Source organism: Ochotona curzoniae, unplaced genomic scaffold (assembly GCF_017591425.1).
Source record: "Ochotona curzoniae isolate NIBS_2020 unplaced genomic scaffold, NIBS_Ocur_1.0 scaffold_4701, whole genome shotgun sequence".
NCBI lineage: Eukaryota > Metazoa > Chordata > Mammalia > Lagomorpha > Ochotonidae > Ochotona > Ochotona curzoniae.
The window spans coordinates 19,956,959-20,101,137 of record NW_024467122.1 but is presented as its reverse complement, the minus strand read 5'-3'; the positions used below and the strand labels follow the sequence as shown (position 1 = coordinate 20,101,137).

General features: G+C 44.5%; 1 protein-coding gene across 1 annotated transcript; it reads right to left on the bottom strand.

Moving 5' to 3' along the window:
- Positions 1-27,990: 27,990 nt before the first annotated feature.
- Positions 27,991-124,190, bottom strand: NIN (ninein). Its single transcript, XM_040969517.1, has 30 exons — positions 123,851-124,190; positions 115,467-115,670; positions 100,860-100,941; positions 88,505-88,680; positions 75,199-75,238; positions 73,870-74,060; positions 72,438-72,584; positions 71,953-72,120; positions 71,339-71,475; positions 70,887-71,027; positions 70,494-70,668; positions 67,349-67,459; positions 66,913-67,002; positions 63,334-63,472; positions 61,442-61,563; positions 59,903-60,408; positions 56,887-59,013; positions 55,640-55,765; positions 55,461-55,530; positions 51,939-52,154; positions 49,865-49,988; positions 47,272-47,384; positions 46,553-46,666; positions 45,544-45,690; positions 44,221-44,400; positions 42,857-43,006; positions 40,305-40,406; positions 36,278-36,478; positions 33,017-33,130; positions 27,991-31,511 (listed from the first exon to the last, which is right to left on the bottom strand). The coding sequence occupies exons 2-30, from the start codon at positions 115,647-115,649 to the stop codon at positions 31,302-31,304; spliced, it is 6,402 nt and encodes a 2,133-aa protein (XP_040825451.1). The 5' UTR covers positions 115,650-115,670; positions 123,851-124,190; the 3' UTR covers positions 27,991-31,301.
- Between the last annotated feature and the right edge of the window lie 19,989 nt (positions 124,191-144,179).

The following is a 144,179-nucleotide window of genomic DNA, read 5'->3' as shown; positions in this document are numbered from 1 at the left end:
TCTTAGTAATAATCAATTTTACTTGTTTTGAGAATCCAGTAAAAAAAAAAAATGTACTTGGGCCTCACATGCTCGACGTTCCTGTGGAGATAGCTATATCACGTCCACACAACAGGAGAGTTGAGCAATACTAAGAAATACTAATGCAACAGTATGGCCTGAACTTTTCTTTCCTAGAGCCCATTAGTTCTAGTAAAGAAGCACCTTGATCTTAAAGAATAGCAAATGGGATTTGGGACAGAATACTCTTCTACCTTCCATATCTGTTGGGGATTTCAGTAAACTTTTCACATTGCCATCTCTTACTCTAGCCCGAAACTTACTCTCTTTGCTCAAAGTCTTCCTTTTCTCTGCCAAAAATGTCTGTACTTGTGAAAACTTGCTATTTCATTTCTTCCCTGTTACATAGAATGCTTTGTTAAAGACTCTACTGATGCTTTGGGGCATCAAAATTTAGCCTTAGGGTACCAGGCAATTGTGATTTGTGCAGGAGGGAGTAGAAAATAGCTCTCTTTGAGACATTTTCAAGAAAACATCTTTGAAATTTCTTCAGTGTTGCCTTAATACAAGGGATAAATGAAAAAAGGGAGATGTACTATTCTTTGCGGAGTCTGGGCCACAAAGAGATATTCTTTCCCTTTTGGACTCAATTGACAGTGAAAGAACTTAGAGTGAAACACAGAGGATGGAAGATGAGTAACTTCGACATTAGAAAGCATCTAAAAGATGAGGCGAGGTGAAGAGGAGATAAAGAGAAGATGAAGTGGGACAGAGGAAGCCACAAGCTAACACATTTCTGATAGAGCCAGATGCTTAGCATAGGCTTGGCTAATGTGTATCTGCTTAAATTGGAAAGGTTAGAAAACTATTGTGGAACTCAAAATAAAGCACTAATGGAAAATTGAACTTCCACCTTGAGAGTATAAAAAGTTCAGGCCACTAGGCACCTGTCCACCAGGAAAAGGATGTTTGTGTTATTTTTTTGGAGAAATCAAATAGTCCTACAGCACAAGAGCCAGGCCATCTGAAAGGGCTGTCATTCAAACAATAGGCCCTGATCCCTGAGACAGCATTCCCAAGGGTTTTGTTGTCTAATGTGTCATTCTTTTTTCATGTATCTTCTAAAATATTTTTTATTTTTGCTACTTGAAAGAGTTACAGAGAAAGAGGGAGAAACAGAGATCTTCCATCAGCTGGCTCACTCCCCAAATAGCCTACAGTTCGGTATCCATCAAAAATGTCAACTAGTGCCCCGTGTGATAGACCAGTGGCTAAAAAGTCTGCCTTGCATGTGCTGGGATCCCATATGGGTGCCAGTTCATGTCCTGGCTGCTCCACTTCCCATCCAGCTCCCTCTTTGTGGCCTGGGAAAGCAGTCAAGGATGGCCCAAAGCTTTGGGATCCTGTACCTGTGTGGGAAACCCAGAGGAAACTTCTTTCCTGGCTTTGGATCAGCTCAGTTCTGGCCATTGTGGCTACCTGGGAAATGAATTAGTGGATCAAAGATCTTTCTGTCTCTCCTTCTCTCTGTAAATTTACCTTTCCAATAATAGTTTTTTAAAAAAAAATCTTAAAAAAAAATGCCAGCCAAAAACAAGAGAGCAAAGAGAGCTGTGGATATGAAAAAAATCAAAGTATAGTCATCTATTTTAGCCTAGAAAGTTACCAGAAGATAATTTATAATAAATCATCTCTCTCTCTCTGTCTCTCTCTTGCACACACACGCAGAAAAATAGAGAATCAAGACATAGTGGATCTAACTGAAGAAAAAAATGAATTAAAGTCTGTATCATAGCTGTACAATAAGCCTAGATTGCAGCCAATTCACAGTGAAACTAAGTTTTAGAAAACTCGAAAGGAAAGTACTTAGGAAAATATGGAATTTAATAAATTTGTGGAGCTTGGGAGAAATTCCAATAGGAGCAGATTAAAAAAGAAAGGCAATGAAACATGAAAACTTGGTCTGATATAGCTTTGTTCACCTTGGAAAGATCTATTAGATGAAAACCAACAAACCAAGAAATTAAACGTCATTTCTGAAGAAGTAGTCAAAAATATATTAGTGAAAAAAAAATACTGTAACATACTAAAAACAGTGGTGGAAATGGTAAAGAAACCAGTGTATAGCCTGGGCTTTCCTATCAGGAAAGATTAATGTTTTTACTTTAATTATTTTTGTTTATTTGAAAGGTGGAAAGAGATCTTTCCTCCCCTGCAACAATTTTGCCTGTAAAAACAGGTGCTAGGAACTCAATCTGGATTTCCCCTAAGGGTGGCAGGGACTCAAGCATTTAGACAATCAGATGTTGTCATCCATCATTTGCAGGAAGCTGAAATCGGAAGTGGAACCAGGACTCAAACCCAGAGACTGATACAATCTGAGCAACATCAGCAGCATCATGCATCAAGTATTTGCCTCTGAAATTTTTACTTTTTTTTTTTAAAGATTTATTTGAAATCTTCCATCCACAAAGAAATTGTTGTCCTTAAATACTTAAGCAAAAGTATGTATTCATCAAGACAATTTTAAACTCCTCTGCCTTCAGTCTGCGATGCTGTTTACCTCATGCTGCTGAGGAAAGCAGAACTAGAAATAACAATTCAGACCAAGAGCAGATTCAGTGAAAGCAAAGAAGGCATGAACATGGGGCTGTGACCAGAGGTGGGCTTCAGAATTTTAAGTGAGAAGTTATCAGATGCAACCAGAAGAGGAGTTGGAATAGAGGTGAAGGTAATAGAGAAAACTAAAGAATATGAATTCCATATGGTAGAAGGCATGAACTATGTAAAAACCAAATTGTGACATTGGAAAAGGATGACGGGAATGTTCTGGGAATTAGTGGAGGACGAAGAAGAAAAGGTAGATGAATTAATAGCCATTATAATAAGAGGGAATCCAGAGATCTCTCTGATCTCTGAAATGCCATTGAGCATTTCACTCAAGTATTACTAGTAACGTTCAAATATTTCATTGATTGTTTTTATTAGTTAAATCACAGTGCTAGCAGAGGCCTAATGCTTCCAGGAAAATTGAGGTACAGAACTTGCCCATTTGGGGTGGTCATTTTGCCTCTTGGTTAAGACATCCAAGTTACATATTGGAGTACCTAGATCCTGACTCAGGATCTTTCTGTTAATATAAATCCTTTGAAGGCAGCAGGTCCCCAAAGTGGGAGACCTGGATTTGCGTCCACAGCTCCTGGCGTCAGCATGGCCCAGGCCAGGCCATTGTGGGTTTGGGGGAGATAAACTATGGGATGGGAACTTCGCATTCTCTCTCTCTAAATCTCAACTTTCCTTTTTTCTATTCCCTGTGATCTCCAAATTTAGAGCATCTGTAGACTTGCTTGCCACAGCCTAACAATTTCAGGCGCATTTAATAGAATAGAATGTTCATATCTGGCATCCCAGAAAGATTTTCTGTAGTATTATTCATCTTTCTAGTGACAACACTAATGATGATTTCAATTCATGATCACAGTGATTAAGAGGGTGGAAAAAAATTTCAACCTGTTTTTTCAGTATTCATTCCGACCCAATGACACATGTTATGCTTCTCATAAGAACTGCTCCCATGCAAATCCCAAGCTTTATTTAGTTATGATAGTAATATTCCCTGAGTGTGCTTTGAGAATTCACAACTCATACAGTGCAGATGAATTAATACTGCAGCTTATGGTGGATACTGGAGAATTTCTTTCTTCCAGGGCCTTGTCAGGGATTGGTTCTTCATGCAAATATTATATAATTGAACCCCTGTGTACATTTATTTTGGATTAAATTCTTAGAAGCAGAACCCTTGAGTCGAAGAGTTTAAAAAGCTAAATAACAGTCCTCCATATATATGCAAGTCCTAATCCCCAGAACCTGTGAGTGTGTTAACAGAGTTAAAGAGACTTGGGAGTTAAAGATCCAGTTAAGGATCTTCAGATGGGGAGAATTATCTTGGATTATCCAGGTGAGCCTAGTGTAATCACAAGGGTTTTTATAAGAGGGAGGCTGGTGCCAGCAGTGAGACTGCAATCAAGAGGTTTGAGAGAAACGAAGACAGCATTGTGGGCCCAACAATGGCAGTAGCCTACAGGCAGCCAAAAGCCAAAGAAACAGATTTTTCTGGAACCTCCACAGAAAACCTTCAGCTGGATTTTGGCTTGGTGACTCTGATTTTTGTACTTCTAATCTCCAGAACTGTGAGTTGTATTGCTTTTTCTACCCTTAAGCTTGTGGGGGATATGAAAGTGGCGGCCGGAAAAATAGTACCTTGTAAATTGTTTGATTTTTGTCAAATTTCCCATCAGCAGTATATGAGAGTATGTAATCGTTTTTCTGAGCATGTCTTTTCTTAGATAAGTAGGCTTACAAGTTTTCTGATATGGAGTGTGTCTGTTACCTCTGTATTTTATCTCGGGAGCTTAGCCACAAATGTTTGTATTAACAATGTTGATGAATTTGAGCAGTTAAAGGCACAGACGATTAGTTAGACTCGAGTTTTCTTAAAAAGACTTATTTATTCAAAAGACAGTTAAAAGGAGAGAGCGAGTGCTCTTTGATCCACTGGTTCCCTTTCCAAGTGGCAAAAATAGCCAAAAATAGGGTAGACCAAAGCTGGGAGTCAGGAGTGTTTTCTGGGTGGGTGCAGGGTCCCAAGCACTTGCGCCATCTTCCACTGTCTTCTCAGGTGTATTAGCAGGGAATTGGATTGGAAGGGCAGCAGCTGTGACTCTAACTAGGGCCCATATGGTATGCTGGCTTTACCTGTTATAACACAGTGCTGGCCTTTAGACTACAAAATTATACTTTCAACCTTCTGGATTAGATTATGTACTATATCATTTCTTTGGAGCTTAAAAATATCTAGTAGTAGATGTAAATATGTCAGGCATCCCTTGTGTTCAGAGAGCTTACACACATACCATGACATTTTAACTTTAAAAAGGCAGTTTAAAAACCTGGGAAAGAAAAATACCATGTGATACAGAGTGTAGCGATCTGAGTATTGATAATTTTAATGGTCTAAAAATTGAGTGTTGTTCTTAATTCCTTTTTCCTTTGTATTCTAACACAAGCTCATCGTATTCTCCTTCAGTATTTTTTAAATTTTAGTATTTATTGCAAAGGTGAGGGAATTACAGATCCATGTGGGACCTTTGATTCTGTTTAGTATGGAGAGGGTTTGGGTGTAGGGGTAAAACAATGTTCCTGTTTTCCCTATGTCCATGAGATGGGGGTTGGGGGAGAAAGTACACTGCTCTCTGATGTCATACGGTATCAGCACCTGGGAATGGAGACAGTTGTTGAACACCTTGATGTTGAGACAACTATTTCAAGGTGTTACTTGAGTAGTCTTGTTTTTTTCTGAGAGGTTGTCAGCTTTGATACACCAAAGGTGCAGAATTCTTTCTAAAATAGTCAAAAAATAACTGTTGGCTGCCTTGTGTGTACCTCAGTGTACCCATAGACATAGGTACTTATTGTAGAGCCTGGCCTGGAGAATTGTTCAAACTATACTTCTTTACATCTTTTTATGAGGGCTCATTTTCTTTTAACGTTGTCTTGAGGTATAATTGAAAAACAGCACACACACGTTTTAAGTATACCATCTGGTGAGTGTTGACATTCGAATAAACCCGAGAAACTGTCACCATGAATAAGACAATGAACATTGCCCTCACTCAAACTTCCTTGTCTACCTTTCTAACCCCTCCCTTTCCAATCCATCTGCCATCTAACCTCCAGCCACTCCCATGTCACACTCCATTCCTGCCTATTGTTTGTTACTATAGATTACAGGTACTTGGAATCCTTGCAGGTGCTTGGCATTCTTGCAGGGATCTGTCATGCATTGGTTCACCAAATGGCTGTGCTGGCAGGGCTTGTAAGAAGTCCAAACCTGGGAGCTGGAAAGTCCATCTGGATCTTCCACATGGGTGACAAGAACCCAATTTTTGAGCCATCATTGCTGCCTCTCAAGGTGCAGGTTAGCAGGAAGCTGTAGAACTGAACAGTCCAACCCAGGCAATGAGGTTTGGAATGTGGTTGTCCCAGCTGGTGTCTGACCAACTAAGCCAAATATCCTTCCTCTATCACGTCACATGGTTTAAGGAATGAAACTGAATTTGGGATTCATTGGTTCTGGTTTGGGTTTTGTGTGTGTGTGTGTGTGTATTCATCTTAATTCTTTATTTTTAATTCTTTGTCAAAAAATATCACATATCTAAGTCAGAATTGTATGTTCTATTCCAATGAGCTAGTTGTGTATTTTCATATTAATATTTGATTACCCTAAAAATACTCAGATAATATACTACAGTGTTGTACATTTTTAAAAAATGGCTAGAATATTTTGGGTACTTCATATTTCTGTGAGAAATTTAGAATAGGCTTGTGGACTTCTACCAAAAACATTTATTGTGATTTTTTTTTTAAATCTTCAGATCATGGGAAAGCTGATATTTTAACATTTTTTCTTTCAATCCATGAACATACTTCTCAAGTGATGGGGATTATTTTTAGCATCCATTAGAAGTAACTTACAGTTTTTGATACAGGTTTTTTGCACATGGACATTGTGATTCAATAAAAGAATATTCAGCTCCTCCTCTCAACTTCAGCAATAGGATTTTTTTTAAAGGTTTATTTTTATTATTTTTTATTGGAAAGGCGGATATACAGAGAGGAGAGACAGAGAGGAAGAGCTTCCGTCCGATGATCCACTCCCCAAGTGAGCGCAACGGGCCGATACTATGCCGATCTGAAGCCAGGAGCCTCTTCCAGGTCTCCCACGTGGGTGCAGGGTCCCAAAGCTTTGGGCCGTCCTCGACTGCTTTCCCGGGCCACAGGCAGGGAGCTGGAAGGGAAGCAGGGCTGCCGGGATTAGAACCGGCGCCCATATGGGATCCCGGGCGTGCTAGGCGAGGATCTTTAACCACTTGCGCCACCGCGCCGGGCCCAGCAGCAATAGAATTTAAAAAATCTTTACAGCAGGGCCTGTGTGACAGCTTAATAGGCTAATCTTCCACCTGTATGCTCTGGCATCCAATATGGGTGCTGGAGATGCTCCATTTCTAACTCGGCTACCTGCTTACAGTCTGGGAAACCAATGGAGGATGCTCCAAAGCCTTGGGCACCTGCATCCATGTAAAAGAGTTGAAGGAAGTCCCCAACTCCTGGCTTCAATCAGCTCTGCTCTGGCCATACTGGCCATCTGGGGAGTGAACCAACAGATGGAAGATCTGTCTCTCCTTTAATCTGCCTTTTCAATAAAAATGCTTTTTTAAAAAGATTTATTTATTTTTATTGGAAAGGTGGATATACAGGGAGGAGGAGAGACAGAGAGAAAGATCTTCCATCTGATGATTCACTCCCAAAGTGACCGCAATGGCCAGAGCTCAGCCAATCTGAAGCAAGGAGCCAGGAGCTCTTCCAGGTCTCCCATGTGGGTTCAGGGTCCCAAAGCTTTGGGCTGTCTTCAACTGCTTTCCCAGGCCACAGGCAAGGAGCTGGATGGGAAGTGGGGCTGCCGGGATTAGAACTGGTGCCCATATGGGATCTCAGTGTGTTGCAAGGCGAGGACTTTAGCTGCTAGGCTACTGCACCTGGTCCAATAAAAATAAAATTTAAAAACTCTATAGATAAGAATGTTTGGAGAATTTGTTAGAATTTGAGTATGCCTGGGCCCGGCGCGGTGGCACAAGTGGTTAAGGTCCTCGCCTGGCACGCCCGGGATCCCATATGGGCGCCGGTTCTAATCCCGGCAGCCCCGCTTCCCTTCCAGCTCCCTGCCTGTGGCCTGGGAAAGCAGTCGAGGACGGCCCAAAGCTTTGGGAACCTGCACCCGCGTGGGAGATCCGGAAAGGCTCCTGGCTTCGGACTGGCATAGCATCGGCCATTGCGCTCACTTGGGGAGTGAATCATCGGACGGAAGATCTTCCTCTCTGTCTCTCCTCCTCTCTGTATATCTGCCTTTCCAATAAAAATAATAATAAAAAAAAAAAAAAAAAAAAAAAAGGTCCTAGCCTTGCACCCCGGGATCCCATATGGGGGCCGGTTCTATCCCGGCAGCCCCGCTTCCCTTCCAGCTCCCTGCCTGTGGCCCGGGAAAGCAGTCGAGGACGGCCCAAAGCTTTGGGACCCTGCACCCACGTGGGAGACCCGGAAGAGGCTCCTGGCTTTGGATTGGCTCAGCTCCAACCCTTGCGGCCGCCTGGGGAGTGAATCATCGGACGGAAGATCTTCCTCTCTGTCTCTCCTCTCTGTATATCCGCCTTTCCAATAAAAAAATAATAAAAATAAATCTTAAAAAAAAATTTGAGTATGCCTGATCCAAAAGTCTGTAATTTGAAATGCTTTAAAATTAGAAACTGAGTGCTGATTTGACACTGAAGAAACTTTAGGTTTTCAGATTGATGTGCTCAGACAGTGAGGGTAGAAAATACTCCAGTATCTGAAAAACAAATCTGAAAGCTCTGGTCCCAAGCATTTTGGATAATTGAAGGCAAGCTGTATGTCTCTGGCTCTAGCTCCTAACCCAGAGCTCTAAATCCCTTGGGATTCACTGGTTGGCAGGGACACGTTTTGATGTTGGGGGCTCTTGGTGGGCTGTTCAACAGGTGGAGGATGGTTGACATGGGGAACTAATTGGTAATAAAAGTTGGAACTTTGAACTTTGAGTCCCACCCCTGGACCACCTAGGAGTAGGAGGGTCTAGCAGTTGATTTAATAACCAGTAGCCGATGGTGCAATCAATCGTGCCTATGTAATGAAGCCTCCATTTTACAAATCCAAAAGGATGAATTTCAGAATTTCCCAATTTCTAAACACGTGGAGATTCCTGAAAGGTGGCATGCCACAGCTCTTCCACATAGCTTGCCCTCTATGTCTCTGCCACGTGACCCTTGATCTATAGCCCCATGGGTAATGGTAAAATGCTGGTGTTCCATGAGCTGCTGGAGGGGTTTAATAGATCCCTCAGGAATGGGTCATAGGAATTTGGGATTATGGCCTTCTATAGCAATTACCAGTCACAACTTGGGACCTGAAACCCATGTCTGAAGTTGGGGGCCATCGATTCTTTGCTCTGAGTTCTGCGCTAGCTTATTAGTATAATAATGGAGTTAAACTTAGAGGTGAACTTGTCACACATTATGTTGGCCAGAGATAACTCTATGATCAGCTGTATTGGATTAGAAAAATGACTGGTTTTCCTGCCTTTTGTCAGACTGCCACACGTATCTTACATTTTTGTTCTTGTAAGTGAAGTGTTTTATTTTAACTTCTAATACTTCATTTTATTCATAGAAATGCCTTTGAATTTTTTTTTTTTTTTTTTGCATATTGATCTTGTATCCTACGCCTTTGAACTCAAGGCAAGTTCAGGTATCCTTCATTAGTGTTATTGTATTTTTCTGGCATTTCTGTAGAATTTTGCCCTATATAGATGAACAGGAAGTCTGTAAGTTAAATTGCAGTTACTTCTTTGCAGTCTGAAAACTTTACAGTTATTGGAGCCTCTTGTACAGTCTTCAACAGAAGTGCTGAAAGCAGATATCCTTGCTTGTCCCTACTCTTCAAGGGGAAACATCTAGTATGGAACTGTTGAATATGTTAAAGGGTATCCTTTAAAATGATCTATTTGTGGTACTCTTTTTTTTTTCTTATCAATCCTTATTGGTTATGGATGTTAAATTGCTAAGTTATTTTTCTAATGTGAGGAGAGCCTTGTATTCCTAGTATAAACCTCCTTTTAAAAAAAAAGTTTATTTTTGTTAGAAAAGCAATAGAGAGAAAGATCTTCCATTTGCTGATTCACTCCCCCAAGTGGTCATAACAGCCAGAGCTGAGCTGATCTGAAACCAGGAGCCAGGAGATGCCTCTGAATCTCTCATGTGAATGCAGGGTCCTAAGATTTTGGGCCATCCCCGACTCCTTTCCCAGGCCACAAGCAGGAAGCTGGATGGGAAGTGGAGCAGCCAGGGCACAAACCGGTACCCATAGAGGCTCCTGGTCCAGGTTGCAAGGTGAGGATTTAAGCCCTAGTCTATTGTGCTGAGCCCTAAACCTCTCTTGGTTGTGGTATTTCATCCTGACAATATATTAATGGATTTAATCAGATTAAATTTTTCTGGAACTCTGTTAGTGACTTTGTTAGCATCAGGGCCATGCTGGCCTCATGGAATGACATGAGAGGTGTTGCTTTTAGAAATAATTTGGATATTATATCTTCTGACAAAACTCATTATAAAGCTGTTTAAGATTCCTACAAAGCAAGCTTTAGGCGCATTGTATGTTACCTTAGTAGATACAGGAGTATTTAAATTGTACATTGAAAAGTAATTTGAAAGGTGTGAGTTGTAGAGACGGGGAGATTGAGATATTGGCTGGTTCACTCCATAAATGTCTGCAACGGACAAGGATGGACCAGGCTGAAGCCAGGAGCCAGGAACTTCATCAGGGCTCCCATATGGGCACTAGGGCCTAAGCACTCTGGCCATTTTCCAGTTGCCTTGCTAAAGCACCCGGGCAGCTGAATGGCAAGGAGAGCAGCTGGAACTTCAGCTGGAGTCCATATGGGATGCTGTGGATTAACTCATTACTCCACAACCCCAGCCCTTGAAATTGTTATTTCTAATGAAATAGTAGGTAGCTTGTCATTCAGAGTTTGCTTCATATAAGTTCTCAAATTCTTAGCATGAGGTTCATAATATTACCTTACTCACACATATGAATTCTATAGTTGTGTTATACTTCCCTGACAATAAATTATTGCTCTTTGGTAATCTCTATAAGATTACTATTAGATTAGATGTTAAGGCTATTGATCTTGAGTAGGTTTTTTTCCCCTATAGCTTCATGTATGCCAGTAATTCTTTTTTTTTCCTCCAGTATTGACATGTGTTGTCTATTTTTCTATTCAATTTGGTTGTCTTTGGTTGATGAAGGTAGGGGCAATGGTTGCTGACTAGATTTTCTTCTTTTCAAACATAAATGTTTACTACTAACATCTTTCCTGTTTGTACTGCTTAAACATCATAAAAATTTTGAAGTGCCTTATTTTGAGTGAGTTTCAGGCTCTTTAGGTCATTTTTTTAATCTGTGAGAATTTTATAAGAGTGATGGTTTCCAAGTATTTGAGGCCATTTTCTAGCCACTGAAATGTTTAGCCTCTGATGTGTTATTGGGTTTCTGATTGTTGTTAGAGAATGCATCCTGAATGACTTGAATCCTTTCACATGAATTGAGACTTGCGTTACAGCCTCAAGCATAGTTCAGCTTGGTAAATGTTTCATTATGTGCTAGAAAAGAATGTGTATTCTGCTGTGGGGTGGAATGTTCTTTTTTTTTTTTTTACCATCATATGAACAGCATATGAACAGATTTAATGGACATGGAATACAGAAGTTTGGAATAATAAAGTAAAAAATTCTTCAACTTGGAAGAAATAATTTAAATAAAATGAAAACAGGATAATGAGCAAGATCACAGTACACAAAAAAATTAAACTAACATCCACCAATATCTTAAGGATGTGGCAAATGCAGTGCTATACATTTTGAAATATTCTACTCAATTTTCTAATATTTTTGATAAAAATTTTAGACAGGTTTCAGGTATAAAGTTATTTCTAACACATATCAGGATTTGCTAAGTTATTAAAATGGCAGATCTGGTTTCTAGTCTATGGTAGATGGACTGATAGCCTCCAAAGACTTTTCATGCTCTTATCTCCCAGAGCATATTATTTTAAAAAAAAATATTTGACACAAATAAGATCAAAAAGAGTATTTTGGATTGAGTGTATTAATGTAATCATAAGGAATCTTTCTCAGCTGTAGTTGTAGATGGGACAGTGGAAGAAAGGTAGGAGAAATTCTTGTAAAATTTAAGGTAGAAGGAGGCCTTGAGTCAAATAATCCAAGTGACTTCCAGGAGCTGGAAAATATAAAGCAATGGAATCTTCACCTGTGTATCCCAGAAAGATAAGAAGCCTAGCTGAAAACCGTATTTTAATACAGCAGTACCTATATTGGACCTGTGATTGATTGTAAGATAATAAATTTCCTTTGCTTACCTTGCCAATTTTGTGGAAATTTATCACAGCAAAAAGGAAACGGACACCTTTACTCATATAATGGGCTTTTGCAAGGCTCTTCACTTTTGACTTACATTTAGGTCTCTAGTGAATGATTGTACTGTGGAGAATGAATTACTTTACTTTTCTTGGAGTGTAAGTGTGTGGTACATGAAATGCTGGCTTCACATATCAGAGGACTGGTTTAACTCCTGACTGCTCTGCTTCAAAATTGGTTTATTGCTAATCTGCCTGGGAAGACAACATATCATGGTCCAAGTTACTGACATGGTGGAGCAGGATAAAGTTGTTGGTTCCTGGCTGCATCCTACCTATTTTGGACTTTTGCAGTGAATCAGTGACTGGGGGATCTCCATCTGTCTTCCTCTCTACTGCTTTGTCTTTGAAATAAGCATTTTAAAAAGAGTAATTGACCTTGAATTTGAAAGACAGGATTTACAGAAAGGAGCAGAGACAGAATGTGTACTATCTGCTGGTTTACTCTCAAAATGGCCATGATGGTCATAACTGGGCTAGTCCAAAGGTAGGAACTTCTATTACAGGGGTAGTATGGCCCAAGGACCTGAACCATCTTCCCCTATGTTCTCTGGCACATTAACAGGGAGCTGGATTGCAAGTGGAGTATTTGAAACTCCAATCAGTACTAATATAGGATGCCAGCCCCACAGATGATGGCTTTACTTGCTGTGCCACCCAGCAGTTTTATTTTATTTGCATGCTTTATAGATACTATACACTATCTCTTTAAATATAATTTTACATTTGCTCTTCATCTAATATGCATTTCTCTGGCAAAAAAAAAAAGAGCTTTAGATTTTAAACCTAATCTATGATGTAAAGGATATAAAATTTTTCCAGAAACAAATTAATGTCACCAACTTCACTAAAATTGGACTTTTGTAGGTGAACTAAAAAATATGATAAATAGTTCTCAGACATTGGGTTATTTTATTTTATTTTTTTTCAAAGATTTATTCATTTTTATCGCAAAGGCAGATATACAGAGGAGGAGAGACAGAGGAAGATCTTCCGTACATTGGTTCATTCCCCAAGTGGCTGCAACGGTTGGAGCTGCGCCAATCTGAAGCCAGGAGCCAGGAGCTCTTCCAGGTCTCCCACGTGGGTGCAGGGTCCCAAGGCTTTGGGCTGTCCTTGACTGCTTTCCCAGGCCACAAGCAGAGAGCTGGATGGGAGGCGGGGCTGCCAGGATTACAACTGGCAACCATATGGGATCCCGGGGGGGCACGTGCAAGATGAGGACCTTAATCACTACGCCACCACACCAGGCCCAGACCTTGGGTTTCAATCCCACTTTGTACTCCTGAATAACTGAGGATCTGAAGGAAATTTGCTTGTATACGTTTATCAATATTTGCCATATTAGAATTAAAAACAGAATTTTTTAACAGCTTGAAAGGTGGTTGGCGAGAGTGAGATTAGTGTCCTTAAATACTTAGGCAAAAGTATGTGTTTATCAAGACAAGTTTGAACAGGGCACTGCATAAGCTGGTTTATTCCTCCAAATGCCATGTGGCTGGGAATGGGCCAAGCTAAAGCCAAGAGCCTGGCCCATTTCCATCCTGGTTGCCTTCATGATGATTTCCAGGGTCTTAAGTACTTAGCTATCTGCCACTGCTTTCCCAGGAACACCATACTAGTAGTGAGAACACAAACAGGTGCCCATATGGAATGTCTGTGCTTATAGATGAACCACTGGGCCAGTGAGTCACTGGTACTACAAATATTTCAAAGTCATGTTAATATCACCACTGACTTAATACAAAAACGCTTTAAACATTAGGATGACATGGAGGCACTAATTTCCCTTTTCTTTTTTTAAGAATATTTTTTACTGGAAAGGCAGATTTAGAGAGAGGAGGAAATATAGAGAGAAGGCCTTCCATCCACTTGTTGACTCTCCAGATGGCTAAGCTGATCCAAAGCCAGGAGCCAAGAGGTTCTTCTGGGTCTCCCACATGGGTGCAGGGTTTCAAGGCTTTGGACTATCCTTGACTGCTTTCCCAGGCCACAAACAGGGAGCTGGATAAGAAGTGGAGCAGCCAGGATACAAATTGGCTCCTGGCACATGTAAGGCAAGGATTTAGCCACTAGGCTATTACTCTGGGCCCGAACCATTGTATTTCAGTGCCTCCTAATATATGGAGAAGGAGCTGGTAGATGCTGAGATGGCAGATTTTTGCATGTGCCAAGTTTCATGGAGCTGATTTGGCAACCAGTAACTGTTTTGCATAACTGCAAAACAAAAATCAAATGAAAAAGCAATTTATAAAATCTGAAAGGAGAAGAGCCATGGGTCCCATGGTGTAGCCATCCAGATAGGAGCAATGGCAAGGGTCTGGAAAGCATTATGTGCCCAGTCCTGGGGAGAGGCAGAACTGTCAAGCAAACCTGACATCGTGGCGTTTCTTGGTGTCATTACTCAGTTGATCATTGCATCGAAGGAAAGCTCAAATATTTAACTCTGCTTGCATCTTTGAGAATTTTCTCCTGTGGTTGAGAGACTGAAAGATGGAAGAAGTTCCATACATCCCTCTAAATCCTGGAGTTGAACCGAAGCATCAGAATAACACCTTATCATTAAGTTTTCCCCTTTAGTGAAAAAGCAGGTGTTTCCCACATTGAAAACTCCTCCAAATGATGGAGGTTTTGTCCTATACTCAGTTCCAGCTGTGCACACAGCATCCATTGCCCACTCAGAGCAATCACTTTTATCTCTTTGAGTTTCTACTTCATCTGAAAAATACTTGTGCTCCAGTGTTCTCTGAACTTTAATGAATGGCATTTACATAGTGCTCGATCTGTTGAATGACAGAAATATTCACCAAGTGTTAAGATTGTTATAAGAAAAAGTTCCTTTTATGCTAAAAGACAGAATCAACAACTAGGGAAATTTTTTATTTCATTTTATTTATTTATTTATTTTTTTAAAGATTTATTTTTATTATTTTCTCATTGGAAAGGGAAGCGGGGCTGCCGGGATTAGAACCGGCGCCCATATGGGATCCCGGGTGTGCTAGGCGAGGACCTTAACCACTTGCGCCACCGCGCCGGGCCCATTTTATTTATTTATTTTTATTACATTGCATTATGTGACACAGTTTTTTAGGCACTGGGATTACCTCTACTCCTCCCCCCCCCCCCCGTGGATTCCTCCACCTTGCTACATTGCCACAGTTCAAGTTCAGTGGAGGTTCTTTTATTGCAAGCATATGGTATTAGATGTTTAGTTCCAACCAAGAGGAAGTGTTAGCTAAGGTCAGTGATTGGAGCATAGGCTAGTATAACCACTATGGAAGTCGGTGTGGACAGTGCAAAGAGAACTGAAGATTGATATGTCATATGATCCAGCTATTTCACTTTTGGGAATATATCCTAAGGAAATGAAATCTGCATGTGAGAAAATAACCTGTATTCATATTTACAGCAGCACAATCTGCAATAGCAAAGACATGGAAACAACCCAGATGCCCATCGAAAAAGTGGAGTGAATAACGAAACTAGTACATCTACTCTATGGAATACTGTTCAGCCATCAAAAAAGAATGAAATCCTACCATTTGAAACAAAATGGTCCCAACTAGAGAACATTATGATTAATGAAATAAGACAATCCCCAAAGGACAAATATCATATTTTCTCTCTGATTTAAAGCAATCTTCATGCAAAATACAAGATTAATGGACACACGGGTAGACGTGCATGTACATAGTCATTCACAGAAACAGTATAATAGACTATCAGACTGAAATGTGAAGATGCAATGCAGTATGAATCTCTACTTCCAAATCAAAGCTGGACTTCCAATGAAACTGTTAAATGTGTCTTGACACTAGAATGCTGGACTTCATATTCTTCTCTATACCTGCAATATCAGGATACACTTAAATAAGAGTGATGGACTTACAACTTTTTTAAGAACTATAATATTGTAATAATATAGGGAAAATCTTGGTCTGGCGGCGTGGCCTAGTGGCTAAAGTCCTTGCCTTGCACATGCCCAGGATCCCATATGGGCACCGGTTCTAATCCCAGCAGCTCCACTTCCCACCCTGCTCCCTGCTTGTGATCTGGGAAAGCAGTCGAGGACGGCCCAAGGCCTTGGGACTCTGCACCCATGTGGGAGACCTGGAGGAAGCTCCTGGCTCTGGATTGGCACAGCACCAGCCATTGCGCTCACTTGGAGTGAGTTATCAGATGGAAGATCTTTCTCTCTGTCTCTCCTCCTCTCTGTATATCTGACTTTGTAATAAAAATAAATAATTAAAAAAAATAATAATATAGGGGAAATCAGTGGTGGAAGGAGGCGGTTTTGGAAGGAGGGGAAAACCCAGAGCCTTTGGAAATGTATCATGAAGCAAAAAAATCAATAAAAATAAAAATAAGCTATGAGTACAAAAGAAATGCAGGTCAAGTTTCACTGATTTATTTTTTTTAAAGATTTATTTTTATTGCAAAGTCAGACGTACAGAGAGCAGGAGAGACAGGAAGTTCTTCCATCCTATGATTCACTCCCCAAGTGACCACAACGGCTGGTGCTGAGCCAATCTGATGCCAGGAGCCAGGAGCTCTTCTGGATCTCCCACGTGGACGCAGGGTCCCAAGGCCTTGAGCTGTCCTCGACTGCTTTCTCAGGCCACAAGCAGGGAGCTGGAAGGGAAGTGGATCTACCAGGACTAGAACCGGTGCCCATATGGTTGAGTTATTTTGTATAGAAAGTGATGCTAACCAGGGACTGGGAATTAAATTCGGAGCAGAAAGAACTGTGAACTTCCTCAAGGGAAGCTGTCTTGAGATTGAGCATACGTTACAGTCGTTGATCAGATGCTCATAAAACTTCAGTATAATGAGAGGGGAAAAATTGAAAACCTGCTCTAGTTGATAGTAGTTGACAGTTAATCGGCTGTGGATGATTCTTAGAAACTGCTGATAATTTCTTACCAAAGGGACGCCCTTTTACTTCCGATTTTCTTAGAAAATGTCTGCAAGCATGACAGGGATAATTACCATGTTGAAATTTACATGATAGTTGCTTGTACCCTCATGTTTGTAACAGCTTAAATCACAGTAGCTAAGAAATAGAATCAAGCTAGATGCACATCAATGGATGACTGGGTAGAGAAAATGCAATGCATATGCACTATGGGATACCCCTCAGCCATAAAAAAAAAAAAAAGGCTTTCTTGCCTTTAGCAATAAAATGGGTGTTATGCTTAGTGAATAAACCTATTCCTAAATGAGAATTACCGTGTTTCTTCTGATCTGTAATAACTATTATATGGAGCATAAAAAATGTAATCTGTAGATACAAAAATTACTCTTCTGGAAATTGATTATTGTGTAAAGCCTTTATGTATACCCCTAGGAAAAGTAAGTTTTTAATTTCTGTAATTTCTTTTTTTTTTTTTAAAGATTTATTTTTATTATTTTTTATTGGAAAGGCGGATATACAGAGAGGAGAGACAGAGAGGAAGATCTTCCGTCCGATGATTCACTCCCCAAGTGAGCGCAACGGGCCGATACTATGCCGATCCGAAGCCAGGAGCCTCTTCTGGGTCTCCCACACGGGTGCAGGGTCCCAAGGCTTTGGGCCGTCCTCGACTGCTTTCCCAGGCCACAGGCAGGGAGCTGGAAGGGAAGCAGGGCTGCCGGGATTAGAACCGGCGCCCATATGGGATCCCGGGGGTGCAAGGCGAGGACCTTTAACCACTTGCGCCACCGCGCTGGGCCCAATTTCTGTAATTTCTTTTCTACTTTCCCTTATGGCTATCATTACCTAATGGAATGTCAAATGGGAAAAAATATATTAAAAATTGAAATCTATCATTTCAATTTATATAGCAGTTAAATATGCTTAAAGAACTAAAACAATATTCCAATTTACTCAGATTTCTCCTCTTCAACCTGGTTAACTTGAAAGTGATGGAAGTTGTATCGTTCTATGCCCTTACCAGCTACATGCAAACAATCATGTTTAGATATATTTATTATATATATAGATATGAGATTTCATATACCTTGTGACAAAAGGCAGCTCAGAAGTTAGTGATGCTGTGTTTCTCCCCTTCAGCAATCTAACACTACCAAGCAAGACTTCCAGGTTTCCATGCACTTTGATCTCCTCTCAGAGAAACGGCTTAAATTTGGCTGCATCCCTCACTCCATCTTTTATCTTTCACAGGAGGTGCACTCAAGGGTGAACTTCAGAACCGGTTTTCTTGGTATTTTTTCCCTCTTACTTTTGTCACAAGCCCTTTTCTGGACAGTATGATAGCAGTGGGGGCAGAAGCTACTGAAAAGTTTAATTTTGGTTGAAAAGGGAGATACAGACAGAAATTGCCCATCAGCTGTTTACTCCACAGGTTCCTGCAGTAGCTGGGCTTGGGGCAGGTTTAAAGGAGGAACAAGAACTTAATCTGGGTACCTCTGTTGAGCAGGGATCCAGCTCTATGCTATTACCTTGTGCCTTCCAATGTGCACATTAGCAGGAGGACAGGAGACAGCTGGAACCCAGGCCCTCAGAAAAGGAATGCAATCATATCAAACAGTAGCTTCATCCCTGCACCAAATGCCACCTCTAACCCCTGCGAAAGTTTAAAAAAAAAATGTGGGTTGGAGTAGGACAATTTCTTTTTTTCTTTTGAAAGTAACTTTGAGAGAATCTATTTAGAGCAAAATGTACCTGATTTAAATATAGAATACAGTCAGTTTTGGTAGGCTTTTAAGTCACGTAGCCACCCCAAAGTAAGTACACAGAAAATTTTCATTACTTCAAAAGTTTCCACTTGTCCCTTCACAGTTAATGTTTCCAATCCTTGAACTTTGGCAAGAAGTACTCTCCTTCGTATTAGGATTTTTTGTGGTTTCAAAGATAATACGTAGATAAAATCCAAAGAACAGTATATATAATTATACAGACAGAACAGACTATTTGTTAGGCGATTGAGGGCATAAAAGACTGTCACGTGATTCTATTGTAACTTAGCATAATTTTGTATTTGATCATGTATGCTGAATGTTACTCCATTTTTTACTGCTGAATGTTATTCCATTGTATGAATCTATCAAAATTTGCTCATTCATTGAGGTGGCTAATGGATTTAACTTATTTCCAGCATCTTAGGAATAAAACAAATATTGTTAAGTAAAGCTTCTATATTATATAATGTGAGGGAAAATTTTTGTGGCTCTAGATGATAATTGTTGATAGTTGAGCAACTCTAGCTGGTCCCTCGAAACTATTTTTGAAACTATAAATAGTTTCAAAAATAAACTATACTTGAAGTTCTTGCCCAAGGGAAGCCCTTCCACTTTAAATTTTCTTCATAATGTCATAGGTATTTTGATTGGGATCTTGTTGAATTGCAAACTGTTTTAGGCAGTATGAACTATTTCATGAAATTTTACTAACCCACAAATATGGCAGGTTTCTCAAATTTAGGTGTGCTCCCGTATTTTAGTGCTTTCCAATTTTCATGGTAGAGATACTTAACCTCTTTGGTTAAATTCATTCCAACTTAAATTTTCTTTGCAGCTTTTATGAGTAGGACTGCACACAGGTTCTTTCTGAGACATGGAGTTGTTTGTGTATGCAAAGATTATTTTTGTGTGTTGATTTTTATATCACACAATTTACCCAACTCTTAGAAGTTGCAATAATCTTAGTAGGGTCTATACAGTCTGCAAACAGGGATATCTTGACTTTGTCCTTTCCAATTTGTATCCCTTTGGTTTCTTTTTCTTTTGTAATGGTTCAGACTAAACTTCCTGTACTTGATTGAACAGCTGTGGTGAGAGTGGGCATTCTTTTCTGATTCTGGATATGAGTGGAAATGCTTCCAACTTTTCCCCCATTCAATATGATGCTGGCTCTGGATCTTTGAATTTATTGCCTTGATTCTGTTGAGGAACGTTTCCTCTATATCCAATTTTTTAAGGATCTCATGAAGGAATGTTGCATTTTATCAAATGCTATTGATATCATAACTTTATTCTTGATCTCATTAATGTGATTAAATCACATTTGTTTGTGTATGGTGAACTCTCCCTGTGTACCAGGTATACATCCTGCTTGGCCTGGGTGAGTGATCTGATGTGTTGTTGGAGTTGATTAGTTGGTTTCCTGTTGAGGATTTTTGCTTACACAATATTTCATCAAGGATATCACTCTATAGTTTTCTGTTGTATCTTTTTCTGGTTTTGAGGATTAAGATGGTGCTGTTTTTATAGAAGCAATCTTGGAGGATTATCTCACTTATATTTTTAATAGCTTGAGCAAAATTGGAGTTATTTCTTATAAAGTTTGGAATTTAGCAGGAAAGCCATTCAGTCCTTGGTGTGTGTGTGTTGGGGGGGGCATTGGGGAATCTTTATTACTTATTCAGACTCTTAGTTATTAGTCTATTTTAGTCATCTATCTTCTCAAGACTCGATTTAGGTAGACTATATGTGTCCAGATACCCATTTATTCTAGATATTCTAACATATTGGCATATAGGATTTAGTAATGATTGCTGATGATTTTAAGATTTTATTCTTATTGGAAAGTCAGATTCACAGAAGGAGAGACTTGAAAGATCTTCCATCTGCTGGTTCACTACCCAAATACCTGCAATGGCTAGAGCTGAGCCAATTCAGAGTCAGGAGCTTCTTTCTGGTCGCCTATGTGGGTGCAGGGTCCCAATGCCCATTTTGGACTGCTTTTCCAGGCCACAAGCAAGGGGCTGGATGGGAAGTGGAGCATGTGGAACATGATTCGGCACCCACATGAGATCCTAACACATGCAAGACGAGGATTTAGCCACTAGACTACTGCGCTAGGTCCCCGATGATTATTTGTGCTGGTGTCTGTTGTTAAATTTCCTTTTTCATCTCTAACTTTGCCTATTTTGGTCTTTTCCCTTCAATGTGGAGGGAGGAAATTTGGGGATGGATCATGGTGTCAATTTTTACTTTTATTCTAAAACGAACAAAGAATGGATCTTGGATGTTCTGCATTTGTTGCTTCATTTTTGTCCTCTGATATTACTTCTAATTCTAGGTTTTGTTTGCTGTTTCTATAGATCCTTGAAATGCACTTAACACACGATTTATTTGTGCCTGATTTTTTTTTATATAAGCCTTTCCTCTTGAGTCTACCTTTGCTGTATCTCATAAGTTTTGATATGGTGTGCTGTCATGTTTATCAGTTTTCGGAAATCTTACTCCCTCTTGATTTCTTCTAGGACCCACTGCCTCTCCAGTAGTTTGTTGTTCAGGCTTCATGTGCTTGCATGATTACTAGAGTTTCTTGTTGATGTTCAGCATCATTCCATGGTTATTAAAAACAATGTTATGATTTCAACTTTTTGAATTTGCTGAGGCTTGTTTTATGGCCTGACAGTCTATTCACGAGTAAGTTCCATACACTGATGTAACAGAATATATTCTGTAACTCTGTGATGGAATGTTCTATTTCAATTATGTAAATTTGACCATAGAATAGATTAGCTCTACTAATTTATTTGTTATGGATTTTCTGTTTATTTTATCTGTCCATTGATAGAAATGGGATGTTGAAGTCCCCCAATGATTGTTTTGGAATTTATATTTCTCTTTGATCCATTAACAATTGTTTTAAAATAGTCAGACACCCTAGCATTGGGTGCATATACATTGAATAGTAACTTTTTTTTAAAGATTTATTTATTTTTATCGTAAAGGTAGATATACAGAGCGGAGGAGAGACGGAGGAAAATCTTCCTTCAGATGGTCCTCTCCCTAACAGCTGGAGCTGAGCCAATCTGAAGTCAGGAGTCAGGAACTTCTTCCAGGTTTCCCACACAGATACAGGGTCCCAAAGCCTTGAGCTGTCCTCAACTGCATTCCCAGGCCACAGGCAGGGAGCTGCATGGAAAGTAGGGCTGCTGGGATTAGAATCGGTACCCATATGGGATCCCAGCACATTCAAGGCTAGGACTTTCACCGCTACACTATTGAGCCAGGACCTTGCTAGTAACTTATTAGTGAATTGATCTTTGATCATTATGTATGCCTTTCTTCAACCGTGTTAATAGGTTTGTGTTGAAGACTATTTTTGCTTTACATTAGGATGGCTACAACTGCTTGTTTTTTCATTCTGTTGGTGTGGAATATCTTTCTCTATCCTTTCACTTACAGTCTATGAGTATCTTTGGTAATGTGTGTTCCTTGTAGGTAGGAAATAGGTCTTATTTTTAATCCATTCAGGCAGTATATCTTTTTTAATCTGAAAAGTAGATTTCACAGAGTTTAGTCTTCCATCTGATGGTCCTTCTTCAAATGGTTGCAATGGCCAGAGTTGAACTGATCCAAAGTTGGGAGCCAGGAGCTTCTTCCCAGCCTCCCAAAGGGGTACAAACAAGGTCTTGATGACTTTGGGCCATCCTTTACTGCTTTTCCAGGTCACAGGCAGAGAGTTAGATCAGAGGTAGAGCAGACAGAATACAAACTGTATTCTGGGATGGGATACTGGCACTAGAATCTAGAGGATAAACCTGCTGTGCCACTGTGTGGCCCCACCAGTATACCTTTTGATTAGAGAGTTTAGGCTATTTATGTTGAGAACTCTTGATGAAAAGTAAAGAATTGGTTTGCCATATTTCCATATACATTCTCATTGTTCACTCTGGATTTTCTTTGACCCTTTACCAGCAAATTTACTACTTTCATAAAGTTTTATTACAGTGGTTGTCATTCTTGATTTCTGTGTGTAGTATGTCCTTAAGCATTGTGTGAGTCCAGGGTGACACTGAAGTGTGGCAGATCTTATTTTTTGGCAGAGGGAGTGAATGATCATGACTGTTTAGTGTAATCGCTGCCTCACCTCTTGTCTTTCTTTATTAATATCTAGGTTAGTTCACCATGTCTACAATCCCTACCCACACCGGCACATGAACTACACAGATGATCTTTGTGATGTCTAGATAAGCACAGAATTCTGCCATGATTAATCTTGGGCAATTAGTCTCTGGTGGGAGACATGTTGAATGTCCAGAAATCAACTACATGTTAAGCACTATCTTGCAGTCACAGAATTTCTGCAGTTTTGTGCTTGGGTCTTAGTCACTGGGTCCTGAGATCCACTCTGCCCCATGAACTTAGCTTGCCCTTGGAGAGAGTTTAGGCATTCCCAACAGAAGACACCTATGAGTGCTCTGCCTTATGAGTTTGTCCCCTGTAGTTTGTAGGCAAATGAGGGGGTGTGCAGGCCTACATCCCAATTGGTCTTTGACTGCTTTCCCAGGCCACAAGCAAGGAGCTTACTATAGGCACTAATTGCTGTGAATTTCCTTTTAACACTGCTTTTGCCATATCCCATAAATTTTGATAGGTCTTGCTATCATCTTCCTTATTGTAATGGAGTTTGTCTCCCTTTTTAGAGCCATCTTTAGATTCATCTTATTTCATCCTTTCACTTTCAATCTGTGTGTCTTTTTTTTTTGTAATTTTTGTAATTTTTGTAGGCAGCAGATAAATGGGTCTTATTTCTTAATCCATTCAGACAGTCTGTTTAACTGGAGAGTTTTGGCCATTTGCACTCAGGATTATTATTGAAAGGTAAAAAACAATTACTGTTTCCTTTAGACTTGCTTTGTACTTTCTCTAGAAGACTTTCTACTTTCACATTATTTCCTTGTGGTGATCATCCTTTTTCTAGTTGGGTGAAAATCACATCTTTAAACATTTGTGAGGATGGAACATGATATTTCTTTCAAATTCTGATTGTTTTGGAAGGTCTTGGCTTTATCTTCATTTGTAAATAAGAACTTTGCCTAATGAAGAAATTACCAACCCAGAACATTTTATTTTAGGACTTGGACTGTCTCCCATTCTCTTCCAGCCTGTAGGATCTCTAATAAGAAATCAGTTATTAGTCTAAATGAGGGATCCTCGAAAGATAACCTACAATTTCACGTGTATATTTTGGAATATTTCCTTTGTTTTACTGTTGAAAATTTGATTATCACATTCATTATGAAGGTCTTTTCTGATGATGCCTATTAGGAGTTCTCTGTGTTCTCTGTAGTTTTCTTTATCCACATTAGGGACATTTTTTATTTCACTGCAGAGATCTTCTAGTACAGTGTCTTTGCACATCTCAGCAAATCCCAAGGTATGTATGATTAGTCACTGATTTTTTTTTTTCTGTCACATTGAGATAATTCTAGAGTTTTGTCTTCTCAGGTATTCATTTTGCTCCCCTAAGCATGCTATTGAAACTTACCACTGTATTTTCTAATTGGCACATTTAATTCTTTTAACATTTCTGCTTAATTTTAGAATTTCAATCTCTCTGTGAATCTATCATCCATATCACATATGGATTTTTCTCAATAATTTATGTGTGCTTTTAAGTAATCCTTTGATCATTTTTGCATTTTTGTGCATTTTATCAATTTCTCCCATTAGAACGTGATCATTTTGATACTGAAGAGGAGGTGTATTCCTGATAGGAATACATCATACCGGCCCTGTTTCTTGTATTTCTGTTTACTTCTAGGCATCTGGAAAAACACTTACTGGTTCTCTTTGGTTTTTATGTTTAGATGATGCTTCTGTGTGTTGAAGGATGAGCTACTCCTTCAGGGAAAGTCCAGAGGTATAACCAGGTTGAGGCAGGGGTGCTCTGAGCAGCATTCAGATGCGGGATGAAAGATCCAGAATGCCATCCAAGTTGGCTGTGGGAGATCTCATTGCTTTTCAATAGGAGGGAGTGTGAGTGAGTGATTATGACCACTAGTGTAACATTGCCTCACCTCTTGTCTTTTACAGTGATGAATGGCTACAGTTAGCCTCCTGTACTTACAACACCCACCCATGCTGATGCATGAGTTACACAGAATCTCTGGTGTCAATGTGAACACAATCCTGTTAAAAAAACACCTTGGGTAATCTAGTCTTAGTGTTTAATGTCAGATACCCTGAGTGTCCAGAGACCCATGTACACAGTGAGCCCTACTGTGTACTCCCAGAATCCCCATGGCCACTTTGCTCAGGGTTCCACTGTCACCAGGAATGGAGGATCTGCTGAGCTGTGAGCCTCTGTACCCACAGAGTGCAGTAGTGTTCCCAGTATCAGCTACATGTGCTGCTTTGCCTTGGGAGTTTCCTCCCCTGAGACTGTAGCAGTGTGAGGGTGTATGTGTGCCTGCACCAGAAGCATGTATAGCCCTCTGTGGGGAGCATGATTTGTTCGTCCCTAAAAACTCCCTGGTCATTCCCATGGGCAGATGCTTGTGAGTGCTAAAGATTCCTCTACCTTCACTGACCTTTAGCTGGCCAAATTTTAATGTGGTCTGGTCCTCCCCTGGGATGGAGTGGGCTGTTGTCTCCTGATAATTAGTGGACTCCCTGCTCCTGTCCTGGCTCCAATCTGAGTCCAAAGTCAGTGTGGTCCATACGATTCTGTGTTGGGTATTAATGCCACAGTGCTGGGTTCTGTGATTGGAATGAAAAAAGCCACTGTGCCTTTTCCTGGTATCAAAATGATGCTGACGCCTGTGCATTTTTCAGGTGTTATAACACAGTATTTAAACACATGGAGTAAACTGATCAAAGAGTTGGAGCATTTCCATTTCCTTATCTTTGATTCGTCACCTTAGGAGTTCCTCTCAGTCCTTCATTCAGTACAAACACCATTGGGAACTATCATGGCCTGGGGTAGAGAAACACTGATAAGTTCATAGTGACCTGGCAAAGGTAGATTTGGTTTGATGGTGGGGCAGCAATCAGACAAGAAGACACCTCCACCCATGGGTATCTAAAAGATCCAGGGTGTCATCATCTGCTGTGATGTTTTCTGCTATCACTTTTAGCACCATTACATGGGGTTATCACTTTAAGCACTATTACATGGGATGTTTCAGAAAGTAACACCCTGCTTATTGATGGTCGTTTTTCCCTTTTTTCTTTTTTTTTCAAAGACTTATTTATTTTTATTACAAAATCAGATATACAGAGAGGAGAGACAGAGAGGAAGATCTTCTGTCCAATGCTTCACTCCCCAAGTGAGTGCAACGGCCGGTGCTGCACCGATCTGAAGCCAGGATCCAGGAACTTCCTCCAGGTCTCCCACATTGGTGCAGGGTCCCAAGGATTTGGGCTGTCCTCGACTGCTTTCCCAGGCCACAAGCAGGGAGCTGGATGGGAAGTGGAGCTGCTGCGATTAGAACCGGCGCCCGTATGGGATCCTGGGCACATTCAAGGCAAGGACTTTAGCCACTAGGCCATGCCGCCGGGCCCCAGTGGTGGTTTTTTACCTCCCTTGTCACCTAGGTATCAGCATTACAACAAGCCTTTACACACATAGCTAATGTTACTTTTGAACAACAAACACCACCTCCACTCAGCTGACATCTACAATGCCCTCTTTGCCCAGATAAGATTCCATGTGCCTGCCCCCAGCCTCAACTAGACATACTCTCAGTTCTCTAACCCATGTTACCCTTGGTCATGAATAGTCCCGCTGTTCCCATTTTTTTCACTGGCATGTGTATTTCCTGGGGATGAGGGCTAATGGAGTTGTCCAGCTTCACCTTGACCATCCTTCTCTGCTGTGAGGTCATGGGATGTATGGCCATTGTGCTTTGCTCCTATCTTATTGCTGCAGTGCCAGGTTCCATGTCCTTTGTTGGCCTTGCTGAATTTCAGAGTTCTCCCTTGGGCACTCACCTTGAACTGCAACATTTGGTGCTTTGTTCTTTGTGGAGGAACTGAATGTCATGTGCCTTTGTTTGGTATATTGGGATCTCTTTAGTTTCTGACATTATTGTCATTCATGCTTGAATGACATGTATTTCCTGACTATACGTGGTAGCTACCTAATCAGTATTGAAGCAGTGTTTTGTCACAAATGAAAATCACAAGTAACACAGCCTGGGCCTGGAGTGCTGAATCTTGGCTAATTGTGTGGTCTTAAGTCATGACTCTGCTAAACTTGTTTGTTCATCAGTAAATTCAGGACCTAAGTCTCTGCTACATAAGGTTAGCATAAAAGGTTTGAAAATAGATCTTGTAAGATGGGTCTAGTTTGGCCAGACATCCCCAATCTGCATTTTAGTTTCCAACATATTAATGTAATGTACTTCTAGGCTAACATTTTAACCTTTTTAAAAAGGTTAATTTCTTTCATTTACTTGAAACACACCCACCCCTTCTAGAAATCTTCAACCTGTTGATTTACTTCCCAAATGCCCTCAACAATCTGAGCTGGGCCTGGCTGAAAGCAGAAGCCTGGAACTCAGTTTCAGTATCCCATGAGTGATTTAAGCCATCCTTTGCTGCCTTCCGGGCGGGGGGGGGGGGGATGGGGGTTTGATGGAGGTGGGGTGCACATTAGCAGGAGGTTGAATTGGAAACAAGAGTTGCCAGGAGTTGAACCACCACTGAGCCTCAGAATGTAGGTTTCGCCAAGAGGAGGTTTAAGGTGATATGCCACAGCACTCATGCCTAAGTTTAATTTTGTGACTCAGTTCTATCTTATTCAGTTAAAGTAGGTGCCACTAATAAAGACACAAAGTGGGAGAAAAAACATAGCTAGTGCCTATAAGATGTTGAAAATTACAAGAGGCTTGGCTGAGGTTAAGTCAGTAATCCTTTGATGATGAAACTATGCCTTTCCATGGAATATAAGCACCCAATTCTGGTTTGCATGAAAATTATCAGTTCTTAGACAGCAAAGGAATTCCTATGGTCTAAGTCACATGCAAATCATTTGGGGATCTCTTCAAAATAAAAATCCAGTAGGCTGGTTGTAGGGGCTGGATTTTTGCATTTGTAGAATGTGCTTGTTATATTTGATATTGTCACTCTGAAGACCAATGTTGATGGGAAATGTTAAAAATTTAGTGTATATAGAAAACAGGCATGTTCATAAAGTTTATTTACATTTTAAAGTCACATTAAAATCTTGGAGGCTGAAATGGCCAAGATGAAATATACAAAGTCAATATAAAACACATTTACATGAATTTTGATTTGAACAGAATTTGAGATAGAGAAGGAATAACCTCAATTCATGTAAATCTAAAAACAAAACAGAAAAAGTGTTCCCTTAAAACAGTGTGCTGTTATCTCTGCCCAAACAGAATCAACTTTCCTTGCATTATTTAAAAAAAAAAAGCTGGGAAGCAAATAGCTGACTTCTTTATTCAACAGCTACTCATATACTCTAAAGCCAAAATGATTTCACAGTGTTGAGATGCTAGGATAGGTTGTAAGGTGATATAACGAATGTTATAAATCTGAGTGCTTTGGTTTAGGCTTTGATTTGTTTGGCAATGCTTCTGTAATTATCATTGGAGTGAGGCATTCATTATTGGTTAATCCATTCACAATTGGACTGGATTAACAATCATGCAAACATTTAGCTTTGCTTTGATGGGGAATAGCAACATTGCTTTGATGGGAGGCTCACAACATCAAAAATATTTCTCTTTGCCTTTACTCAGGAAAAAATTCATTGCCAAAAATCTTTAAGTCTGCCATAAGTCATCTTCATTTTTCTATAAATGTTCCTCATAATAACTGCCCTGGAGACTTGTAAATTAATGGAACAATATACCTGTGTGGTGTCTTTCTGAACCCTGTTAACCTAGGAGTGTGTGATCTTCTTAAATCTGCAGGGTGTTACAACTGTAAGGACTAGAGGCTTCTGGGAAGGGTGCCATTTCAAAATACTTGTGAAAATCTAGATTGAGTGGGAGTTTTAGAAAAACAAGTTATACAAAATACTAGGATCACTTCTACCTCTCTCCTCTACTTTTCTTCCTTTAAAAATATGAACCTGAGGTTTCTACAGAGCGAGAACAAAGCCAACTAGGATCCATGTAGGCCCTGCTGCTGTTCTCCTTTCCCTAGTGTGATGTGCCATGATTGCAAAGACAAACTAGATTCCTCTTCCTTGAACTGAAGGCTCTGTCTTCAAAGACTATTTTAAATCACTGTTCTTAAGTAAAAGCTGGAAGACCAGCGCTGTGAAACCGCTCAGTGCTTACAAAATACAATTCGGATAAGTGCTAAAGTCTGAAAGCAAAACTAAGACATAATTGACATCTTACATTTCATTCCTTTAAAAGCAATAAGATCATAAAATTGATAAATGCTCACTGGAGCATTTGTCAAAATAAACTATACAAATGTGTCAATCTGAGGCTTCTATGCATTGCTCACAATCTATTTTCCAATCTTTGAAGTGCGGTAAAACAATACATCTGTGAAAGCTAGTTTACTATTGCAGCAGTGTCTTGACTATGGATTAATTAGATTAATATAGTATAACTTTTCCCAGAAAGTTATATATACACTTATTATACATTATTTTATATACATATAAATAGATACATAGGAAATTCAAAAATCAATCTATGCTTTTCATGATTTAAAAAAAAAATGAACAAATTTGATCACATGTTAAGCTAGCTACTAAAGAAATGTTTGGTGTTCATTTGGCAATAACCTTGGTAACTTCAACTGTATCTCATGTATACCATAAATGGTTAATTTCTGACCTTAGTCTAACCCAATGCCCAATTTTAACTGAAACTTTTTGTCACAGCTAATACAATGCAAGTACTTGAGTCCACTAGAAACATTTGCATGAGAAGTCACAGCTACTGTGAAATACTTTAAAATATTATTACATTAAAAGATTAACATTTTTTCCCCAGAGGTAGATAAGGACACTCTGGTAAAGGCCATGCAAGAATTTAAAAATCTGCTTCTTTGAGTATAAACTCCCATTCCCACAAACATATTTCAAGAGCTTTGTCAAGATGCGTGAAATAAGGATTCCTGGGTTGGCAGACTTGACAATTAGAAGATGGTGCACTTTTTGGAAATCACTTTGTGGAAATTAGTTTTTGATATTAGATGAATTAAGCAGTTTGCTTTACCTGCACATATGGCAGTGTGGGGTTTTGCTTTATTTCCTATAACTAGGGGTGTGGTCCTCCTCAAATACATCAACATGAATTTTTCTGTTCTAATTCTACAAAAATAAGGAGGCAACTGTGAACTTTGGTAGCATTCAGCACCTGGTAGGTCCTTCAACTACAGGTAGAAGTAGACTATGAGCAGATTCTAGTTAAAGGATAAAAATGTACAATGTTGTCTGTTACATAAATTTCTGAACTTGAAGATGAATAGGCAGTCCTGTTTAGCACTCCATCTCAGATGGCATGCCAGTGTGTATGACAGTAAGAAATCCTTGTACTTGATTTGAGGTACGAGAATAGAAGGCAATGATCTACATTAAGCATTTCAAATTCTCAGAGGCCCTACAGTAGTTCAGGAAGACAGTTTAGATGGTTCTTCCCTGAGTTCTTGAGGCAACCCCAAGGGTAAGTTCATGAATTCCAAGAAAATATCTTGCTTATCTATAGTCCAAGAGTAGCTGTTTACTTCCAAGTGGTTTGTTCGGTGTTTTCTTCATAGTACAAATGCTTTAAGATGTTGGCTTTATTGAATTTCTTAGACAAGTTCCTAAGTGAAACTTCTAAAGAGGTGGGCGGGGGGAAGGTCACTGATAAAAAGTAAAGCTTTAATATAAGAGTATGGTTGAATAAATCAGATGTCAGTCTGCAGTACATTAACAGTGATAATACTGTCATAGGCATTAGTTAGTAAAAAGTAAAGTTCTCTGAACTTGGGTTTTTGTGACCACAGGGTTGCAGAGCCCAGTCTTTTTATCAGTTACATTCCACCAGTAATCCAGAGAATCAACTATCAAAAATAGAATGACACTATAGTATTCACCTGTGTAGGATCCCTAAATGTGGTTTTAAAATAAATCTCATAACCACCATAATTGGAACTCAAAATAGTTGAACCCTACACAAATTTATACATAATCAGTTTTTTAACAGTCACAAAACTTGGTTTTTGAAAATTGTTTCCATAGATACACTTTCATAGTGGCTACTAATATACATAGATACATACACTTCAGAATAACTTAAACAAATATGAATATTTGTGTGAAACTCCCATAATGGTCTATTTGGAAAAGTAATTACAATGACTGTGGAGACTCCAAATCTGTTGGTTGCAGATTTAAGGCTTAACTTGTCCTTTAAGCCATTCAAGATTAAGGAAAACATGAGGCTGAATAGAATCTACTGAAATGTTCTACGTATTTCAGTTAAGTGCACAGATCCACATGTATCCTTTGGTTTGGCTAAGATCTCAGAGGTGGGGTAGAAATCAGTGGCGCTGGTGTCAAATTCCTGACGATGTTATTGAGGCTGGCAATCTTCTCTTCTAGTAGGTAATTTTTCTTTTCTGCTGTTTTCTGTCGCTGTTCAGTCATTTCCAGAGCTTTCAACAATTGGGCATTTTCAACATATAAATCCTTCACCATTGCATCTGCTTTGGTGTTCTTGCAGAGCTATAAAAACAACCAGAATCATGTTAACTTCATTTCTGTAATGCTACTTTTAAGATTAGACAGGAGGACAACTGTTAAAGGCACAATGCCCTACCAGTTCCAACCTCTGCTTTTTTACAATATAGTTTTGCCATCCACCTTGACATCAGACATAGTGGAGCAAATCTACCTCTACAGCTGTCTCTCTGGACAACAAGTGTGTAGCTGGTAGGAAGGAAAAGGATGGCTCTTAATGAGCTCTAAAGTGAAAGCCGCTCTCCATCTCAGTTTTTATTTTGTGAACATATGAAAATCTATAGCATTCTACTACAAAGGTCTAATACTATAAGGGTCTGTGAAAATAACCAACTGAGGCATAATCAACTCATAAGCATTTCAATGGGTAATCACGAGGAAAGCAATGCTCTAACGCCCAGACTGAACATGACTTGCAACATTTCATAACCTCTTCTTGAGTCTCAGCTATTGGGTACAACATTGGCTCCCTTCCCCGCTTCTTAATGAAAAACACTTCCAGGACTCTTCATCGCCTCACAGCTGGGAGCTGGAGCCAAGCACTTGGGTACAGGATAAGGGCATGTTAGAGGTTTTAATTCTAAAATCAAAGTACTTTTTATTTCAGTTTTAGATGGACTAAAAATATACAAATAAAAATTCTATGATTGTAACTCGAAGACCCACAAATAAGGTCACATGATGTGCACATTCCAGGTTCTGAGAGGGGCCCTAGAGTTCAGGAAGACAGCGTGTTGTTCCCTGAGTTCTTGATACAGTCCCAAGGACAAGGTCATGAACTTAAAGTTCTTGTGTATATTTGCATTGGGATCTGTGCTGGGGCTTATTACTGAGGTTTTATGTACCTAGAAAAATCAGGTTAGGTGACTTCCACACCAGGCTCCACCAGTTTATCTTAGTGTGTTTTCAGAGAAGTTGTAATGCTTTCCTGGAAGGAAGTCCCTTGCATGGTGCTTTGTGAATGCTCAACTAATCTCTTAACCCTCAAACCACATGTGCTGCCAGCATGTAAGAGGTGCCAGGCTATGTGGTGGTCCTGGAATTCAGAGTGTAGAACATCCTTTAAGGCTCCTGAGGTAGTAAAAAGGTACTCTTGTGAGGTTATCACAGGATATTAACATAGGGAAGCTAAACTTCTACTTATTGCTTCCTATTATTCACCAAAAATCATTTTTACTAAATAACATTTCCTGTGCTAGAAAGAAACAGACAAAATCCCCCCAAATCTCACCAGAAATGCCACAGGGCCAGGTGAGGCACCGGTGGCAAATGTACAAGTGTAGCTTGTGGACACACCTACAGCTGCACAGAGCTTTGGGAAACTGAGGGTACATACAGGGTTCGTATTTTGGCATGGTGTGAAGGAGAGGAAATCCTAACTTTTGGACACAGAGTTGGCCTGTATTAGGGAAGAGCAATAGACAAGTGAAAGCAATGGAGTGAGACGGAAACTTGAGGTAGAGTGGACAGAGCTGACCAGAGGTACTTACTTGTTCTTTGAGCTGATTCACTTTCTCCTGAAGAAGCCTCTTCACCAGCTTCAGTTTCTGCTCAACTTCTAGCATTCGTTCCTCCATGACTGTTACCAGTTGCTCCTGGTTTCCCTGAAGGAAAGAAAACAAGGTCTATTACCATTTGAAAAGCCATTTCACAGATTTTTCTCTTTGCCCCCCCCCACAAGATGCCTAGAGAAAGGACAGCCAATGTTTGTCTTGGTAACAGAGGATGGATTTTTGATGAGCGCTCTGAGCATTGCATGGATTGTTACAAAAATAGCCCTATCAGAAAAATAGTCATGATAAAAATATAAAAATCTTACCTGTGTAATTCATCTCCTGATAGCAAAATTCTTAAAAACTCATACTTTAATGCCTTTATGTACCCATTCTAGTAACAATGGGTATCCACAGTCAAAAGATAGAGTAATGCTGAGACTCAAAAGAGGGTGAAAACTAACAAACCAAACACTGAACTGATTCACGGTCACCTAATGTTGGCAGTTAACTTGCAACACGCATTTCTCTTATTCCTTTGAAATGACTGGTTGGTTGCTCTGAAGGTGCTAGTGTGTATTTCTCATAATTGGCCTCTACTGGCTACTTAATCTAGTCATCTGTTCCCACACTGGACTTCTCAGTGTGAAGAAAACACCATTTCAGAGGTTGGCTTTCTCAACAGAACAGACTGAAAACTAAGACTCTTCTCAGATCACTCCCAGATAAAACAGCATGACAAGATCTGTGGCCTTGACACATCTTCTCACTCAGTAGGGAAGGATTAAGGAGTACTTGGCCATGGGCGTGAAAAACAGAGATCTAGAGAGAAACTGCAGTGCAACTAATTGTGTCCCCCATCTACCGCCCATAGCCCAGAGTATCACACATAAGGAATCCAGACATGGAAAGGTGCTTCAGATACGTAAGAAAAGTTCTGGTATTTAATGATTGTTGGCACTTAAATATTCTTAAACAGGTATACTCTATGACCAAATGAGTCTATAGCCAACATTTTTGGATATAACATTTTACTTTTTATGATTAGTGAAGAAAAATGATCAAAGCCTCATGTATGAAGTAACTTTCAGTAAATGGAGTCTGGGACAACCCAGCTTTTTTGGGGCCTTTAAAAAGATAAAATAGCTTTTTGATGTTGAAACACAACTGAGGTGTGACTTCCATTTGCCTAGAAAACGTAAAGCCAAAACAAAAACAAGAATGGATCATTTAAATAACACTGAATATGGCAAAACAGAAAAAACCAGAGGCAGTCATATTTAAAATTGATTTTATTATTTCATCAAAATCTTCCTTTTTCCTGTCAAGTACTACATATTGTATACAAAACAGTATAAATAATCCCAATTTTCTTAATTCCATATATAAAAGTAGTACCTTCTGGTAAAAAGTTAAAACATATGGAATGAGAAAATAAATACATCCTTTGAAGAATCTTAAATTGACATTCTTTAAGCGGTATAAATTGTAACAAGTTGGAGTTGGTAAATTGGTTCTCAAAACCAGTCATTTCTACATAAATAAGCGACATAATACTGTAAAGGCTTCATAGTACAAGGAGTAAAGTGATTGGGAAGAGCACTTAACTCCAACATTTCTTAGGTTATGTCTCTGTTGGGGTGCAGGGTGTGTGTGTGTGCATGTGTGCATGTGTGCAAGCAGTGTCTGCCAGGGCAAGAAATATCGTCAAGAGCGGCCCAGTTTTCACAGGTGCCCAATCCTTCTGTAGGAATCTGCATGCACTGCGCGCTGCTCCGGTAGCAAGGCCTAGAGAAAGAAGGCAAGTGGTATACTTCACCCTGAGGTCATGATTGGGACCACTATGTACACACATTTATAGTGCAAACAAGGGTTAAAGGTGCAAACACACAACTCAGATGCAAGCAAAACAATGCAAAAGCAGAGGAAACTCACATCACTGCACACACAGACAACGTGCAGCATCTAAGAATGTTCCGTATTTCTAAAATGGACAGCAGCTCAAATAGGTGAGCCTGCAGTGGCATACCGGAGGGGTGGGGACAATGACCAACAAGCCCTGACACCTGAATGGAGCACTTGGTGTAAAATAAATCTGTTCATTTAGTCCTGAAATCATTGGAGTTAAGAACATCTGTAAACATCAGTGAGTGGGGTGGCAAGAGCATGCTTTGAAAATGACATATATAGGAAGGTAACAGGTAGCATCTGAGCCCAGTTGTCTGGTTGGAAAGGTACATTACAGTCAGATGTCACCTCCTCCTAATAGTCCACTACCCTTACATTTTCCAATCAGAACTTTTAAGTTAGTAGTGGGTAGTGAGTTAAAGCAATATATATAAAGCTTCAGAAAACATGGACTTGAACAAAGATTTTAAGACTAGGTGACAGAAGTCCAGGACATCATAGCAAAGCAGATATTCCACAAGGCGAAGAAAACTGTGTTCCAATGCATGAGGCCAATGCTAATGAGACTGTGCAGAGATGTGGGGAAGCGATCAGGAGATCTGGGAAATTCCATCATGGGAAAGATCCATCATGAACAGGGGCAAGAGAATAGAAAACAAGTGTATCCCAACCAGACAGGTAATGTTGAATTGTACCAAGAAATACTTTTCTTTCTTCATTCCTAATTCTGAATGAGTTAAATGTGTGAAAGGACAATTAGGAATAAAGTAATGACAAGAAATACCAGCTATAGTTCAAGGTTTTCAAATTGTTATCTGATAGTAATGCTAATTGGAACAGAACAGGAAGAAGATTGTCAGTTTTTCAAACTAGGTCATTTAAAGAAATTAACTGACATGAAGTATGCCACAACTACAATACTAATTTCAGTCGTGACTACACTTCTGCCATTAGCTACAAAGCACATGGAGCTTGGCAGGCCGCTCCCTGGAGCTAGGGCGCACTTGGGCTGCTTTGTGAGTGTTGCATAACCTAAAATTACACCAGAATTGTGGAACATTTTTGGCTGTAGATAAGAGTGAGGTCAATTATGCCATATTCTCCAGTGATCTGGTATTTTGTCATCTATTATAGATGTGCAGAGGATGTCTCTGAGCCCATTGTCCCTCACCTCAGAAACAAGAGCTCAACACCAGCGCTATAGTCCAAGCACCTGCAAAGGCTTCACTCTGAGGTTAGGTTTGCACGCCTTACTTTGCCCCACCTTGGAACTGGTGACACTTTCTAACGGGCAAGAAAACCAATGAGATGGGTGACTAACATCTATCATTGCAGGCTGGGCACGCATACCTGTGGTGTGCTGGTATCAGAAGTCCGGTTGTCGAGCTCCTCGTGCAGGCGCAGGTTTGTCCTTTCTGCCTGCAGCAGCTGATGTTGAAGCTGCAGCAACTGCTCCCGGGGCACCATCGGACAGGCTTGCTGCTGGAGCAGCTGCAGATCCCAAGCATGAGGGGCGGGGTTAGGCATCACAGTGGACCTCAGGTGCTGCATCTGGGGGACAAAGGCAAGCTAGCATCAGTGGCAGTTCCCTTAGGGATGGAGCTACCCCACAGGTGGCAAACAGAGTCCTCAAATCTGGTAGGAAACAGGACAGCCTGTGAGCCTGAGAAGGATGTACTGGGAAGAGATGTTCTGTTTGGGAAGCACCACAATGAACAAGTAAGCACATTTTCTCCCCAACGTTTTCACTTTAAAATCTAACACTTGCCCCTCTTTAGGGAGTCTCATGGCATGAGGTATATAATATAATTAGGTCTGAGTTCTGTCGTTTTTTTTGTAATATTTAAATTCCACCCCCAATTTTGAGTAAACTGGGAGATGGGACAAAAGATGTACTTGGGTAAATTGCCCTTCTAAATGGTTCTTAAAGACAAATGTTTCATGATTGTTTTCGAACTTATAGTTTTTTTTTAAATGGATTTCATCTTGCATTAAAGATCTTGACCCCTTCTCACTATTTAGCATGTGGTTATATCTTCAAATATGCAGCATAGGAAGCTGGGCAATTCCTGGATATGAAGTAATAGCTTACCCTCTGAGAACTAGAGTAGGTAGCATAGAAGTATTCATTGGGGACACTGAGAAAGCAGTGTATATCCACATGCCAGTCAGTTGGGGAGAGCAATAGGAGGATCACCAGGGCATTCTAGCAAGGAAGCATGCTACTATCCATCTGCCAGTGTACCTGGCAGACCTGGGCTCAAAAGGCAGGCATGCAACAAACATGACCAAGTACTGACTCAACAAGACACCCGTAGGCATGTGAGAAAGGGGAAAAGAACTTCTAAGGCACAATGTTAATGAAACATGACCATGAAACTTCAGAGCCACTATCCATTTCTGTACATCTCAACATCTGAGTTGGGTCATGACCCACTTTGAAATACTTTTAAGTTGTAGCTGGATAAAGGCCACTCATTTTCTTAATTGCAGAATATGAAGAATTATGATCTCTGCATTTTATGCCAGTAGTATGATACATCCTGAGGAAAATCTTAAAGCAAATGTAAATAGTCCACAATCACAGCACAATAAGAATGAATACTGGCTCTTAAAGAACTTGTGAACAACAGGATCACATGAAACAGTAGGATGGAATGTCCCCATGCTGTGGAAGTCCATTGAAGAGAATGTTCTACCTTCACACACTATCTCAGGCAGAGAACTGCACCCTTCTCTGCTACTTCCAACCACTGCATTCTAGGTACAGGTTAGCCAGACAAAAACAAAGAAAATTACAGGTGTTATAAAAAGAGGAGGCAAAGTATGAGCTATAAAAAGAGAAAGTACTAGTATATTGAGTATATTATTAGCATGCATAAAAGTCTATGAACACTGTCATTCTTCTGTATTTATCTTTACCTTCTGTAATCTGGGTAGACTCTGAGTGTGCCTAGTACATTTGCTCAGGAGACTTCAGGAGCTCCATAGAATCGATCTCTTGTTAAATCCTTTGCCATTTGGAGATGCCCAATAAGGTTTAAAATACTCTTGTTGAGGTCTCTCAACATTGGCTAGCACAGAGATACATAGACCTAGCTGTTGCTACAGACTTACCTTACAGACCCCTACCTCCCTTCTCTGAGGGAAAGGGACCAACAGACAGCAAATTCCTACCTTCAGGTTCAGGCAGGGAATTGGAGATTAAACCCAGGTTACCCTCAGGCGGCACCTCAGCCTCTAGGTTAAACGCCCATTCCTTGTATCCCTGTTTTTCAATGTTCAAGAATTGTTGCTGCCTCCATAGTTGAAAAGGCGCTCCTGTGGTAGTCACATTCCAGTCTTCCTTCCCTGTCCTGGTCTTATGACTTGGGCAGGATCTATGACTTCTGAGTTAGGTGATGGAGACGAGGCGAGATTCTCTCCATATGCATGCGGTGAGACTCGCCAAGAAAGCTTTGCTCAGCTATCCCAATCCCAGGGATTGAGGAAAGGACATTTTCCTCCCTGCCCACCATCTCAAACCCCAACTAGGTGAATATTTTGCCCAGACTGAGAGAACTGCACCTATTCCTCAGGTGAGCTGAGGCAAAAAGGTGGTGGGAAAGAATCACCACGTATGTCCAAAATCTGCCTATGGTATGATATGATATGAAGAAAAATCCAGTGGTTAGTGCTTGTGGGGAAACGGCAAAGACTTACTGATAACAACCTTCCTTTGGAATGATAAAAAGGTTTTAGTAGCCATGGAAATGGCTGGTAGCACAGAGAATGTAACACCATTGAACTGCATATGTAGAAGTAGGTGAAATGACAAGTCATGTATATACTGACTGGTTTAACAACATAAAGCTATATATAGAAAACAATTGATATAGCAATTCACCCACATGAACAATATAATACTTGAATGACCTTGAGGAAACTTAAAATGTCAGTCTTTTATAAATCTGCTGAGGTGACAGTTCAGTTTTTTCCCCTCAGGTGAGTTTCACTAGAATAGTATAGGAGATGCTCTTTTCAGTGTCCAAATGGAAAATTCATGTATTTTTTCCAAGTTTGGCTCCAGTGGCAAGAACACTGAATTTTCCTCATTTATCAGCAAATATTTACCACTCCTCCATTGGCAAAGATGAGGGGGATACTGTTCACCAAGGCCAATCCTGCCAAGTGGGGCTGGACAAGGAGGCAGCTTCCACGCACTGAGACAGCAGTGCCTCCAGCAGTACATTGCCGTTAGTCTGCAGTTTACTACTGCACAGAAGGGGCACAGCCTCATGTGTTATTCCTTAGAGGAGACAATCACTTCAGCAGAAAAGAATGTCTACTTATAAGCACAGTTCACGAATCAAGGTTTTGAATACATCCATTGTATGCTGTCAGGAAAAAAAAAAATGGTTTGAATCTCACTATTTATGGCTTCACCAATTCTCCACTACTGGGTAAAATCAGAAAACCTTAAACTGACAAACCTTAGTGGTTTTTAATGTTAATGCATTATGTTCATCCACATTTCACAAATCTAAAGCCAATGTTAATTTTTCAGTTACCTCTGCAAGCATTCAGTTTCATATGAGACAATGTTTATGTATCTCTGCCTTGAGAGGATTCTAGTTTTAAAATCACACTGATGCATTGTTTTTGAGTCCAAACACACTTTCTATGCATCCTTCCCTAGATAAGTTTCATAATTCACAAAGTGTTAGACAGATCAACATTTTCCTTTACCCAATGCAAAACTTGGCAGTTAAATCTCTACTTTATGAGAACTTGTCTGCGAATTGTTCTGTATCCTGTGATTGTACTGAACATTCGAGTAGAGCAGAACCTGATCAATGTCTGGTCTGATAAGTTTTACAATCATTCTCTTACTTATCCAATGTACATCTGTCAGGTGAGTGGTAAGTTCCAATTGTATTAATGAACTATGGCAGCACTTGAAAATGGGACTTCCAAACGCAAATGCTTTCAAATTTCTTCCATAGATTTTCTAGCTGAAGAGGTTATCAGAGACCAATCACATCCATAAAACACTACAATAGAAGAGGTGTCAAACTGTTACAAACACAGCAATGGTCAGAGAGCTTTGGGCCAGCTGGCCAGTATTTGAGTCCCTGCCACCTGATTATGGTGAGGGCCAAGTCTGTGCCTGTTAGGTCAGTATTACCCCTTTTTGGCCAAAGCAGTATGGATTCCCATGACTGTGCAGTTAAGCACAAATGCCTATTAAACCTTGTCCAAAGAATTCAGCTTGGCAGTGGACTTGGAGTTTCACAACAGGAACTCAATATGGTGTTTAGTCTCCCAATAAATGGCTTATTCATGGATTAAAATATTCTTCATAGCTTCAGGCTATTTGCTTTTTTTTTTTAAGTACCTCCACGAGCTGCTCATCCAGTTTCACTTGTTTCTTTTTCAGACCTTCATTTTCCAAGTGAGTCGCTTCTAATTCTTGTTCAAGGGAATTCACCTGGCTGACCTGTGAAAAACAAAACATTTTGTTCTAAACACTCAAGTTGCACTACTTGATGTTGACCTGTTGGAGTTCGTTGGAAATCTCAAGCTGTGGAAGAAATCCAGAGTAATTAAGCAAGGGGAAACAACAAACTATGCAATTCAGTGCATGGCTTACATCTAAGTAATCAAGTTTTTTTTTAAATTATTTTCCTTTTTAATAGTGTTTACACAGTTGAGAGAAGTGCACACCCACGTGGGCCTCTGATTAGGGTGGGGAGATTCAGCTATGGAGGAAGGTGGGTGAGGCAAACATTTTAGTTTTTTTGTTTTTTCTTTTATGTCTGCAGGGGAGGAGGGATAGGGGCTCCTGAGTAGTTGAGTCTTAATCGCCATTCCTGATGTAAGAGATTTTTTTTAAGGCAGTTGGCATTCAAACTCTGATGCCACACATGACCCAAAACATTTTATCTATAACACACACCCACATGTACAATCAAGGAGCCTTCCAAGAGTCCATGAAAAGTAAGTTTTTGAAATAATGCATAAATTAAAATTTGTTGCACCCAAGTACTTTTCAATTACATTTTCCATGAACTTTTACTTTAATGGAATAGCATATCTCCTTGCCATGAACCCTGTACTTAATCATTTCCTAGTGCTTTTCACAAAGTTGATTTTAGGATTTGCTGCGATGAATCTTTGGTTGGGAAAAATGCTATCTAAAAACACCTAAAACCTCATTGACGTAGCTCCTTTCCCTTTTTCTTAGGATCAGACTTGAAGATCTTAAACAGAATTTCAAGTTGGATACTCGCAAGAATAACTGAGCTACAGCACCCTGCATTCCAGAATTTTCTGAGATAGAAAACAGTCCAATTCTGGAACACTGATTTTTGCCTCTATCAAAAACAGCTGAGAATTGCTGAATGGAAGTGCCACCTGTCTGGGGCTGCTGTTATTTTAAAATTACCACCAGTCTTTTCCTGTGGTGATCAGTTGAGGAGATTTCAAAATTGGGAAAGTTTTCTGTATCTGAAAATCATCAAAAAAACTAACACCCACAATGCCCAGAATAACACTGGTCTCAAAATCTAAGTTTATGTGACAAAGAACCATATATTACACCAGAGTAGTACTGCTTGAGGTCTGGCCAGGTGGCTCGCAGGTCTTCATACACCCTTGCACGATCTCCTCCCACGGCAGGGGTGAAGCTGAGTGAGCAGAACAGAGCAGAAGTGATGGTCCATCACTTCCAAGGTACGTCATACAACACTATAGGCAGTTGGCACAGAGGGCTGAACCACTGCTTGTGATATCCACATTCATAGTGAAGTGCTGCCTGGCCTTATAACGCATCCATTTCTCAATGTCCTAATTACACACAAATTGAAGGCAGCAGCTCAGAGCTCAAGTGCTTGGGCCCCTGCTTCCCAATATGGCAGACCCAAATAGAGCTCCTGGCTCTGATGTGGTGCAGCTCTGTTGTTGACATTTGAAGAATGAACCAATGGAAGCTCTCTGTCACTCTGAATTTGAAGAAGATGAAAATAGATATTTTTTAAAAATTTATTTTTAGTTTAAAGGCAGATTTTACAGAGAACAGGAAAGACAGATCTTCCATTTGCTGCTTCACTCCCCAATGGCCAGAGTTGAGCCAGGCTGAATGAAGCTAGGAATCCAGAACTTCTCCCAGGTCCCCTATGTGGGTCCAGGGCGCCCAAGGACTTGAACCATGCTTTGCCACTTTCCTAGGCAAATTGGCAGGGAGCTAGAAAAGTGGAACAGCTGGAACACAAGTGGTGCCCATGTGGGATGTTAATGCCACAGGACCAGCCCAGAACAGACATTTTTAAAGAGTGTAGTACCCATGTTGGTCTTTGGGTTTCAGTATGTGATCACTCCCTCTGGAGTAAGCAGGTTCCCTATCCTGACAGAAGGCTTAAGTGGTGAGGAGCTGAGATCTCAGGCAGCATTCAGGAAGAAACGGGTCTCTGGGAAGCAGAGCTGTGGCCAGCTGGATGCTTTTAGGTGAGAGCAGGCACGTGCGGGCTACTCTGGTGGGTATAGACCCTTGTGGCCATCGTTTGTTGCACAGCAACACTTAACACTGACTGCATTCACATGGGTCTACTGTTCAAGCTGTTCATGAAGGTACCTCAAAGGTTTGTGGGGAAAGAATTCCAAAATGTTTTTTGAATGAAAATAAACTTTTCACTCCATTTTCCATGAACTTTTGAGAAGCACCCTAATTTTTTTGCTAACTTATAAAAGCAATGTGATACAAAGATGAACTGTAGAAAAGACTCAATGATGTTGTTTTCAAACATTAATTTAAAAGAGCTATGATACTGTTCTATTACAGAAAAAGATGCACAAGAAACCATTGTGACCATTTCCTTGGTCACACAGCTGGAAGACAGTGGCCCTTAGAGACAGCACAGGCACACAAATGATACATGCTCAGAAACTTGCCTTCCAGGGAGCAGGGGGGCGTCCAGTCTGGAACTGTTCACTCTCCTGCTTCAAGCTCAGCTTGTCCTGCTCCGTGAGTCTTCCAGGTCCCGAGAGGTTCAGGTGTTTCTGCTGCTTGGGGACAAGGAACTTGGATTCACCTTGCTGGACCTAATGAGAACAAATGTGAGAAGGAAGCAGTGTTTGTGAAGCAGCCAGCCAACCATTAAGAATCAACAGCAGGTACAACAAAAGCATCAACAACACAGAATCTGTGATTGGGAGGAAGACTTTGTCAGTCCTGCCTGCCAATTCTGCAAGTCCACATTTGTTAATTTACCAACATCCTTCCTAGATAAATCCAGCTGGGTTTACAAACCCAAAGCTGTCTCTTACGGTAAGGGCAGAGGGGACTAGAAGACCTGCTCTAGGGGTAATGAGGAAGTGTGTAGGGGATGGACACAACAGGCCCAGGTACTTTGACGTCCACATGATTCTTAAAAGAGTCACCCCCATCTCTTGTACTCTGCCTTGGCCTGCTTGTATAGAGCAGTGTTGTTACCAGCTGCTCTATACAGCGAGGACAGGGACCAGGCCAGTGTTTACCATTGCAGCTCCTGTGACAGCAGAGGGTTTCTGGCTTGAGGGAAGCACTTTAAGTGACAAGTTCAAGAATATTCCTAAGATCTATTGGAACACAACGCTGCTCCTTTTCGTAAAACAGCAGTTAGGCCACCACTTTACTTCTGGCATAGGCATCCAATATCAGAGTGCTGGTTTGAGTCCCAGCTACCTTGCTTCTGATCTAGCTTCCTGCTACTGTGCCTGGGAAGGCAGCAGCAGACAACGTAAGTACTTGGGCCCCTGCCACTCATATTGGAGAACAGAATGGAATTCCTGGCTCCTAACTGGTCCAGAGCTGGTTGTTATGGGCACTGGGGGAGCAAACCAGAAGGCAGTAAATCTCTATCAATCTGCCTTTTTCAATATTTATATCTGATTTATTTATTTCAAACAGTTCAGTAAAAAAACTTAAGTGTGTGGGGGGCATCTTTTTCTCTTACAAGCACAAATTACAAGTATAGCATTATCCTTTTTCTACTACTTGTCTAGGCAGCTAGCCTATTTGAGGAATATATGGTTCACATAATTTCCATAATCCTATATTTTGGATATGAGGATTAAAATCAGATATATTTTAATATGTACTGCTTATACAAAAGGAAAAATATTTTATAAACACACCAGGATAAAATTACATGCAAGTAAATGATCGGTTATGCATCCTGAAAGTAAGTCTGCCACATACCTCCCAACAGTATTTCAACCCCCAAACTTCCATTTTCATCTCAAACAGGCGCCACATGGGCCACTTTTTAGGGTACCTTTCCCCGGGGGTGTGTGATTTCCACTCTGGCTTTCTGCACCTTGGTCTCTAGCCGCTCGTTCTCTTGCCAAAGCAGCTGCGGTTCCTGGTTCATCAGATGATCCAACTCATCCCAAGACAATCTCCACTGCTGGCTCTGGGATCCTGAGGGACAGGTGGCTGTGTCTGCGGCCCAGTGCTTAAGGCAGAAATCCAGAATTAATCCTTCAAAACAGGTGGGTGGGTAACTTCTGGGTTACCTAATGACAACTATTCCTAATAAGTACCTTTCAGCTGTCAATTCTCCTCTAATGGGAGGATGGATGTATATGTGTGTGAAGATATACAGAATATTTTGGGAGTTTGAGTTTTAGAATGTTTGGAATTTTTTTTTTTTTTTTTTTTTTTTTGGCTTAAAATGGCCTTTGGCAGAAGAGTCCTGCCAAATCCAATAGCAAGTGGGCAGAGGGGAAGTGCCAAGCGTCATGCAGGCTTCAAGTACACAAATGTGGGGGGGCTTGAAAAGTGTTTTGTTCTTACAAGTTATCTCTGAATCCAGGTAATAGTCTTTGGGTTAGCACAGGAAACAAAGGATTCTCAAGGCACTGCCAGCTAAGCAGGCTTTCACAGACACAGTCATTTCCTTTTTTTAGACTCTAAAGCACATATTGTCCATGTAATTGAGGCCTAAATTCAGGAATATGCTTTCAGCAACCCAAGTGATTTTTTTGGTCCTAAAAATAATCTAAAAAATAAAAGTAGCAATGACAGGATTAGTCTCCTGGTTTCTCATAAAAAAAGAAAAAAAGCAGGCATTCAGGTATCATATCCTTTGGAGAAAATCAGCTAGGAGATAACTTTTCAAATGAAAACAATTTTTTTTAAAGGTAGCACCAAGAATTAAATCTGAACATCTACCCTGTAACTGATACCCATACGGTTTTTTCTGTTTTGCTGTTCTTAATTTATTTGCATACAAATTAATGAGCACTGTGAAATATTAAGATGAGATACTCCACAAAGCAGTCCAACAAGTATACCAATTAACACTTGACCTAGCTCTGCCAGACTTTTGGTGTCAAAGCAACAGCCTATTCTGTTGCAGTACATTCTCTCCTGAAATTCAGTACTGTTGTTTTAGGCAATAGCTTTCCTTTCCAGCAAAAGTTCTACTTTTGTGCAGTTCTCTCTGTGTGTGATCCTACATGATTTTCCTGCAATGTTTTTCTCGTGTGTCTTTTAACTAACACAATGTTTTAATTTTATGGTCATTCAACAATTCAGACATGATCTTCTAACTTGCTCAATATATATTAAAAAAAAAATCCAGAAAAGTGACCACCTTGTCTCCAGCATCCTGCAGGTGCTTCCGCAAAGCCATCACTTCCTGCTTTAACTCCTCCTTTTCCTGCTGTGTCGCTCGGAGGTCAGATTTTATCCGGGACAGGTGCAGGTTGACGCTGTGCAGGGTCTCTTCTAAATTCTGAACCTGTGACATGAGAACAGGGTTTACATGGCTGCACCCAACCTCAGGGGTTCACTGCTTGAATGCATAAGGACACAAGAACCTCATGGGCTCCCTGCTTCTGCCTACACTTGGCCTTATTTCCAAGAGCTCAGTGGAAGATCAATATGTTGCAAATATCTACAGAAATGTTAAGATACATTTAGGTAAAGATGAAGTGTACCTGGTCATAACTTGATAGGATCACCTGATAGCTTACCAACTTATGTGTGACACCCTGTGTGTGCACTGACATCACAAAAGATGATCTCACTGAATTTTACATTGTATTACAGCCTGTGGTGCTGGTTTGTAGAGGACCTGGTAGTTGAAAATAACATCACCGTTATGTGCTGCACCTATGACAATGGTCCCACGGGTTAACTTAAGGGAGTGATGTCACAGCTGTCTTGGTTGGTGTGTGTACACTATGAGGTCTGTACAATGATGAAATTGCATAGTGATGCATTTCCCACACACTTTTCCCAGCGTGAGTGATCTGTGATGGCATATGCTAATAGAATCCTACTCATCTCTCATGGATATTTCAATTAAAAACACTTAAATTTGTAGCGGGAATGTTGATAGAGAACTTTATAATAGTTTGAACCTGCCTCAGAAATCATAGCCATTTTTCACAGCCCTCTCAAGCTTCCAGAGGAAGTAATTGCAATTAAGGAACTTTGAAATAGTGTTGAAATTATAATACTGTAAATGTGTCAATTAGGTTACATTGGAATCATTATGAACCTCCTAGGCCTCTGTCACCTAGCACATTTTTGGTGAGACTGTTAGAAAAAGAAGGCAAATTCTAAGCATGATGACGCAACGAGAACCATGCTCTTACCTTTTCCTGGGAAGCCACAAGCTGTGACTTCAGGCTCTCACTCTGTTGTGCCCAAGTCTTCTGTTCCTGTTTCATTATAGCAATCCTCTGCTCCAGAAGAGTGGATTTTGCCAACTATTTCAGCAAGACAAAAGAGGGAGGAGGCTTTGTTGGCAAAGAGACACAGCTCAGTGTGTGAGGCCCCTCGAGCGCTGTATACAAGGGACCAGAGCAAGAGAAAAGAAAAAAAGCATTCCTGGCTCCCTCTAATTGCAGCAGGGGTTTATCACCTTTTTGTGATTTTTAACTTATTTTCTCACTGCTGGTATTTGGAGGCTGGGAGATGGTGAGCTGGCAGACAATTAGAGATCTTGAGCTTTATGGTAAAATGCCCAGGAAGGCAGGAGGCTGTGTGTGGGGAGGGGGCGAAGAGGGAGGGGCGAAGGCAAGCAGTATTTTGGGATCTTCTTAGGAAAATACAAAGGGGAAAAAAAACACCCTATAAAATCCCAGATTAAAGAAATATGAGAACAACAACATGAATGTTTAATATAACTACTAAACAATGCATTTAGCCTCTTATAATCACAGGTCAAGACTGAGGGCCCCACAAGCTGGCCAAATGGTGCTGCAGGGAATTCTGGGATAATCAGGCTACCACGGGTTGACCTTGGGCTCCCAATCCACAAGGGATGCCCCCGATGTGCACACTATCCAAGGAAGATCTCGAGACTGACTACCTTATCCACACAGCTGCTTAATTCTTCGCTCAGAGCTGCTTTCTCTTTCAGCAGTTGTTCGTTGTAGCTCAGAACACTAGAGATCTTCTGCTCAAAGTCACAGACATCACGACCTCCATGCAGCTGTAAGAAACACACAGCTGTGCTGTCACTCCTGGCTGTGTACACAGGATTTCCTTATAAATAGCATTTTGTAGCTGCTGGTATCTTCCTGACTGTAGACATTTCAGAGGAAATACCAGCCATAATTAGCTATAGCTAAACATTTCTTGCCAGCTTCTCTTCACTGCTCAGTTGCCTACTGTGCTGTCTGCTCTGGCTGATTCACCTGGAGTGATACTGTGTTATAATGACCCAAGATTTCCATTCCCTGCAGGGCGAAACACAGGCTGCCACACTGTTGCTGATTTCACCCAAACACATTTCAGAACACATGTCCTGTGTGACATTTTCTTCTTGCTTTCTCACTTAACCAGAAAAAAATAGTTTTTGAAAATCCTTAAGACTATAAGGGGTATCCCACACACAGGCAAGTTTTAAGATACAACAATCTATCAGTCCGCCCCAGGTGCCCTTCCTTCAGCAAGATGCCGAAATTGACTTGGAGGCACTGCATTGCTGCCGTGGACACAGCTGCCAGCCCATCTCCATTTGCTGAGATAAAGACTCTTAAGTCCCTTGTCACCACCAGCATTGCTACTATGAACAGCTGTGATGGGGTTGTCCTGTGGTAGGATATTTCACAGTATTTCCCATTTGACCCACTGGATGTCAATAACATCCCCCAAGTTGTGAAAACCTAAAAATATACCAGAATATCTCAATATGTCCACCCCCAGTGCCACTTTGCTGCTTCTGGTCCTTAACCCTTCCCACATTTTTAATGCTGAATTATGGTTTCATGGCTATCTTTCTATTGGTTACCTGAAGCCCTTTGGTGTTAGGCTTTGGAAATGATTGGCAAAATTGACTTAGAGGATTTCCATTGGCAACCAACTTTAGCATACCTTACAACTCTGATGACATTGGGGAGACAGGGCAATGCAATAGATTAACAATGGGCCTTCTCTTTGACCCACTGACTTGCTTCTTGCTCAGCCCCCAAATACCCACTACAGCTTGGCAGCACTGTGGGTGTCTCCAGACAGACATGTGGCTTCTGTTGATGTGATTTACTGTTCTGTTCAGTGCACATAAATGCATGAACATACTTGGGCAACTATCAATCCTGGTAGCACAGGCAGGCAGCAGTGGACAGATGGCGCAATCCTTCACTAGCACCCAGGAAACGAGTCCCTCCCCCAAGGCCAATGAGCTCGCTGGTTTTCCATCTCACTCCTTATACCAATGCCACTGTAAAAAAAGTGCCCCCTCACAGGGTGCTGAATGCTGCTCCCCTTCTGCTCCTTTCCTTCTGCTTTCAACTGTAGCAGTCACCAAGCACAGGTTTTCCACACTACAGATTTGGGATTGATTATCATCACCTTAAAGCCTGAACAACAGACAGACTTTCACAGGTAAAAGAAAAAAAAAACATAGATGTCAAGTTCATCAGGAGGTATTTGGTAATAAGAGGCTGGGGATATTAAGATGCCATGGTCAGGCCTCTAATGGTTTTCACTTTGGGCAAGTTTAAAGTCAGAAAAAAAAAAGCTTCCCCAGGCATGGTAGAACAGATAAACTCTGCATAGCAATATTTGACCTGCAAAGGTTCTCCTAAGACACCTGTTAGGGATTGGCACAATACAGGGCATTAGGAAAGATGAAACAAAAGAAACTATTACCTCCTTCCATTCCTTTCAGGAAGGCAGGACTCACATGAGTTAATTACAGATGGACACAGTCATGACACTAGGTGGTTTAGGCCTGGTACAGTCAGTGTTCCAGTGTTCAGGGGAAGGGAGACCTCAATGTTTATAGGCTACGCAGACTGAAGAAAGAATCTCTAATCCAAGGCTGTCTTGATGTTAATCTACATGGGTAATATGGAGCAGTTTTAAGCTCTCCCCATAATTGGGGACTGTTGTAACTCAAAATTCCTATGTATACTGAGAACTGAAAATAAAATGACAATGTTTAGCACTTAATTATTAAGGTGTGTCCTCCAATACATAAAATTAGGCTTTTGTTGGAAACAGGATTCAGAAAGCTAGAGTCATGAGAGAGGCTGTAGCCTTGACAGTGCTCTGGAATTTTTTATTTTATATTTTGCCCAAGATAAAGCCAAGACTTGATTACAGGGAAAAGGCAGGCCACCTTCAAGTATGTTAAATTATAGTGAACAGGGGTGTGTGGGAAGGAAGGGGGTTACCTCCCTGAGACACAGGCAGGTTGCTGTACCATCTGGCTGGGAGAAAGGAGAATAGCAAGTTTCCTCAATTAAAAAGGTTAGGATTCATCTCTACAAATAGTTTTAGATTTTTAAACACACAGAGATGGCTTAACTAGCACAGCTATACACAGGAGCTGGAAACCTTTACAAAATAGACTTGAATAAGCTAGGGGACAGGATTGAAAGCCTGGATCAACTGGGTTCTGGAAATCAGGCATCATTAGTTACACATCATTCTAGAACCTCCATTCCCCGCCCCACAGGGCCTTACTCGTTCCATTTTTTCCAGTTCATCTTTGAGAAGAAGATTTTCCTGTTCCACAATATGGGTCTTCATTTTAACTTCAGACAGCTCTGCTTCCAGAGAAGACACCAATGTGGAAGACTAAGAGAACAAACCAAATAATAGATTTTCACTCAGGTTGGGGAAATGTACCAGGTTTATATTCAGGAGATAACACAAATTCAAAGATACGTTTTCTGATCATTTCTCCTCATCCACAGTGGAACAAATCAAAGGCTTTCCACTTAGCATGAATATGATTTCTCAGTTTTTGCATGTTTTTCTAATACAAAGTGATTGTCTTTCGCTTGGAGTAGAAAGTTAAAGCAAGCCACATTTCTCAAAATTCTGCCTGTTTATGTTAGTGTACTTTCAAAATTTTCATTGGAAAGGCATAAATACAGAGAAGGAGATGCAGAGAGAAAGATCTTCCATCTGCTGGTTCACTCCCCAAGTGGCCACAACAACCAGAGCTGAGCTGATCCAGAGCCAGGAGCTTCTTCCAGGTCTCCCACATGGGTACAGGGTCCCAAGAATTTGGTCATCCTCTACTGCTTTCCCAGGCCAAAGCAAGGAGCTGGATGGGAAATGGAGCAGCTGGGACATGAACTGGTACCCATATGGGATCCTGGCAGATGCAAGGTAAGGATTTAGCACTAGGCCATTGTGCCAAGCCCAATCAATCGATTTTTAGAAACAATTCTTAAAAACATTCATTGCAAATTTAGACATTTTGCATCTACCGACTTTCACCCTAAAATGTCCACAACAACTGGAGCTAGGCTAGACTGATGCCAGGGCCCCTGAACTCAGCCTGGGTCTTCTCTGTAAGAGGCAGGAGCCCAAAAATTTTAGCAATTATCTACTGCCTTCCATGATGCCCACTAGCAAGAAGCTAGGATCCAGAATGAATGTTAGGTCTTCACTCATGTACTATGCTGTGGGATATAGCCAACTCAACCACTGCTCTGTCAATCCCATGCCCTGCACTTGTGTGTGTGTGTGTGTGTGTGTGTGTGTGTGTGTGTGTGTGTGTGTGTGTTCTTCTTTTTCATTGATGCTATCTCCTGCACACAGGTCAAAACAAGTTGTGTGTGTGTATGTGTGTGTGTGTTTGCATAGTAACTCCTCTAGAGTATACATGTGTCTGCCATATTTACTCCTCCTCTTCATGTACAAGGACATTTTGTAAACACAAACAACGCTGCAATTAATAGCCCTATGCCCAAGGATTTCCTTATTGTGGGAGATGTGCTTGTAGGGGATACTTCTACAAGTAAGAACACTGGGCAAAGGCGAGTACCTGTGTATTTAGAGTATGCAGTTTCAAAGTGATGTGGGCAAAGACGGCAACATCTGGCGTTCCCAACAAGCTCTGGAAGTGTTTTTGTCCCTAAGGCTCTGCCTATCATCTTTCTAAATTGTTGTGGGTTTCACAGGTGACAAATTATTGATTTGCATTTCTGTGATTTTGCTAGCAAATTTTTATGCCTATGACCATACAATTTTCAGACTTCTGTACTAGTAGAGATATTAACCCTTGCCTCAGTTCTATATGCTGTAAATAGTTTCTCCCAGTCAGTTGTGGCATTTTTTTATGGTATGCATTGCCAGGTGACATTTTTTATAATTATTCCTTTTATGGCCTCTGATTATTGAGTCATAGTCTTATTTCCCAGTAGAGTGAAAACCAAATACACACAGGTTCTCTTCCAGTGCCTGCATCATTTTACATTGTATATTTATACTAATTCAACTGGACTTTATCCTGGTATGTAGCATGGAATATGAATCTAATGTTAACTCATTTCCCAATGCCTGCCCAACTATGCAAACATCACTGTCTTCGGGAGCCACCTTTGTTACACTGAAGTTTTCATTTGTTATTTGAGCTGGATTCTATACTTTGGTTTGCACTTACCAAAGTGTCTGTTCATTTGCCACTCCCATTGCTATTCTGATTAAGCACTGAAGAACACAAACTTAAGCACAAACATTCTATTTCTTGAGATTTCCTCCCCAAAACATCTGTAGGGTAGCTATATGTCATACCTGTGCTTTACAACGCTCCAGTTCATCTTTGAGATTTGAGTTTTCTTGCTCCCATTCCTTGAATGCCCTTCTCGCTGGCTCTTCTTCCTTTTGGCATAGGATTTCTGCCAGACGTTGATTAAGCTTTTGCAATTCGTCCTGATTTTGAGAGTTCTTTTGGCTAAGTTCTGTATTTTCCAAATCCAACTGTTGGTTTTTGATTTTTAACTCTGAAAGCTAATTAAAATCAAGATCAGTTTTCAAAAAACTTGCTACCCTACTTCTGCTGCAGACACAGATTTAGACACTACTTCCCCTCTTGGTAAAGTTTTAAAATATACACATTTAATAAGAATAAAACATACTCATTATTACAATTCAGTCAGTCCAGAAGCGAATGAATGAGTGGGATATGGTCTAAACCCACTCCATGAGGACCTATGCCACATGGCTGGACACAGATGCCTCCAGATCATTCCCCAGGCAGACACAAAGCCCAGAGACAGAGATGCTTGACTTCTCTGTAGTAAAATAGTGGATCATTTAATGTTTTGACAGCCTGCCTTTGCAATTACACTATCTCACAGACTACTAAGCTTTCTAAGTCAGTGCATTCAGACACTAGCACATGGCTGTATTTTTCACTGAGTATAGGATATTCTCTGTAATGAGATATTCCTCAGTGCATCACTCCATTCCAACACTGACAGTTTAATCATTTCCTTTAATTACAAGGAAGTAATATCATTTTCTAGAAAAATCTATTTATACAGAGAAGGCTTTTTCATTTAGGATTACTGTTTATGAGAAAGCAGGATTGCCAAGTTAAAAGATAAATGTATATAAGAAAGTATACAGGGCCCAGCGCGGTGGCGCAAGTGGTTAAGGTCCTTGCCTTGCACGCCCAGGATCCCATATGGGCGCCGGCTCTATCCCGGCAGCCCCCGTTCCCTTCCAGCTCCCTGCCTGTGGCCCGGGAAAGCAGTCGAGGATGGCCCAAAGCTTTGGGACCCTGCACCCGCGTGGGAGACCCGGAAGAGGCTCCTGACTTCGGATCGGCATGGCATCGGCCGTTGCGCTCACTTGGGGAGTGAATCATTGGACAGAAGATCTTCCTCTCTGTCTCTCCTCTCTGTATATCTGCCTTTCCAATAAAAAAATAATAAAAATAAATCTTTAAAAAAAAAGAATGTATACAGAAAGCTTACAAAGCTTATAGAAAAATGAAAGCAAACGGGATGTTTATTTTGGTGCACATTTTTAAAGAAAGATTTTTTCTTTGAGAGGCCCAGTGGTAGACAAAGGAAGAGACTGTCTACCCTCTGGTTCACTCCTCAAATGTCTACAACAGCTAGGGCAGTCTCTCTTTCGCTGCTTTTCCAGGCACATTAGCAGTGACCTGGATTGGAGGTGGCACAGCTGGGCCAGTGCTGGAATGTAGAGGTTAAAACTACACTTGCAGAGCTGCGTCTTGTCCGTACAGCAGCTCTGTTTCATGTTCAGGGCTGCTGCATTTCTGGCCCAGCTTCAGCCTGGTTTAGCCTTGGCCATTGCAGTCACTTGGGGAGTGAATCAGTGGATCAAAGAAGTGTCTTTCTGTCCCACGATAACTCAGCCTTCCAAGTTAATAAACAAATCTTTGAGGGGAGGGGAAAGAAGGAAATAGAGCAGATGGGTTTTGAACTGGCACCCATATTGGGATGTTTGCACTGCAAGTGGCAGCTCAGCCTGCTGGGTCACAATACTGGCCTGCAGAAGTCTTTGACATGTATTATTATTATTTTTTTCACAATAAGCATTTTTTTTATGAACTTAATTTAAAAAATTGAGAGGCTAGAAGATAGGGAGGGTGGGTGAAACAGCATTATATCAGTTGATTTATTTCCCAAATGCTTGGAGTCGTTGGTGTTGGACCGAGACCAAAATGAGGTGGTAGGAACTCTCCCACTTGAGTGGCAGGAATCGTTCTGTCGCTGCTGCCTGCCCAGGTCTGCATTAGCAAGGAGCCAGAGTCAGGTGCCCAAGCTGGGAATCAGACCCAGGGACTCCAATGTGGGACTCCAGTAACCTAAACACAAATCCTATTCCCAAAATTTTTTTGAAGGTCTTTCATGTGTATATTTTAAAACCTTTTACAGCAAAATAAACTTATCTTTTAATTCCCTTTTCCATAAATACATATGTACACTATGTTTGTCTTAACCGATGTCAGCTGGGTTGGTTCCCTATCTTTTCTCAAATGGACTTCAATAAACACTTTTTGAAGTATGCTCCTAAATTACTGTTTAATAATTTCTCAAAATGTCTTTCTCCTAGTATAATCAACGTACAGTGTTTTCAAAGATTTACTTCTTCATATCCTTTTTAATACTAAATAATAGCATTAAAATGATGAAAACCTCACACTTCCCTAGAAAACAATGAAACAAATAATCTTTTTATATCTCTTTTTTCTTTTGATTTCACCATTCATATTGACCATTTTTCAGCAGGATTTTTATAAAATTGTAAAATATATCATGGGTTTATTTTAAGTACTGAAAATACGCTTTGCCCAGTAAGCCCTTATAAATGTTTCAGATGGATTTTTAAAATATGTACATATATTTATCTATTTATTTTGAGACTCAGAGAGTCAAGGAGAGAAAGAGAAAGAGAGATCTTCCACCCACTGATTACTCCCCAGATGGCCATATCAGTCAGCATTGGGCCAGGCTGAAGCCAGGAGTTTGAGCTGGGTCTCCCACACAGCAGGCAGGGGCCCAAACACTTGGGCAGTTTCTGTTGCTTTTCTCTGATCAATAGTAGACAGCCCATATTCTACAAGGGCATTGGTTCAGTCTTGGCTGCTCCACTTCAGATCCAGCTCCCTGCTAATAGCCTGGAACGGCAGCCAAAGATTATCCAAGTCCCCAGACCCCTGCCACCCACACAGGAAACCCAAAAGAAGCTTCTGGCTCCCAACTTTGGACTGACCCATCCCTGGCCACTGCATCTATTTGGGGAGTGTACCAGCAGATGGAAGATATGTCTGTTTTTCCTCCTCTCCTTTCATAACTCTGCTTTTCACATAAATAAATGGATTAAAACAAAAATAAAAACACAACCCATACATATTGAGTACTAAACAACACAAACAGCATGAATAACTCACAATTCTGTGAAATGGTGTGCTAATTAACTGATACTCTAAATCTGAAAGTCTGTCCTGAACTTCCTACTTGGTAGTCTTGGTGACGAAATTAAGACATGTTAATTGGAACTACATAAAGGCTAGAGGTGGCATAAGTAAGGTTTCAGAGGTGTCACCTCCTATCTGCACTGATTATAAAGTTTATATTAAGCAGTTAGGGTCTGAAAAATAACATTTCAGCTTGCAAAAACAGGAATCTACATTAGAGTCAGACTTAGGCATGTGCTGAATGGATCATCCCTCCTTAGGTACATGTTATGCTAGTAGCATGTGCTACACATTTATATAAATTCGAAAGAAGATACATTTCAGAATCAGTAAGCACTGGGAAATATTAAACAATTCCTTACTTGTTTTTTTAAATCTTCAACCATTTTCTGAATTGCAGCTTTTTCCTGTTTCACTGTTTCTATTTTTTGCCTAAAGAAACAATAAAAACCTGAGAGTTAAACTCTAAAAGTTGAAGCAAAATAATTTCTTAGTCCTTTGTCAACATGTTGTAGGAAAGTTTAAGCATGCTATGCCTCACCACATTTCTTCCCGAGATCCATTTAATTTTCCCAACTCCAGGTTAGAATTGCTATCTTCTTCGCTTAAAGTAGTAATTTCATTTCTCAAAATAGAATTTTCCTCTTGAAGGTTTTCAGATTCATATCTGAAGTAGAGATGTAAAAAAAAAATGTTTTAATGAGGCAGTCATCTGTCTTACTTGGAAAATATTTTCTAGTAGCTTCCAATAAGAATTGCATGCCAGTTAGGGAATTGGAAGTTAAGATTCTCTTAGTGGTTGGAAATCAGGTGCATATGGTGGGAAGAGAGAAACTGAGGGTCCATTCTGGTTGTTGTATGCTTCAGCAGTCATTGCTAAGAAAAAGATTTGGAGCAAACAACTTCATTTTTCTCCATCCCAAGTCCTACCTGCTCTAAGCAGGCGGAGTGACCTGACCCAGGGTACTCTTTAGTTTGCAGTCCTCAGGTACCCACAGAAACTTGCATTTATTCTGTGGGTTCATTCATCTCACCATGTTCTGATTTTTTAGAATTAAGAATGGCCTGAGGGAAGAGGAGGAAAATCTCCATTCAGAATAAATTACTTTATTTCCTGGCATTAAGATATTTCAGTCATGATGTAGTATTTTCTATTTTTTTTTTTTAAAAACCAAACTTGTGGGAAGCCTCATGCAATCCTATTTGATGAGGTCAGATGAGCAATGCTTCCAATTAGTTCCAGTTTGGTCTTCTCTTCTCAAGTGGATTTATAGGAAGCTGGTGGCTCCTTGATCAAATTATATGTTCTTAAAGAAGTGTACAGGATGTCAGTGAGTACTTGGAATGACGTAAGTAAAAAACTATAAACCACAAAACATCTTTCCAGTGTTAGGAACAGGACAGAGATCTTTTCTACCAGGCGAGTCAATAACACACAAAAGGCATTCATTCATTTAACAACAACAACAACAACAAAGACAAAAGCACCTATCCATTGAATAGCCTTAAGAGAGGTACAGACACACACAGATGATGCCTGTGGTTAAACAGCCAACGCCTGCCAGCTGGCACTTGCACAGCCCCAGTGAGCTACAGAGGGAAAGGCATGCCTCCCAGGCAAGGTGAGTCTATCAGTTAATACACAACACAGAAACAGGAGGGAGCCGGGAGTGTTGTTCTGGCTGGAAGCCTAGCGGGTTAGCGTCTCTAGGCACAGCAAGCAGCGCACGTTAGCTTTGGTGAGGTGTTCCACGGGCTTCTGCAGGGTCTAGCAGGTGCGTACGTTACCTCAGAAGCTCAACTTTGTGCTGCATCTCACTGCACGCCGTGTGCAGGTCGTGCATCACTGCCTTCAGCTCTTCCTCCTCCCCTTGTCCAGGACCACCTTTCTGTTGAACTAAAGTCGTGACTCGCTCCCTCAACCTCCGTGTGAGCTCCTGGAGTTTCCTCTTCTCCAGGACCAGCTCAGCTACGGTGACCTGACGTCGAGAGCACTCTTCCCAAAAGCTCAGGAGAGCTGTGTCTTCCTCTGGTTTAACTTGGCCTTGTGTGCAATCCTGTTCTGGATGTACCTGACTGCTTCTGTGGCCCCAGCCAACATCCCATGCTTTGATTTTTCCCAAGAGTTGCATCTTCTGCTGTTCCAGGCATAGCCTTTCTTGCTTCCCTTCTTTGGTCATGCGGTGCACACTGAGGCCCCTGGGTACACACTCTTCCAGCGTTTGATCGAGTTCAACTTCCCCTTCCAGGTCATCCACACGGGTGTCCCATGAGGTGGAACAGTCATATTGTCCTGCCGTTTCTTCTTGCAGCGTCTCAAGCTGTTCTTGAAGTCTCAACACCAGATCCCTGAGCTCCTCGTTCTCTGCCCTGATATCATCGTAGCTCTTTTCCAAGTTAAGCAAGGTCTCAGCTGCTTCCTCGGCTTTCCTCAGCTCGCCTTGCAATCGGAAGACCTCAGCCCTGAGCTCCCGGTTATTCTCTAGGGCCTCACCATAGCGTGTCTCCATCACGCTCAGCTCATCTTGTAGGCAATCATTTTCCTGGCTCATATCGTTGTACAGCAGCTTGTACTTGGAGGGAACCTCGGGAAGTTTTTCCAGTAGCCTGAGCTTCTTTTTGAGCACAGACACCTCGCACAGCAGGTGCTGCTTCCTTTCGGACACACGATCGCAATCTGCGCGCAGGCTCGCCAGCTGTTCCCGAAGCTGACTGATCCGGACCCGAAGGTCCCAGGATTCAGTCCTGGTCCCTTCACTGTTCTCAAGCTCCGAGAAACTCTCGAGGGAAGCGTCAGACTCCTCCATTTTGATCTCGCCTCTCGGGACAGAACCTGTCCCTGTACTTCCCTGGTGCTGGGTCTGGTCATCTTGTGGGTTGCTTAGGCGGCGCCGGGTGGTTACGCTGTCTCCTTGGTTCGACTGGTTTTGGGGCAAAAACGATTCCACTTGGTCCACAGAATCTGCAATAAACTCAGTAGCTGCCTCGTTGGAGTGGGAGGACGTGACTGATCCCGGTTCCAATGTTCTCAGCCTCTGCTGCAATCTAGAAATTTCCACAGCCATCTTTACATTCTCCTTCACAGCTCGTTCGTGAGCCCGCTGCAGGCTCACAAGGACGTCGCCGTTCTCCTCCAGCAGCTGCTGCCCTTGCTGAAGTAGGGTCATGGTACCGCTTCCATCCTCCACTTCCTCTCCCATGGCCTCACCACTGTCCTGCGACTCAGCCAGAGGAGCTGGCACCTGCTGCATTTCCCTGATTCGATCCTGCAGCCTGACGATTTCTGAGCTCATTTGAGCCCTCTCCCGATCGGCTTTTTCACAGGCCGCTTTGTGCATGCTCTCCAGGGCCAGCAGCTTGCATGTCCAGTCCTGCCGCTGGCGTTCATGCTCCGCGTGGAGCTTTTCCAGTCGCTGGCTGGCCAGCAGCTGGTTGGCCCCGGTCAGGCCCGGCCCCTGCTCACCGCTGCTCGCATCTCCGTGCACACTGCTCTCTGGCTGCAGCGTTTGGTCCGAGAGGTGCCAATGCTGGTGCTCGGACAACTTCCTCAGCTCTTCCAGATCGTGGAGCAGCTGCTCTCTCTCGGCAACCATGCTGTTCAGGTGCTCTTTGTACGTTTTCTCGAGCATCTCTCTCTCGTGGGTCAGGACCAGAGAAGTGGCTTTCTCCCGCTTCAGAGTCTCCTGCAGCTGCTCCTGGGCTTCTGCGCACTCCTGGATGAGCTCGTCCTTCTCAAACTGCCACTGGGATCTCTCCTCCCGTTGCTGAGCCCGGAGCTCCCTCAGCTCCTGGCGGTAGCGCCCCTCCAGGCTCTGCAAGGCATTTTCACAGCTCTCCGTGACTTTCTGACAGTCGGCCTGAAACCGGGCTTCTAGCTCACAGGTTCTTCTAGAACACTCGTTTTCCACTTTTTCCCTAAATGTGGTCAACATACAGGATTATTGGCGCTGGAGCCACCTCCGGAAGCAAACAAAATACATGGCTCTATGCATAGAGGAAGCTGCTAGGCACACACTGCTTTCTTAAAATGATCTCAACTCCTCCGTGCCTCACCTACACTGGGAAGGAATGTCACGTCTCAGAGGTGAGAATGGCCACCTTCGTGCACTTACACTGACCTCTTGCGGGAGTTGGGGCAAGTTTATACCACTCCAGTATTATGCCTACTCCTGCATGTGTCTGTTAATGGATTTTAAACCAAAGACCTGAGCTAGTATTTCACACCAAATGATCAAATGCATTTGAACCTGAACCCCTACCTTAGGAAATGTAAGTCATTCCTCCACTGTACTTGAGCACGCACTGAGGACAGCTGCCACATATACCACACGTGCACACGTTAACAGGTTCCCTCTACTTTGCCTCACATGTCGTAAAGGGGCATTAAGTTTGTCCAGGCGTGAAGCACCAAAGTCCTCAAGTGAGCCTGGGGTTTTGTATAAGGAAAGTGGTAAGTCCCAACACTGGGGGGTTGGGGGGTGGTGCACCACTGGCCAGAATGCAGCCTGGGGAGCCAACTGCTGTTCTCAGAGCAACAGGACAGAACTGGGAAGGAACCACAATGAAGATCACCTGAGCCTCATCCAGAGCCTTGGGACACACTAAGCATCTTAACATAGGGAATCCTCTGCAAAAGCCACTTCCAAAGACCCCCAGGTAGGCTTAGATCACAAGTGGCAGAACAGGTTGAAAACTGTAAGAGAATCTAAGCAATCCCTAGGCAGCCGGGCTTTCTGATTGCTCCTTAGTTGTCCGCTTAACTGACCATCACTTCTGGAGACACCCCTCCTTCCTCCTTTCTTACCTTCCCTCGCGAAGTTCCCTTTGGTGCTGCTCCACGAGCTCTTTCCTTAGCTCTTCTTTCTCAAGAGCATGCTTCTCCCCCAGGCTTTTCAGCTGCTCCTGGTGAAACCGTTCGAGGCCTTCGGTCAAGCCTCTCACCTTCTCTTCTGTCCAGGAGCTGCCTTGGAGAAGTCCTTCCCTCTCCTGGTTAAACTGCTCCTCTGCCTGCTCCAGCCTTTCCTGAAGCTCCTGCTCATGTTCCAGCCTGAGCTGCTCCCGCAGGCCAGTCTGCTGTTCCTCAAAGGAGGCCTGCAGGTGCCTCTTCTCCTCCTCATGCCTGCAGGTGGCCTCCCGGTGTGCCTCCTTCAGCACCTCTGCCTGCCCCTGAAGTTCAACGATTTCCTGTTTCAGGTCACCAATCTGCTTCCTCAAGGCGTGCACTTCCTGCTCGTACTTCTGCTTCGTGGCCTCCTGCTCCTTTTCACAGGCAGCCCTGCTTTCCTGCAGCTGCATTTCATAGTGGTGCACCTAAAGGCAGACAGCCACACTGTCACAAGGTCACTCAACACTAGGCCATGGCAGGGGCTGCAAGGACTTATTTCCCCCTATATGACATTCCTCAGGTTTCCCATTTTGTTTGCAAACATTGCAATCCACTTGAAGCAGGACTCTCAAGTCAGGCATCATGTGCCCTTTTTTTCTATTTTCAATTTTTAATGTGGCCAAATTTCATTAATTTCTGAACAGTCCTATGAAGGACTGAGCAAACTTTCCATCCTAGACAGGCTTGCCTTCTTTTGCATCCTTTCCAATTACAATTTTAGGGCCTCAAAGTGATTAATTAAATTAATTTATCCAACATCTCCCAGGTACTCTAAAGGATTCATGGGAATACAAAGTTTAGTAATGCAAGGTCCCCAATGTGAAGGGAAAAACCAATGTAGACATGGGAGGGACAACATTAACTATACTAAAGGGTACAAAAGAGTGTAAAAGATATCCACAATTTCTTCTGGAAGGTTATATTCCAGTCCAAGGAGAGAAATATCAGGTTGCCATGCCGGTCTGGAACAGCTTAATGGAGGAGGCAGCATTTGCTACCAGCAAATGGGGTTTGGTGGACAAGAGAGCACTCCAGGGTGAGGCGGAAGGACGGGGTACCTCTAAGGCATGATGAAAGGGAAGGCTGACAGTGGGTATAAAGCCATGTGGCAAGGGGATTGGAAGCCAACATTCCAAACCTGATCCCAACTCAACAGGCAATGCTACATCAAGGGGCTTTCTATTTGTAAGAGTTTTCTAACAAGTTGGAAGTAACAAGATGGACTTGAAGCGACAAGTTTCATGCTTTCCAAGGCTGAAGATACCATGAAGAAGCTCTCTTCCTGGAGGGATCCTGTAAAACCATCCAGAGTCTATAGGTCTGGGACAACACCAGACACAAAAGGCAACCCAGAGAAAAGTGCTGCTCTGTAAGAAAAAGGACTGAGAAAGACCCTGTGCACAAAGGACTGTCAGAGGCCAAAGAAGTCCGGGTGTGGGCTGGGAGTCAGGGACTTACCTTATCTTCCAGTTCCAGTTTTAGGCGGCACATATCCTCCTGGTGCTGTTCCTTCATCTGTTCAATGACCATCTCTGCCTCAATGCTCATATTCAAGGGATTGCATTCCTCAGAACCCAGACCTGCAAACATATGGGATAATTCATTGATCCTGCAGCAGGTTCAGCAGGGCCTTTTGATCTATCTGACTTCAGGACAAATCATCAGAGCCTGAACTTCCACGTAGCTGATGCCCTGGGAGTTAGCCAAAGCCCAGAGAATTCGCTTCTCAAGTATTAGGGCAAATAAGATGACACAAAGGGGCTCAGATGTTTCTCTAGATAGGGACTGAACCAATCCGTAATAGAATCTTTTTTTTTTTTTTCCTTAACAGCAGGTAGGGAGGGATGGTGTGGAGACTGGTGCCTATGGATGACCACCTCTTCATGGAAATGCTGCCAGGTGAAGGACATATCAGCAGAGGGGCTAAATGACAGGGGGATGAATGGCCATCTATTGGCTGCTCTGCCCTGAGGACTTTATGTCATGGCTCAAACTACCCCACCTACCACTCAACATTATAAGATACATACTGTCATACAGAATTCCTAGAGTTATCCTCATCCTAAATTCTCAACTAAAATAAGATGGAAAAAATGGGCATAGGTTAGGAGCATGGATAAAGGGTGTTTTGGGAGGGGGTAGAGTGGGGATGTGATTCTCAACACATCCATTTGAGTCTACCTCTGCATTGCCCAGGGGGATGACAAAATGTGAAAACCTAAGTTAGAGTGAGTTAATACACAGATACACAGGGGATGTTCAATACTCCTGGGACAGAGCGACTGAAAACATCTTTCTTATATGGGGTTCACAGGTACATGGGAGAAAGGGTCTCTTCTTGGGCAGCAGGGGGTCGAGACTTTTTATTTACTGGTTTTGAATATTTCACTCTTTTTCCTGGGTTTTGTCTTCACATGCTTGATTATATCTCCAATTGAGAAGTAATACATTGGGGATTCAGCTCCACTCATCCACAAAGAGTAGCCTCAACCCTTGTGTGGCTATGAAAAAGCCAAGAAAGGCAGCTGGTATGCAGCACCATCTACTCTGATGGCCTCCATCCTTGACCACAGTAAGCCAAGAATCTAAGAAAGGCCTGGAGACCTTTTTCTCTCCCTTCCCAATTCCTTATTTATCATACAAGAAAAGGAGATGAGGGAAAGAATAAGTGGCCTTGGGAAGAATCGTACTCCGCCTCAAGTAGCACTGAGAAAAACTGTGGACAGAAGAATAGATGATCAGTTGTTCATTCTCAATCCACCCAGCTAAAAGGCAGGATTTCAGAAGGCTGGAATAGGCTGTGGGTGACCATGTGTGGGCTTGTAACCAAGTCAGCTTTCCAATGTGGCTACTCTGAATCCTTCTCAAAGACCAACCCTTATTTATCTCATTTGTTGTCTTGCAAAGGCAAGACATTCAGGACAGGCAGCAGCAGGTTCCCAGCTGAAGATCATGTGGTTTGTGGCTGGCCCACTCTCCAGAACCATCTTCACACCAGTCAGGCACTCTCACAGGAAGGGAGGGGCCGGTGTCAGTTCAGGGTCTGAATTCTAACTCCAAGGCCACAGCTTTGCAGCCAAGTTTTTGTGTGTTTGTCTTCCATAAAGCAAATACCCTGTGATTTGAATTTTCCATTCCTTTCCTGATGCCTATCAAAAGCACATGGAAATTAAGACTTCAAGGACACATGAACCACCAGCCGACAAATGAAACAGCTCAAGCAGAGTCATGCCAATGTCTTTTTGTTTTCCCTTTCAGGGTGCCAAAGATGTGTGATTTTACATGCAACTGGTTCTATAAACAAAGGTCGAAGGCAGAGACTGAAAAGACAGTTTCTGAATGTGGTTTACCCTGGTTGGGCTCAAGGCCACAGCCATTACCGTCCAGTTCCTCTGACAGCGAACTCTTCATGGGAAGCCTGAATCCTCTGCCTTGTGCACGGTACTCTTCCAGCTCAGACTGGAGCTCATCCACTTGATCTTGCAAAATCTGCAGTTTAAAAACCAATGCCCAAAGCACAAGCAACAATAGAAAAAAAAATCAGATATCAAACTAGAAACTTCTGTGTTTCAAAAAACACCATCACAGAAGTCCAAGATAACCCAAAAACTGGGAGAAACACTTTGCAAGTTTTAAATCTGATAAAAGACCTTAACTAGAACACATACAAAGCACTACAACTTTAAAAGTAAGAAGGCAAAGAACTCAAGATGTGAACAAAGGGCTGGTGTTGTGTGGCAAGTTAAGCTGCTTCCTGTGAAACCAGCATTCCACATGGGTGCCAGTTTGAGTGGCAGTTGCTCCACTTGTGATTCAGCTCCCTAGGAAAATAACAGGAGATGGTTCAGGTATTTGGCACCCTGCCACCTGTGAAAGATAGCTGGATGGAGTTCCCGGACCTCAGCTTTGGCCTGGCACAGTTGTGGCCACGTGGAGCATGAACCAGCAGATGAAGATTTCTCTTTCTCTTTGTAACTTTGTCTTTCAAATAAATAGATCTCTTTTTAAAAAAATGAGCAAAGGATCTAGACATTTGTCAAAAGAAGATACACAAATGATTAAGTTCACAAGCATCATTAACTATTGAGCAAATGCAGATCTAACCCAAAGCTCCTGATTCATGACAGTTGGATAAGCCCTGGACCCACTAAACTGAGTGAAGGAAGCTGATCACAATGACCACATCTGGTGCCACCGATAAGAAACGCACACAACAGGCCAAACTGTGGACAGCAAGTGGAGGAGCAGGGGGTTGGTTTTTGGCACAGGGGCTAAGACATGAGACACCCATGTTCCTTCTACAGTGCCAGTCAAGTCCCGGCTCTTCTTGATTCTAGCTCCCTGCTAAATGCAAGTAAGTATGTAGCTGATGATGGCCCAAGCACCTCTGTCCCTGCCGCTCACGTGGAAGACCTGAATTCAGCTAATTCCTGGCTTCTTCTTGGCCTAGTATTGAGACTGAATCAGCAGATGGAAGATAACTCTGTCTCTGCCTTTTAAATAAATACAAAATAAAGAGAAACTGGATTAATGGGGCAGATCATGGGAGAGATTCTGGCAAAGTGAAGTAGTGTTGTCCTTCTGGGATGACGAAAATGTTTTAAAATTAGGTATGGGTAACACGGGTACATGATTCTGCAAACATAATAAGACACTGAGTTGTACAATTTCTTAAAAAAAAAAAAAGACTATTTATTGAAAAGCCAGATTACAGAGAGAAGGAGAGACAGACAGAAAGATCTTCCATCTGCTGGTTCACTCCCCAGGTGACCACAATGGCCAGAGCTGAGCTAATCCAAAGTCAGGAGCCAGGAGCTTCTTTTGCGTTTACCACACCAGTGCATGGTCCCAAGGTTTTGGACCATCCTTGACTGCTTTCCCAGGCCACAAGCAGGGAGCTGGATGGGAAGTGAAACAGCTGGGACATGAACCAGCACCCATATGGAATCCCAGTGCATGCAAAGCAAGGACACTAGCCGCTAGGCTACCACGCCAGGCCCTGAGTTGTACATTTGAAATAGGTAAGATACATGGCATAAAAAGCTATTTAAAAAAAAGAAAGAAATGTTGGGGCTGGCACTATGGTGCAGTTAGTTAAGCTGCAGTCTACAGCACTGGCATCCCATATGGGTGCTGCTTCAAGTCTCAGCTGCTCTACTCCTGATGCGGCTCCTTGCTAATGCACTGGGAGAGCAAAGGGGGCCCAAGTTCTTAAGCCCCTGCACCCCTACAGGAGACCCAACTAAAGCTCGTGGCTTTAGCCCAGCTCAACTCGGGCTGTTGTGGCCATTTGGGGAATGACCTTGTAGGACCAAGATTTCTAACTCTAGAAGAGTTAGAAACTCTAGAAGAGTTTCTTTTTAGAGAAAAAAGAAGAGGGCAGGCAGGAATTTCTGAGGAAGAGCTGAAAGGTCTTATGAATGAGTTAAGCCAGAACCAAGGTAACCTAAGGAAAAAAAGAGAATGTGAAAACCGTGGTCTCATCCACAGTCCTTTAGCCCTTGACCCTGCACACCCTAATCAAATGTGTAAAAATTATAAAAAATAAAATTTATATAATTAAAAAACAAGTAACCTAAGGCAAGAAAAAGTTTGATCACTATTCTCAAATGTGCAGGTCTCTTTCCTGGGATGGCAGAGACCGGAAGTGACTTCAGAAAGAGGCCATTGTCTTCCTCACCTTGGCACAGTCACTGTGCCTTCTAAAGCAGTCAGACTTCAGTCATGCAGACCAGATTAAAGGAAAAAAGGGCCTTGGGGGCCTAGCACAATAGCATAATGGTTAAGGCCCTCACCTTGAACACACCCAGGATCCCATATGGGTGCCGGTTCCAATAACGGCAGCCCCGTTTCCCATCCAGCTCCCTGCCTATGGCCTGGAAACGCATTGGAGGACAGCCCAGAGCCTTGGGACTCTGCACTCACATGGGAGACATGGAGGAAGTTCCTGGCTCCTGGCTTTGGATTGGTGCAGCACCAGCCGTTGTGCTCACTTGGGGAGTGAATCATCAGACAGGATATCTTCCTCTCTGTCTCTCCTCCTCTTTGTATATCTGACTTTGCAATAAAAATAAATAAATCTTAAAAAAAAAAAAAAAAGGTCTTGGACTTAGGGTGGGGGAAACCTGAATTACTAAGCTGAGGGTTGTCTTTTTTTTAAAAAATTATCAAAGATTGCTGCTGTTTGTAAGAATGTTTATGTGGGTTCCTGGCAGAAATTGGAGATAAGAGCAGTTTCTGCTTCATTTGCATTTTGCTAATAAAAAAACGCCACATGTGATCACCAGATCTGGTCCTGGATGCTCCTCTTCCGATCTAACTCCTGCTCATCTGCTGGTGGAAGCAGTGGAACGTGGCCTAAGGCTTTGCACCCTGCCAACCACGTGGGACATTTGGTTTGAATTTCCGGCTTCTGGTTCTGATCTGGTCCAGCTGTGGCTCTTGTGGCCTTTTGGGGGAGTGAACTAAAAGCTGGAAGATCTGCCAGTCTCTCCTTTCTCCCTCTATAACTCTGCTTTTCAAATAAGTAAATAAATCTTTTAAAATGCAGAAAAATGAAATCCCGTGGGACTAGGTCTGCAGCGATGAGTCAGGAAAGGCTGATTTTGGTACAGGCGCATCACTGTGAGCAGAGTCCTCTACGGGGAACAAAACCACGCTTCCCTCTAAGCAGGGGCCGTTTTTAACCTAAACGTGACAGACTAGCATGCCGTTTGCATGATGCTCTAATATCAAGAGCTAACATTTACATCAGTGCTTATTCTATCGCTAGTTGAACTCTAAACACACAGCAGAGGCAGTCACTCTACTTCCCCTCCAGCTGCACTGTGGGATTTCTCATTTCAAACTTGAGGCTCAGACACGCGCACGGTGGCCCGTGAGGCAGGGATCAGAACACTCTGCCCGTCCTTACTGCCCCCAGCACTCACCCTGCACTGCTGCTCGTATTCGTTTCTCATTTGCGTCAGCCTCTCTTCTTGCAGGAAGAACTCAGCACTGTTGGGGTCAAGGTCACCAAACTAGCAGAAGGAAAAGTCAAAGCTGTCATTCTTCTCGAGTGTCCTTGCACGACCTAACACTCCTAAAGCCCCAGTTCCTGGCATTCCACCAGTCTCTAGAGTATGAATGGAATGTGGCATGCTGGAGAGAACATTCTAGAAGGATGAGTCCAAACAAGGCAGGGATCGTTTGGTGCCTGGCCACAGCGTCCCTCATAACCAACATATCAAATAATATCCCTTCAGAAGTTACAGTCCCCTTTAGCCACCCAAAAACTTTCCCGGTAAGAGTGTTTTGGGCACTGCTTTCTGCTCTGAAACTACACCTTGAGCTGCCTGTTGGGAAATCCGATTTCAACAGCTTTACCTTTTCTGCTAACACATTTTCCAAATTTCGCTGAAGTTTGTTGGTCAGATTCTCATACTCGGCCAACTTCTCTGCATTCTCCTGCAGCTCATTTTCCAGACGGCTGTTTTCCTGAGGAGGTTGGGGAATGGAATGCAGCACCGATTTAGAAAGAAGCCAACTGTGGTCTCATTTCATGTGAAGCACAAATCAGTGTCCCTGATTAAATTCAGTTCCAGTAGACGAGTGGACACCACAGCAAATACTAGAAATTCTGCTACCTATCTCACAACCCAAAATTTCTTTTGTTTTGTTGATTCAATAGAACTAGGTTATCCAATGTGACAGTTGGGAGGCAGGCTTTGGGCCTACTGGTGGAGACGTTGGCTAAGCCACTTTTGTTTTCCATCAGAGAGCGTGGGTTCAATGCTCAGCTCTGCCTGACTCCAGCTTCCGGTTAATATGGACCCGGGGAGGCAGTGAGCAATGACTTAGGTGGAAGGTCCCAACACCCCCAAGCGAGAAGTGGATTGAGCTCCTGGTCCCAAGCCATTGCAGTAATTTGGAGATTTAACCTATGGATGAGAACTGTCTCCTCTTGTTGGCTTTCAAAAATATAAACAAATAAAACAAATCAAACAAACAAAAAACCCCACAACACTCTAGGGTAACCACTGGCAGCCATGTGTGGATATTGAACACTTGTGGGTATGTCTAGTGCAGGAATCTTCAAAAGATTCTTGAAAAGTGAATTTTATGAGAAACTATGCATGGATTTTTTGGCACCAAAATGATCATCTAACTCAATTCTTAAACTTTTTGAAATGCCCTCATATAAACTGAGGTGTACTGTGAGTGTAAAATACTGGATTTTTTTTAATAGTACAAGAACATAAAACAGCTCAGTAATATCTTGATTACAAGTCGAAATGATATCGTGGAAACACTAGATTAAATAAGTTGAAAATAATCTCACCTGTTCCTTTTTACCTTTTATCACAGGTATTTACAATCTGAAATTACAGATGTGGCTTGTATTATATTTCCTTAGGTAATATTACAATAGATTAATAATATAAAAGTATTAAACATATTATGAAATGAATAAAAAAACTGGTTACAAACCACTTTGTGCCACTACCAGCTGAAATAAAAATGCTATAAAAAGTAGAATGGCTCTAAAATCTGTCTTAATTTACTGATTTGCTAGGGTGCTTTACATTTAATTTAGACATTTTAGTTATGGATGCAAAAGCTATACTTGTAAGCCGTTTATAACGGAGCATGTTTAAATTCTTATAATAAAATACCAAGTGAAACTCATACAAGGCTATTTCTTCTGTCACTGAAATGGGTCTGAGGCGGCTGGAACAAGGCCTCGTAGTTAAGAAACTGAGAAGGATGTAGTTAAGAGGCAGGGTGACTGGATTGGATGCCTGCCTCTGTTCCCAATGCCACTTCCCACCCTGAGAGGCAGCTGACAATGGCTTGGGGAGCTGGGTCTTGGCCACCCGTATGGAAGACCTAGATTGAGTTCCTGGCTCCAGCCCCGGCTACCACAGACATCCGGGGCATGATCCAGCAGATGAGTGGTCTTTGTCTCTGTTTCTGCCCCTCAGAAACAAAAATTGCACGTGTACACACGATACACAAAATCTTTAGAAAGATGTCCACCTGTGCCGGTTGAAAAAAGAAAATCCACTACATGCCACCTGACATATTTCCTCCTTCAGTGTTAAGCAGGCTGACTGGCAGAACATCGTCTGTCAGAGACTCTTTTGGCAAAAACACATACAGTCAGAATAGTCTTAAAACATATTCTAGTTCACACCCTCACATAGCAATATGGAATCAAAAAAGAATGTACTTGAAGCATTTTTCAAGTGCCAACCTCTCCTAAAATGCCAATTCTATAACTAATTGTTGAAAATACAGTAAGATGGAATTTCTGTGTAGCAGGCCTTATGCTGGCACTTGGACCAATCACAGACTTACTGAGCAGAGGCAGGTGTGGGACACCTACCTATGATGTGACAAGCAATGTGCCATCTCCTGGGGAAGAGTAACTGAGATGAAAATGCAATGTGGCCTGCAGAATCCAGAGGGCAAGGCCCCCTCAAGATGGAGCTGCTGGCAGGAGCTGAGCCAGATACGCACAGGGGCAGTTGGATCCCCATCTGTCGCCTTAAATGCTACTGTGTGTTTTTACAGATGTGACTGTCACTGATCCTTGGTACGGTCACTCTGGTGGCCGTGGAGAAACAGGAGAGACGGACATAGGGCATCTAGAATGCACATGCATCAGCCGGGATGTCAGGGAGGACTGGGTACCTACGCAGATGTGGGGAAACGCCGAGGAAGAGGCACAACAGCCCAAAACACCCAAGCAGCACTCCTGGCCATCAGGACGACTCAGGTGCATGTGTGACCACTGTAAGTGAGGGTGACCAAGAACTTCAGCTCCTGGGGATGGGGGATCATGTTGTTTAGAGGGAATGTGTTGGAGCTGAGGCTGTTGGCTGGTAAGGGGATGACGATTAGCTCCATTTTTGACCTGTCAAGTTCCAAGAAGCTTCTCTTAGAGCAGCCCAGGCTGCTTGTCCTTGTCCTTAGGGTTTTGCACACACGAAGCACATGCTAGATGATGTGAACCCTACATCAGTGCACAGGGTGGGAACTAGCGTCACCATGACCCCAATTCATACGTTAGCTAATGGGTCTGAGCAATTTGGTCAGGGTCTGACCAACACATGGTGGCGCCCAAACCACAACCCAGAGCCGAGAATCCTGCCCCATCTTTTCTGGTGAGAGTCCACCCTGAGGCTGAAGAGGAACGGAAGGATGCAGGGGAGAAGAGGTGTACTTGCAGGCAGAGGGTGTGGCAGGAAGTGAGGTCTCTGCCATGAAAAAAGTGGCAATTGGAGACCTCACAGCGAGGGTGAGGGTGTCAACCAGTGCCATATAGCCCTGAGGACCCCATGCAACCGCAGCAGGCGACAAGGGCAGGATTCATGGCTCTGCAACACTGCCAGCCCACCCGAAGCCTGGATCCAGAGGCCAGCAGAGGCCCTCTTTACCCAGCAGGGCAAGCAGCAGCTGGGCCTGAACCTTGCCCTGGGCGTCATCCCAGCAGGGGCACAGACCACGGAGGTCACGAGATGATTACCTTTAAACAGAGTGCGAGGCGGTCCCGGACAAAGCTCTCTTCTGTCTTCGCCTTCTCAATCTCCTGCTCAAGTTCTATGCGCTGCTTGCCCACCTGCTGTAGGATCTGCTCCCTCTCTCTCCGCAGTTCATTCTTTAAAGCGGTTATGCGCTCCTTGTACTCTTCATCCAGTTTCCTGCGGTAAAGAAAAGTTGGCAAGACGCCATGAGACCCCTCAGGGGTTGAGAGGCTGCCAAATAAAAGAAACCCAGTCAAGGAGACAGCACTTGTGCCAATCCTAGGTGTGGCCAAGCAGGCTGAGCGCCCCCTGCCGTTCTGGCCCTGCAGCTGCAGGCACCTCTGCAATGAGCAGGTGTGACGAGGGGAGGACTTGCTCTTTGGGTTGTGTCCCACCTGAGGTTATACTCATTCCTCCTCTCGATGGCCGCATGGTGATCGTCCACCTCTGAGGCCATCAGGGACTTGAGTTTCTCAGCCTTGTCCAGGTCTGACCGCAGCTTTTCTTTCTCTCTCATCACTTGATCCACTCGTTCTCTAGAATCAGCAATAAACAGTGTCAACGGGCAACCATTTATAAGTAACAAGCTGACTTTTCAAGACTCTCCCTGGCTTGCCTCAGGGTAAAACTTAAAACCAAGTCAACCCTAAATGTTCTCCAAATAATAGGTCCTTCCCCACCTGCGAGCCACCATAAGCTCAACCTTGCTTTCCTACAGTGGCAGGAAGGTCCATGGGCACATGAGAGAAGATGAGGCACGTTTGCATCCAGAATGGCAAGAGAGCAGAAGGGAGTCTACTGCAGGCATTTGATGGACTTGATGGCCAGGCCAACATGCTCAACTCACAGCAAATGCCGGATCTCGGCCTTGAAGCTGGCCAGGGCTGCCTGGTGGATGCCATTCTTGGTGACCAGAAGCTCGTTCTCGAGAGCCAGCGTCAGTTCTGTCAGGTTGACGTTGCCGTCCAGGCTGAAATCCAAGGCCTAAAAAACACAAGGCAAGTTCAAGAACAGGTGCAAGTCCTGTCTTTCACAAGTTGAAAATGTGACAGTTACACCAACCCAAAGAACACAATGCAGTTTAGGGACAGGGTGTTGACGCGGCCCCCCAAGACTGCACAAAGTTCTCCCCCAAAAAAGTGTAATATGGGGAGTTACTGGCATTTTTCTTAAATAGCACCTAGCACTGACACTCAACACAATGGTATCATTGTAGTCTGTTTTAAAGTAGATAAAAGGGCATTTGCCATGTCACTAACTGTGGACTTAAAAACAGGGAAGGTAATTAGCAACAGGTGACTCACTCAAGAAGGTAGGAAAAGTGACTCAACTCTTAATTCTGAGAGCTTACGACTGGAAGCATCATTAAAAGCAAATCCAGTCACAGAGCTCCAAGACAAGTGGGAGATTTCCCTCCCTTGCCCAGTGTGTCATTGTCCCCTCCTACAGAAGTGGCCAGACCTTCAGGATCTCCTGGCTGTTCTCGATGCCCTCCTCCTGCCAGGTGTCCAGGATGCGTTCCACAGAGGCCTGGCCCATCCCATCATCCCAGCACGAAAAGACCCGGAAGCCAATGGTGCCGGCCATCACGGACGGGGCTGTGGTGCGGCGTCCACTCTCATCAAAGGACTGCAAAGAAGACAGGACCTTGAGTGAGCTGAGCTGGACTCTTGGAATGTCAACAAGACCAAACATGGCAGCTGTGACCACAAAGGGCACTACCAACCCACACCGCCAGAAAGATCACATGGCTACCCCCCTTTGATCTCTGGTCCCAAACCAGTCAAGGCTGTGAAGCTTATCAGAAATGACTATTTTGGTAGCGAGATCTTTGACATACATGTGACTTGGTTGAATCTTGTGTGTGTCTGACATTAAGTGATGAATTTGGCGGAACTGATTCCAGTGGGGTCCATCTTTGACAGCCACTTTGTGTACATTTTTACCTGCATGGAGAGGTGCCTCTTCAGTTGTCTGTATGGAGTGGATGCAGATGGTGTGAGAGACTTCCCATGCTTGAACAACCCACAGAAGAAGTCTTCCACACTCATCGTACCATCAGGATCAAGGTTATGGAACACTTCCTCCAGGGTCTGGAAAAGAGCGACCACGCATTATAAAGACTTCACCCAAGGGCCAAAGTATACTTTGGCCAACGAGTCAACCACGTGACTTATTTTCCTGGGTTTTGAAAATTTTGCTATAAAGACTATGCAGTTCCTTGTAAATGGCCACAGTTTGTTCCAGGAATTACTTTTGGATAAAAATCCAGGTTTGGGCAATAGTTCTTGGCAAAAACAATCCAAGGAGCTGCACACTGCACTGGTTTACCTTTTAGGAAGCTGAGTTGAGTTTTAGGACTCAACCACTACTGCTAAAAACCCGACACCACAGAACTATTCTACAGGTCGTCCAGGGGTACCCTGTGGTCACCCAGATAAGTGAGTCTGCAAGGCCCCCTCCTCAGAAGCTTCTGATGGTAAATCTCTTTCTTGTTCAGGAAAATAATGCCACTTCCCCCGGGCAAGCAGCCAGTTCCATTATAATCAAAGATTCCCAACGCTACAACTGTAGTCCAAGCCTCCCACTTTCCCTAATCCTTCGTTTCAGCTCTTTCAAAGATGCCCTTGGAATAATACACCTTCTTGTGTCACAGAGGTTGTTGAGCCCATCCTGCAGGATATGTCCTTTTTTCAGAAGGATACAGCTCAGAGTTGTACATCCATTTAAGAGTCTTTTGGATGCTCTTTCCAGATTCTTCTTTGTATGTTCAGATCATCCCTCTGACCTTTTCCTATTTCCCCATGATCAGAAGATGGCCATGGCGCCTGGCTGTTCTCCCTAACCCAAGATACTACAAAGCAGACCAGCTCATTCCAGGCTGTGTCTTCCCTATAAATCCTCAAGTCAGCCAGAGGACCCAGGGATGACCTTAAGGTCTCCTTCGTAAGAATCAAAGCTTATCAGCTTGGTCTTCAAGAAAACCCACCAATAAATCCACTCAACTCCCAAATTATTTCTTGTTCTAGGACTTCCCACTTTTCCCTCTGTGAGTGATACCTGTCCCCAGATATAGGTGACATCGTGACTGCAGGGAGCTGGCATCTGATGGCCACCCGGAGAAACACACTCAGCACAGTGTTAAACATGTGCCAAGAGCTCAAGATGTGCCAACCACTGTGGTCCTCCCCCGCCAACCCAATGTCAGCTCCTCAAAGGCAAATCTGCAGTAATGACTTCCTAGCAAAAAAGATGCCTCAGGAAGCCATGGCAGGGCAGATCCAAGCATGTTGCCAGCTAAACCTGTCTTGTTGGCTCAGCCTGTATCGTGGGTTCAGCCTCTATTGCCCCAGAATAGCAGCACACTACAGGGCTTACCTCTGCATCGACATGCTGCAAGCCATACTGCTCGCAGATGGAGACCAGCTTCTTGCGGTTCAGGTGACCATCACGGGTGATCCCCAAGTCCTCACAAACCTCTTGCAGTTTCTCTTCTATCCAGTCTTGGGGCGGGCAAGACCCGCTCTGTGAGGCATTCAGATCATCAGGGTTCCAAAACCTTAGCTGGCCTGAAAGAAGAGCCAATGCTGTGTAGTCACCAAAGAGATCAGAGAGAGAGGATGCCTGTTCCGATGACAAATGTGCCTTTCGAAAGAGACTAACCGAAACACAGGCAGGAAAAGTTGACTCCATTTTCCTAAGGTCCCTAAGAACGGCTAAAATAGAGCCTCCAGTTATTAGGCTGCAGGTTTCTGTGTCCTGGCAGTCACATCTGCATGAGAACCCCATTTCCTGGGGCCACCCTGCACCCAGTTCTAGCCTGATTTAACTCCAGCTGAAGCGATGACCAGCCTAGACTGTTCCAGATTGTAACAGAAGTATGTGGAGCATCATTCCAAAGTCCTATCTCAACCACTGCTCCCTGTCTCCACTTTCTAGTTCGAATACAAAAGCACCTTTAAAACAATTTTATATTGGAAAACTTGCCTGCCTCCAAAGCTGTATCTGACCTTAGATAATCCAACAGACCAGCATGAAAGGTTACAAACCACAAGGTCTTGATGACCCATACATTAATGGCAAGTTCCATTTGAAGACTTAAGCATCAACTAACATGTTTAAGAAGATTCCTTAGGTATCCTTCTTACAAGTTCCCACTGGTATGGCATGCACTTACGTATCAAGGATTCTCTGAGGACATTAATTAAGCATGAGAGAATTACTGGCATAATGCACTACCTGGAAGCAGCCCGTAGGCATGAGAGGACTGCTCGGTGCTTTCCAACTATTTACGGACAGAAAGGCTGTCTTTACTGCTGCTGTGCTGCCGTCACATCTCAGCCCAGCGAGACCATCAGCCAAGCCACAGTGCCCTCTGGTGGCCATCAGGGCAACGTATTCCAACGCTGCATAAATAGACCTGCGGGTCACTTGGCAAAGAGTTTTCAGTTATCTATTCAGGCCTGCTGGCAAATTAACTTGAAAGTCTGTATCAGAGGGTCATTAGCCAACAAATGAAATCCTATAGCTTAGGTGTCATCTCGCATATGTCAAGACGCAAGGACCATACTGCCAGCAACTGAGGGGGTGAGTTTTGTTGCTGCCTCCAGCAAAGGAGACCCAGAAAGGTGGAGTGTGGGGAGTGCCCTGTGAATGGCAGTAGAAACCCTTTCCCTCTGTGGGTCCCCACACTTGATAGGCTCTTACCTTCAGCTTCATACTCCTCACCTCCTTGCGGCTTCCAGCGCTGGGGAAGGCAAGAGAAGATTCGTGAGTTACAGAACTCAAGAGACAAACCAGGCCTACCTTGATCACTTTACAGCTCATCACCTAGGGGAGTGGCCTGCTTCTGGGATCTTCCAGTGTTCTCCTTGGAGTGGGGTCTTTTTTTTTAAGATTTCATTTTTATTATGTTTTTATTGGAAAGGTGGATATACAGAGAGGAGAGAGAGAGAGGAAGATCTTCCGTCCGATGATTCACTCCCCAAGTGAGTGCAACGGTCGATGCTATGCCAATCCGAAGCCAGGAGCCTCTTTCGGGTCTCCCACGCAGGTGCAGGGTCCCAAAGCTTTGGGCCATCCTCGACTGCTTTCCCAGGCCACAGACAGGGAGCTGGAAGGGAAGCGGGGCTGCCGGGATAGAACCGGCGCCCATATGGGATCCCGGGTGTGCAAGGCGAGGACCTTAACCACTTGTGCCACCGCGCCGGGCCTGGAGTGGGGTCTTTTTGATTAAGCAGCCAAAGGGCACCCCGGCCATCTGCAGGGTTGCACCAACTCCGCACTGTTCTACCTCTCCCGCCCCTCCATCTGCGAGGTCACGTCATAGCAACACTGACCAAAGCCCATGAACCTGCAGTGGTTTGGGATGCTGTGAGTATCTCAAGCAGACACTTCAGACTTGGTCAAGCACGGTGGTCTCTCTGGAAGAAGCAATGAGGCCCCGACTAGACTGGTGGGCATGTGGCAGAGAGGGGCAACCCAGAACACGGAGGTGAGGAAACTTCACTTACATAAAACAAGCATTACCAGTAAATAGGCAATACAGGGACAGTAGTGACGTTTGTCTGAATTAGATCATTTCGCTTCCTTCTGCTACATCCCTCACTGGGTCTTCTCCCAGCTCACGGAGGGTGATACAACTCTCCACAGCTCAGGGTACAAGTCAGAAGCAAAAGGCAGCGCCTGATCTGTGGGGCCGCAGGGACAGGCCTGCCTCCAGCAGCGGCAACAAGCACGTGGGCAGCTCCTCTGGCTGTCCCACCAGTCAGCTTTACCTGGAGCGCCCATTTGTGCCCGGAGGTTCTGTAACCATCCAAAGAAATCCACTGGGAAAAGGCAGATCCTAAAATCAGGACTGCTGTTCTTGTCCCAATTATGCTATGCCAAGAATGAAGGTGTCACTGGTGACATCCCAGCCTAAGGATCCCTGGGATGGCTGAACTGGGCAAGACAGCTGCAGCTCCGTGCATTCAAATCAACTCCACCACGAAGTAGCCCCTGCTCGCTCCTGGCTTCAGAGCTCAGATTCCTCCAGGCCTGGGTCTGCCTCCATCTATTTCACAGGCTAAGCTTGGGAAGATGCTGAAAACCACTATTAGGAGGACACTTCAAAAAGTCCTGGCAAAAGTGGAATCAAAAGGTAAGTCTGGGGTAGACATTTGGCCCAGTAGTTATAATATCAACGGAGCTGCCAACATCTGGTATTAGAACGTCAAGCTGAAGCCCCAGCTCTGCGTTGGACTCCAGCTTCTTGCTAATAAGCACCAGGAGAGGAATCAGGGGGTGGCTCAAGTACTCGGGTCAAGGATCCCCGGTTAGTGTCATGGATGTTTCACTTCCAATCCAGCTCCCTGGGAAAACAGCAGGGGGTGGGCTCAAGGTTTTGGGCCCCAGCCCCAACATGGGAGAACTAAAAAAAGCTCTTGGCTTCCAGTTTTGAATTACCCAAGCTCTAACCAATGCAGCCATTTGGGTAGTGAACCAGGGGATGGAAGATGTGTCTATCTCTCCTCTCTCTCCCTAGGATTCTGAGTTTCAAGTGAAAATAATAAATCTTAAAAAAAAAAAAAGGCGGGGTAGAGGTCATTGTGCTATCTGTATTCCCCATATTCTTTATCCAACAGAACAAAATGACTTAACTGAAAACACATTAGAATTAAAGCCATTTGATCCACCTACAGCTAACGAAACAGGACATGGTAGTCTACCTAATAATGTTGGTCAAGGCCATCCCAGGGTCTGCCATGATGGCTTAATGGCTAAATCCTCACCTTGCAAGTGCTGGGATCCCATGTGGGTGCCAGTTCATGTCCTAGCTGATCCACTTCCCATCCAGCTTCCTGCTTATAGCCTGGGAAAGCAGTGGAAGATGATCCCAAGTCTTGAGCCCTTGCATCCAAATGGGAGACCAGGAGGAAGCTGCTTGCTCCTGGTTTCAGACTGGCTTGGTTCTGGCCATTGCAGCCATTTGGAGAGTGAACCAGCGGATGAAGGATTTTTCTGTCTCTCCTCTCTGTAGGTCTGATCTAGCTTTCCAATAAGAATTAAAAAAAAAAAAATCTTTAAAAAAAGAAAGGAAGTAACAAGCAGATCACAAGCAGGCCATGGTTTCTGAGAAGAGCACCTAGCAGGTGCAGGCATCTACGTTCCCACCAGGTCCAGAGCAGACAGACAGCCCAGCTGGGCCTCACAGGAGTGACAGCACAGCTCACACGTCTCCAGAAATCCCTGAGGCTCCAGCTGCATGCAGCTACATGGAATTTATTACATACATGTGGTCATTAATGTGATTTGTTTTCATCATTTATTCATTAATTTAATTTATTTGAAGAAGAGAGATGAAGAGAGGGAGGTATCTTCTATCCCCTGGTTCAGTCCCCAAATGGCTTCAACATCTAGAACTGTGTCGAGCCAAGCCAGGAGCCTGGAACCCTGGAACTCCGTCTAGGTGTCCCATGTGGCTGGCAGGGATCCAAGCACTTGGGTCATCTCCTGCAACTTTCCCAGGTGTGCCAACAAGGAGCTAGATCGGGAAATGCAGTATCACAGGCAGCAACGTCACCTGATGTGTCCCAACACCAACTGCTCTCATTTTGAAAGTCAGCAATGAGTTTGAGAGCCAGGGCAATACCTCCTGGGTGCCCACTTGCTCCAGCACTCACCCCTAACGAGAGACCCAGAGCTGACCTGCAGCCAGCCTCAGAGGCCACACTCCCGAAGGTGGATTCAGACTTGGGCAAGTTTCTTGGCTTCTTTGGCCTCAGTTTCTACACCTATCAAACGGGCATGCAGTAGCACAAATTTCACAGTGTAGTGGCCACATGCTGAGGCACATAATAAGCACCACACTGTGTGATTACTTTTATTGGACAAGTATTTATATAACACATATTCAACTTACACAATTTCTTCATCATTTTGCTTTTTGAAACTGAAAGCTTAAATCTGGGTAGGCATGAAGGGCCATCTATTGTTCATATAGGTTTGTAAGAAAAATGTTCAGACATTAAACGCCTGTAGCACAGACATTAGAATGCCTATGATTTATGTGAAGTTCAGCACAAGTAAATACAGGGGACCAACTTAAGGAAGCACAGACCAAACCAAGGACTCATGGTGCACCTGCTAAGTTAGCAAGTGGATTTAACTCTTACGCCACTGAGATTGTGGCTGAAAATAGGTCTGTTTCTATGCTTCTGTGCAAATAGATGGCTTTTTTAAAAAATGACTTTATGAACCAAAAACAAACAAACAAAATTGCTACATCCAATAATTTCACTTGATAATTGAAGGGAAGAAAATCAAAGAAGGTTGGGGGGAGACATATGCATAAATAGGTACGCTGCAGCACAATAAAATACTACAAACAACCCAAATATTTAACAATGGGGCATCAAACCTTAGGATACATCCTAACGTAGTCATTCAAAACGTAACCAAAAAAAACCTTGGAGAAACACAGGAAAACAGCTCATGAGACGTTAAATTAAAGACCATCATGAAAATGCAATTTGCACTAGGGTCTATTATCGCTGGCAAAAACATTTATATAATGAGACAAAGACTGGAAGGAAACAGAGATCATAAAAACAGACATTGTGGCTGAGGCGCTAGGGGAACCCATTTTCTTTTTATTTCCTCTACAGTTATAACAAGCGTTTCTGTGTGACTGAGACAGGCATTTCTATTTCTAAGGCCGTGGCCACTTCTTCTGCCCACCTCTTCTCCAGTGCTTAGCACGTTAATATCCAGGACTTGGGGAGGTGGAGGTTGGTAACGGGGAGAAACAAGAGGTTCTTTCTTTGGGGAGAACCATTTTGCAGTGTTCCAGGGGAAGGCTAAGTGGGCAAGCTCAGGTGCTGCTTGGGCAGGTGAGTGCAGTTGGTACCCATGTCCGCTCAACATTGACTGGAGTTGACTAGAGACCCTGAGACCAGGCCTGTAGATGCAAACAGTCCCACGCAACAAAGTCAGGCTCAGACCAGTCTTATACGCCCCGGGCAGTGCCTCATATACCCCAGTGGGGGTGGCCTGGGCATGATCTAAATCTTACAGGGACAACGCTTGCCTGGTCATTCTTCAGGAGACACAGGATCTGCCAGGACACAAGGCTATGCTGATGGCCGCATTCTCATTTCCAAAGCCTTCCTTCCTCAGGAGATGGCACTCATCATGCAGACTTGACCAAGGCTGCCTTGGCCCTCTCACCTCCACTAGTGGTCTGTGCTTTGAATCAAAGGGAGGGAAACCTCCCCTTGGCAGCTCAATGTTTGTTAGGAAATTCCAATTTCAGGGATGGGGGTGGGAAGTGTAGTTCATTCACAGTTCATTTATTTTCCCTCTGCCTGCCTGGAGCCAGTGGTTCCAATTTAAAAATCTGGGGAAGGGGGAGGGGAGGCAGGTTAGGAGGACTGCGGATGACATCATCCGGCTGCTGGAGCACCACCAAAGAGAAGAGGTGTCACTCAGAACAGGGCCCTGCACCCTGCAAGCTGGCAGGTGCTCTCCACTCTGAACTGTCAAGAGCACCAGAAGGAACAGAACCACCAAAACCATAGCATGCTCGGGAGAAGCACAGGCACGACAGGACAAGATCGCCCTTGAAATCATACACAGCCTCTCACTGGAGAAAAAGCAGGTATGAATGCATTCTGTCACTTCCGTGGGCTTCAGCCACTCTCTGACTCTGACCAGCTTCCTCTCGACCAAGGGCTCCATGCCTGGCCTTCACAGATATAGGTGAGAAAAGCAGATGCTAAACAAGGTTTTAATCAGCTGACTCAAAAAATCATCTTATATAAATGCTAAAACCCTGTGGCCATGGTGAGTAGGAGGCTTTGTGTAGAGAAACTCTGGATCCGGGCTGGACAAATCCAGGACTGGGTCAGCAAGTAACTGCCACTTGCATGTAAACCCCGACACCAATAGAAGCCCATCTGGCCATCAGAAATTCCCTGAAGAGCACAACAGCACCAACCAATCAAAAAGGAAGGTCACGGGAACCACCGCCCAATCAGGAACCTGGACATACGCTGAACACGCACCTCTCAGCCCCAATGTCAAAGTAGAAGAACCCTCACTTCTGATTCCTCTGGGTGCTGGCGAATGAAGCCATACCTCCCAGCTCCTTGCTCTGCAACAAACACCTACTTTTCTCCACCCCCTGAATGGGCTAAGTAGGCCCAGGTTTGGGGGTTCTACAGCACTAACTAGTTAGAGGTGTGGTCATTTGGTCTCTGGAGACACAAGATGACAGGTGGATAAGGGATTGGCATAGAGGCTGCCCAGGGGGTGTCCTGGCTCTGCCACCTTTTGTGAGCCTTTGGCACTGTCCCCTGCATGGTGGGGACCTACCCCTACCTACCGGATGGTGGTGGAAATGTCAGTGATTGCCATTACCTTGGAACAATGATGAGGTCAGAGGTTTATACTCCTAGATGCCAATTTTAGCTCCTCCACTTACTGGCTGTGTGAGCTCAAGAGAATTACTTAACCTTTCTGTGCTTCTGTTTCCTCCTGGGTCAGAGAACACGGACACCTACTGTTAGGACATACTTCCTGGCTGGAAAGCTCTCAGGACAGTGCCTGATATAACTCAAGCACCAGGGGCTTGTTAAAACCAAAGGGAAATGCGCTCTGCCTACCAGATGGGTCTGCGGAACAAGAACCAGAGCAAGAGCAACAAACAGCAGGGGTTGGGGGATAGGATAGAACCAGGTCAGCTATAAGACCAAGCCCGCGGGAGACTTGAAAACGAACAACTCTGACATCACAACCTCCACACATGTCTGCACACCATGCCAGAAACTCATAATGCTTATTCATCAGCCATACCCAAAAGCTGGGAGGCCCCCTTAGCCGCAGCTCTCAGCTCAGGAATTGTGACAAAGCATCGGACTGTGAGTCCAGCTGGAAGCAGGGCTTGCCCTGAGACTATACCTCCTGCACACAGTGGCCCCGCAGCTGGCAAAGGTTGCCCTGGGTCTCCTTATTACCACGACCAGGGCACTGCCCTATAGCCCCATGGACAGCAGCAGTGGCAGAGGGGGGTCAGAGGTTGCCTGGTCAAAGCAGTTGTAGCAGAAGGCAGTTGCCACCACACCTTCAGACAGACAAAGGGGCCCTGTCAGTATCATGCTGGCCATTGTGGCAGGCTCCAGGGTCGTGCTACAGCTGGACAGGAGTGTCCCGAACACATGGGCTATGTAGGCGACACACGGTCCAAGAATGTTTTCTTTGCCAACACCTGCTCAGCAGTGCTACAGAGCAGATGGTCCCAGGCTCTTGGTGCCCCCAGCTTCTAGCACAGGGGGCCAGGGCCAGGAACTGCAGCCTGCAGGGGCCCATGCGGCTCATGGGCCACAATAGTCCAGCTCCCATCCACACCAGCCATCTGCTGCAGTGAGGACCTTTGTGCCCACATAGTGTATGGCTAATTAAAGTGATTACAGGGGAACATGTGGGGCCGCTGTCTCCCAGCACCAGCTGCCGCTCCAGCTCCAGGGCTAACCTCAGCAACCTCACAGCCTGAAGCAGATTTTTTAAAAAAAATCTTTTTGAAGGGAAGAGCTTCATATCATGCAGCTCTCAACAAACTTGGACTTCAGCATGTACTGCAAGTGGACAGCACACTTAGCTACACACAGCAAGTGCTGGAGGGACCAGAGGAGCTGTGTACAGAGGATGGTTATGGATCCTAACTTCAGGGTTTGGAATAACACAGCATTTCAGGCCAAGTGCACTCAAAGCCCTTCACATTTATGAAGCTGGGGTTCTGGGCTGGGCCCTGGGGACGAAGCGTGCTGAGAGGGCTGGAGCTGGTCTCTGCAAGGACAGTTTCCTACACTGCAGCTTACAAGGCAGACGTGTGAGACCAGGATGACAGCTCAGCTCCCAGCCTCTTGCTGCTGATCCCATGGACCAGCTGATCCAGCCACAGCAGGGCTGCCAGAGTTAGAATGCAAATCAGTACCTGTATCTTTAAAAGCAATTCAATGCCATAAGTGTCTGCTGGGAGCACCAGGAATTACTGCATGGTTTTAAAATGCCCAGGCATCTTGAGGAGCCTGACTCCACTGCCAACCAGCTTCCCTACAGCTAGAGTGAAACCAAATTGAGTTTCTATATTGGAGCCTTAAATCTCATCTCATCCACAGGTTGCAGTAGTGTTGGCTTCCGGGACTTTATGGTTTTTTTAAAAAAGAAGAAACAAATCCCTCTTACTCAGCAGAGTTGCTTCAGGGATCATGAATATTCAATTTCTATATGAAATACAGTCAGAAAATGTGACTGCCATCGCGAAGATCACCTTGGTCACTCTTGGTCTGTTTTAGTTTCTATTTAGAAAATGAACAGAGATTGGGTATCTGGAAGGAGATGAGGGCAGGGCCTGGACTCCAAGACACCTCCCTCTGGGTTGAGGTCAGGAAGCCTCATAGGCCAGGGAACAGCTGTGCTGGGACAGAGCCATGGAACCAGCTCTGAAGGGGCTCCCTGCCATCACTTTCCTGGCACTGTCATCACTCCCCAGCTGAGTGAGCGTTTCAGCACTGGGAAGAGCCAGGTGGATCTGACCAGACTTAAGACATCTGAAGGCAAAGATGGTAATGCCGCTGATCTAGCCTGATAACCTGGTATCATCTGCCTGGCATAAAGGGCCTTGGGAAGGAGACTGCCTTATCCAAGACTGGAGTAGGAACAGGCGAGCAGGAACATCCCAGCCGCAAAGGGTGCAGCAGAATGTGCTGGGGAAGGCAGTGGAGGGTGGGCCTAGTGCTGGGCCCCTGTACCCACATGGGAGACCAGAAGCAGCTCCTGGCTTTGGAGCAGCTCAGCTCCAGCCATTATGGCCATTTGGGGAATGACCCAGGGGATGGAAGATCTCCCTCTCTGTCTCTTTTTCACTCTTTCAAACATGCAAATAAATATGTATTTTTTTAAAGGTCTCAGCAGGACTTCTCTCGGTTATCAAGAACTTTGCTCTGAATTCAATATTGACTCTATATAATAGACAGGAATTATTCATCAACTTTAACTGCCAAGTGATGCATATATGATAACGAACAGAAGGGGAAGAAAAGTGTGTTTCACACTTCCTGAAGAAGTTTGAGTGTTGTAGGTTACTAAAATCAGTTCTTTGTTTTTAGGATTTTTAAGTGCTTAAGCAACTACTTCCCCCAGCCCCAATACAGTCCCAGCACAAAGCTGAATTTGCCAGTCTATCCTTGGGCGAAGGCAGCAATCATCCTTAACTTTTCCCTCAGGTGTTCGCTCAAGTTGCAAGGTGCATGCCAATGGTTTTGGCTTACAAGACCGTAGTCTACGGTTGAAGAAATCCTTGTTCAACCCCCCATGCTTTTTGATCAAGATCTCACAAGACCCGATTTATTCCCTATGGAGGAGGCCAGCTAACAAGGCGGTCCCTGTTCCCAACCGGGGCAGAAAGCACAGCGGCCTGCCCCAATTGTGTTCACCACACAACCCTCCTAGCAGGTCTGAATAATAGAGAACAGAATTGAGAATTTATTCGGTGTTTTTTTTTTTTTTCTTCCCTTTCTTCTACCCTCCGTAGACACAGCATCACAAAACTCAAGGTCAGCTCAGCAGCTCCCACACAGGAAAGGAAACCAGAATTTATTCTTCAAGTCTAAAAGTCTCCTTTCTGTTCTTACTGAGCTCAGGCACAAACAGTCGTCACCGAAACCCTGTGGTCAATCCCAGCTCAGGTTGGAATCAAGATTGTGCATTTGGATTAATTTGGAACAGAATGTCCAATTGAACGGAGTCAAGTGAAAAGTGATTCCTGGAGGAAGAAAAAAAAAACACCGCCACGTGCCTTCCAGTGTCACCCTGAGCTTGCCGGCCAAGCAGCGCAGGTTGCAGCTTGCTGCTGGGTGGAGCAGTCCGCTGGGCTCCTGTTCACTCTGCTCCTGCCTTCCCAAATGAAAGCCGGAAGCTCACCATTTAGTGCTGAAAACTGGGCAAGGTCTTTACCTCCAGAGTGGCTTCATGGCCCTGCCAACTGACCCTGCCAGGGGAGACAACTTAGTGGCTGGATTTGATGTGTTCTTTTATAGCAGGAAAGGGCTACAGTGCTCTAAGTTGTAGGGGGAAGAAGAGATAGAATGGCAATTCCTGAAGGTGGCTCAGATGGCTGCCACCACACCATGACAATGGTGTGGGTTCTCAGCTATGGCACTGCATCCTAGGAGTGCGTAACCAACTGTCACCAGATGAGCTCATGGCTAAGGCAGGCTCTCTAACTGACTTTAAAAATTTTTTTAATTAATTTATTTTTATTGGAAAGGCAGATATACAGAGAGGAGGAGAGACAGAAAGGAAGATCTTCCGTCTGATGGTTCACTCCCAAACGGCTGCAACGGCTGGAGCTGAGCCAATCTGAAGCCAGGAGCCTCTTCCGGGTCTCCCACATGGGTACAGGGTCCCAAAGCTTTGGCCCATCCTCTACTGCATTCCCAGGCCACAGACAGGGGGCTGGATGGGAAGCGGGGCTGCCGGGATTAGAACCGGCATCCATATGGGATGCCAGAGGGTTCAAGGAGAGGACTTTAACCACTATGCTATTGCGCCGAGCCCCTCACGCTGGCTTTATATGAATAAGTTTGAGAAATAAAGAAAACACAGAAAGCTATCCAGCAACCCACCCAAGAACTCCTATGCATTATCGGGGTTGGGGAGGATCCAATGCCACACAGGACCTGGTGACTGTGAGACAAAGTAAGACAAAGTAAGAGCCCAAGGAAAAACTCTGACACTTTAAAGACTGGAGCCAAGAGGACCTCAAATGGGAAGGTGCCCTGGGTCTCCTCTGACATGTCCAAACAGCTTCAGTAGAAGGAATTTGTAGAACAAGTCCACATGGTCTAGCAAGTGAGCTTCTGGTCAACTGATCAACCCTGAATTTCTAAGGTTAATATTTTAGCCACTGACCAGGAAACCTGCAGTCTACCTTGTCAAGATGGTATGTGACAAAAGTGGTGGTGTACCAGCAGACTATACACATCAGAGAAAGTAACTTGTGCACTGGTTGCACGAAGTTGAGATCTATCTTCTTAACTACTGATAGGATTATTAAAATGTGTTAGCCGGGCAGCCATTAGGCCTAGAAGTTAAGACGCCTGTGCTCCACAGAGAACATTTGGACTTAATTCCCGACTCCAGCTCCTTGCTGAACGCAGGCCCTGGGAGGTAGGAGTGAGGACTCACTTGATCGGTCCCTGCCACCCTGTGGGAGATGTGGATTGTTCCTGGCCCTAGCTTCAGCCAAGCGCTGGCTGGTGCAGGCGTTTGAGGACTGATCTGCAGATGGGAATGCTCTCTCCCTGTCTCATCTTTCCTTCCCTCCTTCTCTCTTCTTCTCCCTCTCCCTCTCTCTGCTTGTTTCTTTTTGTCTCTGCCTCTCTCTTTCAAAAAAAAATTATCACAAATGAAATTATTAATTTGTTAGCTATACATTAACAAATTGACAGGATCAATTCCGCTTACAGAACATTTCCTTTTTAGGTAAGTAAGCAGCTGGATGAGCTTGCGTTTGAGTCTACTTTTGGCAAGCAAATAGGCCATGGCTTACAAAAAAATAGGCTATCCCTTACTGCTACAGCTGTTCTGCCCTGGGCTGGGATGAAGCATCCAAGGCAAGCCCCACTGAGAACAGAGATCCACCCAAGTCGTGTGCCTGGTGTTGGCCTCTATTCGCAGTGCTTACTGGCCACAGAGAGGTGCATACAAGGGCGCCCGCACAGAGCATCGAGGGGCTGCATCGCAGGAGCCTGGAGGACTGGAGTGAAGCTGAGCCCGTCACGGGTGAAGCGATTCTGCCCTTTCACTAAGATACAGCTGTGAGACTGCACCCAGGCTCGGGCCTCAGCTCTTTATTTATACATGAAACCAGACAGTGCATAAGCTCTAACAAGGGTATAAGCAATAAATACCTCGCTACTGACAAAGACCGGCTCGGCCCATCAACTTTCTGGATAGTCCCAGAGAAACTAGCATATGCAAAAACAGGTGGTCATGTGATTTCATAGCACCAAATAACAATACCTTGAGTACTCCACAAACATTTGGGGGAAATGAAATATTAGACTTAAAAGTGTTTATCAAATTACAAACTTTTCCTCCTTCCAGTATGGGGACATTTCAACCAATTTTTTGTCAACAAGTCTCTTTAAGAACATTTCACATGTCTCAGGAACAGAATTGATGTCAGACAACAAGACCTTTCCTGACATCAACACACACAGGAAAAAACTGCTGACTGCAGTAGATATATCTGCCTCCTTGGAATCAAAGATGGCTGACTGCTCTGAGCATAGTAGTGCTGGGGTGGGGGAACCTTCAACTAAATTTTCAACAGGGACTTGGCAAAAGAGGAGCGGCCATCTCTCGGAGTGGAGGGGCGGGGCAGAGGAGCTGCTGGCTCAGACCCAGCGCCCTGGTGCTGTGACACTGCAGGCAGCACTGGCCTTCCCCTTCCCTGCAGCATTCTGTTTGCAGTTTTCATCCACACTACTCTTACTCCTCCACTTCTGTGCCTCCTCTCTCCCTTCTCACTCACATTTCTACCAATGCTCCTCATTTCTGGTATTGAGGACTAGCCTTATTTTTTTGTTTGTTTTTAAATGATGCAAATTTCTGATCAGATGGGTCACACCTTGCCAAGGTTAGGACTTATCGGCAGTTTTCATTGCTACTCAATACTCGGGCTACTGCTTGTGACTTTGGGTTTTGTGGGTGTTTTGGAAGGCTGAGGATACAAGATACTGGGGATAATATGGTGAGCAGACTTCCTGTGGACTTCAGTAAGCTGAACATGAATGGCAGCAACGCAAGCACAATCATTCACACGCACACACACAGGAGGCAGCCTACAGACTACTTTCAGAGAGCCTTGCTCTTTGCTACTTGATATTCACAACTGAAATATCTGCAGCCCCCATCTGAGCTGGGATTTGCAAGAAATATTTAGAGCTTGCTCAGCATGGTGTCTTCAATCATATTCTATAAATGGGATGCTGGTAAATGAGCCATCAAGAAGGCCTGAAGAAACGCTGCTGCTGCCCTACGGATTGGATGATGGCAGCGTACAGAACGACAAGGAGGGAGCTGGGAATGGCAGACGGGTCTCTGTACGCAAGACAACAAGCAGTGCTACAGGACAGGGCACACACCAGGAACAGTGCCTGAGCACTGTCCAAGTGCCCCTGCTTGGATCCTGAGGCAGAAACCAATTGTAAGAGTTGTAAGTCTTGCTGCTAAAGAGGACACCCAAGAGCTCAGAATGCGACATGCCTCCTTGCACATCATGAGAGCTGGAGAAAGGGGAGGAGTGGGCTTTAAAAAACATACATTCTTTCAGGCCCATTGTGATGGCTCAGTAGCTAAATCCTCATCTTTCAAGTGCTGGGATCCTATATGGGGCCAGTTTGTGTCCCAGCTGCTCTGCTTCCCATCCAGCTCTCTGCTTGTAGCCCGAGAAAGAGATCGAGGATGGCCCAAAGCCTTGGGATCCTGCACCTGCATGGAAGACCAGAAAGAAGTTCCTGGCTTCGAATCAGCACAGCTCTGGCCACTATAGCCACTTGAGGAGTGAAAAGATAGAAGACTTTTCTGTCTCTCCTCCTCTCTGTAAATCTGTCTTTCCAATAAAAATAGATAAATCTTTAAATATATGTATATATGTATTTTTTTTCTTTCATTTAAAACACACAGCTCCAGATATGGAAGCGAGGCATGCTGGCAAGAACTAGGAGCACAGTAGACCACAGAGAATACTTATAAACTGCTGACTTTTCCATGGATTTCTATAAAGCATGACCTAAGGGGCCACCTTGCCAAAAGCTGCAAGGTGAACTCATTCCAATGACAAAGAAAAGTCCAATATATTCAAGAGGCAAGTAACGTGGTCAGCCAGTGGCTTGTGAGTGGGCCAATCCTGTGCCAGCCAGAGCCCCGTGAACCAGGCAGGTGCATGGGCCCCTCAGCTGCTTACCTCACTCCGGTCATCTTCATCAGTGGGCAGGAGCGTAGGCTGGGCTTCTTCTCTCAGCGGCTCAATCACTGTCACCTCTGCAAACTCCTCCACGGACTCCTGAAGCTCAGGCAAGGACCTGCGTCCATAGCGCTTGCCCCCTCGAACGTACTTGGGTTGCGCTTCTAGTGAGCACTCTGTACAAGGAGACAAGAGTTGAGGCCACATGCCATGCGGGTCTCAGCCAGAGCTGACACACACAGCTGGCGCACACAGCCTCTTATAGCAGCCTCAAAATAAACCGCCACCCCTGGCCACTTGGTGGGGGTGGGGTGGGGGGGCATGGGCAGATATGAGCCAGCACGTCACATGCAGAGCACAACTTCTGATCTGAGGTGATTTATAGTTCCCTGAGAGGGGATCCGCCTATAGTGGGAGATGTGCCACCACGGCAGTAAGTGATGGGACTGCTCAGGGTTAGGATCAGACAAAGGCAAGGAGCTGTACCAGTTCTTCTGTTAACGATGCTGGCATTTTGCAGAAAGGCAGGGGACGGGGGAGAGTCAGAGATCAAATGAACAGACAGAAACATCAGAGGAATCCTTGGCAAATGGTACTAAAAATGGCACCAAATCCATGGTGCAGTCAGTGTCTGCCCTCCATCCTTCACCAGGCCTTCCACTCCGATCTACCAGATAAACGGGCTGACTGAGCAAGGGACCTGATGTAGCAAACTGTAATCGGTGAGCAACATAAAATTAAGAGCCGGGCCGGAACACTACCAGGGTGAAACCACATGAATTAAAAATGGCGTGCTGTGATGTTTTCCTTCACGGGCTTTGGCGCTGTCCAAAAGAACAAGGAATGCGCATGTGGGAGAGCATCTCTTGACCTTCAAGAGGGACGTCAGCATTCTGACGATGTAACACATCTCAGGTTCAACATTCACCGCCACCTTCACCACCACTGCCACCAGCACCCCAGCTCCACAGTCACAGGCTAACCCTTCACTACAACCAACAGCTTTAAAGCAGTAGAATAAATACTTCACTCCATTCAAATGCCATTTTAGATACGAATTTGTTTTGTTTTAGCACCTTGCCCAATAACAAATTAAAACATTCCATTAAAATGCATAAACCACAGTGCTGTGCTGGCTGCTGCCTTATCCTCACAGACCATGTGCACTCTGTGGGAACATGGCAGAGGTGTCTACACTCAGACACACAGGTTTTGAGCTGAGTCCTGTGCACACCACAAAGTGATGGTGACCGATGAGACAAAAGCTTCAAGGAGAAGACTTGCCTTGAATCTCCACTGACGTCATGCTGGGGCTTTCCAGGGAGGATACGTGATCCTGCCTGACCAGCCCCCTCCCCCATGCCCTGCTCCTAGGACAAGCTCAGATTCCAAACATTCACAAATGTGGCCAGCAGCACTCTGAAAATGTTCAGCCGGGCTCAGAGGGAAGTATTTATGTAGGCACTCTCACTGCTCGCGATATTTATATCCAGCTTTTGAAAAAGCCACAACCAAGTCATTTGATGAGGTCAAGAGAGTCCCTGCCGGGAGACACTGAAGCATATACATTCTCTACTGAAATCCACATGCATGCAGGCGTGGTACCTCTTATCAGGAGTGAGTGTGTCAGCTTGCAGGTGCTCAGGAGCGGCCCAGCCCCCCACGCTCCTTGCTGGCAGCTGACACCCAATGATGCTGGCCAGGTAAGAGGCAAATAAAATCAGCCTTACTGGATCACATACTGGATTCTCAACAAGATACACCATTAGTGACTTCAGGGGCTTGGAGAGGACCACAAGGAAACAAACCTTCAGGAGATGGAGCCTGGGCATTCCCTCGCTAACACAGGCACTCTGGCTGCGGAATGGGCACGAGGGGAAAGGAGCAAGAGAAAGCGCTTCTCTCTCAGAAAAGCTGCCATGCCAGAAAAAGGTTCATTAATCCTCTGTGGGGAGGAGCGTGGACCAGTGCAGCTACTATGGAAATCAGTATCAAGAGTGCTCAGACTACTGAGAATTCATCTACCATATGACCCAGCTATCCCACTCCTGGGAATATATCCAAATGAAATGAAATCTGCGTGCAAGAGAGTAGAGTGACCTGCAGCCCTATAGGTATAGTGGCACAATTCACAACAGCAAAGATAAGGAAACAACCCCGATGCTGATCAACATATGAATGGATGAAAGAAATGTGGTATAGCACTTCAATGGAATACTACACAGCCAACAAAAAAGAATGGAATCCTATCACCTGCAACAAAATGGTCCCAACTAGAGACCATTATGGTTAGCTAAGTAAGCCAGTTCCCAAAGGGACAAATATATTTTCTCTCTGATATGACAGCCTCTATGCAAAGTACAAGATAGATATAGGTAATCAAGTATGCATGTATATTCTCATAGATGAACTGTGTAATGGAGACCAACAGATTGGGAAGCAAAGACAGGCTGCAGTGTATCTCTCTACTCCCAAAGAAGGGGAGGACTCACAAAGAAATTGGTAAATATATCTTCAGAGTATGATACTAGATTTTATACCTTTGCCTATACCAACCATGCCATCACACATTTAAATAGAAGAAAGTTAAACTTGTAACTGGTACTAAGGGACTACACTACTATGATAACTTGGGGAGAAATGAAGGGAGGAGAAAATAGGGAGAGAAGGATGGGAGGAACTCCTATACCTACAAAACCATATCATGCGGGAAAAAAAAATCACAGTGATCTCAGCCCTGATGCGCCTGTCTGTGCACAACATGGCTTCCAAGGGGTTTTCTACTCACACCCCACAGGGCGTAGACACCAGTGTGCTTGGGAAGCAATGGGAGGTCATCTAGGACATGAACACTGTCAAGACTTGACTTATGTACTGACTTGCTGAATGTTGCTTTGTTGGGAATGTCAAGCATTTTAACTTAATTATCTGGTATTATTTTATCATAATGGATTTTGACCAAATTTTAACCTTCCACAGAACCTATGTATGAGAGGTCTTCAAAATTGATGAAGAGTGGATATTGGGAACAAACTGGGCATGGATTTCAAACATTTTCTGAACCAAAATAAAGTTATTTCTGTGAGAGAGAGAGAACCATCCATTGGTTTCACTTTCCAAATGCACACAATGTTCCCTGGCTGCTACCAAAGCTAGGAGCCAGGAGCTCAACCCGGTCTCCCATGTGGGCAGAACGGACCTCCCCACTTGGGCCCTCACCAGTGCTTTCCAAGGTCTGCGTTAGTAGAACCCTGAAGTTAGGAGCTGGAGTTGAAACAAGAACTCAAGGATTCCAGCAGGGGACTCAGGCATTCTCACCAGCAACTTAAAGGCTGGGTGAAATGCCTATCTTGATAAACTGATGCTTGAAATCAAATTTTCCACAAGTGTTTTAAACTACCTTCATGTTTGTCACTTTCTACAGAAAACTTTAAACTGCTCCATCAATAAAGCTATTAGCACACACAATGGAAAAATGGGTTATCCAGGCTTCCTCATCGAGTTTCCCAAACCATCAATAGGACCAACAAAGGATGCTGCTCACCACTCCACCTGAAATAGATGCCTCTTAGGATGACACCCCCCACCCACACACACAGTCTCTTATTTAGAGCTACAACCTTGTGGGTCTCGGGTGATGACAGAAGTGGCAGGGAGGTGTAGAGAGAACAGTCATGGGAGCAGCTACTGCCATGGAGGTTTAAAACACATGGAACTTCTCCTGATGGGGTTCACCCAGGGCATTAGCAGTCATGGTAACAGTGCACCAAGCAGAAGGGCATTGCCTTAAAGCACGGCTAACCCGGTGCCTGCTACTCCCAACGGCAGAGCTGCAAAGCTGCAGTTCTGGGCAAAGCTTAATGCTTAATGAAAGTGCCTAAGATGTGACATACTTTTTTTTTTTTTTTTTGGTTTCCTAACTTGGTTCTCTTTCCTGAACTATATCAGGGACCTTAACGCTTGGGCAATCTTCTACTACTTTCCCAGACACACTAGCTGGGAGCTGGGTCAGAAACAGAGCAGCCAGGACTCAAACTTAAACTTTCATATGGGATACCAACACTTCTAGGGATAGCTTAACCTTAACCCACAGTGCCTCAACACTGGCCCTAAAGATACCACATTCTTTACTTCTCATCTGTCTCAAGAAGAAAAACTGAAGAGCTGTGACAATATTCACCTAACAAATCAGGATGAACTGCTTACTGTGCACATGAATGACTTTGAACCAGAAGTGTTTCACTTACAAGCAAAGACTGAAAGACTCATCAAGGAGCATGAGAACCGTGAGTAGACGGAGAGGCAGGGGAAATGGCCCGTTCCCAGCCGTCTCGCTCCTCTCCCACTTCCCTGCCAGTAGCAGTGTGGACAGTGGACACACAGCTACCCTGTTGCTAGACCAAGCAGCACAGCATGTGTTTTATTCTAGAAATTGCTCACAGTCAGTATATGATGCAGATGGTCATGTGACACATTTAGTTCAATCAAACCCAACACATGGCCAGCAAAGCCTGGGCAATGAGGACCTACCGAAATCGAAATAGTTGTTCAATAGCTTCAACATCTTTATTCCATCAACTGCTTCCTTTGCAAAAATGCAAACACAGGATGTGGAGTGAAGAAATACCCCCAGCACACACAGGGGCAGTGTATTTTCAAGGATGCCTTCCAGAGCAAGGCAGATTTCACTTTTAAAAAAATGTATTGGGCCCGGTGCGGTGGCGCAGTGGTTAAGGTCCTCGCCTTGCACACCCAGGATCCCATATGGACGCCGGTTCTATCCCGGCAGCCCCGCTTCCCTTCCAGCTCCCTGCCTGTGGCCCAGGAAAGCAGTTGAGGACGGCCCAAAGCTTTGGGACCCTGCACCCGCTTCGGAGGCCCAGAAGAGGCTCCTGGCTTCGGATCGGCATAGCATCGGCCCGTTGCGCTCACTTGGGGAGTGAATCATCGGATAGAAGATCTTCCTCTCTGTCTCTCCTCTCTGTATATCCGCCTTTCCAATAAAAAAATAATAAAAATAAATCTTTTTTAAAAATGTATTTATTTTCGTTTTATTTTAAAGAGAGACAGATCTGCTACCCATTGGTTAACTCCCCACATGCCTACAACAGCTAGGGCTGGGCCAGGCTGAAGCCAGAAACTCCATCTGGGTATCCCAGGTGGGTGGCAAGGACCCAAACACTTGAGCTGCCTCCCACAGTAGTAGAAAGCAGAATGGGAAATGGAGTATCCAGGAGTTGAACCAGATTCCCAACTTACTTCCCAAGCAGGTACTGAGCTGCTGTGTCACAGGTCCAACCCTAGGACAGGCTGATTTCACTCACATTTATTAACACTTGCCAGGGGCAAAATGTTACATTCTAGGGAGGTCTTCAAAAAGTTCATGGAAAATGTGCATTATCTAAAAGCCATGGCCAGATTTAAAAGATGTTTGTATCAAAACAAATCTCTTCTAATTCAACTTTCCCAAGTTCCCTCATACCTGTTGAGAGACAAGATTTTACAAATCAAACCTTTCTGGTCCTGCTCCCTGTAGAACTTTCTGGTGGACTTGTCCCTGTAGAACTGTGCTTTCCCAGTGAGCTGATGGAGCTCCTACCAGAGACAACCCTGTTCCAAAGGACCAAAAAACAGGGACAATGCCAGCAAGGGGCCCATCGACTGCCCTACTGCCAAGCCAATGAGACAATCCTGAAATCCACTTGCAATAAGAAGAGGTCAAGAAAGAAGAAGTCCATGCAAACCTCAGGATATGCACCCTGAGCATCCTTCTTGGGAGAAGAACACTGTGGAACCAATAAGCAGCCCCAACAGACCACATGCCCTTGCTGCAGCACCTGCTCTGAACATGCTATGAAGCAGGCATTAAGATGATGAAAGCATGGATTCGTGTCTGAATCTAAGTAAGCCAAATGGCAAGAAAACAATCAAGTGAGAGACTAAGGCCAAAGGAGAGACTTGGAGACAGACTGAGATGGAGAAAGACAGGAAAGACAAGGACTTGGCAGTGAGAAGGATGGGTCAGGGAAGGAAGACCAAGAGGCTGGGGAAGAGACCTGGGAGGAGAAGTGAGTAAGGTAAGGTATGGCACAAAAAGAACCAAGAGGTGTGGAAGGCGACATCTCAAAGAGGGGAAGGAAGGGAGACCAAGACACTTGAGACTTGCGGACCCCACCTGCCATTCGCTTTGCCTTCTCGGAGTCCTGCACGCATTGCTCAAGATCCAACCCCAAAACACCTTTCTTGGCACAACTTCCAGACTTTTTTTTTTCTCACACACATTTAGCCTAACTCTTAGTGTCTCAGGTCCCAACTGAATGATCATGGATATATTCTTCCAAAGTATGTTAGGTGTTGGAATTATCTACCCAGCTAGCCTTGCAAGGAAGCAAGGACTTTTACAGTGTGAAACTTGGAATCCAATGGCCCTGGAGCTAGGCTCTCAGTTCAGGTTTGGCATACTTAGCTTCACAAAGGCTTAGTTTCTCATCTGGAGGAAATTAAGTCAGTAGGCACACCATGACTCAAAGTTACCACCCCATCTAGTAGCTCCAGTCCTGGGTGTTCTGACCACACTCTTGTTCTTCTACATAAACTTTTGTGGAGCCAATGGCTACCGAAAGCCGCCAAGGCCAGGAAGAGGTGGGCAACTAGGGGCACAGGCAAGAAAGCATCATGGCTCTCTCTATCTCACAGCAATTTCCTCAACCTCATTTTTTATAGACATGGTAGGTGGCAGATGCATAATGACATTATCTAGTCTGTCATCTAAGAAACTAGAGCTGTCCTGATCTTATTTGCATGCTTGCCCCAATTTTCTGTTGTTAGTTTCCCTTCCCTACGTCAATGGATACACCAATTCTCTAAGCTCCACTATTGTAAACAATAATCCTCATGTCTCCTGTTGGCAAACCTTCTTATCTACCCTCGGGAGATTAAATAAAATGTAGACACAATGCCCTGATGAACTGATGTCTTATCAAAATGCTCCCCATTTATATAACTTCAAAAAGCATACATCTTGTACATTTATAAGATTGCCTTTTTGTCCTTTGTAAAATTATCACAAGTGTTCTTTAGCACAATAGCTCTCATGAGACTGACTGTACAGATATGTTCGGTTTGCCTATTAACCCACTGTCAGCTTTTTTCCTCTTATAGAGGAGACTTTCAACAATACAAAAACAAATAGAATGAAAAGATAAGCTTATTTTTGCAAAAAACTTATGCAATTGATGTTCAAGTTTCTCATGACATGCATGTTTCATGAATTGCTCAAAATTCTCATATGCATAGATTTCAAAGCTTGTGACTATTATATATACACAAACACATATAGAGATATATATACATATATAGAGAGAGAGAATGTGTTACTGTTTCAAATGACTACACACACTTGTGTCTACCCATAATTGGTTCTGTCATTCCATATAATCTCAACGGGTAAGGATGTTTTCAGTTTCCTTACAAACACACCTCTAACACACCACTTTCATTACTAGTGGTAGTGGTGGTAGTCTCTCTGTTATTCAACTTCTGGAGAAAACTAGTCCTCACTATTAGCATCTCACCAACACCAAGGGAACAGATTCTTAACCAAAGGACAACAGAAGTCTCTTGAGGTATCTGTGACTCCTCTGAAAACCAGAGGCCGCAGGCAGGGTTCAGAGCCTGGCCCAAGGTCCTGGATGGAGTTACAAGGTAAACTGGAGACACTGGCCACCAGGGTCCCACACTCAGCCCCAGGTTGTGCATCGGTGCAGCTTTCCTGAGTGGATATAAACATGTCTGTAAATCATTTTTTTACTTCTTCCAACTCTAAGAAAAATAATGATGTTCACTTCCGAGAATTAGGGAAGTCTGCTATTAAAAAGATCATTTAAACCAAAACAATGGCTAAAGTTCTGTTTTCCCAATGAATTGGTCTTTCCAAATCTGAGGTTTTTTTTCTCCATCAATAAACAAAGGAAAGACATTTTTAATGGGCCACACTAGGGAAAGAAAATGTTTTTTGCATTCCACTAACCTCAGCTGCAGAACAGAAATCTAATGCCAGAAGCATCAAAGAAAAGAGAGCCGCAGGAGATAGGCCCAGCCCACACGTTGCTGCTGCAAGTACTCACTTGCATTTCCATCTTGCAATTGCAAATCCTTTAAGCCATAGTCCATCTCGAATTGAATAAAAAGCTAATAGTTAACTTGATGCCTTCTTCAGGAAAAATAATTTAGAAATTAAATTGTACACATAGATAAGAGGGTTACGCCACTGGCAATGTTAACCAGTTTGGAATTTTCAAAGGATGTCCAATGTCTCTAGTTTTTATTTGGCCATATCTGAATCTCAGTGTTTTTTTTTTTAATCATGTTTAGTTGTTGTTACTGCTTTTTAAGCAATAAATTTAAAGCTCAGAAAATTAAAAACAAAATATGACTATTAAAAAGACACTGAAACAAATCTAGTCTGCAGTTTTAAGATTAAGAAAGTATGGCTGAGAGAAGCAGAAACACAATGGGACCCAAGCCTGCGGATATTATGGCTCATCTTACCTCTGCTCCTCTTCACACACAGCTGCTTCTCAGAAGTATACTAAAGCAGGCAAAATACTGGGTATTTGTCAATAGGAAGAACAACTTTTGAGGCACCAATTTCTAGTGGGTAAGAGCTTACAAAAACACAAAGGGGCTTCCTTCATGGCTCAGAGTCCAGGGGTGACATGCCAGCCCGGCCCTGCCACAGCCACCACAGTGGGGACTCGAAACTCCAGAAATCTGTAGCAGGCTAACTTTCAAGCTGATAATTGCATATGGCCTGCCAATGGCCCTTGGCAGAGAAAAGGTTCCCCAGGCCTGTTCCAGACATCATTCAGCTGTTAGCACAACCACTTTTACATGTGAGGTGACCATGACCTCAAAGGTTGTGACATACAAAGTCTCCCCCAGTATACAGGCAGAAGCAGCATTTCCGAGCTGCCAGCACAAGGCCCTGTCTGTCCCATTAGACTGACTTTCCACATTACAGTCCAGGACAGCATCTGTCCAACTTAAATCTTATGGGCCAGTGTGTAACACAGCACATTACACCGCCTTGCAGCATTGGTATCCCACAGGGAAGTACCAGTTCTGCCGTCAATCTAGCCCCCTGCTAGTGCAGCTGGGAAGGAAGTGAAAGATGCCCCATGTACTTGGACCACTGTCACCCATGGGGGACACCAGGATGGAGTTCCAGGCATAAGGCTTTGGCATAGCCCAGACCTGGCTACTGGGTCCCTTCAGGGAGTGAACCAATGGATGGGAGATCTCGCTCTCCTCTCTCTGCTCCCCTTTCTCTGTAGTTTTGCTTTTGAATATATGCATGCATGCACACAACTGCTTAGAAACTCCTAGGTACAGGAGAATACTAGTTCCCGACAGCCCTGGTTACCAAGGTGGTATCTCATAACCTTTTTACTTTTCCAGTCTCTTTCTCTATTTGAATCTTTTCCTTCCAAGGCTACTGCTTCCAAAAGGAAAAACAGCAAAAGCACAGACCTCACCTTTTATGGTAAAAACTTACATTTCAAGCAGCAGACTAGTATGAATGACCCAGGTACCCTCATCCTTAATGATCAGGTGCAAATTTTTCCTACTATTCTTGCTGCCTCTCTAGGCCAGGCCACACGGACTCAGGCCTCCTCAGCCACTTCAAGGTTAACATCTTTCCAGGGAAGCCACCTGAGTGACACAGGTAAGGCCTCCCACTCCACTGCCATTCCTTAAACCTTCAGTGCAGCTCTGTCTCTCTTTGGGTCCCAAAGAGCTCACTGACAAAATGGCTGAGCTCCCATCCTAAAATGCCTAGGATTTCAGGGAGAAGGGACTGCAGGTGGCCTCTGAAATCCACCACATTCAAGTCCTGCCTTCTGCCTCTTCCCCGCTAGCCCCATTAGTGGAAGCGAAGAGAAGGGACCATGTCTCTGAATGGGTGAAAGAACGCTTGAGTGCCAAGGAGCATATAAGCCCCCACGGACAGCTGGAGGGACCAGGGACAATCCAATCAAGTAGAGACACAAGGAACCAGGCAGGGAATGTGGGAGGAAGAGCTGACTCATGGCTTTTAGGAGATGAAACATTTAGCATGCAGAATCCACCTTAGATATCATCCTAACAGGACAAACATCACGGAAGCCACAAACATGGCATGCGGCACTGCCCGTGTTGGTTATCTGCTGCTGCACTGCACTAACTCAAGGCAGCGCTGAGGCAGACTCTCTTTTGCAATCTACACAAAGGAGAAAACTCAGAGTTCCTCCTGGGTGACATCCTAGAATGTTGACCAAACAGCCATCCAGGCTGTACAGCAGGGACGTGCATGTATCATCCAGACCCGGCTACCATCATGTCCAACCTATCACTCTGCTTCCTAGCTCCCAGCACCACACAACTCTAAGGGGCATCTTTCACACTGGTGATTACCACAAATCTGGGTGTCTATTAGGCCAACTTTCTGGCAGGAGACAGCACAAGTTTTAACAAAATGGTAACCAACCAAAGAACCAGTTAGACTTGTAGAAGGGCTATCCATTTCAACACCACATAAAAAGTCTATTATCAGGACAGGGATTTCTGTACAGGCAAGGGTGCTTCAAGGGGTGTGCGAAGAGTGGAATTAAAAGATATTTATTAAAAAATGCTTATTTTTTGCAAAATATCTTGGAATCCATGTATGAATGTAAAGAGTTCATGAGAAATCACATTATGAAAAAGCTATGCAAGCGTTTCAATATGCTTTGTGCCAAAGTGAACTTATTGTTTAATTCTATTTTCTCCAATTGTTTCTGGAGTTACTGTTCTACGACCTGTTTACTTGAAACAAAAGGCATGGCAGTGGTGAGGCTCCCATAGCTCTGTTCGAAGTCCCTGAATCTCACGTCATTGTTAGAGATGATGGACAAACTTAGAAAAATACAAATACTAACATAACGGGTGATCCCACAGGGAACAGAAGTCCATGTTCTGGCAATGGGTCACCTCCAGAAATTCTACTGTTAGTTGGGAAAATCTCAAGCAGATAATATCCTGCCTCTAGGTCCTCTGGGGGCTTCCAGAGAGTTCTGGCAAGCCCAAGCATTGACAATAAACCTCCAAGAATTAGCTACCATTAGCAAAATGTGAAACACATAATCCAAAACCCAAACATTACTGAAAAGAAGATGCTCGTGCACGTGACGAGTCTGGAACATTCCGGAAGGTAGATGAAGCATTAAGCCACCAGTGAGGTTAAGACATGAGTTCCCATCTGCACTACATCTAAAGGTCACAGTGGATGACTGTAGTGAGAAAATGGTGATGATTCTCCTCAGTGTTAGATTGAGCTTTTTCTCCTTAAATTTTCTCCTTTACCATTTGGCTTATTAAGGAATAATTCACACAGAATACATTTCATTTTGGCACATACTTCTATGAGAACAACTCACACGATCATCTTACTACTATCATAACACAGATACAAAATTTCATCAAACAAAATTCCCCTGTCCATTTGTAGTTAAACTAGCCCTAGCCCAAAACAGGCACTGAGTTAATGAAGCCAGACTACACTATAATACACATTTCTGCTCTGTCTCAACTTCCCCTTAGATATCTGTCACGTTTCACTGATTCTAAGACACACACACACACAGATTTGAACACTGTGAAATTAGAATATTTTTTACCCTGATGGCATTTCACACTGGAACTGTCATCAACTTTTCTTTTTTAGAGATACACGGAGTAAAAAATGCATTTTCTAATTGGTGTTTTTTAAAAAGAGAAATGCAGCAGTTGGTCTTTTATTTGCCAAAATTTACTGAACTCTTGGAATTCTCAGCCCTCTTGGCGACCCTGGAGATACAAAACTGAACAATATAGTCCCCCAAGAACCACCACCTGAGAGGGGAGGCAAATATGCAATTACAATGTCGTGGGGGAATATTCACAGCAATGCGTTAGGCCAATCATCAGGACCAAATCAAATTCACTGCTGGTGAATTTCTCTTCCACCAGGGGAGATTTCCTCACCCCCTCTCCTGCAACATGCACAGGAAACGGGGATGAAGGCAGCCACCAGCTCCATGGTTCATGCTGACAAGAGCACCCAGGACGACCCAATATTTTTCCCGTAATGCACTGCTAACGTCAAGAAGTCCCATTTTAGAGTCTGACAGCTGCATGGCTTTTCCAATAATATTGAGGGAGAAGTCACTGAAAATAACTGCTCAGCCTGCAAAAGGCAGATGCCCCAAATCCTTGCCTCACATGCTGCCAGGGCCCCACATTTTTCCCTGATCGACCTTAGAGAATGCGGACAGGGGAGAAAGGGAGAAGCCCTTACCTGGTTCTTGAAAGTGCTCTTCATTCGATAAAGTTCTAGACAAGATCAGAATTAACGCCTCTTTAAACTGATCAAAGTGTACCTAAAGGAAAAAAAAAAGTCAAGATTAAGTTTCAAATCATTTCCATAGAGGCTGACATTGTGCAAGGCCAGCACCCCATTTGGGTGGTTACTGAAGTTTTGGATGCTCTACTTTCCCACCCAGCTCCCTGCTAAAGTGCCTGGGAAAGCAGCAGAAGGTGGTCCAAGTCCTTGGTTCCTTGCGCCTACGCAGGAGACCAGAAAGAAGCTTCTGGCTCCTAGCTTCTGCCTGGTCTAGCCTCAATCATTGCGACCATCTAGGGAGTGAACTAACAGATGAAGATCTTTCTCTCTTTCTCACTCTCCCACCTTTTCTCTCTCTTTCTGTAACTTTGCATTACAATCTGATAAATTAAAAAAAATAAATAAACCAATTGCCACAGCCGCAGGAATAGAAATCTATCTACAAAGTACCAGAAACCCTTTTGTTCCTGTCCTGGTGACCCCAGAGTAAGCTGACCTTGGAGTGAGTCCACCTTGGGTGCCTTTTGTGTCTCAAACACACACAAGGGAAAGTGGGCTGATCCTTTCTGACCCCCCACACCAAACGCTGACACTGACTTGACTCCAGCTGTCAGGAAAAAGCAATAGGGCAAAACCCTCCCAACGAGCGCCCAAGAAGAAGTGCTCTGAACCCTTCACTCCTGTTATTTTTTCTGAGTAACACCAGATGAGAAAGGTGTTAGGTTAGAGACTAACTAACGGACACTTCCCAAGCTAATTATATGCAGCCACTGTGCCTCACAAATCCTTTCTTCTCCCAGGAAAGTGCAGCAGGAATCAAGAATTCCTTAGGGAATGACTCACACAGTCTGGCCTGGGGCAGGTGTATGATGCTCATCTCCTGAGACCCTTATGACTTGATAAACAAGTAAAAACAAATAGCCCACACCAAGGATAGAAGGCTCTTAGAAAGCCCATTCCTGAATTCCTAAAAGAACAATGACCTTGAAGGCAATGAACCAGGATCTAAGTATTACAGAACTGAATTCTGCGTCCAAATGGGGATACCACCTCGGTTTCTATAAAAATTAACCAAAGAAGTTTTCTTTGTTTTCAGATTTATTTATTTATTTGAAAGGCAGAGTTACAGAGAGATCTTCTGTCTGTTCTGTTGGTTCATACCCCAAATGGCCACAATGGTCAGGGTTAGACTGGGCTGAAGCCAGGAGCCTAGAACTCCATCTTGGCCTCCCATGTAAGGCCAGGGACCCAAGCACTTGGGCCATCTTCTGCTGTTTACCCAGCTGCATCAGCAAGCAGCAGGGACTGAAATGGAGAAGCCAGGACTAGAACCAGTTCTCAGCGGATTCTGGCGTTGGTGCCACATGGTTGGCATGAAAACAGTTTCCTTGTGGCCATTTGTATGTACTCTTTTATGACTCAAATGTATCAGATTCTACACTGACAGAAGAGGGAGAGACTCCATTTCTTCCCACCATAATTCCAGTTGGACAAGGTGGCTTTGGTTCACACCATTTGCTGTTATGGGTTGCTCTGGATGTTGTCCACAACACAGCACCTAAGCTTAAATTTAACTGATGGATACAAAAACAGGTTAAGCTGCAACCTGTAACATGGCCTACAGTGTAATTACTCCACTTTCTTATACCATTAGCAGCAAGCAGTTTGAAAGCACAAGAAAATGGCCCAAGTACTTGGACCCCTGTTCCCATGTAGGAGACCAAGAAGCAGCTGCTGGATCCTAGCTCTAGCCTGGACCAGTGCTGGCTGTTGTGATCACTTAGGGAGTGAACCAGTGGTCGAAAAATCTTTCTCTCTGCCTCTAACTTTGCCTTCCAAATAAATCTTTAAAAAATAAAAATTTAGTGGCTGGCATGATGGCTCAACTGGCTAATCCTCTACCTGCAAGCACTGGCATCCCATGTGAGTGCTGGTTCATGTCCCAGCTGCTCCACTTCCCATCCAGCTCCCTGCTTATGACCTGGAAAAGCAGTGGAAGATGGTCCAGAGCCTTGGGACCCTGTTCCCACATGGGAGACCCAGAAGAAACTCCTTGCTTCAGATTGGCTCAGCTCTGGCTGTTGCAGCCATGGAGATCTCTCTCTGTCTCTGCTTCCCTCTGTAAATCTACCTTTCCAATAAAAACAAATAAATCTTAATAAAATTCTTTTTAGATTATATAGACATACTTTTCAAAGTCTTATTTTTATTTTTAAGGCATAGAACTTGATGACTGGATATATGTAAGTACTCAAAAATAATCACTGCATTCAAATTAATAAATACATCCATTACCTCACATAGTAACTTTTTAAAAATTACTTATTGGTTTTTTAGGTTGTGAAAGCACTTAGCCTATTTCAACTCATATTGTGTGGATTTTAAAAATCACATTAGGAGCTAACATCTATGACAGAAGCAGGGCACTTTTCAGGGTACAACCCCTGAAAGAGTTAAAATGTGACAGAAAGGTAAGCTGTGCTAATTAAGCTTCATAGTTGACAAGGGACTCTGCATCCCAGATCCATCCCTTGTGGGCAAAGCCATCCTCGCACCAGCCAATCAGCTCCATCCCCTGTGGGCAAAGCCATCCTCGCACCAGCCAATCAGCTCCATCCCCTGTGGGCAAAGCCTTCCTCTCACCAGCCAATCAGCTCCATCCCATGTGGGTAAAGCCTTCCTCTCACCAGCCAACCAACCAGCGGTCACTACACACCCACGCACACTCCCACCCACGGCCACTAGCCAGGCGTCTCCTCATTCCAGCTAACATCATCATTTCTTCCAGAGAAGGCAAGAGAAGGGGCAGAGGACACAGGAGGCTCCGGAGCAGGTGGATTCGGCATCTAATTCAGCTTGTATTGCTCACTTCCTATTGTGAACTGGCTACCTCACTAAGCCTCTTAATTCGTGCATCTGTGCAAGTGGGGAGATAAAGGAAAGATATGATTCATCCACAGATCTTTATCAAGCAGCTGTCACATGCCAGCACTGCCCTAGGCCCTGGCGACAAGGCAGCAACCAAGGAGGATAAAATCCCTGTCACCACAGAGCACAGACCCTCAGGAAATGTCATGGGGAGTCCGATGGGCACTGTGCCCAGAGCATGGCAGTGTTATGTTAATTATGACCCTACTGTGCTGACAGCAGTGTTAGGAAGATAACAAGTGCATCACATACATTACACAGAACATTGTGGGATGCAAGAGGGTACTCCAGAAATTTACGGAAAATGGAATTCAAAGGTGCCTCTGTTGATGCAAAACAAATGAGAAATCCATGCCTTGATGGAATCTTCAAAATGTTCACACAAATTATTACCCTCCCCAAAAAAGTCTATGAACATTTCAAAATGTTTTTGGCACCAAAACAAACCTACAGCATTTAGTTGTTTCCTACAAGCTGAAGTACTCTTGGATTAGACACCCAGCAAGCGATGGGTAACACTCCTGAAGGGATTAATGGGATCTGTAACTATCATCCCCACTTCCATAGAGAAAACAAGACATTCTGGAGCAAAGCAACTGGGCATAGAGTGACAGAAACAGTCAAGGAGGAGTTTGGGATCCCACAGCCCCCCACGCCCATCCCGAGGACCTGTGCAGCTGCCCAGAATCAGAGCAACAGATCGCAGCGCCGAGCTGCCCTCTCTCGTGGTGCTCCTTTAGGGACCTGGATGAAAACCTAGCTCTGTCCCCAGAATGCTGAGTCCTTTATTCGTGACTTCCCGGGTCTCCGATGAGTCTTCCCAAGGTCTAGGTTCTGACAGAGGTAGCTGTGAAGAGCCTTTGGCAATCTGGTCCCCACAGGGACAAGTGGCAATGACGGTCTCGTCTGGTCTACATACCTCAATCTCACACCCCTGAACAAGCAAGTAGCAAACACTTTTACAATCTGGGGCACTAGTGGCTGAAGTCCTCACTTTGAATGCACCAGGATCCCATATGGGCACCAGTTCTAATCCTGGCAGCTCTGCTTCCCATCTAACTCCCTGCGTGTGGCCTGAGAAAGCAGGCAAGGTCACCCCAAAGACTTGGGACATTGCACCTACGCGGGAGACCAGGAAGAGGCTCCTGGCTCATAACTTCATATCAGTTCAGTTCCGGCCATTACGGCCCTGTGGGGAGAGAATCATCAGATGGAGGATCTTCCTCTCTGTCTCTCCTCTCTGTATATTTGATGTTCCAATAAAAATAAATAAATCTTAAAAAAAAGACTTCTACAACCTGGAATTAATGTTAATCAACTTCCAAGGCTTTAGATGAGAGCTAAGAATCCCTCAAATACGGCAAAACAAAACAGAAGTTTTGAGACTACAAGCCCCAACTACACAGAGGCGATATATCTTACCAGTTTCCATTTTATAGTCTCCTGGACAATCCACACACAACTGCATCAAAAGACAAGACATGTTCAAAAGTTGAGGCAGTTGTCACAAGCCAGCCACTCTTCTCATAGCAAACGTTATGGGACCAATTCAGGAGTCTCTCTACTCTTTCTCCTGATTTATTACAAACTTCATTTTTATGCTATCGAAGCCACTGCAGATCAGAAGCAGAAATCAGACAATGACACCTCAAGATAAGCACAAAGAGCACCGACTGATATACTAAGATTGAGAAGACACCGTTCTCCTGCAACCAAAGCTAAAACAAAAGACCTTTCATATTTCAATAAGCTATTTCTTTTTAAAAGTATTTATTTTTGTTGGAAAGGCAGATTTAAAGAGAAGGAGACACAGAAAGGAAGATCTTCCATCTGCTGATTTATGCCCCAAATGGCTACAACAGCTGCAGCTGATCTGATCCAAAGCCAGGAGCTTCTTCTGAGTCTCCCACCAGGTTGGAGGGACCCAAGGACTTGGACCATCCTCAACTGCTTTCCCAGGCCGCAAGCAAGTAGAGCAGCCAGGACACAAACCAGCACACATATGGGATTCCAGTACTTGTAAGAAGAGAATTTTAGTAACTTGAGCGATTGCACTAGGCTCCAAAAATATGTTTTTAAAGATTTATTTATTTTGATTGATATACAGAGAGGAGAAGAGACAGAGAGGAAGATCCCCCATTGATGGTTCACTCTCCAAGGGGCCACAATGGCCAGAGCCAAGCCAATCTGAAGCCAGGAGCCTCTTCCGGGTCTCCCACATGGGTGCAGGGTCCCAAGTCTTTGGGCCATCCTCGACTGCTTTCGCAGAGCACAAGCAGGGAGCTGGAGGGAAAGCAGAGCTGCCAGAATTAGAGCTGGCATCCATATGGGATCCCAGCACGTTCAAGGCAAGGACTTTAACTGCTATGCCATCACGCTGGGCCCCCAAAAAACATTTCTTTAAAAGCTGACCTACACACTCAAAATTCAAGTAGGCTGGAGAAAACAAACCAAGAGAACACATTAAATCTCAAATTTCCAGTTTCCTTCACATGGGGGCCAGTAGACACAGGGGCTTAGATGATCAAAGCCACCAAGGCCACCTCTAGCAGGAAGAGGGCTGGCCAGCAGGGGCAGCAGAGTGCTAGTTTCCATCAGTGCTAATGAATACTGATGCATTGGAAAAGACCCCCTAGGACATACCCCAGACTGCCCTCCTCATCACAATCCTCTCCTACTGTGAACAGTTGAACATGCTCAGTAAGCACAATTTTTCAGCACCATTTTGTTTTCTCCAAGGGAGCTCTGCTATTATATCTTGGTACAACTTAGAAATCTTCCCAAACACACAATGCAATCAGACCTCACAAAGTAACAAGCAAACTTGGGCTGGGCGATGCTTCCTCATTTGAATAAGAATTGACTCCATCCATTGTACAAGCATCTCTGGATCTGGAGTGCCTCAAAGGACAGTTCCCAGCGATGGAAAAATGACATGACTGACTAAAAACACCCATGACATTTAAACTAAATGAACAGGAAGACAAGTGAAGTTGGATATTTTTTTGTCAGGTGTCACCATGGCTGAATAGAAATTCACCTCACTTGTCCTCTCGGTGCTTCATGTCAGCGCTTTTTTAGAAGCACTATTTGCCTGAGAGTTGAAGCAGCGCACAAGGAACAAATGCTCTTTGAAACCACAGAAAAATCTGCCACAGGAACTAGAACACAGAAGGCTACACCGCAACAATTCACTGCTCGCAAGCGTGGGGACTGGCAGTGTTCACAGAGCACAAAGGGAGAGAACTCTAGCCACTGTGCAACGGGCTTATTAACTAAAAATCAACAGGAATGTCATTAAATTTAGTAGGGTTGCAGTTATTCATACTTAGGGAAATTGATAAAAGAAAAAAACATGAAGTGTTAGGTAAGAGCGGAATAGAAACACAGGCTCATGCCAAGAAGGCCCAGTAAAATAATGTTGACGGTGTGGTGCCAAGACAAAGGACACAGGCTGAAAGTCAGTGTGAAAAATGCAGTAAGATGTTTTTCTTCTAATACGTCATTCAAGTAGCTTAGCATTCACATTTAATACAGATGATACACAGAAAAGTGTAGGCCACTTTATTTTAAAAATACATTATTTAAAAAGAGAGAAGTGTGTGCCCATCTGCTGGTTTATTCCCTAAATGCCAGCAACAACAACTAGGACTGAGCCAGGAACTCCATCTGTATCTTGCACAGGCATAGCAGGGACCCAACCCCATCAGCCATCACCTGCTGCCTCTCCACATTACAGCAGGTAGCTGAATCTGAAGTAGCTGGCACTCAAACCAGGCAACCCAATATGTGATAAGGGCATTCCAAGTGCAGGCTTAATTTATAATGCCACAATACCTGCCCAATCCAGGTCATTTTTAAAAGGTAGATTTTTAGGGGGTCAGTATTGTGGCCTATGGCTGCCAGGTCAAGTCCCACCTACACCATTTCCAATCCAGCTGCCTGCTAGTGCATCTGGGAAAGCAACAGAACAGAGCCCAAGTGTGTGAACCCTTACAACCTATGTGGGGGACCCAGCAGAAGCTCCTGGCTTTGGTCCAGCCCAGCCCTGGCTGTTGTAGCCCTCTGGAGAGTGAAGCATAGATGGAATATCTCTCCCTCTCCTTTCTCTGTAATCTTTTCAAAGTAAATGTAAAAAAAAAAAAAAAAGGTAAAAATTTTTTTAAAACCTAAAGCAACAATAAGAACTCCAGGACTGACCCAAGAAACCCCATCTACAAAAGGAAACAGATGCAAATCATTGCAATTCAAGACAGCTTCCAGCAAACCTTTCACTCTGACAAGCTTTTCTAGAAAATCATCATTGGGAAATCACTGCTTATTAGAAACCCATTCTGGGTGTGCAGGGCGTGGAGGAGAGGAGCTTAGAAGATGCAGTCCGGTAACTGTGTCCCAGTCTCTGCGATAAGCCTTTGACTCAGTCAGTCCTCATCAACAACTTGTAAGGAGGGTATTATTTTCCTAACGACAGAGATGAACTGTAGCTCAGAGTTTTTAAGGCAGCATGCCCTTATTGCTCAATCGTGGCAGGATCCAGGCCAGACTTCCAAGACTGGTAGGCTTGGACATGTCTCTCCAGGTCCTGAGTTTCTCCACCATTCACAGGAATCCTAAAACCAAAAGTCTGCGATGGACACTGAAAAAAAATGTAGGTTTCCTTTAGGCAGACAAGAAGCACAGACACACACACACACAATCTCGAAAACTCTAATGACCATTTCTGCTCACATCATCTCCGCTAGAGGAGACAGGTGCTACTGAAACAAAAGAGGTGGAAGAAAAGTGGCCATGTAGGCCAGGCTCCTACCTCCTACTCAAAGCACAGTATGTCCCCCTGCCCTTGTGTCTGAAGGACTCAAGGATTTCCAGGACACAAAAGCAATGCAAATTCCGCCATGAGTCTGATCACAAAGCCTAAATACAGAATAGAACAAGGCCCAGCATCCTCCCATGCAGAAGGCCTCTTTCCCATAAAAGGGGAATCACAGACCTACAGGCATCCAAATCAATGCCTGGTGAGCTCCTGGAAAGGAGGAGAATGCTGATGTGAACAGGGGCACAAGATCGCCATAAGAATAAACATAATAATAATAATAATAATAGAGCTAAGCATTGCAGGTTAAACCATGGTGGTTGAACAGCAAGATACCAGAAAGGGTCAGAGATGTAATAAAAAGGCTTCCAGCTCACCCTGCTATAGGCCCCAGTGGCCTCAGATCAATAATATGAAACGGGACCATGGCTACAGCGCTTGTTATAGACATTCTGATGACCACGCATAATTCTGCGCACAGAAAACAAGCCATGGAATCACAACCAGAATGTACCTATTTCCGCCTTATTTTCCCAATGATTACAATGCATACAGTAGGGGAAAAAAAAAACCTTGAAAATCCCTCAGAGTTGGCGATAAACAAATAAGCAAATCTACCAGAGGATCACCAACTAAGCATGAAATTTATAAAAGAACCACAGATAGTTTATAAGGAACCAGGGAAAAACTAGAAAAAATTTTATTTACATATGTATGCACTATATGTGTGCATATATATATTAAGTACATAGACATATGTGTGTGTATGTGTGTATATATATACCCACACACAGAGGAGGAAGTGGCAGAGGGAGGAAAGGAAGCAGGGGAGAGAGACATCTAACTACTGATGGACTCTCTAAGACACCTCAATGGCCAGGACTGGACTAGGCCAAAGTCAGGAGCCAGGAACTCCATCTTGGTCTCCCATGGGGTGGCAGGGCTCCAAACACTTGGACCATCTGCTGTTGTTTTCTGGGCACGTTAGCAGAAAGCTGGATCAGAAGTGGAAGAGCCAGGACTGAACTGGTCCTCATACGGGATGTGGGCACCAAGGGCAGTTAAGCCACTGCATCCTAAGAATGACCCCAAGTTCTTGAATGTCTTGAGGAACCCTGGAGCTTCATGCAACTGGTAATAAGTGGGTTCTTTTTTATTCTTAAATAACATTTCATTTATTTGAAAGACTGACAGAGAGAAAGGAGGGAAGAGAGAGTGAGAGAGACTGACAGATGCTCAAATGATGACAAAAGCGCGGATATAGCTATTTGGATAACTCAGTAAAAAAGACCAGTAAGGACCCCTTCAAATCGGAGATCTTCAGGCTTCAGACATTTTCAATACTTGCACAGGAACTACCATGCTCAAGGAAATATGGCTTCATTACAAAGTCAGACAGAGGAACTGAAATATACTTTGGAAGAAAATGGCCTGTCAGTAAAATGAATGAAAATGGCAAGTTACCTGCCTTAAGAGTCATTAAAAGAAATATTAGGCTGAAAGATAAATCAAGTTACTGAAGACAGATGGCCAAAGTAAAAAGTACAGAGACAATATTAATATTTTTTGATTGAGAAGAAAAAAATTTTCTATCCTCTCCTTTCTAAGAATGAATGATTGGTAAAACTCCCAAGCATTATTTTATTTAAAAATTATACTTCATTTATAAAATAAAATTAAATCTATAAACACTTAGAAAATTGATGGTAACAATACACCCAAAAGCCAATTTAATATAAGACAGGAATTTACAGTCAACATAAATATAAGTAAGCTGAACCTGCTAACCAAGGCTGGTGGGATGCCAGACATGTGGGCCACACACATACAAAGCTACTGAAAAAATTAACATATAAATCCATTCAGGTTGTTATATTGGCCCCTCTTCTACGTTTCTTATTAAACCAAGCAGCTCATTATTATACACAAATTTTTACATAAATACTTCGACAGAGAAGAAGGGGTACTGACATGCAAAATAATATATAATTCAACTTAGGATCCCTACCCAATTTATCATGCAGGGGTCAGCATTTGGATTACTCCTATGAATTGTATGGATTGTCTTTTTCTTATAATTTAAAATTATAGATCATCTAGGGTAAATTAACAACATATGGTCAGGTTTATGTGCTCTGCGAACAATGCCATTTCACAAAACAAGCTGATAAAAAGGTAGTGCATAGGGAGAATCAAGATGGCGGAATAGGGTAAGGACACGTTAAATCAGGAGAAACATTTATCAGGATGAAGCAGAGAGGACATATTTCAGGAAATAGGAAAGGACAGAACAACAGCAGAGGGGTACCTGGAGACTGACAGACACAGGAAAGCAGCGGGCACAGCAGTGTGGTGTTGCAGTGAATGATACTCCAGCATGACGATCTGAACTCCACCAGCAGCCAGAACTCCACCAGCAACCAGGTGGGAAGGGACTTTCACTGGGAGCTTGGGAGGTGAACCCAGACGGGGAACTGCCTGTCCTGCTGGTCCGTTTGATTTGACCAGGAGCAGAGACAGAGCAGCAGGTTCCAGGCGGGCAGTGCGAAAACAGCGAGGATTTCATAGCCCAGTCAGCCCCCTAGAGCTGAATTGGGCGCCATTTTGCCTAAGGAGGAAAGGGCAAAGGAAAGGACTGAGCATGCTCTGAAAGGGAGTGTGCTCATTTCTGACTTGGCGAACTGCAACAACGTGGCATTCTATGGGTTCCATCCGGGGCATGTCTGGGTAGCCCTCGGATCTGACGGCCAGCAGATCAAGAACTGTTGTGGTAGCACATCGGGTGCCATTTGTGCACTGTGGCAATAGCTTTGGGACTGCAGGGGACAACAGAGAACTGTGCATGTGCTGAGCTCGCGAGAACTTGCTGAGGTCTCACAGGAAAATAATACCGACTGTGACATTGTACCGGTCAAAATAGGTCCGTGTGGCACCCAGACGTCCAACAGGTTCCGACAGGATCAGCGCCACCAATAACCTAACTGGATAGGACACTTGGTGTCTCTCTAATCCTGGAACCCACTCCAAACGGAAGTGGGAGAAAGGTTACAGAGACAATGGTGCAGCCTCAGCACGGTATCACAGGTGGTGGAGAGTGGTGAGCCAAGAGCTGGGGCTGTGGAGACCACAGTGGATATCTGACATAGGAACCCAGATATGGAACTTGTTGGAGGTTGTGGCACAAGTGGCTGCAAGCAAAAAGAGTCGTGTGCCAACTGCAATAAGTAAATTCGCATTGTAGACCGGTGGGTGACACAACTTAGAAACCTCCCCCCAAGAAGAAGACTCTGCTAACCAGAAGTACAATGATCAAGAGCAAAAGAAGAGACAAAGGCACAATGAATATTACTGGGCACTCCCCTGCAAAGGAGCAAAACCCTATGCCAACCTCAGAGTTAACTGAGGAAGACATTGAGAAAATGGGGGACACAGAATCCATAAGACTCATTTTGAAGATTCTGGTCAAAAATGAGAAGTTAATGCAAGAGTTCAAAGAATTTAAGGAAGCAGTAAAGCAAATCAAGGCTGGTATATCAGAGATTAAGAACACAGTAGAGCAAATTACAAGTACAGTGGAGAGTCTCCAAAATAGAATGCAGCAAGCAGAAGAAAAAATCTCAGAATTGGCAGATATCTCCTGTCACCAGGGGGAAGCAAACAAAAAGCTGGAAGCAGAGCTGGATCAGGCCAAAAAAAGTATTCAAGAATTGAAAGACACTATTAAGAGGCCAAATATAAGAGTTATGGGAGTCCCAGAAGGTGCAGAAAGAGAAAATGAGTTTGCAAGTGTATTTAATGAAATAATCAAGGAAAATTTCCCTAATCTGGAGAAAGAATTGGGAAACAAGATCCAGGAGGGACACAGAACTCCTAACAGGCTTGATCAAAAGCGATCTTCACCAAGACATATGATTATCAAACTCTCTTCAATTGAACATAAGGAAGAGATCCTTAAATGTGCACGTGAAAAACATCAATTGACTTATAAAGGAATGCCAATTAAGCTCACAGGAGATCTCTCACAGGAAACTCTACAGACAAGAAGAGAATGGAGTGACATATTCCAGATTCTAAAAGAAAAAAATTGTCAGCCTAGGATAACATACCCAGCAAAGCTTTCTTTCATCTTTGAAAATGAACTAAAATTCTTCCAGAGTAAAGAAAAGCTAAAAGAATTTGCCTCTTCCAAACCTGCCCTACAAATGATACTTCAAGATGTTCTCTTGACAGAGAAGAGGAATAGCACCTACCAAAACCAAAGGCAAATGGGAAGAACATCCCAGTAAAATGACAACAGAAGACTAAACCAATGAACAACCCATTGCTAAAATGACAGGACCAAATGTATATGTACATTTCACTCTGAATGTAAATTGCTTAAGCTCAACCAAACATCATATATTAGTAGACTGGACTAAGAAACAAAACCCATCTGTTTATTGTCTGGAGGAGACATACTCCAACAAAAATCAGCGGAGACTCTATCACATGGGTTTTGTTGTTTTCTGTTGGTTTCATCTCTTTGGGACACTTTCTTCTGAGTGGATCATTTAATGACTCGTAGATCATACAGTGGCATCATTTTCTTCAAGAAGGTTCTTGATTTTCATTTCTTCAGCTACACGTTGGGCATTTAATAGCAACTTCTTGGTGTTGTTAATTTCTTTTTTCTCTCAGATGTTTTTGTTTTGTGGCTCTTCATTTAAGGAAAGGTAAAGTAGTTGTGTAATGGAAATTGTCATATCTAGAAACATGTCATTTAACTTCATGGCATTGTGAATTTCTTTTTTTCTTTCTATTGTTGATTTTGTATCATGACTTCTCATTTAAGGGAATGTACAGTAGTTATGTAATGGAGACTAATAACCAGATGTGAGGATGCAGTGTGGTATGCATTTCTGTTTCCAGACAAAGATGGACTTACAGTGAAACTGTTTATATTATATTTTGACAATAGGATTCTGAACTCTCTGCCATTGTCCATGCCCGCAATGATGAACATATGACTGAGTATGAAGAGCTATGTGTTAGTGATGATATGGAGGAACTGGGGGAGGTGGGGAGGGAATAGGGGAGGGGATAAGGGAATATTGAACTGTATCATAAAATGATTGCAATAATAATAAAATGTGAAAAATAAATAAATAAATCTTAAAAAAAAAAGTAGTGCATAAATCAAGCCAATCTTACTACCAAGACAATGAGCAGGGACCTCCCAAGTGAACTCAATGGCCACAAGCCTATTGAACTTGTACCACTGGCTCACTAAGTAAATATTGGGCTGTGGCCACTCAGGTACTCATTGCTCAGACATACAGAGCAAACACAGAATCAGGCTGTGAGCGTCAGCTCATTACTAAGTCAGTCGATGGCCAGCCTCTTGTTTGAACCTAAGGAAGGAAGCTGGAGATCAAACAGTTCACCTGCTGTCAAGTCGTGAAACTATTTAGAGCTGAGGACCCCCTATTTACACAGAACCTAAGACGACCTCAGGTTGGATGTGCGCTATGTCTTCTCAGGTTTTAAGCAAACAATGAGACAGATTTGCTGATTGCAAAGGCCCCACACTGGGCCCTTCCACACACTGCTTTGCTTCCCATGCTGTATAAACTATAAACTTGATAACACTCAAGTGTAGCAAAGCATGAAGAGTAAATGATTCAACTTCCAAAGCTCCCATTTTCACTACCTTTGAAACAAGGTTTACAGCACATTGTAGGCAACACCTATGTTCACAGGCAGTTCATACTCCTTGGAGTGTCCAAGAAACACACCCCCTTTTTGCAAAGAACTCACTTTTCTAAGTGTGAGCGCTGCCTATCACTACATTTCTGGTACCAAGCCCCTGAGAGCACCACCTTGGGATGACTGTGACTGACTTCTGTCTCGAGTTACAGGGAGACAACACATCATACCCTATCTGCTACCACATCTTGTCAGCTGGGGGAACAGTGACTATGAAATGGAGAAGAGGAAGTTCAGCCACCATGAGAAATGAGGCTTCACAGCTGCTTCCTCAAGTTACAACACGTGATAAAATCCGCCGTCGACAAAGGGCTAGCTGTGAGAGCCACAGAACTCAAGAACTACTGCCTGCTTTCCTTCCTGTCCATCCTAGAAGCCAACAGTGAGAGACCCAACCACGCCACACACGCTGCTATTAATTAGGAGAACTAAAGGAAACTGCAAGTAATGACGGAGCAAATATCCTTCCACCAAAGACAAGAGAAAAACATCTCTTGTATCTGTGACTTGATCCGAGGCAGGACATGCTTTATTTCTGTGGAACACTCAGGCTGGCACACGCAGGCACACACACACAGACACACACGTCCCTGCGGGAAGCAAGGCCTGCTGAGTTTTAAATGAACCTGCATTGCATCTGCCTCCTCGCCTGTCTCATTTCCTGGGCGAGAGGCTTAATTAATGCTTTACCCAGAACCAATCCACATGAGAAACCCACTCTCCTTGGGAACCCAACGTTCAGGCTTCCATTTTCCTACTCTTCAATAAAAGTCTCACTTGCCTCCTTTCTGTTCCAACAACGAGTACACAAAACAGGGCACAAAGAACATGGGCAAAGTGAGAATACCTCCTCTTATTACCTCTTTTTCTCTCTTTCAGATGCACAGAGGACACCCCGGTTTCAGAGCACAAATAAAAACGGGGCCCCTTGACCCATCATTCATGCCCATCACATGCCTCTTTTGGCAGGTTCATAACCAGGATGCTTGCAACAAGCCAACACGTGGCTTGCACCCCCATAGCAGAAAACACACCCCGTTTCCTCCAGCCTGTGCCCCGCTCGCCCCACACCTTACCCTGTCTAGGAGGCTGTCCTGCAGCAGCGTCTCCTGAAGTGCTGGGGCCACCTCCTCCAAGCTCAACACGTGGCACAGGTCGGTAAGCTCCTCCTGTCCCAGTGACCCGGTGCCCGTGGTGTCAAAACTGTCAAACAGCTCCTTGAGTCGGGCCTCATGCTGATCCTGCTCCGCCTCATCCATCCCATAGCCCACAGCGCTCACCTGTGCAGGAACAAGACAGGGACAGGGTGAGTCACTCCCTCCTTGGGCACACTCGCCATGCTGCCAGTCCTTGGGTGCAGTTCTGCAGGTAACTCATTGCCTGGGACACACCCTGTAGGACCACAGCTCCCACGGGGCGCCTACGGGTAAAAAGGAAGACTCCCAAGGTTAAGGTTACCAGACTCAGGGGGTCACGCAGACAGAAAGTCACCCTCCTCTTCTGCTCAGTCATCAGGCAGACTCCAGGCTGACAATGGTGTTCTCTCTAAGGGATCCTCTGACCCAGAACTTGAAGTTCAAAAAGATGCCCTCGGGGCCAGCCAGAAGGTTGAAGAGAAATGCCAGTGTGGATCACCAGAAGTCAGCAGCCTCTGGACTGCCTGTACCAGGTTGCAGGCTGTGCCGTAGCCATGCTGCTGGGCTCCGCTTGGCTCAGTCTAGCAGATGCCCCGCTCAAAGTGAGACTCAAGGCTCAGCCAGAGGCATTGTACAAGCTCCTTGTTTACAACATGGCTGAGTTCCCCACAAAGCAAGTCAATTAACTTGGTGGGTGAGATGTACATGAGGTGTGACAAGTATTCCTTTGTGCACGCATCGGCCCTGGGGAGCATGAGATAATGCTCCGTTGCCTAGAGAATGGGGCATACACAGCCCCAAGCTCTCAGGAGGTGAGGTTTGAAGAAGCTACAGACCAAACAGCACCACAAGGAAGCTCCATCCTGTAGTGTCTCAGCTCTCCGACCCTCCTCCACCCTGTTCTGTCCTTCCCACCCATTGTAGGAAAAGACTGAAGGCATCAAGAACTCTGTTATTTTGCTACCAATATGCATCACTAAATTCCAGATATCTGGTCCCTGTGATCTGTTGTATTCCTTGCAGGATAGTCAATGTTTAATGTGTTGGCTAGGTTATCCCGAGGCAAGTCTGAAACCTGCACATGCAACAGTACCCCCATCATGATGCAAGCTGCCAAACACCATCTAGAAATGCCCTGGAGATACTGACTTCAGCCACCCGCAGCAAAGCTCTCAGAACTGGGTCCAGGATGACAGAAAGAACATTTTGAACTGAACCTCAGTCAGCCAACTCTCTCACCTAGAGGGGGCGCTGCACAGAGCATGTGGCTACAGCACCGGCCCTGGTGTTTTCTGGGATGTTGATTACCACCAGACTGGGAACAGCTGGGCTCCTTATCACTGGTCAGGGTTGCTCAGCAGCCCATCTGCTGTCTTCCCAGACCCAACACACCAAGCAGAACCACAACCTTCCCAAGGGCTGCAGCAGTGCAAGGGAACTTGTTGATGAGCAGGAAGAGCTCTGCTAGGCAGCCTCCTGTTTATTGGAGCCATTCATTAAAGCGATGAGGCACAGCTGTGGTCCAGCCTCTAGCCTGGGACAGCTATCCCTCTCTGTTCATGATCAGTATTTCCGTTGCTAAGGTGCTCCTGGCTCTGGCCGCCTTCCCAAGGTTGGCCCTTGGGGTTAAATAATCGCTATGTAAATATTTTCAAAATAAGTTGAGGCTGCTAGATCCATACCAATGCAACATCAGAAAAGAGGCAACAAGGTGCTAAGCAAAGCCTGAGGTTTAGAACTTTAGACAAGGCCAAGGGTTGGTGAATGAGATCCACTTGGGGTCTGCCCATGGTCAATCAATACCTGCTGGAGTCCCCAGGGTGCTCTGTGATTTCCCGGGTTGCCATGGCTGTTAGACTCACTGTGAGTGTTAGAGTCCCGTGGGACATCGTCCAACCAACTAACTCCATTCAACCCACACTGTTCTGCTTTTGCTCAATTTTGCACACACAAAGGTGCATCAGAAAGCTCTTAGACAAACAGAATGAAGAGACAGATTGTGCTGTCAAAAGTTTGAAATCCATGTTTTTTCCTTAACATGTAATTTTCCACAAACTTTATGAAGCTCCCTGAAAAGAGGAACAACTTTTAACACCTCCCCTTTCTCAAACTAGTGTTCAGGGCCAGGGATTCGTGCCTCAGCCCCCTGTGAAAGGAGCAACAAAACACACCAAGTCCTGAGGTCATGTCTCTTGGGTTGCCAACAGTTATCACCCCAGGCTCTTCAGGAGCCTCTGGATTTCCATGAAATTCAAGCTCTTTCATTTTCCAGCAGCTTTCCTTTCTAAACATTTCTTTGTTCCTTGTTCCTCCTCCCTACTTGTGACAGAGGTGGGTGGGGAGAAGCCCCACCCCTGTGGAACATAAGCTCTCTCTGGAAACATCCAGAACACGTTATACATGGTGACAAGTTGTCAAGACTCATCTGGTTCAGACACATTTTGCTGGTTGGTATTAGCTGCCAAATGTTCATCAGTAATTTCATGTGCAAGAATGTTTTTCCTCCCCACTTGGAATTTTTTTGTGTGTGTGTCCCTGACCTTCAGGATGAGGTACGGACCTCCTGTGTCTTCTCTAGCCTCTCCTTTATTTGCACAATTCGACTTATTCTTCTTGCCAGGAACACAGTTAGCATCCTTGCCTGACTGCATGCACATTCCTTGAGCACAAATTCATCCTGAAGGTAAACTAGGCAAACAAGCACACAAAACTTGCCAAACACCTGTTTCTTCTCCGCACACCCCTCCACTCCCTGCAGCCTGCCCTCATTCAAAAGTGTTTTCAGATGCAGACATAGTGAAGCAAAAATCAGAGCTAACAGCAACTGCCAAAGTGTACTATGTGGAGCCATCTGAAGTTTAATTAAATGCGTTGGCAATTGAGCCAATGGATTCACAAAGAGAATCTGCACTGACACGCTTCCTTGAGTGTCTGCATTTGTACTCGGAGGACAAGAACACCTGTCTGGAAGGGCTGCACTGAGGGTTTAAGGTGGCAGGGAGCGGAAAGTGGCTAATCCCAGAGAAAGCTGATACAGGAGAGGACCTGAGAAAACTCATAAAATCCTGACTTGCAAAGAAAGCATAATCTTTTTTTTTTTTTATTGTTGCTTACATTATATTATGTAGTACAGTTTTATAGGCGCTGGGGATCCCCTCCACCCCTCCCATACCCCTCCCCCCATGGTGGATTCCTTAAGGTAGCTTAAGTCAGTCAGACTCACCTTGAAAGAGGCAGAGCACTGCAATAGCAAACAGCAACAGCAGCAGGCAATGCTCAGGGCTTCCTTGCTTCTAAAAGACAATCACCTGGGGGCAGCACTGTGGTGCAGTGGATTAAGCTACCACCTGTGCCACCAGTGTGCCATGTGAGTACCACTTTGAATCCCAGCTGCTCCTCTTTTGACTCAGCTCCCGGCTAAACTGTGCTTGGGAAAGCAGCAGCAGATAGCCCAGGTGATTGGGTCCCTGCTACCCATGCAGAAAACCCAGCTGGAGGGCCCGGGGGCATGGCCTAGCGGCTAAAGTCCTCGCCTTGAATGCGCCCAGGATCCCACATGGAAGCCGGTTCTAATCCCGGCAGCTCCATTTCCCATCCAGCTCCTTGCTTGTGGCCTGGGAAGGCAGTCGAGGATGACCCAAAGCCTTGGGACCCTCCACCCATGTGGGAGACCTGGAAGAGGTTCCTGGTTCCCGGCTTCAGATTGGCACAGCACCACCTGTTGCACTCACTTGGGGAGTGAATCATCGGACAGAAAATCTTCCTTTCTGTCTCTCCTCCTCTCTGTATATCTGACTTTGTGATAAAAATAAATAAACCCAGCTGGAGTCCTAATCTCCCTGGCTTCATCCTGGTTCAACTCCAGTCACCGCAGTTCATCAACAGGGAACCAGTGCGTAGCCAAAGAAGACCTCCCTTTGGCTCTTTCTCTCAACCTCTTCTCTATAACTCTGTCTTTCACATAAACTAACTTTATCAGTGATTTTCTCTTCTAAAAGGGTTTATGTCAAATAAAGTAGAAAGGTTCAAATGCAGTTAGGAAGTTAGAAGGAATTTCTAAGTGTTACCATTACTTTAAACTTCTGAGCGGTTAATGAGTCTGCGCTAAGTACTTTATGTACTTCTCATGTCATCCTCCCAATTTGGTGGACAGATATTATCATATTCCCATTTAAGATGCTGTAACTGAGGCTTCAAGGCATCAGACAATGTGTCCAAAGACACAACACTAAAATGAGAGTGCAGGTGGGGTTTGAACTCTGCTCCACTCTACCTCCATCCTTCATGTGGCACAGAACACATGAGTGGAACCTCGGAAAAGACTCCATTGGGAAGCTTATAACCACCTTTATATGTTAGCACACCAACAACCAGCAAAGAATACCATGACAATCAACTGTTTATATTAGAAAGGGGACTTGGATTCCCTCCTTCATGCCTCCCCGGATCTGTCGAGTGAGGTTCCGGCCTACAGGATACACAGACAGAACAAGAATTCTCTGAAGCAGTGAGTTTTTATACAAAGGTGGTCATGCAGCACTCCACATCCTCCATCATGAACACAGCCCAGGAATGGACAGACACTGCAATCAGTCTCATCTATGGGATCCAGGGCTTTCCACAAAGCCTAACCAGACCCCATTCACAGCAATCTCACTGACAAAAAGTTGGGTTTTGAGTGACAAAACCTCCTTTGGATTGCAAAGAACAATTCCAGTTTTATGAAGCCTGCCATAACCCGGGGCTTCTTCTCATTGTTTCCCTTTCCCATTCCATTGCTTGAAGCCTTCTGACTCATCTGGAATATTATTATTATTATTGTTGTTGTTGTAAAAAGCAGTGTGGGCCATGGTTTGGAATTCCAACTGGGGCTGGTTCAAAAGAGACAGATGCACGTGGCCATTAATCAAAACACTTATCCCCAATCACCACCCAGAACGCCTGTGATTTCAAGCAGTTTCCTTCCAAATGACTCCAAGCAAGGCTGCCAGAACGCAGCCCACCCTGACAGGCAGTCCCGCAGATCTGCACAACCCTCCCCTTCCCCAGCTTGGCCACCCGAGCTGATAACAACCTCACTGCACCAGCTGGGACTGCAGGCGAAACACGCAGAGGTGTTGCGGGGCCACAAAGGCTTCAACCTAAGGCCAGTATAAAGCAGACCCAGGAACTCGTGCACATTCCAGCATCCAAGACACCAGAAAGGAATTTGGCAGAATGGCTCCCTGGCCAAAGGGGATGTCTGCAGTGGGATAGAGAAAGTAAAAGGGGACCAAGTCTGGCAAGGGAACATCAAATGCTAAGCACCAGGCCTGATCCCCTGGCCTAGGCCTTTTATTTCCCCTCCAGATGGCCCAGCAGCTGAACAGCTTGGTGGAATTTCTGGAAGCCCCTCTCGCTCGGTCACCGTCCTTGCTAGGCATCATAATAAATGTGCTAAGACATGTGTGCAGTCAGAGCTGTCAGAGGCTCACGGCTCATGCAGAGACCTCCAAGTAACTAATTCAGTTACTTTAGAGCTGGAGGGATGAACACAGACCTACATACCCTGCCTTGGCAAGCTTTCCTTTCAGGTCTGCAGCTCCCGTCATTTGCCAAGTCAGAGCCTAACAATGCCAACGATCCAATTTCACCGCTTCTCTTCTGTCTTTTCTGCAAACACTTGAAAAGCTGCAAAGGTTTCCAGGCTTACCATTTTTGGACCAATTTCCATATAAAAGGAAACAGGGTCCAGCAGAAACTCAGGTTTCAGCAAAGTTCAACAGGACAAGTGTTTGCCGCCATGTGGGTATTTATACAGGAGACAACTTATGCCCCAAATGACTGCCCATCCTTGGCAGCATACAGATGCTGTCCGTACTGGCTCTCTGCTGAGACAACCTGCACTCCTAACAGGGTTTACCCAGGCAGGAACCACAGTGTAAAAATACAACACAAGAGCTTCAGCATTATTGTAAAGGGGAAAATATCACATTCAATCAGTTTAAAAGAAAATATCAGCCTTCGCTTAGCCAACTCTAAAATTTAAGTTAACTAAGGGCACCCTTCTAGCATTCATTCTAAAACGTAAACCAGCTTTAGTATTCACTATCCTGAAGGATGCAACCACCCTGTGCTCTTGTTAAATCTAACAGCAGGTGGATTACCCAATCAAGTAGTTAACTCAGGGTAGCTGGAAGAAAAACCATTAGCCTAGCATAATACAGCCCCGATAACCTGTAATCAACTAAGTGAAATTACAAAAGCAGAAAACAGAGCTCTAGGTTACTGTTTTCTAAAACACAGCTTTTAACAACTTTCATTTCCTAAGCCATATTTACTCAAATTCACTGGAGATGCTTGAAGCTGTGAGCTTAAGTGCTCGCTCTTTCACAAGGGTTAACAGTGTTTCCCCAACTTTGTTTTTAAAGCAAACAGTACCCTGTAGATGGTCTGTAATGCTATCCACCCCAAAGCCTGAATAAATGGCTAATTGTTGATACAAGCTGCAACAAAGAAGCATCCTAATTACAAAGTGGTTCATTTGCAAAATCCCATAATCTTTTTAAAATTCTATTTTAGTTGCTAGTAGGATAAAAACACTTTTGCAAGCTTCAGTGAACCTTCCCACATGGCCCTGTCCAACAGATGCAGACTCAATAGGCAGAATTCAAGCTGCATTATTTATTGGCTCACAGATGAACTGGCAACTAGAAAAAAAATAAGCGTTCTAAAAAGGCTTTTGGCTGTTGCATCTCTCTCAAACGCTCTGCATAAACTTGCCAGTCCTCTTACTCATGTAAGACTGATAACATGGATTTCCATTATCAACATAAAATGGAGGCACCAAATTGGTGAGAAGTTGGTTTAGAAAGCTGACATTTACAACAATGCATCTGAACATTTTACGCATAGCAGATGTTAAATTAGAATCACCTGTTCAGAACTCTCCGGGTGTGTCATAGTTAACATCTTGATGCTAAGGGTGGTGTTACATATCTAAAATGAAGCAAAACACACAGCATTCCCAGCAAGTGCCACTGACATGACTGATTCTTGATATTTTAATGTCAAGACCACACTGGTGAAGGCTCCCCCTCTACCGCCCCCTAAAGTCAATCTCTGCGTTGGCAGCATCTCTAGCAGGTGTCGACCCATTAGCTTTCACCACCCTGCAGTTCAGACATCATCCCACTGAAACTCCTCAGAGAACAGGTCAAAATCAATCCTGACAGCAACTCCCCAACCATTCCCAGCACCTCTCTCCCGGAGAGGACCCTACCAACTCCTGCCTCGGCCGGCCGGTGCTCTGACGGCCCCAGCAGTCTGGGAACTTGGCCAGCTCCCTCCCAACTCCGGAGCGAGATCAACCCATTACCCAGGTCACCCACCGAGCTAATCCGCTCATCATTGGAGCCGGCTGGAGATCCCATTAAGCTAACAGGAAACAGAAGAAAGCACAACGCCACGACGCTGGCCAAGCCTCTCTGATGCTACAGCGTCGGCAGGACCCAGCTGGCCGGTCCTGGGGACGCAGGAACTCGGCTCAGGCGCCTCCTCCCCTCCCCCCACTCAGCCAGAAGTCTCATCTTAGAAACAAATTGCTCGTGCAATCTTCCCTGACCCCACGCACCCAGCAGCCGTACGACACGGCCCAGCTTGGAGAGTCCCCAGCACAGGGGCGGGGGCTCTTTCTCCGCCAAGAACAGCGAGTAAAGGGTCCCATCCTACGCCAGCTGCCTGGATGCGGGCCCCACGGCGAGGACGGGTTCCGCCTTGACCCTGGGTTGCCCTCCTACCTCACTCTTTCAATTTCACAGCGGTGCGCATAGGATGGGACCAGCACAGCCATCCCCTTGAGGCGGCTGGTGGAGCGGCAACACGGGCTATTCGGGGACCCCGGTGGCTTCCGCCCGAGACATTGCACCCTCCCGTCCCGCGGCTAAGGCGACAAGGGCTTTCCGTGTCCGCCCACCCGTCATTCCGCTTTCCAAGGAGCCGCGCGGCGCGGGCAAAGTCGGATACAGCATCCACGCGCTCGGGACAGTCTCGCGATCCCCGCGGAAGGCGAGGGCTGACACCCCGTGATTCCCTGCAGCACGCGTCGGCGTGACCACCATCCTGCGAGCTCCAGGGGACCCAGATCCGCCCTGTGTTCCTCCCCTCAACCCCCAGCCCATCTCAAAACCGCGGCAGCTTTAACTCGGGGCTGCCCGCGAAGCCCGGGACAAGCGGCCGGGGGTGAGCGAGGGAAGCGCGACAAGGCAGCCCGCCTTCCTGGCAACCCGCGCTGCTGCAGCAGCGGCATCCCCGGGCCGCCAGCCGCGCCGGGGCCCGCCGCCTACCTTCCGAGGGCCTCTCTCGGCGCCCGGCGTTGAGCCGAGCCGGCCGGCGGCGACACGCTTTGTTCGGGCCCGGGACGCCGGACGAGACTTGGTAGCCGGTTCGGGGGCGCGAGTCCCTCTAAAGGCCGGGTGCCGGGACCCGCGCGAGCGTCATCTCCAGCTGCAAGGAGGCAGCGCTCGCCAAAGCTCGGCGCCGGGGACCGCTCCAGCCCCGGCGGCCCCGGGGCGTCTCTGCAGCCGCCACCTCCTCCGGGCGCGCCAGGCCTGCGCGCACCCCAAGGCCGCGCCTCGGCTCCCCGGGGTGGGCAGGCGGGCGCCCAGCTTAGCGCGTGTCCCGGGGCTCAGGCGCCCGGTGCCACTGCGGGGACCATGGCCGCGGGCGCCCCGAGCTCTGCACGCCGGGGAGGAAGAGCCGGGCCCGCGGCGAAAGGAGGAGCGGGAGGACGAGGAGGAGGAGTCAGGGCGACGCCGGTGCCGGCTGGGCTCCTCCTCCACGGCCCGCGCGGCTCCGGGCGGCCGAGGGAGGAGCTGGAGGGCGCCGCCCGAGCCAACGGCGGCTTGGTCGCCTCCCGCCGAGCCCACGCCTCCCACATTTGAACTTGGAAACGCCCCGGGACTCGGGTTGCGGCGACACGAGGCCTGCGACTTGGAGCTCGCGTCCCGGTCTCCTGGCCAACGCGCCCTCGAGCGAACTGCATTCCCTACAAACCCCCGCACCTCCCGGGCAGACCCTGTCTCCACGCCAGCCTCCGCCTGCCGCCAGCGGGACCTAGAGATGGGCTGCTGTGGAGTTCGGCCCTGGATTTCCCAGCCCTTTGCCCACTGGGAAGAGGGGAACGGAGGCGGAAGGGCTCGAGGTTGGACCCTGCGCCGGGCGTCGAGTTGAGTGCTGCCGCGGGATCCCGACCGGCTGGCGCACCTGCTCGCCGCATCCTCTTGGGCTCCTGGCTAGGAGCCGCCACTCCACACGCTCCCGCTTCCCTTTCCCGTGGCTTTCCCCCACGCCCTGACAGCGGGCCCGGAGCGCAGGCCTAGAGGCGGCGCAGAAACTACAACCAGAGGACCACGCCCTCGGGCCGCCCTTTGGGGAGCTGTGGCCTTATCCGCGTCGCTCTTGGAGAACGATTTGCACGATGCATCACGACCCACGAGTCCGTGATTTTCGCAGGAAACTCGAGAAAGTGCCCCCAACCCACCCCCACCCCCCGCTAAGGGGCAGGCATCGAGAAAACTTGGCTTTATGGAGAACCCTGGAAGCGACTACCGGACCTCATCTTCTTGCCGCCCTTAGGAGGCAGGCAGCCTTTGCACCCATTTTGCCAAGGTCAGGTTCACGAGCTTGCTCTGGGTCACACAGCAAAGGCTCGTGTGACAAAGCTGGAGTTCTGAAGCACATCACATATGTGACAAACGTGCATAGACCGAAATACAGAAACATAAGGCCCAGGGAGAATTAAATGAGGCCAATGGATTATAAGGTAGCAAAGTCAAGTTTCCGTTCAGGTCGCTGCAGGACACTTAGGCGAAACGTCACCACTGGGGAAGACTGGGTGGAGTGCTTGCAAGGACATCACCGATTTGCTATACTTTGCTGGGAATCTACACTTGTCTCAAAATTTACACAAAAATTTTAAGCAAAACAGTCCTCTCAAAACAAAACAAAATAATGCTCTTCTGTCTACACATTGTGCCTATAGAATAAGGACTTTCATGATGCACCCTCCTTTTAGAAAAAAAAAAAAAGAAAGAAAAATTGTTGTGTTATTGGAAAGCAATAGAGATCTCCCATCTGCTGATTCACTCCTTCAACAGCTGGGGCTGGGTCAAGCCAAAGCCAGGGTGCCAGAACCTGGGTGCTTGGGTGGCAGGGATCCAAGCATTTGAGCCATCACCTGCTGCTGTGCAGGGTGCACGGTAGTCGGGAGCAGAATTAGGAGTGGAGGAGCCCAAACAAGGACCCTAGCACTGTGACAGGGTGTGGCGTTCCAAACAGCATCCTAATCACTAAATCGAAGGCTTGTCCCTGTATGCTGGATTCTTGGCTGTCCATTTAAACTACAACAACAACAACAACAACACACGCATCATGAACCTATTGCCACATACATGCATAGATGTTTATCTTATAGATAAAAAGATAATGCTCCCTGTATAATGAATAGCAACCATCCAGAAGGTAAAAATGGAGACATTTCTCGTGGCTTTGCCAGTCACTGCCCCGCTGGCCTATTTCTCCTACTGGCTCTCTCTGCAGGCTCTCCCCATCTCAGCCTGCAGTAGACCTCAAGGAAGAGATGACTCATTAGCATAAAACAGTGGCTCCTGAAGGCCAAGGGAAGATGGACTTTAGACCCTGTGGAGGATCAGAACAGATGGGGTTGTGTGACAGGAGACACGCAAGGCATGCCTTCTGGACAGGAGCCCGTGGAAGAAGTTAGTGCTGGGAGTGGAGATGGCCCACAGGCTGGCTTCAGAGAAAAGCCCACAGCAAAACTGCTATGCAGTGTGGTGGGCAAGAGCAAGCCCGCCAAGGCGGGTCACCTCTTAACACAGCATGCCTGCCTGCAATCAAGCTTGCACAGGGCAACCAGGCTGCAGAGTGGAAAAACAAAAAGCAAAACAAACAAAACAAGGACTTCCCTTAGAACTTGGCATTTGAGCTCTTCCCTGTGAAGCAAACAATAACAACAGAAGTGGCAGCCAAGCCTCAATGACACATTATATGCAATATGAGAAAAAAAAAAGCAAATGTAAGCATTTACCCAGAATTAATATCATTTGCAAACCAAATTTCAGCCTTTTCTTTTTTTTTTTTTTTTTTTTTTTTTTTTGCTTTTTGTTTATTTCTGATCTTAAATCTGTTTGCAAAGAGTCCTGCCCAAGGACCCAGGAACTTGGAAATATTTGCTTATGCCTTGAGATGCAGAGACACACCGCAGAGGGACAGCAAGAGCCCCCACACGCAGGTCACCCTCTAAATGCCTCAAGTGGCTGACAAAGAAGGGGGCTGGAATGAAACCTGCAGACAGGAACTCACTCCAGGTCTTTTGCATGAATGCACGGAGCCAATCACTCGAACTGTCACCACTGCCCTGCAAGGTCGTCACTGGCAGGACTGAGGTCAAGAGCCAGGGCCAGAGCCGCTGGCATCCTAACTACCTGCTTACCTGCCAGGCCAAACACCCAGCCTCATCCATGACACTTTTTAAGCAGGTACTGGGGGAAGAAGAGAGAAAAGCCAGGCTTTGTATATTTCCTGGAATCTGATTAGTTATTTTTTTTCCCCCGTCTACACTCTCAAGTCACAGGTGGACACAACTTATTATCTCACAGAGCTGCTGGAGACTCTTGTGTCACTCCTGCAGCAGCTCCCAGGACCAAGCATCTTTAATGGCTGTCTGACCACTTGAACTTAGCACAACAGTTTTCAGGCAAATCATTCAGTTGTGTGTTTGGGGAGAGTGAGTTAAGACAGCTGATCAGTGTGGTCAGGCCCAGGGACTATCTAGGTGAATGAAAAAGGACTGAGTCTCTCCCCTGCCCACCAGCCCAAAACCCAAGGAAGATGATTGATGAGAGGAAGAGGAGGAGGCAGAAGGAGATAGCTGGGTTCTAGATACACAAGCCAAAAACTAAGAGCTTTACAGCAAAGTGTAGGTAGTAAAATCTCAGGAAGAAAGGAGAAAGGGCAGGGGAGGGACCGGATGCAAAAAGGAATCCAGTTCTGTTATCATGGTCTCCCTCCATGGAGCATAGGAAAGTAAAGAAGGGGCTGAATGCCTGCTCTGTGCAGTGTCCCTGATGGACATCATAAGGTGCCCAGAAATGGCAGTAGGGGCCAGTGTTGTGGCATAGCAAGCTAAGCTGCTTGTGTCAGGCTTCTCCTATCAGAGCGCCTCGGCTGCTCCCATTCTGATCCAGCTCCCAGCCAATGGAGTACGGTGGAGGATGGCCCAAGAGCTTAGATCCCTACCGATCACACGGGAGACCTGGCTGGAGTTCTGGGCTCCTGTCTTTGGCCTGGACCACCCCTTGGCCATTTTAGCCATTTGGGGAATGAGCCAGCAGATGGAAAATCACTGTATATTTCTCATTCTCTCAGTCATTCTGCATAGACAAAATTCTATGAGACTGAGAATTCATAGACTGAGAATTCTCTCAGTCATAAACACATCTTTAAACCATGCTTTGTTCTCCCTCACCCTCCTCTCCCCCAGGAGGGGACCCTGCAGGGAGGAGCTGGCTTCCAGGCTGGCTCTCCAAATGCCATTGCACAGCCAGAAAGAGAGTGATGGTTTCCCTAACATAGGGTTCTCATCAGGTGGTGACAGATATTGCTTTTTGCAGCTGATCCTGCCAGGGCCCCCACACACGTGAGTGTCCCCAACACTTGGAGCTGAGCCCTGCTCCCTCCTGTGTGTCCTGAGTCTCCTGCCTGCTGCCCAATCCTTATTCTGTCCAGCAGGTAGAGCACAGCAGGAAATCATTCTGCAGTTGGGACCTGGTAGCCTTCTTGGGCTCTAAGGGCTGAACATATGGGCGTTCCCCACGGGAGGAGAATTCACACACATGTGTCTGTGAGAGGTGACCGTCATTTCTGGAGTTGTCCTTTTTTCATGTGGCTACATCCGGATGCAGTCTGCTGCCGTACTGGTGTTAAGTGTCAAAAGACCACCACAATGACAACGACCATGACAGCTCTGTTCAAAGGAGAAGGAAATGAAAGCTTCATGTAGGATACACTGGTGTTCCTTCCCCTTGAGCCCCTTGAGCCCTTACCCAACAGATATGTTTTGTTTCTTTTTTTTTTTCTCCCCCTAAGAAAATCTCTTTATTTCACTTTGTTACAGCTCCCGGGTGTTTTTCCTTCCAGTTAAAGATGTCTAAACCTAATAAATTTTAAATGTAATCCTGAATTCCTTCTAGGTATCATAAAACCTGATGCGGAAAATCTTTCTAGATAGGATCTTTATATATATATATATATATATGCAACCATTCATATTTATTTCTCTTAACATAGTCATGACAGTATATTAGACAAATTTTTGTTTTAGTATGTTGATTTCAAAATAATAAAAATAAAGCAAAAGGAAGCAGTTCACATGAAAATCCTGTGGATTCTATCAGCAAATAACTTGTTAGTACTAGTGAACAAAACCATAAAAGCAACACAAAGAAATGTGCATTTCTGTATGCTAGGGGCAAATCATCTTTTTAAAAAGATTTATTTTTATTAGAAAGTCAGATATTCAGAGAGGAGGAGAGACAAAGAAGAAGATCTTCCATCTGTTGATTCACTCCCCAAATGGCTGCAATGGCCAGAGCTGAGCCCATCCAAAGCCAGGAGCCAGAAGCCAGGAGCTTCTTCTAGGTCTCCCATGCGGGTGCAGGGTCCCAAGGCTTTGGGTCATCCTTGACTGCCTTCCCAGGCCTCAAGCAGGGAGCTGGATGGGAAATGGGGCTGCCAGGATTAGAACCGGTTCCCATATAGGATCCTGACGCACTCAAGCCGAGAACTTTAGCCTCTAGGCTACTGCATTGGGTCTCTAAAACCACCATCTTTATTTCTAGGCTAACACTCACTTTTTCATGAACATTTTGAAATGCACTCCTATCAGACCCCAAGCCTGGTCCCCTCTCCCTTAGCATTTGCTTGCTGAGAGGGTTGACAGATGACCTGGCCCAAACAGCTGCCTTAGGACAAAGTGCAATATGGATGAATATTATTTTTTTAATTGCTACCCTGTAAACTCTGGTCCCTCAGAGATATTTTTTAACTGCTAATTTAAAAGAAAATCACCAAATATGTACCATTTTAAGACTTATACATGACAATCCATTAGAGCCATTCCTGAAAATGTGCCTAAACTATTTTCTTTTTGTTCAGTGATGTCAGTGCCTGTAGGGGACCCAGCAGAGAGAAAGGGCTGGGAGCCAGCAGGCAGCGCTGCTGCACACTGCTTTGTCCTCTGGGAACAAGAGAGGTGCTTCTCCACTCTCCCTCCCCAGCCCACCCACATCAGCTGCTCCTGGCTTGCTGGGGACTTGTGTCATTTTCCACAATTAGTCTCTAAGGCCTTGAAATAAGTAGGTGACCTTTTTTCCCCTCAGGTCTGCACATTTTTCCAGTGGCTTTTATTCTGAACCAAGCCAAGACTAAAATGCAGGAAAAGAGACGTTTTCCAAAGCAGAAAATGAGACCTACAGGAAGAAAGCATTGGAAGACTCTGGGGAGTGGACTGAAATAATGAGAGCATCTTTGCACCTGAATTTATGCAAAAGAAATTAGACATCAGCACATCCCAAAGAGACATCAAGATAATTGATTTGCATTTTATTTTCATTTGCATATAGCTCTCTGAGGGTATAACTGAGATCTGTTTGCCCCAAAACACTGAGGTCAGGTGATAATAAAACTTATGATTCTGAGGTCAGTCACATTTCAACCCCAACACAATTCTATCATAAAGGCTGGAGCATTGTAGCTAAAGCTGAGACATCCAAACACCACATTCAGATTTTAACAAAATGTATTGAATTTGATTCTTAATTATAGAGATTCCCTACATCATGCAGCCCCTCTCTGGATCTCTCAAAGTGTCAATAGATAAGCCACAAGGAAATAAGGTCAGTTAAGGTGAAAGCAGTGCCTAATTGTGTATATCTGCTCATGGATCAAAAGAACAGGACGTGTGTGTGTGTGTGTGTGTGTGTGTGTGTGTGTGTGTGTGAAAATAGGCAGGAGTGCTGAATAATTTCTGCTTGTCCCTCCAAGTCCTCTCTGGTTCCTTCCTTATGCCTTTAAGAGGCCAATCAAAGTGAATGGGGTGCTTGGGCCCTGACATTCCGAAAAGTTCATGTGATGGGGTCATTGGCAAAAGCCTGGAGCAACATGGAGGTGATGCTTTTTCCCTTGCTGTGGTCTCTGTAGGGTGCTGGAGGCCAGCTCCAGCCAAGTTCGAAGCGAGAAGGGTGTGTGGAGTCGGCGAAAAGAAAAGACAGGGACACTGTCACTTGGTGCCCTCTTGTAACAGCTCAAGAAGCTGTCCTTCGGATTTAACACTGGGACTCCTGGGGAGAAGGCAGAGGGTTATCCCAGATGCAAAGGGGACATACCCTTTGCAAAAGCACTGCATGTTACTCAAAGTGTGTTTACTTTAAGCAGCTTCCTCGATAGCTTCAAACCAGAGGAAGGTCTGCAGCCTTCTGAAAAAGCAAAGACAGCTCTATGGGAATCCTAGCAACGGGGGCATGTGTAGTCCCCTGGGAGATGTGCAAGTGGTGGGTGGCAATGAGGAGTGGCTGGGAGAAGGGCTCCAACCCCACTTGCCATTTTCCTCTGCTGTTTATAATGCTTGGAAATCAGTCATAGGAGCTTCTCTCCTTTGCATTTCCCACACTTTTCTGCAGGAATTTCACTGCAGTTGAAATCACCATCTGGCATCTCATATTGAACCGAGTTCGCTGTGTGCCAAGAACTTTTTCTTTTTGGCAATGACGTGGACTGTGATCTTTCAAAAGCGTTTCTCATGTTGGCATGCCTGACTGAGCAGAGCACACAGCCTGTGATGGAATTCAGGAAAAGATGTGCTGAGCAAGTTGCTGTCCTGGGAAAGAGAAGTGTGAGGTGAAAAGTTGAACCTTGGGCTTTGAAATCCCTCTAGCCTTATCTGGGGTAATTGAATTAAAACCACTGAGAGTCACCAACTTCAGCCAGAGGGTGAGCTGCAGCCAGATGTTGCACATGAAGTGTCCAGTTTAAATCAGTTAAGACCATGGGCACAAAATGTTGCAGGTGCCAAGTGTCAGCTAAGGATACCTAAGAAGCACTTTCATGTGTTCAATGTTAGTGGCTGTGCTTGGGAGGGATAATTGTACCTGATTAGATGGATACAACGTATACAAGGTGAGCTGTGTGTTAAGACAATGACTGAAACTGTCTACCTCCACCTAGGCTTGGGATGGTATTACCATTTCTGTGCACTCTGACATCAGTCCTGATGCGGTTTTTGTTTCCACTGCTTTGCACCTGTACCTTCCAATGGTGGCTACCTTGAACCATTGTGCTCACATGTAGGGAATGGAATGTGCCTGGGAACTTCTTCCTTAACCAGGGGCTACTCGATGCAGGCCTAAGAAAACCCAGCTTGTTTACCTTTGAGAAGGGTGAAAATGGACACCCAGCGCTACCCTTTGGCAGCGTGTTCAGCTACTGCCTTGGGACCTTGAATAAATCCTCGGCTTTGCAGTGGCTATTTCCCTTCCTTGTCCTACTTCCCCCTGCATTCATCGCTGCTTTATTCAGCAAGCATTTCTGTGCTAAAAACATCTTCCCAGCAAATCCTCCTGTTAGAGCCTGCTTCTGATAACCCGACCTAAGACCAGGGGTTTTATAAAAATGTGAACAAGATGCTGAGAGAACACAGCATGAGTGGCAGATTCTGCTGGAGAGTAGAGTGTGTCCATCAAAGGCGAACAAGATCTTGCAATAAGGTTTGGATTTTTCGAAGCAGATGGAACTGAAAAACAGAGATGAGCCTGCAGAAGACACACATAGAAAGCAACAGTGAAGGCAGGGTTGGCAACAGTGGTGATGGTTAATAGAGGCAGGGACTCCCTGAAAGAGAGTCTAGAAGACCAGGAGTGAGTTTGAGGTTTTTATTTAACACTGGTACTAATGAGCCACCATAGGTTTCTAAGCAAGGGTGAAATATGGTGCATTTCTTTCAGGAAAATACACAACAGAAAAGTAAATTCTGAGTTGGAGGCATAGGCAAACCATAGAAACCACTTTGGGGTCACGACCGTGTTCCAAAGAGAGGTGATGATGAGCTGACTTAAGGTGCTGGATATGAAAATGGAAAAGATTGGGTGGATCTACAGACTGGCCTTGACAATGAACTGGACACAGGTGGGGAAAGAGAGGGCTGAAAGGCAACTAAGGTGATGGATTAGATGAGAGTAGGTGATAGCACCATGCTCCACGAGTAAGAACCCAAGCAGAGAATCATGAAGTTAATGTTTGGGTTGTGTTGAAATGGAAGGAAACACCTGAAAAAATCTCCAATAATTCCAAGAAGTTTGGATGCAATCTGAAAGTAATTAGGAAATTAACAAACAGGTACGAAATCAGGGGAGATACACATACGAGATCATCAAGTTTAAGATTAGACCCAACGGGCCCGGCGCGGTGGCGCAAGTGGTTAAGGTCCTCGCCTTGCATGCCCGGGATCCCATATGGGCACCAGCTCTATCCCGGCAGCCCCACTTCTCTTCCAGCTCCCTGCCTGTGGCCTAGGGAAGGCAGTCGAGGACGGCCCAAAGCTTTGGGACCCTGCACCCGGGTGGGAGACCCGGAAGAGGCTCCTAGCTTCGGATCGGAATAGTATCGCCCGTTGCGCTCACTTGGGGAGTGAATCATCGGACGGAGGATCTTCCTCTCTGTCTCTCCTCTCTGTATATATCCGCTTTTCCAATAAAAAAATAATAATAAAAATAAATCTTAAAAAAAAAAGATTAGACCCAACACAGTTGAAGAAATCAGCTCTCTGGGTGGGAATGAAACAGCAAAATCAACACTAGAAAACACAGCTGCTCTTGAAAAATAAGGCCTCTCAAAATTCACCCAGCACAAATGAATGCTGCTTCTGTTTCACCCCAATGTTACCTTGTTGATTAAAATTAGAGCAAGGCCACTTGGCACTCTCAGCAAACCCCAGGGTAGATGTGTCCATGGCTGGCTGCAAGCTGGTAGGTTCCTGGAGTTGAAGGACTGTTTCAGCAGCTGATACACCACTCTCACCTGAGCTCTTCAGGCCGTGAGGAGACAGTGAGCAGGCCCTGTGAGATGCTGACTTTGCACCTGCCATCTGCTTCACCACTGCAGAAAAGAGCTTGGGTTAGGGCTGAATGCTATGGACTAGATTGTGGCCACTGGTTGTGAAGATCAATATCAGTGAGGACAACAGGTGCATAGTGAAGATCCACTGCGCTTCTGGGAGAGTCGTAAGGATTCCACACTCCCTTAGGAACCAAGAGATGGTGCCCCAGATCCCGCAGGGGGAGTTAGTGCTGATTGCAGCCCATGGAGGCAGCCTTCGGGGTGGTGCCACATATCTCCTGGGTTCCCCTGTAGCGACTATAGTGGCCCTGAGCTGCTAACTGGTATACCTATAGTGTACGAACTGGACAAGAATGTGAAGTCCATGGAGCCCATGCAGTTACAGGGTGTGTGTGTGTGTGTGTGTGTGTGTGTGTGTGTGTGTGTGTGAAGAGACCAGACATAAAGCAACGGAAGCTGTGGCTGCCTGGGACAAGGCCAAGAAGTGAAGGTGAGCAGGCAGCCTGTCATTCCTGGGACCACCCTGCCTGTCCACCCATTCCCCTGCGTCTGTCCCTTGCATACAGCACACTGATGATAACCACAACAGCTTGTAGGTCTATAGGTTGGGACTGCTGGTTGCCACTTTCCTTTAGCCCTGTTGTCGCCTGCACCATCCCCTGCTCAGAACATAGGTAGAACAGCAGCCCTGGAAGATGCATTCTAAGCAAGGGAAGGACCTCCCTCCCTAAAGCATTGAGAGATCCAATGGTACATCTACTACAGTGCCCTGTTTGCTAAGGACCTACCTAAGTAAGAAGAGGAAGGAGCCTGGCTGAGGCCTGACCAATGGGGGGAGGCAGAAGAGTCTGCAGTGTTCCCAACAGCCAGTCCTGTGTGTCCTTCACAGGGAGGTCACTGCCCCCAGAGTGGGAGAGGAGGCTCTGGTCATCGTGCTGAAGAGGCATGATGTAACCTGCAGGGTGATTTAAAACTCCTGCCCCCACTTCCTCCCTGGCCCCAGAAGGCTGGGATCAAGCCTGAATTGTATGTGTGTATTTATATCTAATAAAATGGTTATATATATATATACACATATATACTTGATACTAAACAAAAGCCCCTCTGGGGTTCCCAGTAGTGGTTCACATAATCCCTCAAGTGAACACCAGACAACACAAGATTGCTCATATCAACATGGTGGAAGCCTGGCCACACCTCCAGCTGAGCATCTTGGGATCGCTCCCCTATCTTGCTCTGTGATGATGGAAGGCCTATTGATGGTCCAAGTGTATCCTTCACTGTCTGATTCTGAATCCTGGTTTCCAATTGTTTGGTTCTGTCTTGAGGACCCAGTACTCATTTTGAGCAGAATTGTACCATTTTTTTTATAGATCAGTACAATAAAGGAGTGATGTGCAAAAGCAAAACAAAATTTACAAAAACACAAAAACAAAAAATACCCAGAGCAAGGATTAGACATTGAGGTTAACAGTCAAGATGCCTTTAGGACACACATATTCTATGTCAGAGCACATAGGATCTATACCGCAGCTCTGGCTCCTGTCTCAAGTTGCCTGCTGATGCAGACCCTGGGAGGCCATGCTGGTGGCTCAAATAATTGGACTCTTGCTTCCCAAATAGGAGATCTGGATGGACTCCCAGCTCCTGGCTGTGCCCTGGCCTAGTCTGGCTGATGCAGGCCTTTATGTGGTAAACAAGTAGATTGAAGGAATTCTGCCTTTCTCTCTCACAAACAAACAAACAAAAAACCTGAAAGCCTACAGTGGGGAGTTGAATGAGTAGACCTGATATCTTAAATCTGTAAGCAGCAATCTCTGAAAGCAGAGGCCTATGACAACAATAGTGAAAGCCAAGAGAAAAGCAAGTGTTCAGTGTTCATAGCATGGAGTCTGCCTAGTGCTGTAACAACCTCTCCTGGGGGGACTGCTGGAGTAAGTTCCATCAACATACTGTAGTCATTTCCTGGCTCTTAATTACAGTTGTTCATTTGCTTATGGCTTTACATTGATTAAAATAAATCAATACACCCATGTGGAAATTAGCATCCTTATATTGCATGGACACCTTAAGTAGCCAGTAACTAGAATAGTGGCTGTCTCAATTTTTTTTTTTTAATGTCTCAATTCTTAAGGGGGGAAAAAAAGGAAAGAAGTTTCCCTTTGAAGAAACTCTACTCCTCAGAAGACACATTGTTTCCAAAGTCAGAAAGAATTCTGGGGCAGCTCAGAGGAGTTAACTCCTCTGTAACAATGTTACACTTACATGTTTCTATTTGGAAACCCTTGGCAGATAGTAACTTCAGCATTTCCAACCAGCAGAGGGAAAATGCAGAAGTTGTCCCTGGAAATAAGAGAGGAAGAGAAGGTGGAAAAAAGAGGGAACAAAAGAAGGAGGACATGGCCTGGTGTCTACTCAATCTTTTCCTTTAGTTCCTCTTTTGTCCCTCCCTCCTTTCCTCTCCTACTTCAAGGAGTATTTGTGCCAGCAACTGGACTAGGAGCTAGAGAAATCAAACTGAACAAGGAAAGCACAGCTGATGCCTGCCTGCATGTGGGACCTCACATCTATCTGCTATGGCTGGTTTTAGATACTACAGGGAAGTAAAAGATGCTATCACTCACTTTTTTCTCCCTACTTCAAAATAGGCATTCACGTGTGGTAGCTTCACTTATTTGTTGGGCAAATGTGCCCAGTACACCTCAGCTGGGCTGCCTGCCATCTCTCCTAGTTAGGAACCATTTATACTTGGGTCAAGCAACTTCCACTTTTGTCCTTCTACCTCTGCATCCATAAAACACTAACAATGGTGGTGGGTATTGAGGTACAGCAGTTGGGATTTCTTCCTAGGAAGTCCACATCCCCTGTGGAAGGCTCTGGCTTCAAGTTCTGCTTCTGCTTCAAATGCAGCTTCCTGCTAAACACACACCCTGGAAGGCACCAGATGATGCCTCAAGTCCTTGGAGCTTGGTCGCTACCACTCATTTGGAAAACCTGGACAGAGTTTCTGATTCCTAGCTAGGGTTGCTCCAGTCCTGGCTGTTGCAGGCATTGGGGAGTGAACAAAAAATGGAAGGCTGATTCTCTCTCTCTTTCTCTGACTCTCTCTGTCACTTTGCTTTCAAACAAATAAAATAGACATTTAAAAACCACAGATAACAACACATGCTGTACAAGCTACAGTGAGTTTCACAAGACTCAGTTCACTCTCAGTTCTCAACTTCCCTCGGCCTCTGGTACATAGTAACGGATCTCTTGGTTTTAGACAAGGCTGGCTTTTTTTTTTTCACTCAGTAATAAAAAAGATGAAGTAATTTACATTTCTAAGGTGTCTTCAGTCATACAAGTGGAGACCCAGAGGTGCACAGATTAGAACAATCAAAGGTGAACTGTTTGGGAATGTTTAGAATATAATGGGGAGGAGAGAGGATCACCAAGAAGGGTGTGGTGATTTTCTGCTGCTCTTTTTGGAGAGATGTAATATCCATCCAAAGCCATTTCCTATTTCCCTGACTCATAGAGTAAATGATCCCTCCCTTAGAAATGCCTGATTTGCTGACTTTATATGCCCAAGGTCATCTCGTTGAGAGTAATTAAATATAAAATGAAGTTTTTCAGGAAGAATCACACAGGACCTTACTACATCTGGCGAAGAAAGATTGCATCTTCCTGCCGGCCTGTGTGCAGAGCTGTGCTTACTAGAGAGCCGGGGTTGTTTTTGAACAGAGCAAACAAGCCTTTTCTCATCCCAGAAGGTGTTCTCATTCACCTTCGCAGTGACTGGCCAGGTCATGAACATAACTATTTAATCCTGGTCAAATGAGACCCAAAGGGAAGTAAATGTAAGATTTGGAAATTTTCCTTAATAACACTAATTATAGTCTTCTCTGGATATTGTTGGTCTGTATGTGATATCTGGAACTTCTGCAGCCATTTTGTGACCATAAAGCAGGATATTGCCTATATCCTAAGGATGGTAATAAAGTCTGGTTCTGCAGTGACCATGGTGGACACAACCTTCTTGTCTCACCCAGGATAAACTTGAGGCATGGATAAGAAATCCACATCATCAATTTGGACAGCTGAAACCAACACAAGCACATCTGGTTTATTTGGATCAAGAGCCTAAAAGCTGCAGAGACTAAAAGCAATGAAATGGGGTTAATAGCTTCAGATGCAAGATTTTAACCTGAGTTGCTGGGGACCCAGAAGGGAGCAGCAGGTCCCGGAGTCTTGGAGAAGTCTACAGGAGATGCAACAATGAAAATGTGATGGGTGGATTTCACATCTTTCCCCCATCAAAACAAACTTACCCCTTCATTCCATTTTTCACAAAGTTTTGGAATCCCCCTGGAGCATTTAGAAAAGACAGACTCTTGTCCAGCCACTGTACACACTGCCTGGTTAATAAGATGACCCTTGGACCAGTAATGTAACCCCAATAATGCTTTGAAAATGCTCTCCTTTCCATGCATTATTCAGAGGAAATTAATCAGAGCTTATTAAATGTCTCTGCAGCATCTGACACTTGCCGCAGCACTTGACCCCACCAAGATGTTTTTGGAGTGACCCTATTGTGCCCTTTCCCAGGAACCTACTCAGTAGATCCCTAAAAAGGGGCCTTTTGGTGATGCCTCTGCAACCACGTAGCTGAGGTACTCTTGCACAAATAGGAAATGAGACTGATATAGAGGTGGTTGAGCTGGAGGATAGACACTTGCTCCCTACCCTGTCCCATTGGAAACACATTAGGTACAGTAACTCAAACAATGCCGTATGGGCAGGTGTGATTTTTATAATAATCATCTCTGCAGAAGAAAAATGAGATGCACAAAGAGACAAAGTGTCTTGTCTCAGGTCACACAACTGAAATATGAAGACGCTCGGATTTCACTGCAAGTACTCTGGCTTTGGGTTTCTGTTCCAGCTATGGCTTCTGTCCATGGGTAGTGGGGTTCACAAGCTAAGAGCCTGGCAGAGCTGCACCTGACTTAAAACCTGGCTGCAAGCTGTGCCTCCCTGCTGGTGTTTGCTGTGGCACTGCTGTTGGCTCCCTTCTCTGGCAGCTGTGATAAGTGAAGTCCCTGAGCCACTGAAACCCTAGGATTGGCCTGAGTCCATTACTGCAAGGCACTGTATTTCATGAAGGCTATAGCAGCATTAGGATTAGTCCTGTGGGTACATTGTGGGAAGGTCCTCAATGTGGCAGAGGTCTTGGGTAAGCAAAGAGACTTGCCCAAGTGTGAAATGGATTCTTTCAGGAGTGTATAGGGGGCAGTGTGCCAGCGTGGGAAAGGCTTGCAGGAGAGCCCCTGCAGGACCTGCACACCAGAGATGTCAGAGGCTTGCCTAGAGCCCTGGAACAGAAGGCCAGCTGAGTTCTTTGGACAAAGGGTAACTTGAGGGTAGGGACTGTCCTTCTGACTTGCCAGTGGAGGGTGTAGGGTCAGCAGAACAAGGGGCTTGAATCTAGAAATATTTCAGAGAAACTTTGGACATGCAGTTCAGAAGAGAGAATATTTGGGAGGAAGTGAAACTATCCATCAACAAGGTCTGCAAGCTACATCTCTAAAATAGATCTCAAATCTGAACAGCACCCACACCCCCACCTTGGCTACCTTTGTCTCTTCTGGACTCATCTGTTAGTCTCCTGGCTATCTTCCTCTTGGCTTCATTTTGTTTTAGAAAACGTTAATTATTTAGAGAGGCAAAGAGAGACAGGCAGGCAAAGATCTCCCATTCACTGGTTCACTCCCCAGTTGTCCACAATGACTGGGCTGGACCAATCTGAAGCCAGGAGCCAGGGGCTCCATCCAGCTCCCCACCATAGGTGGTAGAGACCCCGGCACTGGAACCTGTAACCTCTGCTTCCCTCTGCATTAGCAGGGAGCTGGGACTCAACCCCAGGCCACTCTGAAACATGGGCATCTTAACTGTCAGTCAATTCCTGCCCTAACTCGATTCCTTAGTACACAAGCTTAGTACACACCCAACTCCACCATCCTTCCTCTCACCACCCCTACTCCAGGGCAGCCATCCTTTCTATTTTAGGAATGTGTCACATCTCTTCTCTGCACATAAGGGACTTCTGCCTGGAGCATCTTCCTGCTGTCCCCAGCTCTTTGGAAAGTTCCTCCTCTATTCTAATCCCAAAACCTCCATCACCTTTTCCAATTTCCTGACCACCTGGTCTCCCAGCCACTGTCCCCCACACCCTGCCATTCTCTCTTAGCCACCACACAGTCCATTGACAGATGTCATCACTGTCTAAAACCGTCCCGTGCTTTCCCCAGTGACCTGTTGATGAGTTCGTTGCCACTCTCCTGTCTTACAGAGAATAGACCTGCTCTGCCTCCTATTTGGCTATTTCCAGCATCTAGATCAATTCCCAGGGCTTTGAGGCTCTGAAAATGAAGAAATAAGTAACTTACATTTAATTTCCATCAGTAACATATACTTAGAGGTACCAGAGGTAAAGTGAAAAAGGAGAAAAAATAATTTTTGGCTCATTTAGTTGAATATTGACAAAGTCATTGGATAGTGGCAATGAAACAGCGATATTTGAACATGATCTTGTGAGGCCAATCTACCCCTAGAAAATATGACATTACCTATGGTTCAGAATAAATTAGCTTTCTGTAGGAAATGAAAAACTCAGGAGGCACAATTGATAGGTTCCTATTTTTAGATATTGTGAAAATACATAATTAAAAATTATGGCAATATAAAATCTATCTTATTCTTATACTAAAGAGCCTATAGCTAGTAATGATAGAGAATGTTAAAATGTGACTAGTCAAACACACTATATATGTCTTTGAAAAAAAAATGTGTCATCTCAATGTTTATTTGGAGTACAGTAACGTATTAACATTATACCTGATTGTACCTGACTTGTTTAATGTCTGGATTCAGTTCAACACGTTCATGTTTAAAGATTCTTAATGGAGTGTCCTCCGAGACGTAACCCCTTTCTCCTTCACATATGACTAAATTTGGTCATACTGGCTGGCTGGGTGAAGAGCCCTGTCTGAGGAGTAAATATTAATTCTGGCTGCGTTTGTAACAAGAAGCCTTGGGGGGCACCTCTTCTGCTCTCCGTTTTTAGACACCCTTGTTAGCTGCTTTAACACTTGGGTGGAAGTGTTTTTGGAGGAGCTTGTGAAGATTTGGAAAAGATTTTATTTTTAAATATCCCAGACTGCATCCTCCGCCATCTCGTTGGTGTTGCTCCACGGCTCCATCTGTCGTGGGGCTGGGGAGACTCGGGAGGAGAAAACTACACTGGGAAGAATGATTCCTCTGCTTTTAGAAAATTTCTAAAAATGACTTCCCAGGCAAGCTCTGGTGCATCCCTTCTCTTCAGCTCTCCCCAGACACTAGCCAGGTGCCTGTCCATCTGCCAAATCTGCCGCGCCAGCCCCAGATGTTTCTGCAAAGCGGCTATTGCTTACTCCCTGCTTAGGAAGTCTGCAGGTCAGAAATGCTTCTTGAGAATTCTTATCGTTTAGGTGATTTGAAGGAAACACACAGATTGTTTTATTGTGAATTTCCTTAATGGAATATGTAATCTGTTTACTCAATGGCTCCAGTTGGTGTGGGGTTTCTGACGTTTATCTTCAACATTCAGGCTAGGTCTCCGCTGAAAAAAAATCTGAAGAAAATAAACTAAACAAGATCACATCTTCCTTGTCTCCTGTACGCTTAACAGAGAAAGCAGGTGAAATCCTACTCCTTGTTGCACATTACATCCAGTTTGAAGTACTTACTACTCTTCTAAAAAAAAGAAGTCACCACACAATACCCAGTAGCTGTTTTGTTGCTCCAAAAATCAGCCACTTGTATTTGTAATGGGAACACTTCAGAGATTGGGTTGACAGCCCAGTGGGGAGAGCTAAGTGCTTTGTCCCAGCCTATCATTGCTTAATGTCTACTTAGGCAGAATCTGGTAGGCTTGAACTTCTAGAGAGTCAAAGATCTCTTACGATATACTTGCTACCAAATACAAAACAGATCTTCAGTATTATTACAAAGCGGACTGTGCTCTGCTGGAGCTGCAGAATAATGTCTTTTGTGCTCATATAATTGGAGATGATTCTTTGAACAGAATCAAAGCTACAATAAACAAATCTCACAGCTTTCACCTTTTTGAATCTATTGAAATGAGGGTAATGCTAATATCTTGGTTTGTTAATTTGGGGGGGCTCATTAGTTTAGAATTATGATAAAGCATTTTCAATCAAAAGTGAGTTGCTGGAAGAGGTGGAACTGAAATATGTGTTACATAAAACGGAGCTTACAGTTTGCAGATTTCAAGCTATAAATGGACCCCATAGTGCCTCTCCCACAGAATATCAAGTTTTCTTGTGTCCTATGACTCACCTGAGAGCTCTACTCACTGCAGTCGATAGCTCCTATCTTATTACAAGACCTGCTTGTTACCTAGAACTGCTGGACCTCTGAAATCTTGACCTTGGAAATTCCACTCTATCCTCAACCTCTGGCCCTTCTCCCATCTTCACCTGCCTTCATCCTAGGGCATCTGACCTTCAGTCTGGTTATTGAATGCTCCCCACCTCATACCAACCCCTGCCCCCTACCCACCTCGGACTCCTGGCTTCCAGGACACACTCTCAGCAGACACCCCTTCAACTTGTTCAAAACACCAACCTTCCATTTGGGATCCACCCAGCCACATACCTTTTGTGGACCGCAATGCTCCTGCAGAAAACAGTGCACGCAGTTGGGGGTGCAGGGTCCCAAGGCTTTGGGCCGTCCTCAACTGCTTTCCCAGGCCACAAGCAGGGAGCTGGATGGGAAGTGGAGCTGCCGGGATTAGAACCGGTGCCCATATGGGATCCCGGCATGTTCAAGGCGAGGACTTTAGCTGCTAGGCCACGCTGCCAGGCCCTAGTTAGTATATTTTTTAGTTAGTATATTTCTTCCTAAGAGGGGCCTGAAAGAGTTTAAGATAATCATGAAAGATGTATTGAATATCTACTATGTGCTGGCCCACAGCAGTGAGCAAAGCAGACAGCTCTGCCCTCACAGATTCTATGTTTCAGTAACAGGGGGCAGAAATCAGCAAACTGACCAACAACATACAGCTGGCCTCTACAGCCTTGGGGTCTGTAGCTGAGGTTGTCGCTAGCACAGGGTGTGAGCTGTGCAGTTGGGCCCCGATGGCTGTGGCTGTCCTGGACATGTACAGGATTGTTTTTCCTGCCATAATTGTCACCACACTGTAACAACCATGGACATGGCACTTATGTTTTGTTAGCTGTTCTAAGTCATAAGAGATGATGGAAAGTACACAGGAGGCTGCACTCCCTTCTGCATGGGATTTGAACATCTGGCCCATTCTGGCAACCCTGGGGATCCCAGACACAATCCCCCACAGAGAAGGGTCTGCTATGCTATGTTAGAAGGTGGTGGAGTGGGGATGGGGTAGAGGGCTGCACTGTGCGGTGGAAGAGGCTGTAGGGCTACACTAAAGGACAACGCCTAAAGGACAATGCCTGAGCCAGACCTCCTCAATTCTGGGTCTGGTGCTTCCTGCATGTGTGGCCCTGGGTGAGTTGGCTAACCTAGCAGAGCAGAACACCATGGAGTATGTCTTCACTGATGTTGCATTGCTATTACACCATCCCTAACACTGGGCAATAGAGAAGAAAATGGGATGGTTTGAGTCATGATTCCAAGTGGTTGGAAAGCACCGGCACTGTTGTGCTGGCCCCTGGCCTCATCACAGCCCGACCAAGCTAAAAGGGAAGCTGACCACATGGGCAAGGAAACAAGAGACCAAGGAGCTGGCCTCACTCTCCTCCCCGGAACTAACTCAGTCCTGGGAGAACAGTATTCATGTCTGCTGGGGGGGAGGAGAGGGCTACATTTTCTTTGTTATTTGAAAGACAGAGGCCACAAAGAGTGAGCTTTCATTTACTGGTCCACTTTCTGAATGCTTGCAACAATCAGGACTGGGCCAGGCCAATGCCAGGAGTCCAGAACTCCATCCAAGTCTTGTCCCTAGGTGGCAGGGACCTGAGACCTTGAGCCATCATCTCCTGCCTCTCAGGCTGTGTATGTATCTGCAGGCATCTGGGACCATGTGGAGAGCTGGAACCTCATCTGTCACTCTGATGGTGGAGGCAGGTGTCCCAAATGGAGGCTTAGCTGCTGCTCCAAATGCCTGCCCCAACCAAATTTTTCTATTTCTTTTTAAATTAAAAAAATTTTTTCAACATACACACACGGTCCTTCCAGCCTGTGCTTCATTTTCCAGATACCTATTACAGCCAGGGCTGTGACACGCCAAAGCCAAGAGCCAGGATTTTAATCTCAGTCTCTTAGTGGTGGCAGGAACACAGATACTTGAGCCATCCTCTGCTGCCTCCCCAGGTGGGATCAGCAGGGAGCTGGACAGATTCCTGAGGAGTGTACAAACTACTGGACTAAGTGCTCAGGCCTCTTTTATTTTCAACGGTG

Bases quoted from the DNA above. Each gene is read 5' to 3' on its own strand.
- NIN (XM_040969517.1), bottom strand. From the start codon at position 115,649: ATGGATGAGGCGGAGCAGGATCAGCATGAGGCCCGACTCAAGGAGCTG. The intron at 67,460-70,493 runs GTAATCATCTCG...CAACCTCCTCAG, and splicing joins GCCTCGCACTCTGTTTAAAG to GAAAACAGCCGTCTGGAAAA. The intron at 33,131-36,277 runs GTATGCGTGCCC...TCTTTCCTTCAG, and splicing joins CTGATACCAGCACACCACAG to GGAAACCAGGAGCAACTGGT.